Raw genomic sequence first — 116,287 nt, forward strand, 5'->3', positions numbered from 1 at the left:
ATGATAATACTTTGACTATTAAATGCTGACCAATTCTTAGAAATTATATTTATTTTTAAGATTAAAATGTTAAAGATTACTTAAATTGCATCCTAATAAAAAAAATTGGGAATTACTACTGCATTTAAAATAAAAGGAAATAATATTGAATGGTTTTTTAAAGAATATAGCAGCGTATATTTTTCCTTTGTATAATTAAACATTTTTTTTTAATAATTTGAATTCTTATAATTTCATTTTTCTTATTTTCTTTCATGCAGTTTTTACGGTCATTGCATTCATTTTCATTGTGAGTTCTGTGTTTTATTATTTCGATTTAAAAGATGAATTTAAATAATTTTGATTAACACCGCAAAAACACTTACGGTGCATATTCTAGTTGTTAATGCATATTATAGGTAATGGTATTAAATATATCATTTTATATGATTACTAAATGAATATTTGATTATAAACATTCATTAAATATATATTAAGTTAGAAATGAATGTCAAAACTTTTCTAATAATATTCACATTTCGATCCTTTACTGTTGATCTATTAGAGATCGCAAAAACAATTCAGCATTACTTACCTCTAAAAATATTTTTGCAGAAGCGCAACATTAAAGAAGTTTTACCAACACCTAAAAAAATTCATATCGTGCTATTAGACAGAGTCTTCGAAAGATGTACTAGTTTAATTTATTTTAAATTTCTCATTATTATTATATTTATAACTATATTGCATATTGCTGTAACAATTATCAGTCTGGTTTCTCAGAAAACTATGAATTAAGTTGAATGGCAGTTATTAATACATATTTTGTTGGGTACTAAGAAACATCGCTTTATGTACGGCTACTGATTTTTGAGTTTCTGGTGGAATGAGAATCATTATGACCCGTGCAGTGGAAGCAAGAGGACCCCTATTTCAGGGAACGTTTCTTTTATGATCACATTTCACACAAAATAAGGAGGCAAGACAATTACGCTCGCACACCGTAACGGAACATCACCTCCTAAAGTACATTCTCCTAAAGTATATTCTTTTTAAGTAAATTGACTTAAATATTCTCATTCATGATGTTTTCTATAAAATTTATGAAATTGTAATAATTGCATTCCAGAATATCTTTTAATTAGTTTTACATCTTGTCAGAGCTTGCATACTTTATGTAAAAATATTTTTAAATAAAATGGTTTAAATATAAGATTTATGTGAGAAATTATATAGATATTGCACTCCAGAATATATTTTGATTTGAATTTTTCTTCTTGTGAGAGTTTGTAACTTTATGTAAAAATATTTTTAAATAAAATTGTTAAATTATCTTATGCATGCTCATTTTTTTAAAAGGAAGAAATAATACATATTAATTCTCTAGAATATTCTTAATTTAGAGTCTTATAGCTACTTTCAAATGATGCATTTTATAGATATTTCAATAATATAATTGCTAGAATAAAATTTTAAAAATGTGATTTGAATATCAAGAAATATTGTAAAGATAAAAATGTTTTATATTTAATTGAACCAGTATTTTATAACAGCCAAACGATGTGTTTACTATAAAGAAACAGCATCTTATCTCCTTATATTTACAATCGCAATGCACCATGGGATGCGTGCCTAATTAGGTGTCGCCATCTATTATCCAAAAGAGAAGATAGAGTAATGCAACTACTTACGTAAACGTAACTTAATTAAACGATGATTTAAAATCTTAAAAAATAATATGAAGTTCTAATTAGGATTTGTAGTGACTACTTTTGCCAATTATAAGCTAGCTTATCGGCGGCCAAGCTGAACTCTCTTAGGGGAAAGCTTCAATTACTACGGGAGTTTGCAAGTATCTGCTATAAACTGATCACATTTTTTATGCAACTTCAGTATATGTGTAATACAAGTTCAGTAATTGGGTAGTATCTGTTTTGTGGTTCATATGTAATGCTGATCTGTTTTTTGGGCTTTAATAAATGTATGTTGTTATAATATTGAATCTAGTATTGAATTTAATTTCCATTCGTAGGTAATATTTTTTAACGCAATTTATACATATAAAACAGAATCTCTAACTGTAATTGTTCTACTTTCGATAAAATGAGGAACATGCACGCTTTAAAACAAGAGAAATATTATTGTTAATACTTCAATAGCTAAAAGTTGTTTGAAACATAAATTAATTAAAAATTCAATAAATCTTTAAAAATTTTCATTTGCTGGAAATATTTCACAAAAATAATTTTTACATTATATAATTTAAAAAAAAATACCTTTCTAATTATACTAAATTAATTTACTTTAAAGATTTTCTACAATTTTAATAAAACTTTCATATTTAATTTTATTAATAATATGTGGCAATGTTTTTATTGTTATGATGAAATTGAAATTAATTTAAGTGTTCTATTCAACTATTCAATTGCGTGCTTTTGCTGAGACTAAAATTTAGGTTAAAAAATTGTTTTACTTTGACATTGATTTTGAAGTAATAATATATAAATTAGAAATATAATATATCTTATTCACATTTTTTTATTCCGTGATATATGCAGTTTTTAAAGTGCACGCGCAATGATTTGTTGTAGACTAATTCCATGCAATTAATATTTTTCAATCTTATGAAATAACAGATGAAATTTTAAATAAACTTATTCCGTATTAATGGCTTAGACAGAATAAGTAAAAGAAAGCTAATATTCCAGGGAAAAAGGTTAGTTGCTACTGTCAAATATGTTCAATGATATAAAATTAATTAACATTGTTTTTTTTTAAACATATAACTCAGATTCAATTCTCCACTAACATTTTGATATTAAAAAAAACCCTGAAAAACAACTAGACCCCTGCTAATTTTTTATTAATATCATAATCATTGCATAAATAATATAAAGCATACTATTGCCCTTAGTTTTAACAGATTAATATTTTTTCACAACAATTTTTATTCTGAAAAGAAATGAAGTTAAGCAAAACTTTAAAAAATTCAAGTTGTGAAACTATTAGGGCAAGTTAATGCTTTTAACTTAAATAAAGAGCTTTTAAATTTATATGTGAGATATGAATACCATTTTACATTTTATCATGTTTAATTATACAATGTCCACTCTCCAGTAGAAATTTTTCCACTAAACCAAATCCTCCAGCTTCTATTAATAAAAAAAAATAATTATAGACTTAATGAAATTTTATTCTCACAAATTAATTTATGATTAAGTTAATTATATTTAAAAAGAAGCCATGCAATAAAAAATGATTTTTATAAAATATTATCTAGAGTAATTATTACATATATTTCTTAGGTTCCATTAAATTTATATATGAAATCTCGTAGCTGCATTAGTACTATATTTTCCTTTAAAAATTTAATAGTAGGTATAAATCTGAAATGTTTTTTAATTAAACATTTTTTTTATTTGCGACTAACTGTTAAACAAGGACAAAATTGTTGATAATTACTTTTTTATATAGTTTACTTATGTTTAAAACTTCCACGGCAATTTATAATTGCATGATTAATACATTTCTATGATAATAAATTACTTAAACAACTACTTAAAACAAATAATATGACAATAAAAACAAATAATCTAAAAAAACATTCAAAGCATACATAAACTAATTTTGAAATAATTTATTATTTGCTAAAATAATTAATTTATTATATAAATACAATTATAAGTAAGCAAATAAAACTAAAAACGCGATTTTTAAGCGCTGCTGAAAAGCATATATTTTCTTTTCTAATTATTAAATCATATTAAAAGAAACAAAGCATTTGATAGATAATATTCAATTTTCAAATTTCACATGACACTACATAATAGCAATTGATTAAGAATGCACACATGCAAGTTTGTCAATCTTTATATTTCATATTCTTAACTGTATTGAAAAGTTTTGAAATTAAGATTTCTGTAATTATTTTATACAAGTAGTACAGAACTATATTCGAAATATATTCTATGTAACTTACTCATTTCTCCTAACATTATAATGCACATATGGTGATCCGCAGCCATTTTGCATTTGACCCTTTTAGTCCTTTTGCCTTAGAACGGATGCACAAAAACATCTAGTTTCACTTTCCAATACGAGTAGAAGGAACAAACGTCAAGAGTAATACCAACGCAAATGCTTCTAATATCAGCTACGGCGGCTTTGTGATAAAGTGAACTTGCTGTACTCAGTTTTATCCGTAAAATTGACGGACGGAGAGAAATAAATGAATAACTGCGCATGACACGACTGGTAAAACGAAAGTGAAAACTGACTGTTAAATATTAGGGATTTCCCCTTTGATGTATAGTAGATGCTATTATGTTCATAATGCCTTCACATTTAAGTGGTTGGTAGATATGCATTTCTCTATTTGGATCAGATTATCAACACGAAAGGGTCATCGTCCATTTGTAAACGAAAAAGTAAAGACTCGCATCGCAAATCTATTTTTATTTTAACATTCATTTTTACTTTCTTATATAATATTGATTTCGCCAACAAATTCGAGCTCGAGGTTTTGACGAAACTCTACGTTTTAAACTCCCCTGAGTGTTCAAAAAACATATTTTGGCATTATGTCTGTCTATAACAAACGCTAAATAGATGAAATTCGGTATATGGTCTTTACATCAAATTTATGGATTTCTAAAAACTTTTAGCAAAATCCATTGAGAGGAAATCCATTTGTCTGAATATAAACTAACTCGATAACAAGAAAACGAAAAGAGCTAGATGAATGAAATTTGATGCACAGGTTAAACTTCTATAGTATAGACGCCAAATTTTGAGCTAAATACAACAAAGGTTTGGCCGTGTGTAGGTCTGCGGGCTCATAAGCATGTAAACGTTAAAGCTCAAAAGCGCAGTGATTTAAATATATCAAATTTAGTGCTGGATTTTTTTGATTAAAATTGTAGTTCTGAGTCAAATTTTGGATTCGATTTGTTGGGGAAAACACATCTAAAACATGAATTCTATTATCGAATGTTATTAACATGTCAGGGATTAATCGACAAAAACACTGGCCAAGGATCCCGTGATAGATTCAGTAAAAACGCTAAATTCTTGCCAAAGACTTATATTTGGGGATTACAGTTCGTTTATGTCATGCAAGACGTTCTCTGTCTCACCAAATGTCCACAATTATTTGTGGGGTGGGGGAACCACTTTTATTAGAGAATATGAGAGAAAGGTTTTGGGAGAATACTATCACCTGTTCTAAACTAATATTAAATCTACATTAATAAATCAAGCAGATATAATAAATCAAACAGAATTTCTTTATCGACTTGAATAATCACATTCTTATTTTGCGTTAAAGCACATCTCTGTTTCAAAATTTAATTTTAAAAAAATCTTGTATCGAGTAGTTTGAATCTAATTTGGATGATATGGTTGGATACTGAAGTGAAGTAATTTGCTCAGTATATATATATCAGTAATAAGCAAAATGTTATGACGAGGCTTGTTATTTGTATCGAGTTTGAAATTACGTCGCATATTGTAATATTTCTATTAAATGTTTAGCAACTTTTGTCCATTTTTTAAATTTTTAATCTTTCTCAAAGTTTTTTGAATTTTCTATTTATTTATATGAATTTTTTCGAAATTTTTTAGATATTATAAAAAAAGTTCACTTAGAAGAGCTCCGTCAGTATGCCTGCCTTATTACCTTCACTAAACTTTAAGTCAAAGTTCAAAAGTATATTATTTAAGAATTTTTCTTCTCTTATTCGTGACAATAAAGATTATTAATGTTGTTTAACATCGAAGAATAAAAAAAAATCATAAAGGAAACGAATGATTTCGCCCCAAAAATTGGCAGCAAACCAGATGAGAAGTGATATTGGTATACGACTTTGAGAAATTCGATCAATTGCACTTGCAAATAGCAATCTCTCCACATAATAAATCAACGACACCCTAGAACACCACACAACTCGGACACATATTAATAAAGGACATATACAAAAGTAACGATTGAAAATCGACACAGAAAGAAAATGAATGCAAAACAAGTAGCCAACTGCTTATTGATGGGCAAGGATTTCGCAAGATGTATGGTACGGCGAAACCCATCATTATAGCCACAGTCAAAATATGCAAATATCATGGTGCAGGATTCTTTTCTCTAGAAGACTCAGTGAAGTTATCAGATCTTTACAGTACTAGTGCAAGATTTATTTACCAAAAGTTGTTGTTTTTGATAAACTAAAAATTTCACTTGAGAGTAAATGACAATGCAGCTAATAACTATTTAGACAGTTTTTATCAATTTAATAGTACTTAAGCTATAATCTTTGTTCTAGCAAATTTAGTTCATGCTCCAAAGCATGGCCTATTTTATTTTAAACTTCATGCACAAAAATTGTCACATAATCAGTGGCATGCATTTATCGTCTGTGCATAATCCTTTTTTCTCTGGAATATTTATTATGAGTTTTAACGAGACTTTACATCAAAGTTCTAATTGCTAAAACAATTGCCATACACTTAAATGAATACACTGTTAGTATTCGGTTAATTGGAAAAACGAAGGTCCCTCGCCCTATCCGGCCCAATCACTTTTTTCGACTTGATCAGAAGATACGTGTCTTCGCAGGGATTAACAATAAGTTTCAGAGACTTTATGTTTCTAACTGTGCATTGGTGTATGAATCCTATTTGTCTTTAAGCAATGTAGAACTTGTAAAATATTACACGATATAAAAATATTCTGCACAAATATTATAAACTATGTAAATTTAAAATTCATACTTTTATATCTTCATAACTGTGAGACAGGAAGTTTTGCATAGTTCCAAATGAAAGGTAACTATATTTACAATGTAATTCGAACAGGAGTTACCTTGAAAATATCGTTAGTTCTTAAATTAACTTTAAATGTAATTTCAAAGATTTTATTATATTTACATCGAGATAGGCTCGGCTGGGAAAAAAAGGCTGTATATTCATGTATTAATTATCAATAAAGCAAAGAAAAAAAAAAAGCCAGGATGAAATATTAAAATCGGCAGTGGAAAAAAAAAATCAGTTTTTCATTTCAACAATGGAATGTACAGTTGTAAAATGCATTTAAAATACTTTTTATGAATTAATTAAAAAATTTTAAAAAATAACACGACAAGAAATTGGAATCAAAAAAAGAAAATTCTAAAAAATTTTTAATTACGTCAAAAATTTGTAAACTTTTAATATTAAAAAAATATTACGGGAAGACATCAACATTTCATTTAATTTTTATTAAATTAAAATGAAATCACCTTTAAAAGTATAAATATGTCAAATTTGATAGTTCAAGGTCAAAGACCTGGTTTGCATACTACCAGCACAAAAATACACACACACACACATTCTATTTTATTATTCATAGAGATGACACGAAAACATCGAAAGTCATTCATAATCATCGCCGCCCAGATTTTACAAATTTTTTATTTCATTTGTAAGTTCATAATTCCTATATATTTCGGAATTGCGGCCCCATTTTCTTGAAATATCCCAAAATTACTAATTCTTTGCATGAAGACATTACATCGATTGTGCTAATTATATTTTTCTGTTTCAAAGTCACGATGTTTTTATGCGACATTAGTTTTCGTTGAACCTACGCCGCCTATTTTCTAGAAATATTGCCAAATAAAACTTTTACATAGATCTAACTTCAACTGGACCGTTTATTTTTCCGCTTTGTGAGCATAGCAACTAAAAAATGTATTCTATATTTATTATGCATGCATAATTTAATTTACTTTGATAAGGTAATATAAATCAAAACTGGTTCACATTATTAAATTAATATCATTAATATAGTAGACTTGTCACTAAATGAACAGTTTATTTAACGGTCAATAAAAAATTTGGGACGTTTCTCGTCTATTAGTAAATAAAAATGACACATTATGACAAAAAATAATGAAAGATTTTTCCCCTAGCAGGAAATTCAGAACTCTTTCATTTCATTACAGATATATAAATAATATATAAGTTTCTTAAATATATAACAAAACGGTCATTATAAGACAAATTCTATTACGATGATGGAATTTTAAAAATTTATCCAAAATGTGCAAACAGAGTTTAAAAAAAAAAAAAGTAGTAATATCTTCCTTTGATACGGATGACGCAAATGTCGAATAACACTCTTTGCAGAAAGAAAATATGTATTAACATAGCAATTCTAGAATATTAAGAGAGATAAATTACAGAATATTTGAATGTCTTTTCACAGGATTCTTTTAAAAATTAATAATGTAATTTTTATTTTTAATTTTTCAACTTCAAACTTTATTCTTTATTTAAGTATTTTCACTTGAAAAATAATTGACAACAGTCATAAAAGTATATCTATGTATATCGATGCCCTATATTTTAATTTAAGTTCTCAGTTTCGACTGTTATTTTGGAGAGCATAGCGTAATAGGACTTACTATTTTAGAATTTTATTTGACATTAAAAATAAATTCCTTCAAATAATTTATTAGCAATGGTAAAATTTGATATATCTTAAAAAGTCTATGTCATTTCAAATTTCATTTTCAGGTATGTTTCTGATATTTTGATATTGATACCGCAAATTTTGTTCACTCATGCTACATCATAAGAAAGACTTAAAAGAGCATTTTAGACAATTAAGTGAATAATCGATTTTTTTTATTAACAGAAAAAACGAATATAAGTGAAACCAATAACTGTTCTTATTGTTAACTAGCCGCCTTTGGCGACCAGCCGGTTCGCCAATCTTAATGTTCGTTAAAATTTTAATAATTAAATATTTTATGCAATTCCAACTTTAATAGATTCTTCAGCAAAATATTTTAAAACTTCAAATTTTGATAGTCATATAACTCACTCATAATATTATAAAGGCCTTCAGTCATAACGTGATATGTATCTCTCTAATTTTCTGTTACCCCTCGTAGAATTTATGCTTTAAATTAAAGTGTAAATGATTCATCTGCAATTAATATAATAATATTTTTTACTGAAACAAAGCATTTTTTTTAATAATATGATTACTGATAATAGAGTCACTGAGCGTTTAAACTTTATGGGCACTAAAGAATATCTTTCTTAATTTATGTAATATCTCAAGAATTTGTCAACAAAATTTTCGCAGATTCATCATGAACGGATCGATTAATGAACAATGTTTACTTTTAAATGCATCAAACACTAAGAAAATAAAATGAATCGTTTAAAATAATCGGTCTAAAACAGGTTTAAAAAAACTACTTAAAAAACGATGTAATTAAAACTATAAGCATATACAAAAAAATATATAACTAACATAAATACAATTTAATTACAAAAGCATGCAACTAACCTAAAAATAATTTAAATCATTGAAAACAGGTTTAAAAAAAACTACTTAAAAACGATGTACTTAAAACTATAAGCATATACAAAAAATATATAACTAACATAAATACAATTTACTTACAAAAGCATGTAACTCACCTAAAAATAATTTAAATCGTCTGTTGCAAGTGGTTGTCATGACAACAATCAGAACAATGCGCATGCGTGAATTTTCTTCGGAAACTTCTTTTCCTTTTCCAGCTGTGTTGCCATAGAAACCGGCGCACAGCTGTTTACACGTTTATGTTTATCTATTCAGATTTTATAATATCTAATCAGAGTAACGGTGAATATCAGTGTTTTCGTGTTCGTCAATAAATGTTAATTTTTTTAATAACATGATTAACGAAAACAGAGTCACTGAGCATTTAAACCTTATGGGAACTAAAAAATATCTTTCTTAATTTATGTAATATCTCAAGAATTTGTCGACCAACCAGTTCGCCAATCTTAATGCTCGTTAAAATTTTATATTTAAATATTTTATGCAATTCCTACTTTAATAGCTTCTTCATCAAAATATTTTAAAACTTCAAATTTTGATAGTCATATAATTCACTCATAATATTATAAAGGCCTTCAGTCATAACGTGATATGTATCTCTCTAATTTTCTGTTAACACCCGTAGAATTTATGTTTTAAATTAAAGTGGAAAGAATTAATCTGCAATTAATATAATAATATTTTTTACTGAAACAAAGAATTTTTTTATAATCTGATTAATGAAAATAGAGTCACTCAGCGTTTAAACTTTATGGGCACTAAAGAATATCCTTTTCAATTTACGTATTATCTCAAGAATTTGTCAACAAAATTTTCTTAGATTCATCATGAGCAGATCGATTCATTAACAATGTTTACTTTTAAATGCATCAAACACTAAGAAAATGAAACGAATCGTTTAAAATAGACGGTTTAAAACAGGTTTTAAAAAAACTACTTAAAAAACGATGCACTTAAAACTATAAGCATATACAAAAAATATATAACTAACATAAATACATTTTAATTACAAAAACATGCAACGAACCTAAAAAAAATTTAAATCCAGTCCGCATCGGTTGATAATAATTCGTCAACACAATGCGAAATTCAGAACACAAAGCGCATGCGTGAATTTTCAACGCCAGTTACGTAACGCAAATACGTTATTTTTTTTCTACGCCAGTTGGGGTAACGCTATGCGGATTAGAAATTTTTAATTTCCTTTATTCTGTTTTATTTTTATTCAAAAGTTCTTCAGAATGAATCTGAAGGATCGATTAATTAACAATGTTTAATTTTAAATGCATCAAACATTAAGAAAATAAACAGAATCGTTTGAAATAATCCGCCGAAAAATACTAACCCTAGCCTCATTACTGTTGGGAGAAAAAAAACCCCGGAAGCCTTACTCATTTGGCGATGGCGAAAATGGAAGATTTTTTTGGCGGAAAAGTTGGCGGTGGGGAAAATGAAAGATTTTTTTGGCGGGAAAGTTAGTTTTTAATTAATAATTAAAATTCTAATTAAAATTTCAAAAAAAGGGACCCCAGGTGCACATTCCCGACCTCTAAGGTATATATGTACCAAATTTGATAGCTGTATGTCAAACGGTCTGGCCTGTAGAGCGCCAACACACACACACACACACACACACACACACACACACATTGAGCTTTATTATAAGTATATAGATATAGATATAGATGGTCTGTTTTTACGGTTTCCTTTTAGAATTTCTTTTCTTTAGAATAATTACTTTACTACATAACGTTATATCACTACTTTGAAAGCAAAATAAATAAATAAATAAAAATGTCCTTAGATACGTGCTAAAATAAAAGAGAAAGTAAAATAACGGTAGAGTAGTTCAAAATCTTAAAGTACAGCAAATGAGTACTTAAAAATTGTTTTTATTTTAAAATCATCTGTCTTAAATGATTTAAAGAATTAATAGCACTTGAAGGGAAAACTATACAAAAATGCTATTGATATCATTGAAAAGGTAATGGTTAGAATGCTAAGATGACATAAAAATATTTTTGGATTAATTTCGTGAGAAATCACTGAAAAAAAATGCAAAATTTTAGTTAATTTCTCATAGACAGAAGCCATTGCTGTTATCGAACAGTTGTTTCATTTGCTCGAAAAAGATTTATCTTTTTAATCGTTGTTTGAGCGATTGATCAACGACTGCCTTAAGATATTGTTAAATTATTGCTGTAATAGCATTCAAAGATGTATACTAAAATAAATGGGAAATTTAAAAAAAAAAATAGTTGTGGCATCTGTCTGAAATATCTGTGCATATCCTTAATTCAAATTAGCTTGCATTAAATGTTTTTAAAAAATTAAAAAGAATTGAAAAAAATCACATAAAAGAAATTGGTGTCGTTGTAAAGGACAAATTATTGAGATGGCTCATAAATATCTTTTTTGGATAATTTCTTAAGAAATTACAATGGAAAATGGCAAAATTTTGATTGATTTTTAATTAATTGAACATTTAATTAGTTTTTAATGTTTTGAATATTTGATAATATTCTTTCTCTTGTTTTGAATAACAATTCTGTTGAATTTGGCCTAATTGTTTTCGAAAAGATATGAAATACAAGCATACGAGCACAATCACAATGCACTAATTTAAAGAATGATCCTTAGAAATATTATGGAATAATAGTACAATTTTTTGTCTCGAGATCTTTATTATATGGCATTTTTCAGACGGAATCAAAATTTAATTGAAATTAATCAATTAACTGAGAATAGGTTTTAATAATAATTAAATATTTTTGCTGAGAACGCACATCTATACAAAATTTTAGAACTCACATCCTAAATATCAGAGTAAGAAATCAATCAATTTTTTTCCCACAAACAGAAGTAAATAAATAAAAAACTTATAAAAAATTCCCATTCATCTGAATCGCAACTATATTTTTTTAAATAAAAGTATTTATAAAGGCAGCAAATCTGTATTCGAATTAATAATGCAAGTATAGTTCTCAGTTCTATGTTCAATATCGACACACACACACTAAAGAATATATTTGTAGAATAGCAAACAAAACATCATGTCAGAATTTTTTTTTTTTTTAAATTTCAAAGATATGGAAATTTTTTTATTATTAATTAAATTTCTAATTACTCATTATTAGTAATTACGAATCATAGCAATTGCTAATGGCTAATTACTAGTCATGTCATATCCACGCAATATTTTCTCCACTACCAGAATATATTTTAGCAGTCTACCAAGGAGGAAAATCAATAGCAGAAACGATATTTTGGTCAGGAAGAAAAAAAGATATTAATTTTGTCGTTGACCTTGATCTTTTCTATACTTTATTCTACACTGAATTTTTCGAGATTAATCTCAGTTTCTGTAAAATTTTGTTTTCTATGTTTCTTGTTTTTTTTGTGGCCTTTTTCAATTTAAACCTCTTTTCATTGACCGATATTGATCTTTGAGTTTTGTAACCTTTCAATAAATAAAAAAGGCAGGCTTGAAAGGCACATTCTTTATACAATACAAAATATCACAGTGCAGAGGAGGTATTAACAATTAAAGTAATATAATCACTAGAGAACCATCGTTGAGAATTCCTACTTCAAAAAATGAAATTTGGTTGTCACTACCTGAATTGTCTTATAATTTTGTTAAGTGTCTTATATATATAAGCACACAACAAAGGTGGGCAAAGCAAGCATTTGTTCCAGCTGTCTTGCAATGGAATGCATATCATATAAGTTCTACTTCCTAATGCTATCAGGCACAGATATTCCCCAAGGCTCAGTATTGTGCCTTGGCTTGACTACATAAATAATTGCCCAAGGCACAGTAAAACCTGTTGATTTTGTCTTTACCAAATTTCAAAGCTTTGAGAGATTTTTTACCCTAATGTTTGTTAGCAGCAACTTTGTTTTTTCGGTTTTGGTTTTTCGGCCCTCAATTTTATCTTATGAATATCGTCTCCAAAATCATCTTCAAGACGAATTATAGGTGGTAAACTGTTCTCATCTTGCTTCTGTATATTCTCAGCTATCGCACTGTTCGGACTTACTGCTTTGATTTCACCATTTGAAAGTTCTTTGAAAAATGCGATTTTCTTTCTTTCTAGTGCTTTTAGTGCCAAATTCTTAAAAACCTAGAAAAAATAAAACATTTAATTAATTATATTTAAGTAATTATAAATTTTTTTTAAACAATACGTGATCACCAGATGCCATTATTTTTACATTTATACATCATGCTTATTAAAGTCGAGTGCATTTTAAAATTATTATTACTTCACTTGGAAATGACCATTGACTGTTTGATGAAGTATTTCGTCTGAGTGAAAACATGCTGTTAATTCAAACAGGTAATGATTATTGCTTAGTTGGTGGAATTAAGGATAGCTATGCTTACTGAAGTACTTTTGCTGAATCAATGACTGTTTTAGAATTAATCCCCCGAAGAAATTCCATAAACTATTATAAAAAACAAAAATCATTACATTCCTAAAATTCCAGCTATTTTTTAAAAAACACGAAATTGTACTCTATATAAATTAAATGCTAACATATATCAAACAAGATTCATTTTTATTATTTATTGCTAAATGGAAATATTCAAATGCAAATAAGTCAGATAGATTACTTTATTGGACGTTTTTACAGCTGCACAAAACTGGAGGCTTCGCTTAAGTAATTAATGGAACTGCTAAATATTATTAGAAATGCTTAGAAAGAACACACACACACACACACACACACACACACACACACACACACACACACACACACACACACACACACACACACACACACACACAAACACACACACATAAAAAAAAAACTAAATTTCTATTCAGAAAATTCAAAACTTTCCATTCCTGAAAGTACCTAAACTTCTATTCATTCACAGAAATGAAGATGTAAGAAAATTCAATAGTTATGATAGAAATAGTTATTCAATAGGCAATTTAATCGAGCGCAAAAATAGATTTAAACTTCGTCAGATAGAAAATCGCTGCCTTGCTTATTGAAACTGATGTTTATTATCATATGAGAACATGGCGTTGTTTTAGTTAGGGGATTTTGAAGCTCTAAATCGCGTAGGTAATGGATATTGAAGCTCGAAATCGCATAGGCAATGAATATTGAAGATCGAAATCGCATAGGCAATGAATATTGAAGATCGAAATCGCATAGACAATGAATAAAGCATAAATGGCAATTTTCATCATCATCTTTTAATCGCATATCTTTTTTACCTACTTTTACCAGTATTGCATTATTATTATGAATGCTTCTTTGAAAGCAGATGCGTTTTTAAAAGGTTGACATAGAACTATGACATCATAGCTGATATTTCATCTCAAAATCGGTCAAGCTAAAAAATTTTGTTTTCCAGCTAGAGAAATTGAAAATGAAAGTGGAAAAAAAATTATATATATATATATATATATATATATATATATATATATATATATATATATATATATATATATATATATATATATATATATATATATATATATGTAAGGATATTAAAAATTGCCTATTAAAATGTTTTTAATATTATGATGAATTTTGTCAATGTCAAAGTAAAAAAATAAATAAATAAATAAAAATCACAGCTTTCTTTGGACATTGGGTACTAAAGTAGGATTTTCCACTTCATCTTTGATTATATGGACATTTTTTAATTTTCATGGTCTGTAATTTGCAATAGACTGATTAAATTAAATTAAGGGTTCTCCAGTTTTATCAAATAAAAAATGAAATTTTTAAAAATTGTATTTTTTATATCAATAATTTAACAGCTTAAAAACATTAATATTAATGTTTCGTTTACCCTTAATAACTGAAAATTGAAAGGTTTTAAAAATCTACTCAATTACAGAAAATAATGCTGCATTTAAATTTTTAAGAATAACGATTACAATACGGGAGATTTTTTGAGTACAATTAGTTTTAACTGTTAACAGAAAAAATGAATAATTGATATGTATACTGCAAAATGGGTGATTTTAAGGTATTAAAGTCCGGATGCCTTTTTTAAAAAATATTTTTCAAATGATATCTATGAGGAAACTTATTATATTATTCAAAGAAATAATTCATAATTTAATTATTTTTAAGTATTTAATAAAATCAATTCAACAACAATAACCGAACAATAATCAATCAACAAATAATTGAAGTATTTCATTCTCCGGTTTTCATAATCATTGGTATATTGGCCAAGACCTGAAGTAAAAATTCAGAAATAACTCACAATTCTTATAGACTGCAGGAGTTTTAATGTAAAATTTTCATTATTATTTTGAATTTTGATGTTTTTGAAAGCTTAAAACATGTATATCATAACAATGTTCCATTATTGTAGTTATATTTTGATTCTTTTATTAGTGTTATATACTAAATGTATGCAAAATTTCAGGCTGATATTTTCAAAAGTATTTTAGTAACAGCGTTTGAAAAATAATTATTATTATTTATTTTTTTTGAAAAACCACATTTGTAAAGAAATGGATTTAAAGTTTTTTTTCTTAATATGAAAAGTGAGTTGAAAAAAAAAAAGATTTTCTTCGAAACTTTCTAGATTTTTAAACTATTCTTCCTTAATCTGAACCTAATCTCTTTTTTAAATCTTCAATTTTGGATTTTTTTTTGTTCCTTTCCTCCTTTCTAATATATATATATTATATATTATATATATATATATTGTGATCTAATATGCAATTGGTATTGCAAATTTTACATATTTCCACGAATTTTTTAAATTTAAAATGTATGTTTACTAGTCTTTAGATACTGTAATAAATTAGTATTTGCCATAAGTACGCTTGCTATATTTTATTGTCAAAAGTTACAACATCAGTGCAAAATTAAAACGCTAACATTTAGAATTATCTTAGACATTAGAGTTAACATTAGAATTATTTGCAACAATGTCATCAAACGCAAAGAAATTTATACAACAAAACTATTCCTTAATAATATATAGTGTATAGTAAAAGAAGTGAAATAGGTAAAACAATAATTTTAAAATAAGCTAAATAATAAAGTGTTGTTTGCAATTCATCTTCATCTGTTAAATTATATTCAAACGTCTATAATTTAATTTCTTATCATCGTAGACAAAAAGAAAATCGATGTTTTGAACATAAAATAACAGTCATTCAAATAAAATATCATGATCCTGGTTGAAAGTATGTATTCAACATAAGTCGATGATTAAGAATCTTAATGTTATATTATGAATGAAGCTGTGGTCTTAACTTAGATAGAAAATGAAACAGTTAGTCGATGTTCATAAACTTAGATTATTTATAATGCAGTTTAAAGTATACAAAAAAAAAATCCGTCACTTTTTGTTATAGAAGAGTTTTGTTTGTGAAAGGAGTTATGATGAAATATAGAATATGATATATTAGAAAATAATTTCATATATCTAATTAAATATTAAATCGAATCCTACTTCATCAACGTTTTCATTTTTCTTTGCACTTGTTTCCCAGCATTCCAATTTCTCTTCTTGGGCATATTTTTCGACTGTGCTTCGATTCACTTGGTTACTCTGTAGAAGATCAGCTTTATTTCCAACTAAGAAAAAAATGATTTAAAAATAATTAAAATAAATAAATATTTAAACCACAACTCCATTTTAAATTATTATCCAAAAGAAAAATGATAATTTATTTTCAAAAAATTATTAAAAAATTTAATAACTTTTAGGTACCTATAAATATTGTAGCTCCTTCATTTATCTCTTTTAATTCAGACAGCCAACTAGAGAGTTTCATAAAGGTTTCCAAATTTGTCATATCATAGGCCAAAAGTACGCCATCAGCTTTCCTGAAATACCTGGAGTAATGAAATGAAGATTTAAACTTATAAGAACATTCCAAAATTTCCAATATATCATAGAAATATTTTTAATTATAATTTAACATCCATATAATTGGTGGGTTTTATTACCATAGGAAAATTTATTGGAATTTTTTGTCAGAATTAATATTTGTTTTTTCTGAAATAAAAGAATAATTATGCAGGCCTTATTAGCACAGTAAGCTCAACAACATTGTCACGATGTCTCCACAATATTGGCCAGCATTCAAAATACCGAATAACAACGGGAAGATATCGTACAATATCTTATGTTAATAGGGGGATGAGTCATTGATTAATATGCTTAGTAATTTTGTAGTGTATGAGACCAAGACGAGTCAGTATGGTAGATAATATATTTAATGGTAAATTAATGTATTTTATAATATTATGAATATTTTATTTAGATAATTTATCATACATTCCAATCAATATCTTCAAAAATTCCAATTCCAGTATACCTAAAATATGCTAAGTAGGTCATTGCAACAAAATAATAATTTTATTCTCAAAATCTCCGCCAAGTTTACATATAACCTCATGGAAACTTTTCTTGTGTGTGTTTGTGAGTTTATTGTGATAATGAATATACACTCATGTCCAAAATTAAGGTCACATAAAAGTTTTTCAAAGTAATTCTAAATGGCTACCAGTAAAATTTAAACGAATTATATTTTATATATTGTGAAGGACCGCTAACACGATATTAATCTTTGTTGTGGAAAAAAATGTTGTTTAGCATTAGTTTTTGAGGAACTACTGAAATTAGACTGTTTAGGCATCTGGGATTTTCACCTGCAATTTTGTGAATATTGCATTAAAACAAAAAAATTTAACCTGTTTTCAGTGAAAATGAGTTCTCGTAATCGTCTAAAAGATTCCTTGAGATGGAGAGCCGTTGACAGGCTTGAAGCTGGGCAGTCGCAAGCGGAGGTGGCTCGATGGTTACAAGTGGCACCGAAAGTGGTATCCAGGTTATGGAATCAATTCCAAACAAGTGGTACAGTAACCAGGAAGGCCGACCAAGGCCGTCACAGAGCAAAGACGACTGCACAGGATTGCTATTTGGCATTAAGCGCACGACGGCATAGACTGACAACGGCTCCTCAACTTGCTCGTGACCTTGCTACTGCGTCTAGAATAAGAATTTCCACACAAACAGTATACAGACGTCTAGCAGAGAGGGCCCTTTATGCCCGGGGACTAGTTGAGTGCGTCCCTTTGACTGCATCCAACAGAAAAGTACGGTTGTTGTGGTGCCGAACACATCAGTCTTGGGCACATCAAGAATGGGGGCGTGTTCTTTGCAGTGATGAGTCGAGATTTACCACACAGAATGACACTCGCCGAATCTTCATCTGGAGAGAGCGAGGAGCTCGCTATCATCCCTCCTACATAAAAGACATCGACAGATTTGTTGGCAGAGGAATCCTTGTCTAGGGTGGCATAATGTTGGGCAGTCGTACACCACTGCACGTCTTTGATACGGGTACTGTCAATGCACATCGCTATAGGGATGAGATCCTTGAAGCCTATGTGAGATTGTTCCGGGGTGCTTTTGGCCCAAACTTCATGTTTATGGACGATAACGCGCGTCCACACAGAGCCCAGATTGTTGTTGATTTTCTTGAGGAAGAGGATATTCGACGTATGGATTGGCCCTCGAGGTCTCCGGATCACAGTCCTATTGGACATGTTTGGGGTGGTCTCGAAAGAGCCATTTCACAGCGTAACCCCTCCCCCTCCTAATACCCTCCAAGAGTTAAAAGCCGCGCTTTTGGAAGAATGGGCTTTGTTGCCCCAAGCATTTATTAACACCCTCATAAACAGTATGGAAGCTCATTGTGAAGCCTGTATAGCAATGCACGTGGTCACACTCCATATCCAGACATGCTTTCCCTGAGATAAATGTTTTATCTCTGATTCTTAATTTAACACTTTTTGATATACCCTCTTTCTTAATACCCAATTAAAATCTTTTCCATGTTGTTATGTGTCTATGTTCTTTCTTCCATTGTAGTGTACATCTGAGCCGAATTTCGTGGGAACACAGTGAATAGTTTTTCATTTTTCGCAGATTTTTTGTTTGTGACCTTAATTTTGGACATGAGTGTATTTTTCTATTTGGACTTTTTTTGGCGGTGGTTCTCCTTTATTTTTTGAACTATTAAAACTTTTTCCATTGTTCCTTGAAACACTTATTTACCTGATTTTCTTTGATTATTGACAGTTAACTCTTCCAAGACCTTGGGAAGTATGCTTCCCACCAAATTTATCAATCTTCGAATGAAGTTATATAGAATGGAATAAGTTCTGACGCATTTTTCAATAAGACAGAAACTTAGATGCTTCAGTTCCTTATCTCGCACAAAATGCCGTGTTTGTATTTGCTGCTTAGTTATTAATTAACCAAATTAATTAATTAATCAAATTAAATTTGTCTAATAAGTTAAATGAATCACTTTTCTTAATACAATCTCAATATTAAAAATATTTTAATACACCATGACTAGAAAAAAATGGCCCTTTAAAGGGTTAAGAAAGGTTTCTGTTTATTACTCGAGGAATTTGCAAGAGGAAAAAAAAAGAGAAGTTACAATAATTAATGTGAAAGTAAGAAGATAGAATTTTCGAATACTACGCCTATCTCTTTCAGAAATATATTTAGACAAAACACAACTTTATTATAAAAAACTTGCTCTGTTTGACTGAAGATATTTTTGCTATACATCTTAATTATATCGGATCACAACGAATTTAAGGAAGCCTTTTTTATATTTGTTAATAATAGCTTTTCAAGTTTTGTTTAATATCAGTAGTATAAAGTATACTGAAATGTTAACATATAAAACGAAAAAATACTCATTTTACAAAATATAAAATAGAAAGCATATTTACTCTTTAATAATTGCTTTGAATCTTTCTTGTCCAGCTGTGTCCCAAAGTTGTAGCTCTATAATTTTATCATTTAAAGTAATTGTTTTAATATAGCAGTCTATTGATGTACAGCCGTGTGCTTCTGCAACAGAGAAAAAATGATAATTTATCTAAAAAAACAAATATATAAAAGAATGTATATTTTCAACACATTTCTTTTTATATGATCTTTAAATGCTTGGACAACACAATAAACGTTTGGCACTTTTTGACTAAACTTGATTAATGTTCTTTAATTGAAGTATGTCAGAAAGTTATGTTAGGGAATAAAATTTTCAGTTGGGACAGTTTCTTATGGTGTCACGAGGCAAAAATGGAAACGGTGAACTTTCAAGCAATAATACCATTCTGTTATATATCGAATACCACCATTTTTCTATAAGCTGTTCAATATAGAACATAAAGAGATTTTAAATATGACAATTGTTAAGGAATTTAATTAAAACTATGGATTTTATATGGAAGATTTAATTATACATCAAGTGCAAAAACAGGAGTAAAAAATTATATTTATCAATCTAATTTTTCACATGAACCTGAACAGAATCATTGCCATCACGTTTATTGAAACTCCTTTTCCGAAATGTATAAAAAATAGAAGGAAATTGCTTGGTAATGTCATAGAGAATGATTCGATACATCTTGTCAGAATCTTTTCAATAAGTAATGGCCATTTATGAAAGTGGCAGGAAAAATCCTGCTTTAACGTTTTAACTATTACGTTTCATGTGTCTATAATTTACAGATATTCCAGTGCCAAACATTATCGATTCCTGTTCGTGTGGGAAAAGAAATCTTTTGGGACAGGATCACTAGGCCAAAGTTATTAAAAACATCTGATATTTTAGAAAAAAATAGCCTTTTATGCTCAGAAGAAATTGGCAATTCCATTTAATATGGAACAGCTGCTGTATTTGTAAATCATGAGTGTGTATTCCATGCTTGTATTCTCCATGTTAATGAAATGGATTCTTAAATTTCGAATTTCAAAAGCCCCCAATACCCTCCTATGTGTGACGAACAACGTCATTTTTTTTAGCTCCAGATCAGTAATTGACTGCGCTTATAATTCTCACAATGGTGAGAATTATAATGTATTGTCGTATTATTATTATTATTGCATTGTCGTCTCTCTTCAATGCATTGTCGTAGCATTGTTTTGTATAAATCCTAGTCTAACAAACATAAGATTTGCATCAACTAAAAATTACAAAATTGGCATTCTTGGAGAAGAGAGAATCAATGGTGAATTAATAGATTCTCATTTCATTTTCCTGTACACTGTAGCAGGCTTGCACGAAAATTGTGGAGTTCATATTGCCAAATATCCTAATTTTTCTTTGAAGAATTTAAAATCGTGTAACTTTTGTTATGAAACTTCTCTGTTTCGCAATTTTTGAATAATTATAATTTTTTGATATATCTCATTTTAAAGAGATTCTAATGTTAACCGTGAATTCTCCCTAGTTTTTAAAGTTAAAATTTAGTTTCAATATTGTAGTGATTGGATTTTGAAGCGTTAAGAAAATAAACGTTCATAGATGGCGCTAGGCAACTAGCGCGAGTGTAATTCAAAGAGTGAGGTCATTCGAATGTTGGCTCTTGGTGGAGAAGGAGTTACTGAGCAGAGTAACTCGAACGAATCTGAAATAAATCTGTTAAGTTTTCTATTTGCCTAATTTTTTTCAAAGCACTCACGAACCAGCCACGACATTTGGCGCAGTGCTATTTTCGACAGGATTGAGAATCGAGTGCTATTTTTGACGAACTTGAAATCGAACTTTATTTGATAAAGGTGTGTGCTTTCGGTATCGATATGGCCTTCCTAGGCAGTGCGAAAAAGGAAGATTTGAAGTTGTTGGCGGAAGAGCTGGGTGAAACTGTTTCATTAGAGATGAAAATTGTGGACTTAAAAAAATTAATTATTGGAAGTGAAAATTACGAGGAAGAGTTTGTGAAGAAACAAATGATAGTTATCATAGAGGATAGAAAAGAGAGAGAAGATCAAAAACGAAAGCAAGAAGAACGAGAATTTGAAGAAAGAAAAATTAAAGAAGAACGAGAATTTGAAGAAAGAAAAATTAAAGAAGAGTGGGAATTGCAGGAGAAAAAGGCACAAGAAGAACGAGAATTCGCACTTGAGAAACTGAAGCTGCAATATTCCAGTGTACCCGTGGATGTCGAATTACCAACTCCCAAGATAGAACTCAGGCACGTGATGCAAAAATTCGATGAAAAGAACAGTGATATCAGTTTATATTTGCTGTTGTTCGAGAGACAAGCCGAGTGGGCTCAAATAAAACGAGAAGATTACGTGTCGCATCTATTAGGATTATTGCCAACGGATATAACCCAACTCATCGCTCGAGAGCCAATCGAGAAAGTTAAGGACTATGACCACATCAAGAGTTTATTAGTGAAACGATTTAAACTCAGCCCGGAAAAATTCAGGCAAAAGTTTATGACTCATTTTAAAAGACCGGAGACTACCTGGTGCGATTTTACTTACGAACTTAAAAATTATTTTGAGCAATGGATTCAAGGATTGGAAATAACTACTTTTGAAAGTTTGTCGGGTTTAATCATAACAGAACAGATAAAGCGAAAAGTACCTACGGATATTAAAGAACATTTTATTGATGTTTGGTCACAATTCACGAATCCAAACGAAACTGCAAGCAAATTAGATGATTATGAAAATGTGCGATCAAACTGTGTGAGGAAAAAGAAAGAACTACATCAAGAGAATAACTTTTCTAAACATCAAACCTACGACGAAAGAGAAGAGAGACATTTTTCGGAACGGAAATATGTACCCCCGCATCAACGAGAATTCAGAAACAAAAACTTTCATAAAAACGAAACTACAAATTCAAGAAAAGTAACAAGGGACTGTTACGTTTGTGGATTGTCGCATTTTGCTAGAGACTGCCCAAATAGACATAAAAAATCGCAGTTGAGAGAATCAGCGGCAGAAAAGAAACGGGAAGACATTTTAACCGCGGAAATTCAGTCGGAATTAATTAATGGTGAAAAAAGCTTAAATATCAACCCTTTACAATACGTTGATATTTGTGTGGACAATAGAGAACTGAAAACCCTAGTTGACTCAGGTGCTATGATACCAGTTTTAAATTCTAAATATGTGTCGAGTGAACAAAAAGAAAAAGGAAAAATCATTTTAAAAAGTGCATTTGGAGAAAGGATTAACGCTACTCTTTCGAGTTTCCAAATATCATTAAAAGATAAAAACAACGAAGGATTTTACAGACATATTGAGATAGTTGCAGCTGTTACGGATAGAATTCAAGAGCAATTCATCATCCCACCCTCTGTATTAAATTTATTGGGAGAAAGCATAAACCACATCCGCAGCCAAAACTCGTCTGGATTAGAGGCGCCGATGGAAGAGAGCTTTGATGAATTTATGATTTCTTGTGGAATTAGTCAGAGCGAAGAACAACCGATCGGAAATGAAAGCGATTCTTTGGATAAGAAAAACAAAATTAATGCGTTGAAAGAAGAACAAAGAAAATGTGATACTTTGCTGTCAGTAAGAAAAAATTTATCTCTTGGAAAAGGAAACTTTTTTATGAATGATGAATTAATATTCCACCGGGATAAAATATTAGGCGAAAAAGTGAATCAGTTGGTTTTGCCCAAAAATAAGAGACAGCAAGTTCTTAAATTAGCACATGAATCAATTTTCGGATGCCATATGGGATTAAAAAAGACTAGTGAAAGAATTAAATACAGTTTTTATTGGCCAAATATGACAGATGATATTAAAAACTTTTGTAAATCCTGTAAAGAATGCCAGTTGAGGAGTTCAGAAAAAATGATTGATAAAATTCCTATTACTCCTGTTCTCCGTCCGGAATTGCCATTTGAGATAGTAAATATAGACCTAATAGGACCCATTCTGCTCGTCGGCATAAGTATGTATTATGTCTAATGGACCAGCATTCTCGATGGCCGGAGGCTATCCCTCTTCGTTCGTTAACGGCTAAAGCTACGTGTGATGCTTTATTGGAGATATTCATGCGGACTGGAATACCCAATGTTATTGCAAGTGATAATGGAACGAACTTTATTTCTAAGTTAACCCAGGAATTCATGAAAAGATTAGGTTGTGCTCCCAGATTTACGACGCCTAACCATCCAGCTGGGAATGGCCTTATAGAAAGATATAATAGGGTGTTCAAAAATTCACTCCATCACATTATCAGAACTGATCCGAGTAATTGGGATAAATACATCCCGTATATGCTTTTTGCGTACAGGGAAGTTCCTAACTGTACGACGGGTGTATCTCCATTCAAGTTGATGTATGGACGTGAAGCACGAGGACCTCTCAGTGTTCTAAAATCGAGCTGGTGTGGTGATATTGCCATTCCGTTAAACATGGAGAAATCAGTTGTGGATTATTTACAGGAACAAAAAATAAACTTAGAAAGAGCTGCAGAGGAAGCATCTCTCATTGCTTCTGGTAAACAACAGGCATATGCAGAATATTTTAACCGCCGAACCGCTTCTAAGGAATTTAAGCCAGGTGACCAAGTTTATTTATTAATACCTGATTCATCGAACAAATTGTATGCCCGTTGGACTGGTCCTGGAGAAATTATCGAGCATTGCCTTCCACATTCATATAAAGTAAAACTTAGCGATGGAAAAATTCGGCATTGTCATGCAAATAAAATTCGGAAATACTATCCAAGAATTAATGCTGTAGGCATGATCTTTGAAGATGATGCAGACTTTGGAGAAGTTTATTCATCCCCCAGTTATAAAAATGTATGTTACTGGAAAGAGATATTTGATCAAGTGGATTTGCGACATCTTTCTGAGGAAGTGAAATGTCAAATCCTGAACTTATTGTGGAATCATCATTCAATATTTACCGGACAAGTTAGAGTTGCAAAGGTTGGTCATCACAAGATAAAATTAGAGGACGATAAAGAAAGGAAAAAACCTTACGTGTACAGGATTCCTGAAGCGTTGAAACCTCAAATTGACTCCCAAATCGAAGAACTCCTAAAACTAGATCTAATCGAAGAGAGCTCAGCTGACATTGCTTATCCTATAGTCTGTGTAAACAAGAAGGATGGATCTATCAGGATGTGCGTGGATTATCGAGCTTTGAATGCAGTGACTAAAACCGACGATTTCCCCATGGAAGACGCAACGGAATTAATATATTCCATAGGACAGGCAAATGTGATTAGTTTGTTAGATCTTTTGAAGGGGTACTATTCGCTTCCCATGGAAGAAGATTCGCGGGATTATACATCTTTTAAGACCCATAGAGCACAATATCGTTTTAAGGTAATGCCTTTTGGGCTGAAAAATGCAGCTGCAACTTTTCAAAGGGAAATGAACAAAGCATTGTCGCCATACAGAGAATTTTGCCGTGCTTATATTGATGACATTTCTATATTCTCCAATGATATTTCCTCTCACTTGAAACATCTTCATTTGGTGCTGGATAGATTGGAAGAGCTGCAATTCACTGTTAATCTTTCAAAGTGTGCTTTCACGAAATCTGAAATTTCATACGTGGGACATATAATTGGCTCAGGAAAGCATCAAGCTGATCCAGCTAAGTTAGAAACGATCTCTCGTTTGCCCGTACCTGAAACCAAGAAACAACTACGTAGTGCTCTTGGCCTGTTCAACTATTATCGTGATTATATTGCGAATTTCGCCGAGATTGCCTTTCCATTAACGGAACTAACAAAGAAAAGAAGCCCTGATGTATTACCGTGGTGTGAAATGCATAGTGTTGCTTTTGAAAAATTAAAATCAGCATTGTTACACGCTCCTACTCTACACACTCCGAATATGAGCAAACCCTTTGTGATTCATTGTGATGCCTCGTCAATCGGGATTGGCTCGTGTTTATCACAGACTGTTGGTGGAAAAATGTGCCCTATCGCTTATGCAAGTCAAAAATTAAACAAAAGCCAACAATCTTGGTCGACAATCGAACGGGAAGCATTTGCAATAGTTTGGAGCTTGAAAAAGTTTGAAACCCTTGTGTTTGGATCCGAGATCCACATTTTTACCGATCATAACCCCCTTCCTTATCTGACCAAGTGCGCTCCTCAGTCATCTCGACTACAAAGGTGAGTATTTGCCTTGCAGAGATTCAACATAACATTAAAACATTGCCCTGGTTCTAAAACGCCGCATGCTGATGCTTTGTCACGTTTATTACCAAAATAGACTGAAAAACATTTTTTTAGTAATAATATCATTTTTCTGTTTTATATATCAATATGGGATTAATGACTGTAAAATAATAATAATTTGTGCTTGATATTTATGTATATTTGTTTTAATGTTTTTTTATTATCATTTTCTTAATATGTTGAATAATTGGTATTCGCAAGTTTGGTTAAGAGTATAATGTGCAAAACTATTTGAAATAGGAGTATAACTTTTTCTAGTGTTTGTTATAAATTTTCATTAAGCAGTTTTGGTTGTATTTGAAATATTATTTGAGTAATGTTTATCAAGTGAAATCCTTTCTTAATTATGTATTAATGTTTACTAAGTGATTATATTCATTATAAATTTGTGTTTATTAGTTGATAAGTGATTATATACATTATTAAGTATATATTAACTTATAAGTGAGTTTCTTATTATCAAGATGGTATTTATATTCAATTGTGCATTTCTTATTTTACCTCGTTGCTTTCTTAAATGTTTGTTAGTAATTAGTTATTCATTCGAGTTAACTTTGCATTTGTGTTTATTTTTATTTGGATAATTTGATGTTATTAGATACGTTTTAAAATCCAATTCATAATTTTAATTCAGAGGTATGTTTATGTTTTCATATAAACACTACTCTTACGTTGGGGGTGTAGTGATTGGATTTTGAAGCGTTAAGAAAATAAACGTTCATAGATGGCGCTAGGCAACTAGCGCGAGTGTAATTCAAAGAGTGAGGTCATTCGAGTGTTGGCTCTTGGTGGAGAAGGAGTTACTGAGCAGAGTAACTCGAACGAATCTGAAATAAATCTGTTAAGTTTTCTATTTGCCTAATTTTTTTCAAAGCACTCACGAACCAGCCACGACAAATATTTTTAACAATATATTTTTTTTACGATCTGTAAAGTGATTTGTAAAAAAACATAGAAAATAATCAAATATTACTTACCCCTGAAAATGTTTTTGCAGAATCTCAACATCAAAGAAGTTTTACCGACTCCTAAAAAAATTGTCAGACAGTGAAAATCCATAAATAATAATTTCTCATTTTCTCTTAAGGAAAAAAAAAAAAAGGCCTGATTGGTTTTGATCTTAATATATGTATTTATTTCCTAATTTTCGAAATAAATGATGTCAAGTTAACCAATTTTAAATTAATGACATTATATTGTTATTGGAAACTAGAAGATATCGTCGTTTATCATATTAATATTTCCCATGTTTCTTCACAGTGTAACTATCCATTTAGATGGATTGCTTTCCTGTTGACATTATCTCAGATATAATTGTCAGAGTTATGTAAGCTAATAAGCTAAAGTCTCTGAAACATAATATTCTCATTCCAGTTGGCCGTCATTGCTAATATTTTTTTCAACATTATTTTTATTTAGTATGTAGCGTATTGTTAAGAGCGAGGATAGAACCTGGGACCTTATGGTTCACAGCCGAGTAACATGACCACAATAAAAAAGCAGTTGCTCGTGCAGCGTAGCTGTTATCTGGCTTATAAGCCTTCACCACAGACTCTCCCTCCAGTGAGTCGGAGGTGACGATATGGTGAACGATATGGCTGTTGAGTGGTGATGTATTAGCTGTTGATTCTAATGCGCCTGTACCCATTTGAACAGCGCCAAGCGTTATGGCGAGCGTGTGTGGGTGAGTGGTTGCTGTTGCTGAGTCAAGTGAGTCTGACAACTTTGGTTTGCTGTGTCAAGTGAAACTGGCGACTTTGGTTTACTGTGGGTAGATGGCGCCACAACAGCTGGACAAAGGTTGAAGGTTCATCGTCCGAGTTCATCAATGTAGCGGATTGTTAAGAGCGAGGATAGAACCTAGGACCTTATGGTTCGCAGCCGAGCAACATGACCACAATACAAAAGCAATTGTTCTTGCAGCGTAGCTGTTATCTGGCTTATAAGCTTTCACCACAAGTATTTAGCTTTGAGTATGTTTTTGTTAATGGATCGCTATTTGTTTTATCCAATTTTAGTAATAAGTTTTGATATGGGTGTTCGTGAACATTATAGATAGAGAGGACCCCCCCTGCATGAAAACTGGTATGAACCGGAGTTTAACCCCTTTCTTCGCCAAATTGCGATAACGTGCCAAAGTTGGAAATCTTTATTATGCACTATGATTGGACATCTCTTCCTCGCTTTTAAACATTTCGCAAGACCGTTGTTGGCGATTTTTGAAAATTGTGCCAAGCAGGAGGTTAAACTCCGGTCGTACCAAAAAGAAAATTCATAATATTATTATATATCTACATATAAAATGAATTAAATTTTTTTTATTCCTAAAACACTATGCCAATAGGCATGAGATTTTCCACAACAACAATCATATCCAAGACATAGCAAATAGAATAAAATCCTACATAAACGGGTAGATCTTCTTGTACTATCATAAATAAGATAATGAATACTAAGATAAGAACGCGTGCTCTTTGCATAAATGAAAATATAATACTTTCCTTTCTTAATAAAGATAGCTATGTAACCAATGAACTTCTATTTTATTACCACTTTTATTTTTTTATATCTGAAAGCAATAATCCTGTATTATTACTTTCCAAGCTGTTATCTCGTAAGAACTTTCATTACTACCATGTTTTGGGCAAGAGGAAACTGATAATTGGAGCCTTTACTCTTAAATATATTTTTCATGTATTCGATTAACCCTTCCTAGGGCCTTGAGAAGTATCCTTCCCACCAAATTTATCAATCTTTGTATGAAATTATGTAGGTTGGCATAAGTTCTGACAAATTTTTTTAGTAAGTCAGAAATTTAGATGCTTCAGTTCTTTATCTCACACAAAATGATGTGTCTTGATTTACTTACTTAATTATTAGTTAATATTACTTAATTATTAATTAACCAAATTAATTAATCAAATTAAATTTATCAAATAAGCTAAATGAATCCCTTTTCTTATTCTAATTTCAAGCCTAAAAATATTTTAACATAATATGACTAAAAAAAAATGGCCCTTTAAAGGGATAAAGTAACTGACAGTAGAAGTTACTCTTAAGTTTATAAATAATTGCGAATGTTATAGCATGCTCGTTTTAATTTTTAATATCAAATCTTATTTTGATAATTACTTTAAATATAAAAGATGGTAGAATCTAACAAATCTGGAAAGTATAAAAAAAATATATTCGGTGAAATGAAAAAAATTCGATTGACATTCTGAATTTTTATATTGTTTAAAAAGTGAGAGAGAAAGGGGTAAGCCTTGACTAGGAAACGAACAATATCGATACAGTATGATACTTATTTTTTGCATATTTATTACAATTTCATCGCCTTATCAAATGACGTGCTACATTTGGCAATTGCCTGGGTCATTGTGCGCGAATTCTGCCAATAAAATCCTGTAAGCGTAATTTGGTTTTTATAATCCTTCAACAAAATATTTTTTTTATTTCATAATAAAAATCTAATATGTATTATTTAGAAAGCATTATACCGGAATGTTAATTAAGCTTTCGTCTAAAATGTGAATTCTAATATGAAATGTAACAAAAAGTTAATTTCCAAGTAGAATCAAAACTTGTTTATAAAATATATGATAATAATATCTGAAGAATTTTCACCGGAAGGTCTTTTTTTGTATAATATCGAATATGTTTCAAACTTTGTATAGTATCTTACAGGATTTCTGTCTATTACTTCAATAATAATGATAAATAAGCTGTAAAAAAAAGAAAAATATTAATCTAAAGAAAGATTCTATATTTTCATAAATCCAGTTATCTAACAGAAAAAAAAAATAAATAGAAATTTGAAAAGTGTGAAAAACTTTCATAATTGTTCAATTTCAATACTAAACTGCATCTGAAATTATCACAAAAGAAGTCATAAACAAAAAGATCAAAGAAAAAAATCTTCATAGCAGCTAACAAAAACAGAAGCACGAATAAAATATTTTCAGTCACAATGAAAATTATTTGAATTTTATTACAATAATAAAAGTATTGTAAAATAAATTCAATCATTTTAATCTTTGTTAATATTGTTGAAGATTAATAATTGAAATTAGTATCATAATAATCCAAAGACAAAGATCTATTTTCATATAGAGTCAATTTTGGAATCATATTTGCTAAAATAATAGCTATATAATTCAAGTTTCAGAGCAAGCCTTAACTTGAATTATGAAATATATATTTTTGAAAACTGTATTTATTTTTTTCTCTCTTGAAATCAGTTTGTTAATATTTTGATTAAATGGCTTAATGATAAAATACACATGAAATCATTTATCAAAAATCAATTATTTATCATATTAAATCAGTAATTGCTTTGAAATATATTGTAAAATACTATTAAAATATTTGTAATCTTTATAAAATGAAATGGGTATCATAATAATCAGGAGTCATTGGTCTTTTTTCATAATGTGTCATTTTTAGATTTAGAGTCATTTTAGATTTTCATATTTAGCAAAATAATAGCTACAGATTAGCAAGTTAATAACGTGAATTAAAAAATATGTACTTTTGAAAACATTTTATAGATATTTTTATTATTGAAATGAGCTTAATAATATTTTCATTAAATGGTTTTAAAGTAAAACACGCATGAAAGCAATCATTTATTACCATCATCACATCATTTTATTTTATAATTACTAATTATTAAATTTAAAAGTAAATCCATTTAACATATTAAATTATTCTTCCATCATAAAGTGAATCAGTGTTTCAAATAGTTTATTAATTTTTAAATAATAAAATTTGCATGTACACAACAGGAAAAAAAGTAGAAATAGCTTTTAATGAATTTCGTTTGCTGAATTTCCTGAAAAAATTTCTCAAAACTCGATCAATATGGTGTTATTTTCATTTATAAATAATTAAAAAAAACAGATTTATATTGCTCTATAAATTTCTTAAGTGATTCCTTTAATAAAATTTATGTTCAAAAATGTCTGCTACAAAAAGACGTGGATCAGCAAATAACAAGAAATCTAAATGCTTATGATTTTTGAGAAGAATTTTACCAATTTACAAAAAAAAGAGCTGCGATTATCTTTCAAAGAGTTTCATGTAGCTTTGGAGTCACAGTTTGCCAACTCCTGATAACAAAAACAATGTTTTACGTTTTCAATTAATACCCCCCCCCCTCTCTTTTTTTTTCGCTACAATATTTCTCGAAAGTATCTAGAGTTAACTCAACAACTTCACTCAAGTTTTTTACTAATTAAATTTTTAAAAGATGTAATTAGTAATCACATTTACAAGCTGTAATTTTGTGTCTACTTTTCACAGCCGCATGTCCAAAATAAGATGATTCATCACAATTGCAAAGTCAAAAGTTTTTACGATTACAGTACTTCCGTTTTGTGTGCATTGTATACCGGAAAGTATAAATGATAACTAGATGTTTTCCCCGTCTGAGATGTGTAGAACTGAGCCGACAACTGAGAACTGTGAACTTTGAAATGCAATTGCGAGTATTTGGATTTCCTCAAGGTCACTGCAACAGGAAGCTGAACCTCTTCCACACAGGCTCAAAAATAAGCTTTTGACTCACCAGATGGATAAGAAACGCGTGATTACAGAATCTAAGTTATCTATTTTATTATAAACGTTCATTTTCAACATCGAACGACAGAAAATAAAATTAAAATGTTTTTAAATTTGTAATTCGCTCTGGCATGATCACACAAATTTAAATTCAAAATTGAATATATTTTAGGAATATGAAAATACAGATTTTTCTGATTTGATTATTTTATTCTTAAAATTAAACTTCCATTAAAAAATTACTGAAATTACAGGAACGAATTTTTTGAGTATATCTAACAGATCTTCTTTAAATATACTTCGCGGATCTTAAAATAAAAAAAAAAAATTATGTTTCTTAAAATAAAAAAAAATATTCGTATTTATTTCTTTACATTTACACAATTCTTAAATGCACGTGACTTGGAATTTTTTAAATTGGAATTTTTAAAACAACATACATTGTATGCAAAACTTTAAAAAAATCGTAAAAAACAAAGCGGGGGTTGCCCTGGTTGATTCAGCATGTTTGTAAATATAAATACAAAATGTGATTATTAATAAATTTCATGTTCTAAACCGAGCAATTACGAATGTATTTCAAATGTCTTCTCCTACGTTTTTTTTAAACTAATTTGAACATGCATCACTTCCTACTAGGAATTCCTGAGACGGGGAAGTCCCTTTAATAAATGTGCACAACATCTTTTGTATTTTTGTTCAGTTTCTATTGTGGAAAGATTTGATTGTGATATATTTGTGGATACCGTTAAATTTGGTTCTGTAGGATATACATATCTGCAAAACTGAGGAAGAAACTGACACAGTCTTTCTTTCATCTACATAGGGAAAAATTCGCAGAAAACTATTTCAACAATATCTTTCAATAATATAAATAAATGGAATATTTAAGAAACGCAGTGACTGTTTCAAATTCTAATCATTAGCTTTATTAAAAAATAAATAAATAAAATCGTTTTATAATTAATTCAATTCAATTTATTAATACCTAATAATTTTTAATACAATTTACTAATAAAAATTAATCTATTGTAATAAAAATTCAACGAAATCAAAATTTTTTTCCCAGCATACTACATTAGCATTTCCCATGTTAAATAAAATGTTAAAAAATTATTAAAATAAATAATTCATTTAATAAGTAATATTAACTTCCAATTTTATACGGCGCTAAAAAATAATCTTCAACGATAAGAAAATGATTTATCTTCAAAATTTTTTAATCACTGATTTCAAACTTTTATTTTTATTGAAATGAATTATGAAACAACGATTTTACTAATTTCTTTCACTACAAATTCAGAAAACATTACATTTAAACGATTTCAAAGCAACTTACCGCTTTCTCCAAGCATTATAATGGATAATTTGTGATCGGCAACCATTTTACTTTAAGAACTTGTAATCTTAGTTTATAACGAACATAAAACTAACAAATATAAAACATTCCTTAGACTGAAACGAAGTCACACATCAAAACTGATAAAAAGCGCATGCTTTCTTTATCATTCTGCTAATCAGCTCTCTCAGCTTTGTGATAGACCGACCTTCACTCGAATCCGTTGGGTTCATTGCTGTCAGAAGAGCGTAAAAACTGACATTAAGAAAGAAAAAAGTGGATTACTGCGCATGTCATTGTGAAAGTAAAAGTAGATGAAAATTACAAAAGGCGAACGAAAATATCGAAACGAATCAATAGAAAGGACGATTATAATAGCGAACTCAACAACTGTAAAAATCTACAGAAGAGTCATAAGAATTATAATTGAGTAAAAAAAATATTATTTACTGATTGAAGCGATGCATTGCATCCCCCTCTTCCCTTCATTTTATCAAAATATATTCAGATGCAGAATACACCTACTTCTGAAGAAATTATATTTAAATGAACAGACATTCTGGATTAGATGTCGAAACTTTCTTCCGAATTTGAATTACTACGAAACAGTAATTACTAACAGTACAGTAATTATCTAACAGTACTAATTAAAACACTAATTATCTAAAATTTCATGTTTCAGCCTTATATAAATCTGTTTCAGCTTTAAATAAACTGAATAGCAATAAGTGGCAACACAGAAATAAAAACATCCAGTGCATTTTTTAAACAGCAATAGTGAATTTTAGCGATTTGAAAAATGATTCAAAAATGAAAATTTTTTTTAATTATTATTTTAATACAGCGATAAATTATTCTTGAAGTTCAACAAATTCATTTCCAGATTTTTGGAAATGAATTATTCTTGAAGCTCAGCAAATTCTTTTCTAGATAACAATATGTAATATTATAAATCTAATGAACCGGTACTTAGAATATTATAGATGAATATTAAGTTGAATATCCCTGGTCACACACACACACTAAAAGTCATATTCCTTCGTTTAGATACAATTTTAACGATAAGAATAAATAATGCATTGTCATTTTCAGTTGTTATCAAATGCTTCAGCAGTCATTAAATGTGTAATTTTAGTAAAAAATATTTATCCATTTCCATTTCATCCTATACTTCGGTTAATTAGCAATTACTCAACTATTACGAGCAATCGCCATTTCAGGAATAAGAAACCAATAATGTTCGATATCAATTCTTTTTTTTTCTCATGCTTTTATTAAAGTCTTATATAATGTCGTTGAGACCATTTACTAGATTGTTCTCGTTTTTTTTTATTGTATTGAGTTTGTTAATATTTATTTCTATCTCGTTAAGGAATGAAATACCTTGCTTCTGAATTATGTGTGTGTCTGCGTGTGTTAAAGCCGACAATTATGTTAAAGTTGAGGAACTTACTACTTAGTAAAATAAAAAAAACAACAACTTGAAAGATGATGTTTACTTAATTTTATAAATAATATTGTTTCATCATATTTGTATAGATATGATGAATACTACATAATTGTAAATATTTTGATAATACCTTATTCTGGTTCAATTGTAAAGAACTTGAATAAATGATGTTGCCAACTTTCCTATACCTCAAATTAAAAATAGATAATATAATATTACTAATTTAAACATATTGTAATATAGCTGCCCTTAGTGACCAAATTATGAAATGTGTATAATTTTAATTAGATCTCTTATGTATAACTTCATGTTTATCCAAGAAAATGCTGCTGCTGTAACAGATATAAAAACTTTATTGTCTTAATAATTTTATACCTATTCGGTTCATTGCTATATTTGTGTATGATTCCCGTAAAAAAATACTTTTAAGCACCAAATGTGGATAAACATTAAAGTCATGTTATTTTGATGACTTATTATTATTTTTTTATTATATGAATTTACTTACCTAATAGAATCAAGTCCACTAAAATAATAAAAAAATAACTGCCGATTAAAAATATAACCGTCTCCGATTTATTTATCATCTAACTTTCACGGTATCAAACTTCATTTTCTAATTCTTTTAAATATGAAATATAATCTTTCTTCCATTCTTTTTACAATGGAAAATTGCGCGATAAAATATTTCATAATGCATTTCGTTTTATGTGATTATATATTTAATAATACTATATTAAAAATATAACTATCCGATTCATCTAATATCAGATTTTTGAGCTACCTGTAGATTCACTTCTTTACTCCTTCAAGTATTAAACATAATATTTCTTTATTCTCTTTTAGCGATGGGAAATTACAAGATGAAATATTTCAAGGAACAATGAAAAAAGTTTGATTTCTTCAGCGACCATATATGTATTGTTGAAAGGTCATGTAAAAAACAGCTTTAAAATTCTAAAAATTTAGTAGGAAATTATACCTCAAATAGTATCATTAGCAGGATAATTTTTAAAATTTTATAAATAAGTAAGAATGATTTTCATGTAACAACATTTTTGGAAGTTATGGCGGAAACTATACACTAAACACTAAAATTTGGTTAGATTTTTAATTAATTAGAATTAGAATTAAGATTTCAAAGAAATCTCTTCGAGACCCATATTTCCTCTCTAGAGAATGCATTTGTATTTAAGCTCTAGGCCAAACCAACTTATCTGAAGAACTCCAACATTCACAACCTTCTGCTTTATAATAAGTCGAGATGAAAAAGGAAATTGTGAAACAATGGATAAATTTATTTTGTTGCAAAATGTAATTTTACGTAAATATCGATACAGTTCTAACAAATTCTGTTGCTTAAACACATATTTTAATGCATTGTTAGGTGTAATAATCCATTTTGTTTTGTTGCCAGTTTAATAAATGAATTAAGATTCAGTATTATTTTAACCTTTGCCACTCTACAAATTAGCAACCAAAATTGAAATGAATCCAGGAAAAAATAAACGTTTTAAATTATGAGGTGTTTTAATAGTAAAATATGCCAAATTTATATCAAATTCTCAATGTCGATCCCTTTGCGTCCACTGCTGAGATTTCTGAAGCTGCTAAGAAACTTATAGCTGAATGGAATCCCGATACTTTAGAAGACAGAAAGACAAGAGCTATTGTAACAGCCGTCTTGAAAGAAATCACTGATGCCAGAGATGTTCTGACAGATTCCTGGAAAAGGCAGAAATATGATGTGAAAATTGGACTTGCGGATATTGTGTACAGGACCAGAAAGCCCAGGAAACTTACTTCTGATAAAAGTGTGCAATATGGGTATGATTACACCTTCGGTCAACCAATGGGAGATATTCAAGAAAGAATACGAAAAAGGAGTCTTGAAATGATGGAACGTGAATCTGCGGGAAAGGATCCTGATGTAGACGGCGTAGACACTACTGTACGAACTACAACCAGGGAGTACGAAACAGATACAACACGTATGATTACAACACACCAACAGGATATTTTTTACATTACTGGGAAAAAAACAAATCTGGAAGAAGAATCACAGCGAGCAACGCGCGGAGAAGCTGAAGGGTTTGAAAAGTTGGATCAAGAACAAACTTCAGTGGATTTCACTACTGACATTTATGAAAAAACTCAACGTTTGGATCCAGAATCAACTGAACAGAAAGCTGAAATAGGACCGATAGAAATTTCATATTCAAGAGACGTTCCACGTAGCATAAGTGAATCTTCTGCGGATGAAAGAGAAGAAGTTATCAAAGATATCAGTGGAGTGGAAATAATTAGGCTTTCCGAACTTTCAAAAAAGACAGGGGAAAAACTTTCAGCTGAGCAAATGGAAACCACCCCAAGCACGCCATCAGAATACCGTCTAGTAACAGGGAAAGAAACTGTAAAAATTTCCTATGAAATCCAACCAACTGCATCTAAACAGATTATCGAACCAGAACAGATCGTTAAGGATGAAGCAGAAGAAAGGATATTAAAAGATGAACTGGAAGAGAAGATTGTGAAAGATGAACCAGAAAAGATAATCATGGAAGAAGAACCAGAAAAGGGGGTGGAAAAAGATGAACTAGAAAAGAAGATTTCGGAAGAGAAATCAGAAAAGAGGGCGATAAGAGATGAATCAGAAAAGAGGGCGATAAGAGATGAATCAGAAAAGAGAGTAATAAAAGATGAAATAGAAAAGAAAATGGTAAAATATGAGCCAGAAAAGAAAATTGAGAAAGAGGAAATAGACAAGAAGATGTTAAAAGATGAAGAAGAAAAGAGAATGATAAAAGATGAGTTAGAAAAGAAGATTGAGAAAGATGTAAAGGAAGAAATTTCTGTTGTACCAATGAAACCTCTTGAGGAAAGCGGAAAAAGTATTTCATCATATTCGGAAGAAATTCACCCTACTTTAGCCATTAAACGGATTGCTGATCTACATAAAACGTTTCAAAGGGAATCGAGGGAGCTGCAGCCTTTGTCAGTAAAACGTCCATCTGTAGAAGAGAAGATAGCATTGACTGGCTCAAAAGAAATACAACCTACTGAAATTTTAGAACATTCTATAAAACAAAAAGAAGAAGTTCTGGAAGAAAAAGAAGATAAATACCATGATGCATATAAAGAGTCTATTACGGAAATGGAAGAAAAAATAATTCCGGAAAAATTAAGAGAAGCACATACTAAAGAAAGACAGGAAGAAATTGCAAAGCATTCATTAGAACCGCACCCTACCATGCCAATGAAAATTTCTGCAGATCTAGAAAAAACAATTTTGAAAGAAACTGAGCCTGTTACCATAGAAACTGCTGCAGAGAAAAAGAGTAAAATTTCAGAAATTTCGGAAGTTTCTAAAGAAATTCTTCCAACTACTTCACCAGAGCATCTGTTAGAGAAAGGAATGAAAGTTTCCGCATTCTCAAAAGAAATACACCCCACTGAAATAGAAGAACGTACTTCGGAAGAGGAGGAACACATTGTAAAAGATATTATTACAGCCACAGAACATAAATTTGATGTAGAAGCAATAACTCCAAAGGATTCAGAAACCATTGAACCAACTGTAACATCAGATCACACAATGAAAGCACAGAAAATAATAATCCAACCAACAAAAGAATCACAAGCTACTATTTCCTCAGTATTAAAACCTCCCATTATAACACGCGCAGAAGCAGATGAAGAAATACCGCCTTCTATATCGATAAAGTACTCGGCGGATACAAGGGAAGAAATTCCTTCAGATTTGAAAGATATTCACCATCCACCATCCATTGAACGATCCATGAAGGAAGCGGAAAAAACTGAAAAACCTGCAGAAGAAATGAGAATTTCTGTATCAAAGAAACCATTAATTGATCGAGAAGACACAGTAAAGGAAGGTTTAAGTGAAATAAAACTTATAAAATCTGCAGACGATATTGATCCTAGAATTAAAACTTCAAAAGTAAGCGAAGATATTGGTCCCATAAAAGTATCAGAACGCTCCTTAATAAAAGAAGACAAGATCTCTAAACCTGTTAAGGAAGTGTCTTCTATTGTTGATGAAGATTCAAGAAAAAAAATCCCAATAGATTCAAAAATTTTACATTCTTCAGTATCTACTGAACGTTCAATAAAACTGGTGGAGAAAATTTCGGGAATACCTCAAGAGATAGATCCAAGTAAAACAGCAAAGCCTTCAATCGATCTAAAAAAAGAAATTCCAGAATTTACAAGACGCATCCAATCCATTAAATCCGCCGACTCCATTGTTCCGAGAAAAAGACTTTCCAAAGATCCAAGAGACATCGATACAGATATATATTCAGACCAAGCCTTCGAAACCGAAAGGAAAATTTCGGAGCCCATAGACGTAAAAAGTCCTGTGATCTCTATAGAGAGTCCTACGATTCAAAGAGAAAAAATCACTAAAATTTCGAGAAGTATGCAGCCAGTTGCATCATCAAAACATCCTGTGCAAATAATGGATAAAGTGTCTAAAAAGCGTTCTGCAGAACTAAGAGAAAAGGCCAGTGAGGATTCGAAAAGTCTGCATCCAGTTGTGTCATCTAGGGCTTCTGTACAAGTTAAAGAAAAAATATCAACAGAGTCTTTGACGGATTTAAGGCAAACGATCAAGGAAAAATCCAAGGTTATGCAACCAGTTGCATCCTTAAAACATCCTGTGCAAATTAAAGAAGTAATATCTACTGAACGTCCTGCACATTCAGTAGAAACGATTACGAAAGTTTCTATGGATTTGCATCCAGATGAATCATTAAAACATCCGGTGCAAATAGAGAAAATAATGCCCACTGAACGTCCTGTAGATTCAAGAGAAAGAATCACTGAAGTTTCCAGAGTTATGCATCCAGATGTATCATCAAAACTTCCTGTGCAAATAGAAAAAATAAAGCCAGTTGAAAGTCTTGTAGATTCACGAGAAATGATTCCTAAAATTTCTAAGGTCATGCATCCAGATGAATCACTAAAACGTCCTGTGCGAATAGAAGAAATAAAATCAGTTGAAAGTCTTGCAGATTCACGAGAAATTATCTTGAAAGCTGCTAAGGTAATGCACCCGGTTGTATCATCAAAACAGCCCGTGCAAATGGAAGAAATAATGTCAACTGAACGGCCTGTGGAATCAAAAGAACCGACCATGAAAGTGTCTCGGGATATGCATCCAGTTGAATCATTGAAATTTCCTATGCAAATAGAAGAAATAAGATCAAAGTCAGCTGAACGACTTAGAGATTCAAAGGAAATGATCACGGAAGTTTCTAGAGTCATGCATCCAGACGAATCATTGAAACGTCCTGTGCGAATAGAAGAAATAATACCTACTGAACGCCCTGTAGACTCAAGAGAAATGATCGCGAAAGTTTCTAAGATAATACATCCAGTTGTATCACTAAAACTTCCTGAAGAGGTAAAGGAAATAACATCCAAAGGAAGTTTCCCTGATTTAAGAGAAACGACCTCAGAAGATAAGAGAGACTTGCATTTAACTACATCAACAAAAATTCCTATACATGTAGATGAAACAATATCGATAGCAAGTCCTACGGATTCAAGAGAGCCTACAGTGAAACAATCTAGGGTCGTATATCCAGTTAAGTCATCAAAGCTTCCTATAGAAATAGCAGAAAAAGTATCTCTTCAGCGTTCTGAAGATTTAAGAGAAACGATCACGGATGTCTCTAAAGTTGTGCATCCAGTTGTATCATCAAAACATCCTGTAAAGGTAGAAGGAAAAGTATCTGCTGAACCATCAACTGATCTAAGAGAAACAATTATGAAAGATGCAAAGGCCATGCATCCAACAGTACTTTCAAAAATTCCTATACATATAGGGAGGAAAATATCCACAGACCGTCCCGTGGATTTAAGAGAATCTATTACGAGCGATGAAAAGGAGATACACCCAGTTTTGTCACTGAAACATCCTATAAAGGCAAAGGAAATAGTTTCAAGAAAGTCTAAGGAAGCTGAAGAGTCTGTGATTGCAGAAGAAATGAAGGTTGCTCGTCCAGCAGAATTTCCAAGCAAAAAGGAAACTAAAATTCTAAAATATTCAAAAGAAGTCCAACCTGTTATAATTACAGAAGAACATGTTGATGTTAGAAAAAAAGTTTCAAAAGATTTACCACCTGTATATCCTAGTATAACAACAGATTATCCTGAAGAAGAAGAAAAGAAAATTTTAATACAATTTAAAAAAGTTCATTCCATTGAATCACTTGAATATGCCCCTGAAACGGAAGGAAAAGAGCTAAAGGGTGTAAGAAGCCTACAATCTATTGAAATATCTCAGCATTCTATGGAACCAGAAGAAAAAATTTCAGAAGTTCCAAGTGTTTCATATGCTGTTCCTCTGAAACATGATGTAGATTCAAAAGAAAACATTTTGAAATATTCCAAAGAAATTTCTCCAACAGTTATTACAGTTCGTTCTGCAAAATCTAGAAAGGAATTATTGAAAGAACCATCAGAAAAGAAGTCTTCTATATCCTTAGAATTTCCTTTCAAGTCCATAAAAAAGGTGTCAAAAGATACCGAAAGAATAACCGATTCTGAACATTTAGATTATCCAAAGGAAGTAGAGAAAAAAGCTTCAGAATATTCTAAAGAAATTCAACCCATTGCAGTTACAGAACATACTACAAAATTAAAAAAGAAAATCTCAAAAGAATCAAAAGAAATCCCAATACTTTCGGAAGATCATATGAAGACCAAAATAAGGATAACTGAAGTTGAAACTAAAGTGCCCTTAACTGCACCTTTAAAACCACTCACCGAGTTAGAAAAGAAACCTCCAAAAGATTTTAGTCAATTGCATTCAATAATACGACCACAGCAGATAGTTGAAACAAAAGAAAGTGCTATAAAATTTTCAGACGAAAAGCTTCATGTACCAACCACTGAACCTATGAAGAAAAAATCAAAAAAGATTTCAAAATATTTGCGTGAAATTCATCCCACGACAGTTACAGAACATTTTCTTGCACCGGCAAAGAAAGTTTCCAAAGATTTATTTCCTAGTATACCTTCAAAGACTGTGGATCAACAGGAAAAAGTTTTCAAATATCCTAAACAACTTCCGTTAGAAAAAAGAATTGCAAAAGAATCAGAGAAAATACGTCCTATTATAACATCAAAACCTTCTGTCGACGCTAGAGCTGTAAAAGATAAATATCCAGTTACGTCTACGGAATACATTGAAGAACAAATGAAAACTGAAGAAGAAGTAAGCCACTGGAAAAGAGGTAAACAAATAGATAAAATTTGGGATCAAAAGCCTTCTGAGATGATTTATAAAAAAAAGAAGAAGCATCGAGTATCAACATTTGAAGATGATATCGAATGTCCTGTTGAAAGAAAAGTAGAAATTAGATCAAAATATGACAATGGAGTTAAACATGGGAAGTACTCAAAAGAACAGCAAAAGTATTCGAGTGTATCAAGAATAAAAGATAAAGGCGACGTAGAAGATGGAAAAAGACGAAAAGAAGAAGAAAGGGAAAAATGGCAAGACGAGAAAAAACAAATCGAGGGATTTCATAAACATCTGCAAACATCAACTGAGGAACATGATGATGATTTGAAGGATGTGAAAATGCCTATCAGAGCAGAGTACCAAATACTGAAAAAAATAAAAGATGAAAAACATATAGAACCTTCTTCTGAACTTCATAAGCATTTTCGTGCATCCCGAATCAGTTACAAAGATGTAGACAGAGAAGACAGGACTGTCACAGAATATTACAAGTTCACACGAATAACAAAATCAATTTCTGAATCTTCTCAGTTAAGCCAAGAAAAAAGGGAAGCATCTGAAGGACAGTTAACATGCTGGATAAAAGAAGATGATGAAAAATCAGGAAAATTCTCTATTAGCTCCCGAGAATATTTAGATATTCCACTGATTGAAAAGAAAAGATCAGATATTTCTACTGACTCAAAAGATGAGTTGAGACACAGTCCAGATCGCTTCCCGGAAAGTCATTTCTGCAAACACGAAAGTAAAAAACGTGAAAAGAAGAAAAAGTCAAAATATATAAAGGAAAGTTCTCTAATTTCTTCTGAAGCTCCAAAGTAAGAGAAACTACAATGATTTTTAATATTTATATTTTTAATTTAATACATTTTACGAATCGAATTTTGAACCAAATGTAAATATGGTTATGCGTTTGGAGACCAACCACTACAATAGATTTTGAGTCACGTATCGTAAATTGTAGTTGAAAGTATTTATTTTGTCATGAAAAATGGAACAACTCCAAACTTTTGTGCAGAAAAAGATTTCTTATAATGTCAATATATTGAAACGAAAAGTTTTAGATTTTTTTTTTTCAAATTTCATCGAAAGTATTTATAAAACATTTTTAGGCATTAATAGATGGACCAGTACATAAGAAGTGGACAACTTTATGTATTTAATTAACTAAGTTTATTTTTTTTTAATTTGTGAACATTAGCACCTTTATCTATTTTCACTCACCAAAAAAAATGATAACTTCTATTAAAAACAGGGGGAAATAAGCTTATTAAATTAATATTCAAACCGATAATTAGTCGTAACAATTTACCTAATACAACTCTATTAATAATGGATAATACAATATATATTTCTATGCAGGAAATGTTTCATGGAATTAAAATTTATTTTTCATTTAATTTCCTCTATTATAAGGAATAAAGATTAATTTTTGAAACTATACAATGTTTAAAGCTACCAGTTATTTAAATTCATATTCAGAAATATTTAATTCGCCTGATTACAATTTCACAAATTCTCACCAGAAAAATTTTGAAATAAAAAATTCTAACATTCATTTGTTAGAGAGGCGAACTTCAGCACACTATTCTTCCTTTCATAATTAATGTGCAGAATTTGTGTATTTATACAATTCAGATATTTATCCAATTTGATTCTTTAAAAGTTGTACTTAACTGAATATGTGGGAATGACACTAAGACTAAAAATAGTTACCTTAGTAGAATATCCCTAAAATAATAAAACAGAATATTTATTTTTGATAATTATACTTATTTCAGTACAGTAATACATTTAATTATATTTTTAAAATTAATGTATTAGAAAATATTCATACGATTCCATATGCTCATCTTGCACTGCATAGAAAAGAAATTTGTTTAGACGTTTCCAATTAAAAAAGAATTAAATATTTTTACATAGAATCAAAGTAAAAGACAAACGATTTTCTTCTATCAATTACTAATCGCATTTGGCAACCAAATGACGTACCTGGAATATATTTGTATCTGATTTCATTAGATTTCAAAGACAGAACTTTACGTTCACGAGTCCATCCATAAATTATTTTTAAGCATCAAATTTTTCATGAGCACTAAAACCGTGCTATATGCACACATGAAATTTTTTCACAGAAGCCAACCCTATGACATCGGAGCCCTGAATGGCAAAATTATAAAACGTCCCTGATGCAAAACTGATATCATTGAAAAAATCCATGTTTAATGGATGCATGCATTACATATTGTAATATTTAGCTCTATATGTATATATACCGTAGGTTAAATGTGTTTATATGCTGTAATATTTACCGAAGTTATGATGTGAAAAAGGTAATATTTTCAATTAATTGAGGTTCTAATTAAAGTTTCAAAAAAAAAATCGCCTTGAAGTGCACATTCTGGTTTTTCAAAGTAGAAGTGTGCCAAATTTGGTAGTTTCGGATCTAACGATAAAATACCAACATACATACACACACGACACATACATTCATCTTTATTATTAGTAGAAATTTAACCAGTTATGTTTAACATATATGAAATTTTCGTTTAAATTAGTTTACCATTCAGAGTTATTAAAATTGTGTTAATCTTTTCTTTTTAACAGAAAAGAAAAGTTCTGCTATTGTTAGTAATGTTGAGGAGTGCTTAAATAAAAAGTACGTATGTAATTTCTTGAGTGAAATATTTTTCATTTTTATCAATTTTTAGTAGTTAAGCGATAATTCAGCAAAATAAATAAACAAAACATTTTTATTTTTAATTTAAATAGCTGTATAAATATCTTTTATCATCTGCAACCACTAATATATATTTTTTAACAACTGTATGGTTATTTCCGTGATATGTTTTAATAAAACATCTTTGATATTTCACAAATAAAATATTGAAAATGCGAATAAGAATATTAATTATTTTTGAAAGAACAACTTGATTTACGTATCTAAAAAGTGTTGTATTTTTGCATCTTGTTTATGTGATGAGAAAATTTCGCAATAGAAACTACATACGTATGCTAAATAAAAGCTTTCTTTGATTGAAATTTACTTTAATGTGTCTCTGTTGCCATTGTAGCAACTCAAATAAGCAAATGGAATAATTCTTCAAGGAACTCTAGTACTTAGCATCTGATGCACTTTCAATCTTTAATTTTCTGTTAGGATATGGGAAGATTACACTTTTATTAAGGAGTGTTAGAGAAAAAGTGTTTTCTATTTATTTTTATTTTTTCTATTTATTTCTATCATAAAATGCGATGCTAATTCCGATATTAAAACGATGCGGGACATTTTACTTGTGTTACTCGAGACTTTCAAATAGCATGTTAAATGTAATGAAACGTTCTAATTAGGAAATTAAAGAATATCCATTATAATGTTTTAAATAAGGGGTACATAATTTAATGTCCTAGAGGGGTTTGCCAATGCATTCTACGAAAAACTCGATAAAATGAAGTAAAAGTAAAAATTATCAGGGAAATTGTGAAATAATGCGAACAAAAATTTAGTAGAATCTACAATACTTAGCTTTTAAAAGTGGAAAAAAAAACATTCAGTTAAATATCAATAATGACAATGAAAATAATTTGAACCTTATGAAAAAAAAAAGTATTCTCGTAAAATATGCTTACTGGTAAAAGAGAGAAAAATTACCAAATTTTCTAATAACTAACCCATATTTGGAAATTAATGCAAAAAAAAAAAAAAAAATTCTAATGTTGATTTTCTTAAAATTAATTCCGAAACTAATAACTAAGCATTTATTGTAAATTAATTTATTAATTAAGCCGTAAAATGTCTGTTGATTCCTGCTTGATATTGCATCATATTTGTTAATTTTTCAATTAAAAGGAATCTTAGCCTAATTGCAACTGTTTTTTCCTTCTTAAATTCATGTGACATCTATCCCCCTATTAAAATCATTTTTATCTGAAAAATTGAAAAAACATTTTAAATGAGACATTAAATAAAATACACATTAAATGAAACTGTGTTTTAAAATGCCAAATTTCTATGATATAATTTTTAAAACTAGTAAAGATCTCGAAAACATTTAATGCATTTAAAAGAAATTATCAAGCCAATTTTTTATATTTTGCTTTCTTTAATTAGAAGCTAATCATAAATTTATTTCCCAATGCATCATTGGATACTGCTTTAAGAAAAAGGCAGTCATAGATATTTATATTCTAATAACTTCATGTAAATGAATTCTTTTCCGAATCACAATTTTGTCTTCAGTAAATTCTTTGCTTGAAATGCAGGTAAAATGTATATACAGGGCAATGCACAAACAGCGCTCTCACTCTTTTCGGCAGTACGGATTCTATCTTATAGCACAAACTGAATCATTTCCATAGCTCGGATTCTATCTCTTGGCACAAACAACATTCTGACTCATTTCCGCAGCTCGAATTCTGACTCAAACAGCACTGTGACTTATTTCCACTTGGATTCTTATGGCAGAAACAGAGCTTTTATCCATTTCCATAACTCGAATTTTGTCTTATTTGGATAAACAGCATTATGACTCATTTCCTTAGCTCGAATTCTGGTCCAAATTTACCAGTAACTTATTTCCACTCGGATTCTATCTTTTGGCACAAACAGCATTCTGTCTCATTTCGGAGCTCGAATTCCGACCCAAACAGCACTCTGATTCATTTCCACTTGGATTTTATCTTGGGTACAAACAATATTTTGACTTATTTCCACAGCGCAGATTCTATCTTATGGCGTAAACAGCATTCTGATTCATTTCCGAAGCACGAATTCTATCTCATGCAAAACTCTTTAAATGAGAAACTTAATTGTATGATGAATGATTGCAAGCTAATTTCATCTAGTTTCATTTATTTCCAGGTCTACATTTGAGAGCGAAGAAGTCAGCGAATATGGAAAAACAGAATGTGGCAAAGCAACTCTTGAGAGTAGTTTTATGGCTATTTCTGTCTCAGCCTGTTCTAAAGATTCAGAAACCAAAACCATTTATACATACGATGTTGATGGTGAAAGGATCGAAGTCTTTGTTGAAGGTATCAAGAGAATACACATTTCCAAAGGATCTTCAGAAGAGTCCTATAGTTCTAAATGGGTGAATTCTGCGTCGTCGTGTTCAGAGAGTTTGTGCTCATCAACAGTCATTGACGCGAATGGATCGAAAATCATAACGTTAAGAGTTTGTGACGGACGACAAGAATCAATTTCAGTTCACAAGGATCATATTTTACTGTGCAAAGTATCGAGTAGCAAATATTGATTTGAAATAAATGTTCTTTGGATGAAATTTAAATAAAAAGATTGATGAATAATCATATCGTCTGATGTTTAAAGTAACTGTTCTAAAAATTTGGCATAACGAGTCCCTCTGGTTGAGTGATATATGATACTTTTCTATAAATCATTATCTTAAAAATTCAACTGTTCTTAGAATGAAATTATTTTGGTGATTATTTAATTCGCCGGGATTAATCTTTATTAAAAATTTGAATTAAATATTTTATGTATTTTGATGTTAATGGACACATTAGTAAATTTTTTGAATTTTTAAATTTGAGACTGTGATAGATATATAACCTTTACTATTTTAGAATACATTTCTCTGTTCGTTGTGTTTTACATTTCCCTAATTTTCGGTCTATATCTTTATACATTGATTCTACCATAGAAATGAGCAGCAGTATTTAAGAATGGGAGAATTTAAGAACATTTTTCATTATTGTTCACTTTTGAATTCAAACCATAACAAATTAAAAAATAATTATTAAAGTTGAGATGTAATCAACATGGAAAAATTGGCCGAATTTGTTATCTTAATTATCAATAACCGGAAAAATGCCAGAATTATATATTAGTAGCAAAAATGAAAATGATACACTTTAACAATGAAATACATTGTTATAGAATTAATTTAATTTTTTACACAATGAACAGCAGAAAAATATACACTAATGAAATCGATGCAATTGAAAAACTAATTTTTTTTTAAAATTTAGTATTTCGTGCTGTAATATTTTCTAAAGTTGTCGCTGAAAAACGCCAAAATTTCGTTTAATTATTAGATAATTAAAATACCCCCTCCCCCCCCCCCAAAAAAAAACCCCCCCTTTCGCTCCGAGATGCATATTTCTACTTTCCAAAGCATATCTATGCCAAACAGGGTCATTCTAGTTTATACAAAAGTTATTAACACAACTAAAGATACAGCAGGATTTATAACAACAAACACACATACTATTACAAAAACTACTTAATGCTACCTTTGTTTTTAACTATGCGACTTTCAAAATCTTACAGTGGTAAATTTTTTTAATTGTTGGTAAATTTTGGAGAGAGATGCTCAATATATTTTGAATCAAATATGCTCCATATATTTTGATACATAATATGTATTTATGAGCTCTGTTTAAAAATAACTGCCTTAAAAACTCAGGCTGTATGGAATTTATGTCACCTTCTATATATTTATAACATCAGTTAATAATTGCATATAGTCGAGAATTACCATACTTCCTTTTAAGAAATTAATATAATGAAAATGCTTGTTTTCCCTTTGGATCATTATTTCTTATATATTGTAAAAATGCATGCCCATGACAAATGCATTGTTTTTTTTTAATTCATAAAAAGCAGAGAACTTTATGAGTAGTTAAAAATACAGTAAAGTTACTTTAAAATATAAAATTATAATTAATGCCCAAATTTAATTAAAAACCTTCGCTTATATGTGGATAATGAAAGAATATGAGGTGCTCGCCCTTCTCTAGTAAAACGGAAGTTCCTAAAAAAAGTGAAGAACAAATTAGATATTTAATTTTTAATGCAAATGACTAACATATGCGACTTTTAGACTCATCTAAATACTAATAATTAATGCATAAAACTTATCATTTGTTTCTAATGCAGGGAAATAGAATGTTATCTCTACTAACAATACAGATGAATATGATATGTATATATATATACAGGCCATACCATTTGACTTAAAGCTACCAAAACTTGACACATATATAGTTTGGAGAATCGAAATGTGCACTTCAGTGTTAGTTATTTGGTCATTTTAATTAACTGAAATGTAAGCAAAATCTTGTCCTTTTTTCGAGATAACTTCCACAATATAACATAGTACAAAAATAATCTTTGCATGATTTTAAAATTAAAACAGAAATCATATCACCAATGATACCATTCTTGGTCGTATAATTTTTTTAGACATTAAAAAATTTTTTCAAATATATTTTAAGCATTTCTGAAAAGAATATTTTATTGTTGAAGTGAAACTTAAATAGCTTCAGTACTTCTGCTAACATCTCATCAGTTTCTTTTTAAACTAAAATTTTTACGATTAAGATAAAAGAATTACTTTTATTTTCCCATGTTGAATACATGTTATTATAAGATACAAGATTTAAATTTAGAATTATTAATTTATGCTTTTATTTTTTGCACTTAAATTAGCATTACATTACCTATATTACGTGTGATTATCTCAGATGAGATTGCAAGTAAAGCAGCACACAGCGTCTAGCATTTTGTTCAGTTGAAAATTTGCTGGCATTCTTGATTACAAGTAATCACATCCCAGGAGCTAGTGAAGAAAATGGTTCTCAAAAAACCCCACCATTTTACTGACATCAGGTTACAGTTAACATTACTTATAATTTAACTAGAACAGATATAAAGGGTAAAAATTCAAAAATGTAATAAAATTGATATAAATTATGAAATTAATCTTAATAATTAAGAATATTTACTTTAAATGCAATGTTTTTAACATTTTATTATTTCCTTTATTATGTTTAGTTTTTTTTCCTTTAAAATTATACCAGCATTATTTAACTGAACAGTTTGAGAGATTATTTGTGCTGCTATCTAGTGGTAAAAAAATGAACTATTAATGTCGTAATCTAGCAATGGTGGCAATTTTTTACAGTAGGAGCATTTTTTAATATTGGGTTCTCTTTCTTGAAATATAACAAAATTTATAAATATTGATAGAATGCTTAGCACATAGGACAACAAAAAAGCAAGATTTTAAAAATAGTTTAAATTATATTACTATTAAAATTATAAGTTTGAATATATTTTAATAAGGAAGCCATTAAGGCTGACTACACAAAACATTTATTTAAAACTTATAGCAAAAATTAATATTTGAAAATCAACTGGTTGTGAATGGCAATTATTTATTCATGTATTCTTTATTTTAAAGTTTATTTCTGTGAGAATAGAAATAATGCAGAATACAAATTTTATTACATTTCTGATTTGTCTATTAAAAAGGTAACACGGTTTGAATTATATTCGGGTAGTGACGCTTTTGCCTGCTTTATACTCACAGCTCCTATTTATATTAAAATTTTATCTTTTCGAAAACTTTTTATTCCAAACTTATATTCCAAATATTTTCTTTCAAAAACTAATAACTCTCCATACTGTCAAAAGATGGCGCCACGTAATATATAATCTATTTTTATATAAGTTTCAAGTTTTTAATTCTTACATAAAAAGAAATGTCATTGCTTTGTTTTTACTTATTTACATATACATATTTGTGATTCTTATACTTAAAGGACATTTGTTTAGGAATTAAACTGAGAAGCAGAAAAATTTAGAGAAAGATGAATAATAAAATGCAACAACAAATTGAGTTTGAAACTTATTTCTGTATTCATCAGCTTTTTCAAAATGATATCGGTCAAGCGAATTCTTATCAAAGAAGATAAAATAATTCTGAAGGTTTTGCAAAAAGAACAATTCCTGTTTTTTCTTTTATTTTAAAGAATTAATCTAAATATGGTACAGATACATCTGACAATAAATGAAAGAATTGTATCAATGTTCTGATCATCATTTAGTTCAATTAGGTTCTATAAATGTAAGGTCATGCTGATATGACATAACATAAAGAAAAGAAAAGAAAGAAATTTATGAGCTACTAAAAATGTTTAACCAGTTACCAGTTAAACCAGTAACAAAGCAATAAAATAACATGAAAAGGTTTATAAAGCAGAAAGCTTTATAAACCTTTTCATGTTATTTTATTGCTTTGTTAGTCTTTTGGAAAAAGTGGTATGCGATGCACGAAGGATAGAACCTGGGACCTTGAGGTTAGCAGTCCAGTAACATAACCATGATACCAAAACAATTGTTCGGGTAGCAGAGCTGTTAACTGGCTTATATGTTATTCACCACAGACTCTCCCTCCAGTGAGTCGGAGGTGATACGAACGATATGGCTGTTGAGTGGTGATGTATTTTTAACTGTTGTCTAATAGGCCTATACCCAGTTGAGTAGCGCCAAGCGTTACGCCGAGCGTCAGTGGTTGCTGATGCGCCAAGTGAATCTGACGACTTTGGTTTGCTGTGGGTAGATGGCGCCACAACAGCTGTTCATTGTCCGAGGTCACCAATTTGTGGTATGTGATGCGGGAGGATAGAACCTGGGACCTTGTGGTTCGCAGTCCAGTAACTTAACCACTTTGCAAAAGCAATCGCTCGGGTAGCAGAGCTGTTAATTGGCTTATATGCTATTCACCACAGTCTCTAATGCTCTGTTAAATATATAATTTAAGACTTTATATTATGTATAACATATATTCTAAGACTATGATGGTCTAGTTATGAGATTTCAGTTTCGGGACCGAAAGGTCTAGAATCTAAAAATTAATCGTTTTACATAATGGTATGGTACATATTAAATCTGACATCGACCGCCAAATGTCCAGTCATCGATGTAGTAAGCACGCTTAGAAAAATGGACGGAAATTCGAATATTATTCTTGCTATCTGATCACATTCGAAAATTAATAAACTTGTCCAAAATAAATTCTCAATCTGTTTGTAATGAGACGTTAGTTAAAGAAGCCAATTTAATATCTAGATTCGTACTTCTTACAGAAAATATATATATATAAAATTGATTATAGTTGGAGAGTTAAAAACCCAATATGAAATGGAATATGACAATTATATTTCTTTTTTAAAACATTCAATATTTAAGACAAATTTCATTTAGAACTTTATTTTACATATTCTATGAATGTTGTGAAATATTAAATCAAACACATTTCAAGGCATTTTCTACGTTCAGAAAGATTTTCTAAAAAGTAATATTAAATTGATTGACAAATATATGTGAAACCTAAACATGTCAGTTAAATACCAAAAGTATTTTGGAATTGGAAAAAAAATTGTTTTGTAGAAGGATTGAAAAATAGTTTAAATCAAAAACCTTTTAGTTTATAAATTTATCAAATAATTTGTTCAAACTTTTGGTGATAGCTTAAGATATATGCTAGATAGTTCTTGAATATGTAAGAGAGATTGAAAAATAACATAAAAATTTCAATTTTTTTTTCACATTGTGTAGCATTAAAACAACTTAGAATATTTCGAAATTTTATAATCTATCAATCGTTCTTGTTCGAGAGATTGATTATTCTCTCGAACAAGAACTGTAAAATATATTGAGAAATTATTATATCAAGTTTGGACCAAAAATATGCATTATATTTTAATTCATGTTTTTCGTAAGAAAATTCTGTTGGAGTTAAGAATTTGAGAAAATAGTATTTAAAGATGTAAAGTAGTACTAAAATGTATATTAGGCTAATACATTTTGTTTTTGTAATTTCTTAATGAATAGAAGAAAGGAATCTAGAACGGTTTTATGAAGAAGTCTGTTCTTATTGTTCTGCTGAAATCAAGAATATTTATTTAAATGGCATCTTGCATTTTCACCAAAATTTGAATTTTTAATGCAGATGCCTTCCGCAGAACTATTTAAAACTATGTTAAATAATTAGGAACAATAGTAAAGCCTATAATTAAAAAAAAAATACTTTAAAATTTAGAGTGACCTTAAAAGAAGGATAATGATCTCAATTATTATTTTTTTGCTGCTGAAATTGACAATAATTAATAAAGAATTAATAATTAGCACACAGTTTTTAGAAGATTATTTTATGAAATAACGAAAATAAAATTTCGAATCTTGGTGATGTTTATATTTATGATTTGTATCAATTATTAAAAATTTAGGTGCGGCAATATTATCTGAGTATAAAACTATTCTTTTTAAACTTATTGTATGTTTCTTTATCATTTATAATTAATGTGCAACAGTTTCATTCAGTACAATCAGAGACTGGCATTGTAAATCATTTATAATTAATGTACAACAGTCTCATTCAGTACATTCAGAGACTGACATTGTAAATAATTTATAATTAATGTACAACAGTCTCATTCAGTACAATCAGAGACTGGCATTGTAAATCATTTATAATTAATGTACAACAGTCTCATTCAGTACATTCAGAGACTGACATTGTAAATCATTTATAATTAAGGTACAACAGTCTCATTCAGTACAATCAGAGACTGACATTGTAAAAATTTATTTAAAAAAAAATAAAAATCAGCAATTATATCCTCTTTGATAGATTATAACTTTAATATATTATAGATAATTAGATTATTATATTTATCAATTATTGTGGTTTATGTATTTGTTTAAAATAACAAATGGAATTTTCTGTATCATTTTCCTGCTTTGGTTCCTTAAAAATTCTCAAAAATACTGATAAAATATTGTTTTGAGTAACAATCGATAAAGGTTTCTGAATTTATAATTTTCATATTTTTAAAAAAATATTTTACTGGTATTTTGCGGAATAAGTTGTTCCAGTCACTCTTCTGTTTTTTTTAAAGTTCTAAAATCGATGTCAAGCTGTATTTTGAGGTATTTTACCTCACAAACATCACGCGTAGTTTTAGCGGTTTTAACACATCTGTTCAAGCAAATGGTGCCGGAAATACTCAAGCTTGATCATCTGATATTCCATTTTAATTATTTGAAATTACGCAAAAGCTCATAAAATGAATTAAAACTAACAAAGCAAAATTTTCAGACTTTTAGATTATTGAATTCACTTACAAATAACACCAAAGATTTTGCCAATGCATTTTATTTCTACGTGCATTTTGAAATTTGGTGAACACAAACTTATGTATTATTGTTTAACTCAATAATTCATTGTTATTAAACAATATATTTTAAACTTTAATTGCAGAACAATGTGTGAAGGATCCATTTTCTTTACTGTTCGTTTATTATAAATTCTCAAAAATTCTGACCAAATAATTCATTGTTGTTAAATACTAATTCTTAACTAATAATATCAGGAGTAAAGTATTAATACGTTAACGATTATATGACAGATATCGTCAAATAAAGATATAGCTGCCTAATGGATTGTTATAAGATACTTAGATTACATCCCAGTGCTTCTTCCGCTGACATAGAAAAAGCGTCAAATAGAATGATGTCAATTTGGAATCCCAATGACTATGACGATGACTACAGAGGAGTTGCGCTTTGTGTAGTGGACGACATAAAGAAAGCAAAGCGAATTCTTATGGATCCAATTCAGCGCCAGAAACATGACAAGGAGCTAAATGAGGTTATTTATAAATTTAACAAACAAAGTAGGTGTCCTAGAGTTGAAATTCTAAGTGATGCAGGTTTACCTGGTTCTTATGACAGACCTTGGGTTAATTTTCATAGTAGGGTATATGAACAGGAGGCTAAAGCTGACATTCATTCGAATTTAAAGGATATAAAAATACCTGTTGGAAATTTGCAATCGGTTTCATTTCCAGAAACTAACACTGAACTAAAATATATGCAGTATTTGACATCGACACCAAGGAATGACGAAAGATATGAAATGGAAGAATTCCGCAATATTTCTGATGTTGATTGGAATTCAGCAAGTTATAAAATGAATGATTACCCCCAGATGAATGATGATGTATTGTGGGAAGATATCGATGGGAAAGAGGATTTAATTTCCAATCAGTATGACGATTTGAGTATGAGAGTGTACGACTTAAACGATGCAATGATTTTGAATGAGACTAAACCTGAACATGAGACATTAGATTTTAAATTTGCACATTTTGGAAATCCTGTGGTTAGCAAAGATAAATATTTAAGACCGATAATTAATAAAATATCAGTAAGTCCCACTTCTACTCAGCCCATAGAAAATTCCACTATAAATGATTTTCCTAAAAGGGTACATAATTCTACTTCAGGACAAGAAAGCAATCTTGAAATAATGCAAAGAACGATGTTGAAAAATCATTCAAAGGTAACTCAACCTTCCAATCAATTAAAAAGTCAAACATTTGAAATAGAATACTCTTTATACATTCCAAAAATAAGTAAGCATCTAAATTTGAAAAATTTATTTGGAAATATAAAATATAAAATGCCGATGCATAATACAGATTTCAGAAATTTACACAAACTGGTTTTTAATCAGGCAGAATATTCCCCAAGATTTCCAGATTTATATTTCATTCCTAAAAGAGATGTTCATATTGTTGAAAATGATCTACTAAATGAATACCTAAAAGATACATTCAAATTCAAGGTTAATTCAAATGAACCAGTAATAGGAATTTATGATTTTAAACCTGTAAGTTTTTCAGAATCATGCACCAATTTTTCTGAGCGTGCATGTGGCACCAGAAAAGAAACACCATCTTACTTCCCAAATTCTGAATTATTCAATAAAGAATTAATAATGAATGTTGGATTAATTAAGGAAATGTACCAAGATTGTTCTGAAATGATTCCATTTATAAATAATCAAAACAGTTCAATGACAAATTATAATAAAGAATATAATGAACTTAAAACGGAAACAGGATTTTCAGAACATGATGTTAGTATGGTGGTTAATGTTTCGATTGAATCTCTGAAAGAAAATACTGAGTTGGACTGGAAAACTACTAAGAAAAATACGGAGTTAAAAAATTTCACTGGAGAAAAGAACATTTCAAACAGTATTTTTAATGATAATCGTTATAAAACCTTAGTAAGTTTGGATACAGGTGATAAGGAGATTAGAACAACTAGAAAAGAATTTCTTGAGTTACCCGATGGTAAGATTTTAAAATGCGATAGTTCCTTAAAAGCAAAAATAACTACACAATTAAATAAAAAAGAAGATCATCAAATTTGGAATGGTGTAGCCGGATCATCCTATTCGGAAGAAGATCTTTCGAAGATTATCTCAGCATTTGCACAACTTGAAGATAGAAAACTGGTAACTAAATATTATTTCAATGACATAGAAGAAAGACTAGAAGTATTTGTTGACGGAATTTTGAAATGTAGATTAAGGAATGGCTCAATGGAAGAAACGAAAGGCCAGCAGGATGAAATGAGAATTTCCACAGTTCCATTTTCAATAACCTCGAAAATTTACGCAAACGGGGCTGAAATCATTACATTAAGAATTAATGAAAAACAAACAGAATTGATAAAAATTTATAAAAATGGTCAACTATTATTTGAAGTCTAAAAACTTTTTGTTTAAAAATTGTTTGTGAGAAACAAGTTCCATTGATAAAATTTTATTTATAAATAAATATGCATTATTTTCATGAAAACAACCAACAGCTACGATTATAAATAAAGATTTCCTTCATATTCTGAAATTGGTAAGTTTATAAATAATTTTATTTAGACAAAATACATTCAATACAATAAAGAGATTTTTCACTTAAATATTTAAACAAAATACATTCAATACAATAAAGAGATTTTTCACTTAAATATTTAAACAAAATACATTCAATACAATAAAGAGATTTTTTACTTAAATATTTAAACAAAATACATTCAATACAATAAATAGATTTTTCACTTAAATATGCATACATCTAAAATCAATTTTTTTAATAGGACATTTGTTAAGGTTCTTGAACATTCTTAATGCAGATCTGTAGCGTTCATTGCAATCCATTGCAAAGTCAAAAGTTTCAACAAGCACAGCGTTTTTCTGTATGTCTGTTCTTAGAAGAAATTCTCACTGTATATGAGTCGGTAATAATGTGAGTTTCATCCATTAATATATTGATTAAAGCTGAGAAAGCCTGAAATAGAGGAAAAAACATCGTTGGTATCTTTTTCATATTTCCTTTAAAACATTTCCCAAAATGCTAATATAAAAAACGAGGTTCAATAATCAAATTATTAAATCTAATAATAGAAACAAAATGAATATGTGTGCATGTCTGCATTTCTCTGAATATGTCTATGTTTCTGTATATGTTGTGCTATAAACCTTTTCTGTGTTTTTCTATGTGTGTATCTTGGCAGTCCATAAGTCAGACAAATTGACAACGAGCTGCCAATTTAGTCCTCATATATGTGTACCTCGGAAAGATATTTTTGAAATTTATATTACATTGTTGAATTTCAAATATTTAATCTATCTATCTATTTATTATATAAAAGAATTAATGTAAATATTGCGCTTTATACTCTTTGTGAACGGTTGACAGCGAGTCTCTTGATCCATGAAATTTGTGGTTTGTTTGGCCAATATTGTTTGAAATATTTACTGAAAATTATTCTTACATCATAAAAACTATTTATGTTATCAGATTTTAGGTCAGATGAGATTCATTTGGTACATTTCCGTCAGCCGGACGCAAATGTCGCCAATTGTGAACCAAACGCGAGCCAAGTCACCAAGAATAGAGCACGTGGCCTTAAGAAATTTGGCGGCATTCTACATTATTTGTTGATTTTTCACTTGCTCCGGCTAACGGAATAGTATCATTCATTTTACTGTAGAATGTTAATACTCAGAACTGATTTTTGGGTAATTCACGTTTTAATATTGTACTTGAACAGCCTTTACATTCTGAATACTCTACATTCTGATTATGATGTGAGTTTATTGCTAATTTCATTCTTGGTTACTTTTTCTTTGAAAATAATACTCCTAAAGATCCTAAAAGATGTTTCGTCATAGATGTCTGTTATTGCTAATTTTTACGGAAGCAAGTCCTTTTCGACTAAATAGGGAATACTATGTTATGGAAAGTGGTGCAACACCCCCATATTGCCCTACTCATGGAAAAAAGCTTCATGCTCAATTTGGAGATAATCGGGTAATTTCTAGATATTTTCTGACCACATGGCCTTCCTACTCTCTACATTTCAATCCCTGTGGTTTTTGCTAGTGGGGCGTGTGATTTCTGCTAGTAGCCGCATGTCGATGGAGAAAGCGAAGGCCTCTGTCTGAATTGAAAGCAAGAATAACACGTCATGTTACAGCAATTCCTGCAGAAACACTTTTACTCTACTGTAGAATACGCAATAAAATGCTTTGAGTATGTGGTTGGCGCAAATGGGATGATCATTGAACAAATGATGGGATTGAATGAAGTTGTTTGTATCACATTTGTTATTTTTATTCTTTATGAATCCCTTTTTGAATTATTTTGATAATTAATTCCTATTGAAGATTTCAATAATTCTTAATAAAATTTGAATTTTTAATTCTTTTTACATATTTTTTTCGCATTTTCTAAATAGCATATATACCAAAAGAACATGTTTACTAAAACGGTCTCTGTATACATTAAAGCTGAGTGAGATTACTTGAATCCTTACCACCTTGTATTATATTATTTATATTATTTTCCCATATAAAATGAAGTTTGTGAATAGGAAATAATTTCAGCTTTAATCGTGGATTTCTAGTAACTCAATAATCATCTTCGTAGCTCAAACTGTGAAAGGAATAAAATAGGTATTGAAATAATGGCATGTGTGAAATGTGACTTTTTTTTATTTTTTTGGGTATAAGCGTAGAAAAGGATTTTGAAACTGCGTATACGCAGTGACTAATAAACTTCACATTGCATATAGGCAGTGAATAAGCGGGAGAATTTCATTCTTAAGAGTAATTGCTTTGAAGTAAACAAATTGTTCAATAATTCTATATAATTTGTAATAAGGATACATGTGACATTACAAAATACATTAATAAGAATACATGTGATCAAAACAAGTAATTAAAAAAAATAAAGATACAAAAAATGTAGCTGAAATTCCAGAGAAAGCAATGAAAACGATAGATTTCCTAATGATGTAGAAAAATATTTTCAAGTTCAATCCACGCTCCACTCTAAATCAATCAAAAATACCTTTCATACATCATTTACAGAGAATCTGATACATTCAGAATTTAATGAAACAATACTCCAAATCAAAAAACAAGCACAGCATAATACCTGCTCAACGTTCTCTCCTGTGCAAGCACTGATTAGAAAATGCCTATCTGTATATCCTAATTCTTCTATGAAAGATGCGATGTCTTCCTCGGATACTTTGTCTTTTGCCTTGAAGTCACATTTATTCCCAACTAAAAAAATCATTTCAATAAGAAACTTTATCATTTTATATAATGATTTATAATATAAAACTATATTATAAATCATTATATAATTATTATAATCATAATATATTTTCGTTTGCTTTTGAAACAAACAGTGGTTCTTGACAATTTGGCCACCGCATATATGGATAGTTAACAGTTCTTTACTCTGCCAGTTCTAGTTTATTTTTAATTTCATCCAAATTTTTTCCAAAAAAACTGTCTGTTTTGTCTATTTCCTTCTATGCCTTCCTTTCCATATTAAAAAAAAATACTTTATGAATGGATGGTAAAATATTTGTTGCTTGAAATTTATGATTATACTACTTATTTGTATCTTTCTTGCATTATATATTTTATGGCAACAGCAAATCGCATTTTTGCTGTTGTTATCACATATTCATTTTATTATTATTATTATTAGCTTTTATCATTTGTTTGCTTTTGTTCTTTGAAATTATGTATCGTTTAATTATTAACGTTATGTAATTAACATTAACTATTTTAATTTTTTTCTTCATTAAATAGTTTAATATTGAATATTCTTCAAGTATCTTTTTTTCTATCAAATAAAAGAATTAAAAATAATTTTAGCCAATTTTTAAAAATATAAAACTTATATTTTGAGATAAAGTTTAAAGACAAAATATATTTTAAATTTATACATCGTTCTATATTGTGTACATGATTTCATATTTCTTGCATTTAATGTAAAAAATATAAAAATCTTAAATTCCTTGAATTCTTATTTTTCAAATTAACTTTCAGTGGGTAATAAATATGTACTGAAGTTCATTCAACCCATATTAATATTTACTAAAATTAAGTGGTTAGAAAATATGAAACTTTAGCTAACTTTAATAAGAAAAGATGCTAACTTTAGAAAATAAGCTAACTTTAATAAGAAAAGATGTGCGAATTATAAAAGCCTATTGTGCTGCACATAACCTAGTAGTTTAGGAACCTACTGTATGTTTATTGAATATACTGTAGGTGTAATAAACATACAGTAGGTTTAATGAACTTCAAATAGGTCTTAAAAAACTTAAATTAACGTGTTATCATGAGCGATTAAATAGATAAATTGTTAGTGTGTAATGCAATGATTTCCGACCTTGCGGTTAAAAAACAAACTAACAAAAAATACTGTCAAGTGCACCTTTACTTGTTTTCATTCCTTAAACCGTCCTTTCTACCTTGGGGGAAAAGAAATAAACAACCCTGATAAAATGTAAAAAAAGTAGACACTCTTATTTATTTATCACCAGCATGAACTGATAAAATGAATAGTGATATCTCAAGGAATGCGAACATTTAGAGAAGGTATATATGACAACTATCCGACGTTACATGTACTTTTTTCCAAAATATACACTAAACCATCATGCTCAATCAAAAATCGTATTTTTGTTGTTAAAAATTAGTATTTTAGCGAATTGATATACGCGAGAATAGAACTTAGGACCTTGTGGTTCGCAGTCCAGTAACATAACCATTATACCAAAACAATTGTTCGGGTAGAACAGCTGTTAACTGGCTTATATGCTCTTCACCACAGACTCTCCCTCCAGTGAGTCGGAGGTGAGACGAACGATATGGCTGTTGAGTGGTGAAGTATTTTAGCTGTTGTTTTTAATGGGCCTGTACCCCGTTGAGTAGCGCCAAGCGTTATGTCGAGCGTTTGTGATTGCTGATGCGTCAAGTGAGTCTGGCGGATTTTTTTGGGGGGTGAGGGGGTGAGGTTGCTGCGTCACATGAGTCTGACGACTTTTTGGTTTGCTGCGTCGAGTGAACCCGACGACTTTGGTTTGCTGTGGGTAGATGGCTCCACAACAGCTGTACGAAGGTTGAAGTTTCATTGTCCGAGGTCACCAATTTAGCAATAAGTGAATGCGCGAGGATAGAATCTGTGACCTTGTGGTTCGCAGTCCAGTAACATAACCATTATACCAAAACAATAGTTCGGATAGAAGAGCTGTTAACTGGCTTATATGCTATTCACCACAGTATCTATGCGTCAAGAGTCTGCCAGGCCTGTTTCTAAGGAAATAGTCGTCCATATTCTTAAGATTTAGACGCTTAACGTTTTTAAGACAAAGTTTGACCTAACGGACCGTAACTATATTAACTGTCAGTTGCATATTAATGACCTAATTATTGTTCTGACTATACATTAACACAGCTAATTTCTATTTGGGATAAAGAAGAGTTATTTTATCAGAAGATTTTCAAAAGTCTTTTTAGTCTTATAAATACCATAATTTACTTCTTAACTTGAAAAAGTAACATTTGCTCAGGTAACACTAAATCATAACAAAAAGTAACACTAAAATTTCTTATATCAGGGCTAGAATTTAATATTTCTAAATTTTTGATAATCTAAATTCTCAGTTTTAAAACATTAATTATTCAGTACTTTTTCACTCTTTTTTCTAAATATAAATTATTCTGTTTTTATATATCCAACGACTCAAAATTTACTTCAATTTAGTGTTTAAGTTAAATTGAGATAATAAAATAACTAATTATATATGAAAAAGTTCGGCTCTAAATAAAAATAAAAATAAATTTTAATAAATGATTACAAAATGAAATTTTGCTATTGTTTCTTTTCTAGAAAATTAAATTTTTAATAAGGGAAAAAATTAACGAAAATGCCTTGTTTATTTTTTAATTGAGTTCATATCTTTACTAATTTAATAAAAAAGAAAATAAATAATCAGAGTAAACATTTTCTCTATTAAATCACCTATGACAATAGGGATACCACCACATATATGTTTTAATTCTGCAATCCATTTGGGCAAAGCATAAAGAGTGTCCTTTTGCGTCACGTCATACACTACCAGAGCTCCGTGTGCTCCATGATAGAACCTGTAAAATAAAAAAGGACAATAACTTTGAAAATTTAAATTCAAATTTTCCTTTTTTTATATAATATTTGTGTGATCTTTGACCCCTCAATATGATGATATATATTTTTAATAGATCTTCCATTTATTCTTGAGCATTGTTGAACTCATATTTAAAAATCTTGAAAATAAATGTTATTTCTAAGAAAAATTTTGTTTAAATTTCTATTTAAATCGATGTTATTCAATTTTAAGCAAAATAAAATATTTTAAAGAGAGAAAACTAATAACATTTGACATTTTACTTACGATTTTGTTATAGATTTGAACTTTTCTGTTCCCGCTGTGTCCCAAATCATAAGTTTTGTCAGCTGATTTCTAAATTCTCTGTATACTGGTCTGTAATCTACACCAATAGTTGGTGCAACAGTATCTGAAAACAAGGTCTTATAGTATTTATAGAACTATACATAAGAATTATGCAGTACTTTTGTAAAATTCACACTGCATGTATAGTAAATATTTTAGGTTGAGAGTAACCTAAACAAGAATGAATCGACACAAAAATTTCATTCTATAATCATAAACTTCAATTCAGGTTATCAATAAATGTTTATCTGATTGTTAACATTTATAAGTTACAAAAATATATTGCAAATGGTATGTGGTAAATGGTAAAATATCGAGAATTTTGCCTGAAAAGGTATTCCTTTCATATTGATAATCGACAGATTTATAATGACATTCTGCCTTCTAAAGCCAAATATCTTATTAGGTCATAGTATCTGCACAAATTTTAACAAGGAATGCTGTCGAATCAATAGATATACAGTAGAACTTCGATTATCCGATTTAATTTTCCGGCTTCGTTGAAAAAATATTTTTTTCCATATGAAATGAATTATAATTTATTTTATCAAGACATCGCAACCGGACATCCGGGAGAAAGCTAAAGAGAGAATGCATCAGAATACATTATTTATCAAGAACTTATAAAAAAGGAAAAAACAAAAACAAAAAAAAAAAAACACCTGATAATTTTGACTCTTTTGATTTGAGCTTGCATTTTCACGACAGGACAATCATTTGTCAATAAATAGTGGAATAAGTTTAACTACTATTCGTAAGAAATTAGGCCTCGTTTTATAATTATAAATTGCTTATTTTAAAATTATGAACATTAATACTGAAGAGATTTTCTTTGTTTCCTACAATGAACTTAGGCAGTAAAAATTTTATCTTCAAATGTGTACAATGTTTTTATTTTTGAATTGCCATTTCCTGGAATAAAACTTTAAAATATAGAATTCATAATAAGCATTTGTGAAGTACTTCGCAGAATTAAGAGGAAAGAAACTTTTGAATTAGAGTGGGTTTTAATTTTTTTTAAAAAAGGTTCTACTAAAAGTGTAGATAGAAAGGAATCGAGCTTTCATACCATCCGTCCCGCTTATCTGTCCAATTAAGCAGAATAATTGAGAGCTGGATTCCAATGGTAGAAAATTCGAACATTTAAAGTTCTGCTTTGGAACTGCTTTTTGCTTCAATTTAAAAACTGTCGTTTCCAAAGATTCATTTATCAGTAGCAATTTCATGAGGATACCTCAAAAAATGTGAGGGAATCCAAGAAGTATGAGTTAGCTAACACTACCAAAAAGTAAGTAGAAAATTAATTCCTCTGCTTGTCGGTGGACAAAATAAAAAACTAATAAAAAATTGCTGTTTTTAAATTCCTTCTAAAATGTATTATGGATCCCTTCACAGTATAGTTTTTGATTGATGCTTGGATACTTTATTTCTGATTTCAAATGGCAATATTCTTGTGATTTTTGCATTAAAGATTACAGCTATCCCCTATGAGCCAAACACAGAGATATAGGGACATGTTATTTATGGTTAATTAGAAATCAATATATTGTTACGCAATGCAATCTGTAGGAGTATGATAAAAGAATTCCAATACACTGGATCACAGAAGATGACATTTTATTCCATAAATATTCCAGGAAACACGGAACATATGTATATTATCGTCTATTATCTTCTTAAATAATTTTTACATAGTTTTGAGAATGTGATTTCTCAATGAAGAAAAAAATGAAGACATCAATACATCGATCAGTGTTGCCAGTTAGAGAAATTATAAATTAAACGTACTCTCTTATCCAAATAAAAAGATGAATAGATTTAATATTTACATCAACTTATATTTAAAAATAGAAATTAACGTGTACCATTTACCACAAACCAGTATTCATAATTTATTTCTAAAATGAATTTGAATATTCACTTTTAATTAAAATATAAATAACTATTCTTACCTGAAAAGCGGTCATCTGCATACCGTTGAAGTACACAGCTTTTGCCTACCACTGTAAAATAATGATTTATATCACCAATCAATTTTGAAGAAAGGATGTACAAAGAATTTTAAAAATCAGAAGCGTAATTTAATAACTTTCCTTCTATAAGCAGAACTTCATGGGGCCAGCGCAATAGCAAATGCTTAAAAATAAATTTAACCACTTGAAAGAAATTAAGTACGCAATAACAAATTTCAAGAAATATATTCAATGTGTTGATTTTTTATTATTTTATAGTTATGCATTCAAAACGAGTTTAATGCTTTCCATCGCCCTGAAAATTTTTCATTTTGAGTTGATTTACTTTCTTGCATTGGGAAAATTTGTACAATTTCTACTTCTATTAATAACTGTATAGAAATAAAACTGCGGCTAATTGATTTGCCCGGGTGTTGGTTATATTGAATATATGTTAAATCGTCCAAAAGCACCTTCATATCCATAATGCTATGAAATTGTTAAAATTCTAGATTTGATACTATAATTATTGTTCTTATGTCCCGCTCAGGATATACATGAAGTGTAAGGTGAACAGTCCCATGACTTCATAGCACCATTAAAATGTAAATATGTTATTTACCTACTTTATAAATTTCACGGTATTGTAACTTCGCTAGTTTTTTCACCACGTAAATTATACAAATACTAAACAAAATCCTTATTCTTTAACTTTCAACTTTAGAGGAAAATTGCGCGATCAAAGAGTTGATAAAACAATGAAAACAATTTGAAATTCAAAGCAGTAGTTAATCTGTTGCTGGAAATTAGGCAAAAAAAAATGAATTAAAAATTGTAAAAATTTAGCAAAAATTGAGATGATTAATAAATCGGCATCATTAAAAGGACAATTTTTTTTTAAATTTTCAAATGAAGCAAAATTATTTTTTTGTAATGATATTTAATAAGAATGTTAATTTTCCTGTATAAATCTTAGTTCCTAAAATTCATATCCATTCAAACATTTAATAAATATGTATTGAAGGAATGAAATATTTGACATAATAGAATTAACAGCTATCCGAAACTTATTAAGAAAATGACTTCACTAATATTTATAAAAATTTCCTTTATCAAAACAAAAATAATAATAAAATTGAAATTAAGGTTAAATTTTCTTGTTTATTTTGAATCATATTTAAAATCATAATCATTTATGTAAATGATACTACATTCATTCATTTTCTAAAGAAATATTTATTGTAAAACACAATGTGCCTGATTGAATGGCGTGCGGGTTATAAGACAGAAGTTTTTACTCGGCAAATTATAGTAGATAGTTCGCCCTAAAACATTGAAATAGCGCTAGTAACCCCATATAGAAGCGGTATCTAACCAATGTTTTTTGCTCTAGGGAAATCGGCAGGTTCATATATGGTTTTATTCTTAAAAAAAACCATTAGGAAATAAATAACTTTTATTTTTCCTTTTAAATGCTTTGCAGTACTGTAAACAAATACATTTTGAAATTACTTTTTTAAAATTCTTAATTTATATTATATTTCGGTTAAAATAATTTATTAACGTATAATATGTATACATCGTAGAAAAGTTGTAGAGGCTGCTGTGTTAATTACAGGGATTTTTTTGCCTCTAATTTGATTGGCACTGGGACCTCTTAAGAGTATTTTATACCTAAACAAACGTTATGGACTGGAACAAAATTAATTTTTGTTAAAATTTAAGGCAAAAATTAAATTACAATTAATATTTTATTTGCTTATGTGAAATCTCATTAATTTGAGGATCTTAAAAGTCTGAACAAGGAAATTTTTTTTACAAAGTTTCATTCAAGCTAAATGAATGAAATAGGCAATGTGATATACATTTTGATTTAAAGGCAGAAGTATTATCATGAAGATTTTGACAGGACACCCATATATTTGGTAAAAACAAGTAGGTGAGATATTCGTTTCAGGTACTTATGAGAAAAAAAATAATAATAAATAAAATATTTTAAAATAATTAAAAAGTTATTATCTATTAGTATGATCTGAAACATAAAAAATAATACTCTTACTTGCATCTCCTAATATCAAGATCTTGAAGACAACCTTTGGATTGTTCGTAGCCATTTCTTATAACATAATACAAAAATTTTAATTCAATTCCTTTCTAAGTAATGGATAACTCAGCAAATGACAATCTGAGAAAATCAAACCACATTTGTGTTACGATGCTGATTATGATCGATATAACAGATGTTTCGAGTCAATAAACTTTAGCACATCTCAAATGTCTGGAACATTTGCATGAATTTTTGAACGTTTGCGGTAGTTTTTGCACTCAGTCTAATTCTTCATTCTTTTGCACATGAATACTCAGAGAATTGATCTCATTCTCATATTACACATTGCGATTAAGAACAAAGGACTCACGTATCTATCGTGGATATCGTGATAAAAGATAATGAATCTCTGATGTCAGACGCCCATCAGAAGAAGATAAAAGTTTTTAGCTCTGACAGCTTGCTTTGCAATCATACATTTTTCTCTACATTATCAGTCATATTATCAACAATAATTTTTTTATTTTCCTTTATTTATCTTATTTGCTACTTTCGCTTAATTTTTAGTCAATATCCACGTAATCTTTTTGATTTTTTTTTTGCAGTCTACTTATCATATAAACATTCCCAAATATTTAAAAAGAAATAAAAATCATTTTAGTATTACATTTATTAGATTATTTTGCAAATCATATGGAATTTTATAAATCCTAAGGGAACCCTAATTTTATTTGGAATAAAGGAATTTTATGAACCCTATTATCAATCGAATTTTATGAACCCTATTATCAATCGAATTTTATGAGCCCAAAATTGCAAATTGATTATTATGAATATTCCGACTATTTCATTTAAATGTATCGAATAATAATGGAATTTCTAACGATTCTTCTGACAATATCTTTAAAGTTATATTTTATTTCTTTAAAATTAAAATATCTGAAACTGCATAGAAAGATATGTTCCCGTTCTTTAATTGTTTCAATTTTTTTTCGTAATAATTCTTTACGAAACACGATTACAAAGCACTAAGTACAAGATGGTTTTGATTAAAATAAATAATCTTGCTCGTTTCTAAGTAGAGCCTGTTTTCATTAATACTTTTTTTAAATATTCTATACCTTTTAAAAACAATGGCGGACAAAAATATACAATATAAAGCGGTTCAGATTTCAACCGTCAGATGATAATGCAACGCAAAAAGAAAAGGACGAAAGCAACGAAAAAAAGATATCACAACACATTAGGATCACAACATTTGAGTAAATGCTGTGATACTAATGTGATTTCCTAAGCTGATTTCATTTACTCAAAGAGTATTATAGCATGTTTGTATGGGCATGTTTATACATGTTATGGTTATGCATTATGAATGTTGTATGGATTAAGGAAATGAATTTGGTGAATAAGTACCGAAATGATAAGGTGAACGGATGCCATGAGGGAGCATGAATTGATGCTTTGTAGTGATAGAGCATAAGTGTTCAGAGGACTTTCCGACTGAAGCTATACACGCTCTGCAAGTAACTGTGCTATTGTAAACCACTACTACAGTTCTTTTATTCAATTCACTGACAAAGAGAGCTCCATACAGAAGATCAATTTTACATTTGCGAACCATATTCAATGGAAAAAAATCATTTGTTACTTTTAAAGTTTGTTAGTGACCTTTTGGAACCCCCTGTACATACTATGGAAATATTTAGTTATTTATGGAAATATTTAGTATGATGAATTGTAGGTTCATGTATTGTGTAATGTAATGAAAGGTACGAATTTTTCTTATAGAAAGAGAACATGATTCATTGTAATTATTTACTACTACACAGTTTTATTAGAAAGTTTTTTTTTCAACTGCATTTAATTACCTTTTATTAAAACATGTTACGTTTAAAGTCTAGTTCAGAATGCTAGTCTTCTTTAAAAAAAACAACTTGTTTTTACGAATTTTTATGTAGCTTTAAACTCATGTTTGGCTTTATCACTATTGATTTTTTTTTGCCATATACATGGGCATAATAGCTATTTTTTTAGATAAGGGAACTCTTTTCGCTTCTACGTATGTGCAAGCAGTTTTAGTTTTACCAATATAGGGAGAAATGAAAAATATTGGACACTAGGTTAATTTTTTTTATTAAACGATATGTAGAAACCTAGTAAAATTCCAAGTTCAAAAATTGACACGATTCGAAAAGAAAGTAAAAATCAGCAGTGTATAAAAATTAGCTGGAAGGAAACGAGCCTTTCAAAAATTTCGGAAATACACTCTTCTTACCATGTATGTTTCCTTTTGGGGAGTAAATTCATTCAAAAGTAAGATGATCGAGATACAGAAATTAACAATTGAAGTGATTTATAACGAAAGTTTTTGACTCGATTTCTTTCTAACATTTTGCCAATTATAATGTATAGAATCAGATTAGAATTTTATATTCAAGATTCTGCAGATCATTTTAACAAGAATACTTTATAATATTGGCAGCCCGATATTCAGTCGCCAAGCAACTGAAATAATCGCTAATTTGTTAGTGAAATCTAGCCAAGAAATTATAGCTGTGATTTCGGCGTAATTCTGAAGTCGCCAAGTAAGGTTAGATGTCGTCATAATATTGAAGTACCTTAAGAAGAGATCCATAAATATAATTTATTCATGACTATGATCGAAGAAACCTTTCTCGACCATAATGATTTATATGTTTATAAATTCCTGAATGATAATTGGAATAAAACTAAAATGCATTAACACAAAGGTTAACGATTTTTAACAAATGGTTTAAATCTAAATGATTTTCTAAATTTAAAATATTGTGCTAAACTTGGATGAAACCTTAATGTCTTATTGCACAGTAGATTGCAACTGCGCAGTAAGCTTATTAACATATTGTTTCCAACAATTAATAAAATAACTTTATTCAAATGAATTGGAATGAAAATCATTCTTTTAGTGAAGATTTAATGAAAAATGAATGTTTTGTTTGAAAAGAAATTCAAAATGAGAAAATTTCTGATTCATTTAAAAATTGAATTAGATCTTATTCTGCCGTTCTATTCTAACAGCTTTGATAAAAGCATATGATCTGAAAAGCAAATTTTAGGTATATCCTTAATGATTCTTAAACGCGGTGGAGTTTTGAAATGAAATTCAAAATGATATTTTCAAATTTAATTCTAGCAAAAAATGTTTAAATATATTTTCACTAAATATATACGGCTTTAACTGCATTGGGTACTGTAGTAAATAACATTCGATAATATATATCTTAGGAAATATAGTTTATCTTTGATAATATTGAAAAAATGTTTTATCAATTGAGCTTATCAGAAAATGTCTGACATAGATTTTTTCCGTATATGTCATATGCAGGGATGATGCTTAAATTACCATTTGAAAGCACATAATGATTACATAATCATTTACAGCTCGTTGTAAATGAGTCAGGCAAGGATAAAATTTTCCGTTATAATTACTTTGTTGAATAATTTATAATTCCTGCTTTCTGAATTTATTTCGAATATTTTAAATGATTTTTGAAAAAAAATATTTACTAATTATTTATTTTAAATATTATAATTAAAATATTTAAATATATGATAAGAATTTCTGAAGAAATTTGTTTAAAGCTTCATTTTTTAAATTAAATTAAAATCAAGTCAAATTAAATGTTAATAATTTTCTTACTGTCCTTGTATTTATTTATATAAATTACCAAATTTTTTGTTGAAAACTACAATGTCTTAAGGTGTAGAATTGAAGCATGAAACAGTTTTATTAGTAATTTTAAGCATATTTTCCAATATCAGTTGCGACCCTCTTCCAATGTATTTTGGTCCATATTTGCCACAAATTGTTTTACCTGCATTAATGATTGCTAAAATTTTTACTTTAATCTTCTATAAAGTTAGTTCCTAATATTCCCTCAGCAATCCTTTTAAAACTTAATAATTTGATAAACATATAGTACTTAATATTTTTAAAATCTTACATTATTCTCTTTATTGTCTATTGCCTCACTCTAATCTTCAGTCCTCTTTCTTGAAATTTGAGCTTTAAATTAAAAAACTTAAAGTGGTTGAACTTAAATTAATTCAAACACTTTCCTGCTCAAACAAAACATTTTTGAAATGTCTTAAAATATAGTAGAATCATTCAGCTTTAAAACTTTGAATCAGCCTTTCGTATCACAGAATATTTTTTTCATAATATATAACAGAGGAATATTCAGTAAAAATTCCTTTAATTCAACAACAACAAAAAGAATCAGTGCAATACAATAAGAAAATAATTTTCAAACAATAAGAACGATACTATTTTTTATACATTTTATTATATTATTTTAAACAACAGCTGTTAAATGTTTATCAACTTATTATCTTATTCATGAAGTAAAGTCTTAAATGTACAACAAAAGCAAATTAGATTGAAAAAAAGTTCAAAAAGTAAATTCGATAGAAAATTACTCATTACGAAATAAATAAACCCATCGTCATCAACAACGATAAAAAGTACAAGGAGAAATATTCGTAGCAACCATGAAAACGATTTGAATTTCTTTTCAACAGTGAAATATATAGTTATAAGGTAAATTTAAAAATAACTTTAAAAATTATTGGAAATACATCAATAGTTTTGTAGCAATTAAATTGTCACCATAGGAAATATTTTTTTATTATTTTTTATTTTAAAGTAGGTGCAGAAATTATTTTCTATTGTAATATTTTAGGAAGTTATCGTGGAAAACGCTTATATTTTGCTTAATATTGAATTACTCAGAATTAAAGTTTCAAAAGAAAATCACTCTGAGATGTGAATTTCCGTCTTCCAATGCGTATCATTGCCTGATTTGACAACCCTGTTGAGACGCTAATTTAACACAACAAACTCTGGTGTATATTTAGTTGATTAATAGTATGTCCTGTAGAGAATCAACGCTCACGCACTCACATACACATCATCTTTATTATTAGCAGAAATCGATATGTATTCAGAAGGCATTATTTTTTATTTTTATGTCATTATTTTGATATCTTTGCGTTTTTAAATCTTCGAGATATCTTTTTTTTATAATAAGTTTTCCTAACAGGACACATTTTATACATTGCTTATCACTGTATATATAACTTTTAAATTGAATTTATTGACACTTTTATATAACATTCATTCAACCCGTGTCTCTCAAATTAATCAAAGTAAATTTAAAGGTTTCGATTGATTTTCTCTACTTCTTCTTCACTACAGAAAGCCTCATTAAAATGATCATTTCGAAATTCTTTAATATCTCTTACCAAAGAAGAGAAATATGTGGGGATAAAAGAAAAAGATCGTGACCACGATGTCAATTGCCCTTTTCTACAATTTCCTTCGTAGGTAAATATGAACGCCACATTTTTTTCAAATAATCAGGATGCAGGTCCTTATGAAATACCATCTAATGTTTTAAACTTAATATGTTCATTTATTTCCAATAATATGCGTAGAGCGCATTTACATGACTGGATCTCTCCGGTTAAAGTGCATACACTTCACCAGAAAAATGCATAATGAAAAAAGTAAATGCATTTACTTTTGACAAACACGTCAATTCATTTTAAAAATACATTTACTAATATATGAGAAAATATAAAGTTATTTGCATTGTGTATTATAGATGTTATAAAAAACAACGCAACGCAAATAGACAAAAAAACAAGATGCAGTATGAAAAAGACAAGGAATTTATTTAAACATCTTACATTATTCAGCACTGTTAAATGAGAAAGAACTACCATGGGATGAGCAATAATATTCTTCATGATGATTTCTTTTAAAATATGAAAAAAAGGCAATTTTTTAATTCAGAAAATGACATATTGACGATCAATAAACAATTATCTAGTCTTTCACACCACATGAGCCTTAGTGTCTGGCGATTCGAAGTAAGCGCAACAGCTTTTTTTCGGCGCTTGGCGATCTGGCGTCAACAACACTCTCCGGACGTCATAAGCAGAATCTACACTTCTTTCGCATAACCTCGTTTCATCCGTTGGTTCCTGTGACTTTTTCCGATCAGCTACCATCATGGCTGCTAATTGATGAAAAACCTGAAAATAAAAAGCTGAATTCGCATTTTGATATATTGTATATGTATAAGAAATTTTTAAAACTATCTTCTAATATTTCTATACAGATTTGCTCCGAATTTTGATGTAATTGTCCTTTTTTTATTTTTCAAATAAACTTTCTTCCTTGGCTTTTAATAAGAGATAAAGAGCGAATGAATATTTGATGAAACAATGAAATAGGATAAATTGATGAACGATGAATTTCTTTTTGAAAATCGTTCATAAAAATATTTTTTAAATTTGCGATAATGAAAGAAATATTTACATGACAATTAAACCAGTATCAATAAAAAGGAAACATTTTATATTCTAAAATTTTATAAACAACAGATTTTTGCAATGATATTTTCGACAGTTACCGTGAAAAAAAAATGCCAAAATCTCGCTTAATTTCTAATTAATTATAATTCTAATAAAAGTTCTGGAAAATTCCTTTCAAGGTTTCCATCAGTTTCTTCCAATTCATATATGTGCCAAATTTTGGTACCAAAAGTCAACATTTTTTTTTTTTTATGTAGAGCGTTATCGCATATAAGCGCATTTCAAAAGGATATAATTAAATTTTTGAAATCAGATTAATAACAATAAAACATGTCTTAACTGAAACTTTGCAAGATGCTGTTTGTCTATTTTGAACTAAATTCATGCGCGAATATAATACTTATTTGTCATTTTTTAATGCCCAATATTTATATGTACATTTTGTTAGAGTCCAATTGGTATTTAAGTACCTCTGTCACATTCACATTGTCTCTTGCACTTGTTTGGAATAAATATAACCTATTTTCCTCCGCCAAATCTTGAGCAAGTTCTTCAAGCACTTCCGGTTGGCATCCGTCATCATTTTTGTTACCTACTATCCTTGTAGGAAAAAAAAGATAACAAATATTACTTACTTTATTAGAAATAAAAGTAGTTAAAGTATTTATTGGTTGAATAAAATCAAATTCAACATTTAAAGAAATAATTTGATTTAACAATTCAAATTAATTCCGGTTCTTTTTATACACATTCGGGCATTCTATTTTTGATTCGGTGCAGTAAGAAACTTTCTAGAAAAATTTATTCAACTTATTGAATTTTATGTATTTTATAATTCTGAGAATACGCTGCTTCATATATGACGTCTTATTTAAAAAATATTCCAGATACTGAGGTCAGGTAATAAAAATACAACCAAGATGTACACTTAGAATACTAACAATGCAAGCAGACAGCATATCTCTAATAGAATAGTAATAGTAATCCTCAACTACCATGCTTGTTAAGCGAGCTTTTGTGAAAGAGATTCCTTTCACATGTGAAACACATCGCCTTATATAAGGTCATGCTTATTAAATCAACGCAATTTCAGTGGAAGAGAATACCTCCACTCATGAACGCATCGCCTTATATAAGTTCATGCTTATTAAATCAACGCAATTTCAGTGAAAGAGAATACTTCCACTCATGAACGCATCGCCTTATATAAGCTCATGCTTATTAAATCAACGCAATTTCAGTGAAAGAGAATACTTCCACTCATGAACGCATCGCCTTATATAAGCTCATGCTTATTAAATCAACGCAATTTCAGTGAAAGAGAATACTTCCACTCATGAACGCATCGCCTTATATAAGTTCATGACAGAGACCATGACATCTAATAGAATTCTACAGAAGAATCCCCTGATTTTTTTTCTTATAGATTAAGGTCATAATTCTTCCCTTTGCATAAATTTTTAATTTTGTCGCTAAAATCTTCAGAATATTTTCCAAATTTTCAAATGAATCGGGTCATTAAATCATCTGTTTATTATTATTGATGATGTCGTGTCCGCGTTACCACGGAAAAGGGGTGCAGTAGCTTCTGAGGGTAAAGACCCTGAGCAGCCAAGGGCAGAAGTCTGACTTCTATCTCATATGAAGATGAAACTCACACATTCGCTTGCACAGCCCCTTTTTTCAGGGGGGCACATTCATACACTTCACAGATAGAACACATATGAAGAACAACCATGCCCGAACCGGGATTCGAACCTGGGACGCCCAGATCACGGGGAATATGCGCTTCCCCTATGCAAGGACGCCGGCGTTTGTTATCACTAGCAGCAATATTAAAAACCTCTGACAATTTCTTTTTCTTGCTGTAAGATTACGTCCCACCTCAGACATGAGGATCAGAAATCTTAACCCTACCAATGACGGAGTGCTTCTCACAGGAAAGGAAGTACCGCGACTCAACCTCAGTTCTTAACAAGGTGTGGCAACGTCTGGTCATTCGGATTCATCCGTGTGACTTAGAATCAAGTTGGAGAAGTCAATGTGTGGTTATTTTAAGATTATTATAGTAGGGAATTGGTATAATATATCCGATCTTTGAATGAATTTTTTTTCTTTTGTTTTGGTGCTTGAGGATATTAAGAAAGCCAAGATATTCATGATGAAACAAAAATATTTTTTTAAACAGATTCTCATAATTATGAGATCTTTTATTTGCAGTCTGTTTCAAAATACTGAAAAGAACTACGTTTCACACAATATTCATTTAAAATGCGAAAGAAAACCCGCTTTGGAAGTTTTTAGCTTATTAATACTGTTGTTATCTTCTGAATACATTTATTGGTTGTAGCTTGTATATGCATAGCTTGTTTTCTTTGGGTTGGTTTAAAAATACCAAAGTTCCTTCTCCTGCGTACTTATATTTTAAGGAATAAATGATTTAAGCTAATGATAAAAATAGAGATAACTCACCAAGGAAAATTGGTATACCAGTTAGATATTCCCTGGTTTCTTTGATCCACCAAGGAATTTCGTCAAATGTTTCTTTTTTTGTGACGTCGTACATGATGATGACTCCATCTGCGTTACGGAAAAATCTGAAAACGATTGCAAATCAATTAATCAATATCGCAAATTCAATTATTCAGAATCACAATCAACTAAATATGATTTATTTAAGTTGATTATTTAATTAGTTGCAATAATTCTACGTTTTCATTTTATTAAATTTGAGTGCTAGAAAAATTTAATTGTTTATTATAACAATAGCTATAAATAATAAGTAAGTTTAACAAGAAATTTTTTAAAAAAATTAATAAATTTAATAAAAAATAATTTTGATATGAAGGAATAAATGAATATTAACAATTTCTCTTAGATATTAAAAAATAATTTCAACTAAATGACAAATAATTGTTACTTTTAAGCAATTTCCTAATGACGAGAATATCCTTTCAATGCCTATTCTTAAATATTTTCAGTAGATTCTGTCACACTTATTTTGACTTTAAAAAAATAAATTTATGTTATTGATGTTTTTATGAAACATATTAAAGACAAAAAAAATTACTGAATAGGTGTTATCTAGGATATACTAATTTTTATTATTATAAAATCTAGACTTCACACATTTAAAGTTTAACTTGGTTTCAATCTAAACCCTAGGAATTTCCTTCAAATTTTTTAATGCAAAATTTTCCTGATTATCAAAAATTCCTTATACGTAGCAGATATTTATTACGTGATAGTTCAGTTAAATATGAAAGCATGGCTCACGCATTTCATATTTAAATTTAATGAAAATTTGTTGTAAAACTCTCTAGAAGTGTGACAGTATATTTCTTATTGTGAATATTTTACAGCATTTCTTCAGAAATCATAGTTTTAGATAAACTTATTGAATCCAATTAGCCCGCTTAGATCTCTTTCAAATATTCTTTTTTGCCTTTTTAAATTACATTCGATTTTTTTTAACATATTTACATGAAATAATATTACGCGAAACATATTAAATGTAAATTGTGAAAATGTGTATTAAAAATTTACTGCATTTGGACTAATTTATAATTTTAAAGGTAGAAAGAATTTCCAACCTGTTTACTATACTTTTAAACCTCTCTTGCCCTGCCGTGTCCCATATTTGCAAATCTGCTGGCGTGCCATCAACATCGACGCGGACTTTTTTGCAATCCACACCGACAGTACTTTCATAAACGTCTGAAATTGAGAATACGATTCTTTAATTTAAAAAAATCATGAACTTGTATTGCTTTTAATGAAATTTAATTGATATATAAGAATATCTCAAATCATTTTAAGATAAAAAAGACAAGAAATATTATTAAGAAATTGTTGTTTGGCCGATTCTGCCAATATCAAATCATACATATGTAGTTGATCCATGCTATTTTCATAAGGGAAATAATTGTCTTTCCATGAGATGATATAGATATTTGGGAAAAGAAGTTAAGTCACAAGTTTTATTCAAAAGCATGTTTCGCGTAGTTTCAAAATGATACTTTAATTTAATCAAATTATAATAACGTATATAAGAAATAAGGAAAATTCTTCTGTATTTTTTAGGAAAATGAATCAGAGAAAATGTTTTTTTTAGATTTTGCTTTTTTTCATAATGTGCATATCCGTTTTAAAAAAAATCAAAAATTATGTCATGGAATTTAATTTAAAAATCGTATTTTGTGAATGCTACGATTCTTGACAGTTATTAATAAAAAGATAGCTTATATAGATAAAAGATAGCTTATATGTGAAAAATAAACAAATCTTTTCATCATATATTTATAAAACAAAATTTTCCAAATAAAGGGAAATATATCGAAACTTTTATTTTGATCTTATAATATCAAATATGGTCCGATGCTGCTTATTTATGATGATATCATTGAAATATCGTTCGTCATCAATTATCAATAAATTCAAAGTTTTCTAAATCGAATACTATCTGCAACGTAGATATCTGTATTTTATTTACTAACCTTTTATCTACTAAAACGGATAGTTAATTGTAAGCATTTTGAAATTAAAGAAGCCTAATTCCATTAATTGATTTAATTATAATTATTTCATGTGTTTAAATCCTGTCATTTTTTATTAATCTAATTTTTATTAGAATTATGAAGTTATGAAGGAAAAATTAGTTTAGAGATTTTTAATCTAATATTAAACTATATTTCATAAAGAAGAAATTTAAATAAATTTATTAGAAGCTGAGAAATCGTCGGCTGATGTATAAATAAATCTATTCTTACTTTGAAACTTTGAATCTGCAAAACGGATTACAAAGCTCGTTTTTCCAACACCTGTCAATATAAGGAGGCCAAAAATTAGTTTTTCACAGAATTAACACAATAAAGTTTTACATTTTTTTTTCTCTACAAAGGATTTGTAGTTTCTCTTTATAAAGAATATATACACTATTTTATTCCAACCCTCGCATTAAACATAATATCAGTTATTTCATAAAATACATCGTCAATTGACGAAAATACGAATGGAGCTTTAATAATTAATGACTAGTATTCTAAAGCAGTGAAAAATGTTTTGGGTCAAATAGACCTAAACAGAACAGTAAGGTTATTTATGCCTCACTGTTTGATGAAATTCTGCTGTTAAATCGCAACTAGTACGAAAAAAAACTTTTAGCTTCAGTTTTTTAAAAATTGAAAATAATGATGAATTTGGAGAACAAAACTGTTTCTCCTATCGATTTTTTTTTAATTAAAGGAAGTGGATTATGAAAGTTAAATCTTTACATACATATTTTTAATAAATGTATGAAGATTTATGCTTAATAAATGTATTGATGAATTATTAGTTATTGTTAATAATGTTTTTAGGTTTTTGTTTTCTACGTTCTAATATTTATCTAATTGAAACATTTTACAAATATTTTAGGTTCTTGAAATTTCTCATCAATGAATACTTTGTCTTTTGTTCTAAAAATCATAGATTCTTGTAAATAGCAAAATAATCCAATTCCATATCAAAAATTAATTTTTTTCCATAGTGGTTAATTTTAACAGAAAATAAATTCATTATGAAGTCATTTGCTTAATTTAGCGATATGCATATATGCATATATTTACAAAATATCTAATTTACCTTCTTTTAAATCCTTTTAATTTACAATGAGGAAAAAGTTGGAAAGCATGGGAAGAAAACATTTAAATTAACACAAGAGAAATCTGCAATTTGAATGTTTTTGATTTCGAAATTTGAAACCTCATATTTAGCCACTTATAATCTTTATTACTTAAGGAAAAAAATTATGAATTGTTTAATCAATTAGTGCATTATTTGAAATAGTAGAGTGATAAATGCAGATTTTACAAAAATTTGTCCTTTTTATGTGGAGAGAAAATTACTAATTTAAGAGACCCAATTTCATTTCTTCTTGGATGACTTTGCAATATTTAGCATCGTATAAGCAACATTAAGATTTTACCAAATTTTTATTGATGTGACATTTATTTGGTATTCAGTAATAGTTTCAGTACCCAAAATGGAAGTTTTCTACCATGTTTTCACTGTATCATTGTATTGCTATTTTATATATAATCTAATTCAGTGTAAATTTTTAAAATATAATTTTAGGGAAGAGTGGTTGTAGGAGTATTTGTGGTTGTTTTGTAGGAGTGTGTTAGCCTCAAAATGGAATATGGTCTCATACAAGACAAAAGACAATATAAAATTCAAAAACATATGATATTCCAGAAAAAAGACACATATAGAAAAACATTATATTCTAAATTTTAATTAGAAAATGTGCTGCCGAAACAATTAAAAATATATGGTTTCTATCGAAGTAATGCTTAAAATAACACATATTTTAAAATCCCAGTCTCTGGAAAATATAATAAATGTAGCAAGTTCAATCAAATTCTGAGTGACATCTCAAAAAGCTAAAAAATATTTTAATAAAATTATTCTTTCACAAAATTTTTGAAATGAAAAATCACAAAATTAAAAGAAAAATATTTATCCATGAAAGAAAAAAATGAACTATAAATTGAATTAAATTCAAAAATTTATAAGAAAGCTCACTATATGTTTTGCATTTATTTTTGGGGAAAAATATCTGTAAATTTAATACTGTTATTATTGAGAAAATCGTATTTTTGAAGTTTTTCAAACAAGTATGTTCCGTTCATGTTCTGTCGGCAGTTTAGTTATCAAATCGCAAATAATTTTGTTTGCGCCGACACGGTCGTCAGTTTTAAAATAAATAGATAAGGGTATTGCTATCTCCCGTTGACATTTCCATCTTTGATTATTTTCGGGTATTTTGCAAGTAAGTAGTATGCGCACTGTGTGTCTCAACAGCTATAAAGCGACCTTGTCAAAGTTTGTTTAGCAGCGAATTATCACCAGAAATGCATGCTATGCGTCACTATATTACAAAGCTAAACAGAGAAACAAACATATTACAATTCAGTTCAAATACCTTCTTATGACTACAAAGATCGATTTTAATACTATTTTTACTAATACTATTTTTATATTTTCTTATATACAAAGTATACTAAAAAAGTTAATGTATTTGACAACTCATTCAAATTTTGAATTTTTAAAAATTAAATCTCCTTCTTTAAAAATTTCTAATTTCGAAAAAAAAATCACGTTCGGAATTATATTTGAATGTATTTTCATCTGTGAAGTCGATACTTAAAAAAATGGAAAAATCTAGAACGGTATGTAGTTTCACCACCAAAATTGCAGAAATGCATCGAATTTTCTATTTAGACTGTTATTATTTATCCATTTTTTAAATAATTCAATTTCTAATTAATTATCATTTGTAAATTTTACATTTGTTACATTCTTAAATTCGTTATTTCATTTCTTGTAATTCTAACAAAAACGTATTGCTTTATGAATTAAAATCTGCTCCAAATTATAATGAAATGGAATTCTGCTAAAACGTTTTGTATTTTTTTCTACAGTTTTGTGTGAAATTACTTTTAAATTTAAATGATAATTTTTTTTATACGCGATAATCTGAGACAAAGTGAAAATGATCAATTCTTAATATTTTGCTATTTCAGCCTTTAAAAATTTTTTACGAACAGCATATATTAAAATTAAATTAAAACCAATAAAAATGTACCTGATTTTGGGAATTGTGGGAAGGGAGAAAGGTACTTTGAGACCTAAACTGCCAAAAGTCAGACACTTAACCCAGTTTTGAAGACATAAAAATGTTTATTGCTGTTATTTTTCTTTTTTTTTCTTTTCATGAGATGGGAATTTCTTTTTATAGAGTTTTTTGTGGAAATCTCCCAATTATCAAACAATTAAATGTCCTGATTAAAACGGTTTTAATACACGAATTATATATATTCTATATATGAAATATAAATATAAGAGGTGTATTTTTAAGATACTATCTTAGAGATACAAAAAAAAAGTCCCTCTCTCTCTACATATATATGTATATATATAGCTTATAAGGAGTTATAGGCTATATTTAGGTATTATGCTATTTTTAGTATTAAGAGAATAAAATTGTAAACAAAATTTTAAAAAATAATCAATATTTTCAATTATTTGCTGATCGATCGGAATTTTAGAAAATTGCTTGCAAGGTGGAAAAAGTAGAAATACTAATAATCTCATGAGAAGCAAAGCAGAAAAATAAGATTTTGTGATGAAAATCAGAGAGAATATGGTTTCAATAAGATGACAAATAAAATATAGATCAAAGAATATATTAATTATTCGGTGAATTAACCTTCTATACATAAATCAGTGAATTAAAACCATTAAAATGCTGATATAGAGTCCTTCAAATTCATTATGTCTCCCTATTTATTAAAAACTAAATACAATGGAATCACATTTAAATAACTGATTTACAGCTATTTCTGTCAAAAATTAAAACATGCTTTTTTATTGCCAATGTTTTAATTTAATTTTTATATGAGACTAAATGTGTTGACTATGAAATGCTTTCTATTTGCATTTACAATAGAAAAAAGTAATATTTTCACTGATTGAATGCAAAAATGTTTTATGAAATTTAAATTTGGGATAAAACACAATAATTTATCGTTACACATGAAGTAATATATATGTATTTTTTTTTTATTTTAAGTAGTAAGAAATAATGAAAAATAACAAACAACAACCATTACTTTGAGTTTCTTACAATATTTCGATCTTAGAAAAATTTAATCTACAAATCTCTAAACTGTAGAACATGAAAAAGAAATCTTATCTTAAAATATACCAAGTTAAAGAAACTGAGCATAAAAGCCACTCACCACTTTCGCCTACAAGTATTACTTTAAATTCTTCCACTTTTGTTGTCATTTTTACATTGCGTTCACCAGCCTCTAGTAACAATATACTTTATAGGCGATCACCACTTCCGGCAACTAAGTTCCTTTCGACTAAAGTTATCCAATTTCCATTGGCAGAGCGTCTTTGTTAGGAATCGTCGATTGGGGAATATGGTATTTGATAAGAAGTACTTTCTTGTCGTCTGGACCTTAGACTATTCATCTGTTGTAATTGATAAGTTTGGTAGAAAGTAGGGAGGATTTCGGTGACAGTCTGATACGTGCACTGATCTCCTAGAAATATCGTCCGTTATCGGCAACCAAAAACATAAAATTTCACTTATCTACTTTTCGTCCATGTTTCATTTAAAGGTTTATTGATACGGACAAAAGAAGAAATATCTATAATTTATCCTCATGGTATGGTAGAACATAAAGTGAAATGCAGTATACTGTTGAAGTATAATACATTCAATATACTGTTACAGGAAAAATTGGCATCTGTAGATTAACAGAATTGGAAGGAGAAAAACAAGCAATTTTTATGAAAAATTCACATGATATCTATATCATATTTTGACATTTAAATAATATTTATAGTATGTCAGTATGATGCTATATGGTGTCATGTCTAGAGCTAAGAGGAAAGGTTTTTCCATTATTTCCTTTACAGAATGATCATTAAATAGCATTCCTTGTTTTGAGACATCTGAAGCTCAGACTAATAAATATGATAACATCATATTTAATATGCATATAAAGAGTTAAATTCCACAAAAATAAAAAACTAAATTACAGATGCAATATTTCACACATAAAGGTAATATCAGCCTTAGGGTTAATTTTAGGGCATTGGGGATAATTTTAATAGGGCATTAGGGTTAAAATTTAATCACAACTTGATTTGCAAACCTTTAACGGTCTTATATAGCAGTCTAATTTAACAATCTTTAACAGTCTAAATATATGGAATTTTTTTCATTCTGCTCTTTAGTTTCTTTCACCTGTAATTCTACGTAAGAGTGAAAGTTATTTCATGCTTATCCTGAATATTTAAATAGCTGAATAACATTCACGTACAATTCTCTGCATTTTTATTCAAGTTTTAGCCCTTAGACTTAATTATATTTTTTTAAGCATAAGCTTTTCCCGATTCTAAAAGACTATTATCATTTTTCACAGATTGTTTCAGATAGAATTTTAAAAAAAATTTCGAGTAGTCAATATTTATCTATGTTTTTGACTACACTATCTTACATAAATGAAATCAAAATTTTTAAGTTCTTTCACAAAATTTCTTAAAGTTACATAATTTAGTAAATCATACTATAAAATACACAATTTGTTGACATGCCATAGAATTTATTTATATTTTATGCATTAAAAATAAATATTTAATTTTTTTTAAAGATCTGTTAATGCTTATTTCTTTAAATGAACATTTTTTTTTTAATTCTTTGAAAATTCCATCTTCGAGTCTCGATTCATTTTGTAAACATACAATGAATTCAATAACTCAATAATATTTTGATTTGAACATGAATTTTCACTGAGGATTTGGTTCAATTTTTGTGTAAAAAATTTTTTGGAAGAATTTTGGTTTTAAATTTACTTATTTTTTTCTAATTATGCACTTTACACGGAACTTCTTACAAGCAATTCATAAATTTGTATTATATTAAAAATTGAATAAAATTGTATTATACCTTTTTATATAAATAAATATATGCTTAAATAGCAAACTTTTGCACTAATTTAAGTCTTGAAAACACTGAAACAGTATTTATGAAGAAGAAACACATCTAATCCACAGTAGATACGCTAATATTTAGAATCTGAAACTATATAAAGAAAATAAATATTCCAAACAGCAAGTGAAAATTTATAATAATCTTTAACAATATATTTCAACATAAAACTCTTCATTTCAATGGAGGTTGCATTTTACTTCTTAAATGTAGTTTAAAATTATATTTAGTTAGAAATACAGCTACCTCTTTAATTTAGTTTGTATGTAACAAATGTCACATAAAAAGTAAATTTGTTTCTTCTATAAATCTGTAAGATAATCGCCATTTTAAAAATAGTTGTGATAACAGTTTTTGAATGTTAGCAACTATAAATAAAGATGTTTCGTTGTTATGATTGCATTATCATTTATAGTGATGGTGATCCATGGGATTAGAAAATAATATTGAATAATTAAAAAGTTGAATAATTAATATTTGCTTCAGTCATTAATATAAAGAATGGAAATATAAAAGATATAGTCATTCTATAATTTTCACTGTTTGGAGGCACTTACATTTACAATAATGCTGATTCCGTAAAATGTTTATTTCATTGATGTCAAATTCACAATTAAATAAAAAAAAATTTCTATAAAGAAAAATCGCAAAACAAATTACCAAAAAAAAAAATGTTAACTGATTTGAAAAATTTTAACATTGTTTCAATCAGGACACAAAAGTCAATAATTGCGATGGACACGAGAAAAATAGAATATATATAATTTCATTAGCTTTTAAGAAATTAAAAAAGGCTTTTCAATATCCATCTATTCCTATTTTCTTGCCTTTCATAATCCCCATTTGAAATGCAAATTCTCTGACTTTATAATGACTACAGAGGACTATATAAAATTTTGAAATGACCCTTTATTCATACAAAAGTTCGGATACTACTTAAAATTGCAAGCTTGTTATTAAAATGTTTGTCAATTAACTATATTTTACAGTTGAAGAAATTTTCACCAATACTATTGATCTATTCTATCTATTCTATTGATGATCTATCTATTCTATTTCATCAATACTATTGATCTATCTACTATTTCACCAATACTATTATGATAATGAATCACTCACTATCTAAACGATTTGCAGACATTGTTCTTGATAAAATAGTTTGTCGTCGATAAACGAATAAGTCTGAATAGTATCGAGAAAGAGCGATAAGTTGGTGAGTAAATGTAATCGCTGTTTTCAAGATTCGTTTACATCAGTAACATGAAATTAAATATTTTAGATTTTTAAAATTAGGATAACTCTTTAACAAATTGATATTTTGAAATTGGAGATATTTTATTTTGTCACATTTACAAAATTCCCGCTGCAAATTAAATTTTTGAAGTATGGTTAAAAAAAAAGTTCATTGAAAATTTTGGTGGGAGATTAAATTCTTTCATATGAAAATAATTTTAAGATTTTTCGAAAATTTTCCATATATACATAATTTAGATGCTTCTTTCTGACTGATTGAAACTCAAATTTGTCAAAGAAAAACTTTTATAGTCACAACATCACATGCCAAATTTCTTTCATTTAAGTCATCACGTTTTTAAGTTATTGAGTTTGTATGCATATAACAGTAAATGCATTTGACATTTTTAGCTCAGAATTTGATAAACTGTGAGCTAAATTTCACTTTTTGATGATGTTATTACGTCCTTGAATTATCACATTGAAATGCATGCAATATTACAAACCGACAGACGGTCAGTTCTTGATGGATTTGGTTCCAAATGAGGATCTATATTACACATATTAAACCCGCGCACCAAATTTTATTTCATCTAGCTCTTTTCGTTTTACAGCTATCATATTCCTTTGTACTTGAACATCCTTAGACATATACTTCCTCTGAATGCACTTCATTTGAAATTTTATAAGAATCTGAAAAATTGGTGTAAAATCCCTATTAAATTTCACTCGTCTAGATCAAAACCTTTTTTTTATTATTTCGTTCTAAAACAAATGTAATTCCAAAAATATGTTTTTCGAATGAAGATAGTTGGGAAATATGGAGATGCATCAAAATATCGAGTTTGAATTTTTCGATGAATCTTCATATGCAAGTAAATAAAAATTAACAATTACGAAGAATAAAGACCATAAATTATAGTTTTGAATCATATTGGAATACAGCGCTATTGGTTGTACTGTTACATTTTTAATATTTTTTTCGTCGCCTGAGATTCAAACAATTCTCATTATTTCATCAAATATTTAATCATATTTTTTTTATCATTGTCAAAAGCAAAGGAAAGAAGATTTTGTTTAACACCTTTGTCATGTACATAAGAATAAGAAAGTAAAGTAAATAACAATAAAGAAGATCCATGCATTGAACAGTATTATGTTTTAATATCCTTATAATGTCATAGGATTGACTCTATTAGGTTCGCTCATGTGCAAATTAAACAAAACGAGGGTCAATCTATCAAAAGGGCTTTAATATCTTTAACAATATGATGATTAAAATAGCTTTGTCAAGAGAAAATTGTGTATCAAATTATGCATAAACACTTTAATAACACTTAAAATTAGACACAATTAGCGTTATTTTCGAACTAGACGACCTGCAAAGACAGCAAGTAATAAATAAAGGATTTGTGACATGTGCTTATGTAAATGAGCTAAAAATAATGAAAGTTTCCACAGCATACTTGTTATTTATTTTATAATTTTGTATATTGTCATTTAAAAGTATTTTATAATATTTCGGAGACAATTTTACTAATTTAAGCAATAAATATAACGAAGAAACTACACATATGTAAGAACAGTGGAGCATCAAATCTTATAAAGAGATAACCAAGCAGTCTAAGTGAGAAGCGGTAAGATCTTTTATAACATTGAAGAGAATGGTATCTGAAATAAGGATTTCATAAGATATTTGCATTTCATTACAGGGATATCTGAAAATTCAATTTCATCAGAAACAACTGACTGTGTCATTTTAAGAAGCTCCGAAACTCATTGACACAACAGATAAATTTAAGTCAATGGAAGTTGAAGTATGTGTACTTCACGGTTATGAAAACGGTTAACACAGATATAAAAAATTATTATATGCATTTTTTAAAAAGTTGTCTGAAAATGCTTGCTTATAAGCTTGTGATTCCTAAAAAGTTCTCTTAAAACTGAACACTTTGAAAATCCTGCGAACAGTGCGAATTTTGCTGTACGAACATAAATGATTTCATAAACTTTAGTTGTTATATCAACGAAGTATCTTATGGTCTGATAGTTAAATTAGAGATTATAAAAATATTTTCAGAATCTCCTAATCTTGAACCAGTCAAAAATAATTTATTCAAGCGCATTATAGCAATAAATTTAATTTAAAATTATTTTTAATAAAACAATATAAATATGGTTTCCTAGAAAATAATATTGTGTTTGTTTAATCTTTAAAAAAGTATGTTGAAATTGTATGGTTTAATTTCTATACAATAATCGTTATTATGTTTACATGATGGCATAACAAAAATTTATGATATGTAATAAATGCAATTATTTATAGTTTATAATTCTGTCGAAAGTTTATAGGAATAATTGCAATAATTACACAAAAAAAATCTAAAGAAAGTGGCATTTTATATTTCTTTCTCAATTATAGCTTTTAAAATATTTAAAATATTTTATATAAATTAAATACAAAAATACTGAATGTTTTATATGTAAACTTTATTTCATTTCAAGATGAAATCTGTAATATGTTTCAAGAATTCTTCAGGATAATCTTGATGAATAAGATGACCTGCACCTTCAATTGGAACTTTAATTGCTCTTGGGAAAAGCTTGTTTATATCCTCATCATCTTTCCTGGAACCATAAAAATGTAAACATTAAACAAGTAATAAAATAAATTAATTAATTAAAAATAAATAAGCAAATATTTAATAAATTATACAATTAAAAATAAAAAGTATAAATTAGACAAATAAATTCATAAAGAAAAATAAAACAAAAGGGAAATTTAAAAACAAATTTTACAGAAAAACAATATTTTCTTTCATTTAATATTGAATTAATGCCAAGTCGAAGATGGACGTTTGATAGATCTCATTTGATATTTTTAGGTTCTTCCAGATTTGTAATATTTTTGAATATCGGGTATTAGTTATATAAAATTTAATCCCCTGGAATGAAAATGATAATATTCTGTGTGACTATAAAGTTACATAAGATATTTGGAGCTGAACTGTAAAAAATATGTTGAGCCAAGTGTAACTGATTTTGGTTTGCACCCTGTTTCAATCATGAGACTTCAGTTAATGATAGAGGTATTAGATAGGCTAGGATAGGATTATATGGCGGAATTAAACAGAGGATTAAAGGGTTAAAGAAAGTCTTATACTTGTTTGCTCCAAGAGCAATATAGAAAGTGTAGAAATCATAATTTCTAAAAGTTTCAAATGTTGTTGTTCAAATGTTCAAATTCTGATTTGATGTACTGGCCAAGATATACGAGTCGTTTGGAAACCATATTTTCCATATGATTCATCAATAATCATCGAGAATGTGATCCAGAGAACAATGGTGACTAGCTGCAATGAAATATATGGTTAAGTATCCGTTTATCTGCGAAATGCTGCACAGATCATGCTAAACGCATAATATAATGTGATTATATTCTCCCTCTTCTATGAATATTGCAGGATATTACCATCTCCGCTTTTTTATTCTGAATGTAAACTATTTGTACTTATTGAACTAAATCAATTGCGAAACAAAACTTGATGTGAAAATTATGATTTGTCAATTGTTTTTTCAATTAATTGATTTCATATTAGGTTTCATCATTTCTTTAGCGTTGTGGAGAAAACTGCAATATTTTTCTGACAAAAATTATAAGCTCATTGACGGAATGGTAGTTAGACCAAATGTGACAGCATTTTGCAAATCAGAATTTTTACAATCGAGATTCTAAAATTTTATGTTATTATTGGGAAACTTTGTAAAATCACATAAAATCTAAAATTAGAGAAAATTTTGTATTTAAAAAATATATTGGAATTTTTTGGTGATCATCTTAATGAAAGATAATCTTCGTCTTAATATTTAAGAATTTCATAAAAAATCTTCTGAGAGATTTTATATAGATACGGAACATGTCAAGAACTTTGATAATAAGGTCTTAAAATATAGTCATGATCAATAAAAAAAAATACAGAAAAGGTCTGAAAGCAGACCAAAACAACTTGAAGGGCCATTAATACTAAATTTGAAAGACCATTAAATTGGTAAAATCTACAAACATATAATAAATATAATATACTCAGAAATTAATAAATATTATTAAATGTTTAATATCAAAACGGTTAAGAAAATTAGTGCCTTTGAAATTCGAAAAGGAATATTAAAACATATATTGAGATCTCATAATTGATCATTTCATTTTCAAAAAAAGAGAAGGCATTTTTCTTAATGTGTTTCGTAAAATTCTGAAATCTTTTTTGTTTAACCTGAAAAGAAAAATAAAAGGTATCGACTTTCAAGAATGAGTAAGAACATTGGCAGGTTTTTTTTTCTACTTCTGAATTAAAATGGAGTATTAAGGCGATGATAAATTTTTATCAAGTGCAATTTCATACAAATGATCGAAAGTGAAACAAAACTCTTTTAATAAATAAAATTTACAGAAAAAAATCGGCTATAATAGCTTTTTAAATTCAATTGGTTTTCAGAATACATTTCCAACAGTACTTACAGTTCATAAATTTGACAATAATGTGTTCTTCAATACTTTCTTAAAATAAAAGCTAAATGGTAACTTTAAAGAGTTTTGTATGTAGAAAATTTAATTATTATCCAGTGATTAGATTTTTAATGCCACTCGAAGTAATCCATCTTTAAATATTTCGAATGTTAAAATGATTTATTTCAGCAAAAATAGTCCTTTTCCCTCTCGGAGTTTTCCAAAACAAACAATATTTGGAAAATAAACCGAATTCATAAGTAGATATGTATTTTACGATTATAAATACCCAACTCAAAAACTCGTGAAGTAAGAATATTTTAGCATGGAGCTTTCGATTTTACAATCGTGGACATTTAGTCAATATATCCAAAATAAGAACAATAAATAATAAATACGCAATAGTAAGTTGTTTGCAAAATGCTAACTAATTAAGTTAATCTTGAAAACTCTAGGCCATACGAGGATATTTTTACAAATTTTACATTTTCTTTTGAACCTCTGTTTTGTTAAAATCTATCCATATTTGATTTAATGTCTTCACATGTGGAATTTGTAACGCGTGTGACTTTAATGGTCGGGCAAATAAATTTAGAAATAAGCTGTACTATATAGTTGCAGTTTCCTTCAAAATATATAAATAGTTTTATACTATTATTTTAAAGTTTTTATGTCAATTGTTTAAATAATTTATAATTCTAATTTTAAGTATATATTATAATTCGTCAGATACGAAAAGTCATTTATTTTATTACTTACATAACATGGCATATATCATAAGCAAGGACTATGATATTACAGACATACATCTACATTGAAGATTAAAATAAAAGGATATTCCAATTACTGAATGGAAACTTTATCTGCATAAATTTAAGGAAATGACTATTTTTTAAAGGCTATATATTTATATTAGTGAAGAGGAGAAAAAATCATCTATTATCGTTGCATTACCCATCATTGCTGTATCATCCACTTTTATTACTAAAATTACGCTCATAATCACCGCAATATTTAATTAATTATATTAATGCCCCAATATTTGTTACATTTTTACATCATATTATTTGTATTATTTTATCATGTCATCTATGGTTATTCATTTCCTCAAATTTAATTATAAGTATTTATACTTCCATCTCTCCATGGTATACTATTCCTAAAGAGACCGTTAATATTCATGCAGAAGGTTATTTCTAATTGAAAGCAAGTAATTAACTTTCTTGCTTTGAAATAGTACGTAAATTACTTTAATTACTTTAAAGCAAGGTTATTTTACTTACTTTGAATTTCTAATCCAGAGTAAGCGGTTAATTTTTCTGTTTAAAATATGTATTTGCCAGTGTAAATGAGTTATGTTTGCTCCTATTTGGTGCAAACTATATTAAATATATATTATATAGCAAATAATGTATTATATGCGATATATATTATATTCTAAAGATATAATATATATTTTATTCTATGTAAATAATAATTAGAGAGATTTAAAGCAAGAATAAATTATTTTCCCAAAGAAAGGACGATTTTCAAAAGCTTAATAAATAGAATTGACTAATTGAACATCTTCATTAGAAAACCAAATATATTTTTGTTACCATATAAAAATATTGCCGTTTGCTAGTGTTATTGCCATGTCTATAAATTTTCTTTATTTAAAAATAAATTCAAAATGATTTAACTATATTAAACTTACACGTTGAAAAAGGATTCCGTTCCGTATAAAAATAATGCATCGCCTTCATAAATACCAGAGAATTGTTTGTTGCCTTTGTCTGACATCAACATGTCTTCTAGAGCGTCCAAATTAGCCTGCCAAGCATAAGTATTACCTTCCTTTTTTATCGGCATTGTATCCAACTCAAAAACACCTCTTTCTTTCAGCTGCGGTTGAGCCTGCAAAAAAGAGAATTACTTAAATTTTTTTAAATCTAAGTTTAGTAAAGGAAAAATAGGATAAAATGATCCTAGTTACCGGTGGTAATTTATCCTTAATGAATGCTACAATGGCTTTCTTAGCTTCTGTTTCATCTGATTGAGGAGGTATGACTTTTAGAGATTCTCTGAACAGGATGATTATTTGTTGTATCGTTCGCTTTGTAATAGAATCATAATTTTTCGTATCCATATCTTCTACGATTAACTTCTCCACGGTTTCAGGCTGAAAATTTATTCAAATCATGTACGAATATGTATTTTTTTTAAAAAAAACAACATTATATAAAAAAGAAATAGAGTGATATATTAGAAAAACTCTGTACAGATTGTGCTCGAGCTTTCATATAGCAAAGTAAAATAAAGTGAAAATTATTTACAATAGAATTATATTTCTTCAGATTTCAATTCACTGACATTGCTAAAAAAAGGGAAATTTGTACTTCATCTTTATTTCATTAGAGAAAGAACAAAAGATATTCAGATTCCGCAGATTTCTCATATATCAACTTATTTCAGTAACATCAAATGAAAAAAAATAATTCGTGGAGTCAGATTTCTGTCTAAGATACATCTTCAATTTTTTTTTATGTCATGTCTCATTCTTTAAGTAATTTTCTCAGTGATCAAATGATGATATTTTTTATAATAAGTCTAGGACGATAAAATTACATTTGGTTTCCATATAGATGTGCAAAAAAGCTACAGATTTCGTAGCAGGAAATTAATAAAATTGCTCATTCCAGAAATTGATCTGATTTCTAAATTATATTTCTAGTCTATGTATGTGGATTGCAGTTCTATGGTCTTGTTACTATGTTCTTTTGCTCCAGTTCTTTCTTGTAAGAGTTCGTGGATATCCGAGTATGTTAAAATATTTCAACTTTATTTAAAAACAATTTAAATTTCCCATTCGAGGTACCTCTAGTTGCTAGTATATACAAGGATTTAACCATCAGTAATCTTGGAGGTGTATTGGAGCTTTATAATTTTAACTTCTTAATTGTTTTGATTTTTTCGCAATTAATTAGATGGCATCCTGTATTTCAGGAATGTGTTGTCATTCTGATTCAATTAAGAAACCACAGAATATTTAAGGTATTTATGGGTTATGTGTGATTTTTATTTAGAATTAAAGTGCCTTCGATTGATTTATTATCAGCCTATAAGTTTGAATAGCAATAATTCGATGCCCGTGAGATTCACTGGCACGACAATTAAGGGGTTAATTTTATTGTAATTACAATTCAAAATCATGCAGATATTTTTTAAAGGCTTAATCTTTTTTTTTATCAGGTAGATATTTACTGCCAGTTTCTTTCTAATTTGTCATTAATGATAGATTTTATTATGTTTCATAAAATTTATTCATTATAAAAATAATATCTTATACAATTCATGTTTCTAAATTTGGCGTGATTGACATAGTAAGAAAAGAAATTACTTTTTGGAGAGCAAGAGCCAAAGAAGTTCTTCCACCTAAACTATGTCCTATAAGAATGGCTTTATCTATGGCATGATCATTCATGAATTCCTTCAGATCGCTAATGAGGACATCAAGATTCATCTCCTCACTCCAAGGGCTGTCACCATGGTTTCTCGCATCAATTGCATACACCTAGGAAGCATTGAAATGTCGGATATGAAATGTTAATCTATATTTTAAACAACACTAATAAACGTTCATCTAAAAGTTGGTCAATCATCTTTTAACTGTTAATATTATAGACGATTTTATTATCAAGAAAATGAATGCCTCAATGGTACTTGCGTATATTTCGAATGGCAAATATATTTCCATAAACTGTTCGTAAATTTGATCCATGAATTTTTAACTTATTTTATTCTTTTTAGTGTAAAAAATATTTGAAGATTTTATATATATTAATTGTTTGAAGAGCTATTTGTACCAATTATACCACATATATTAATGCAGTTTTGGAGCTTAGGTTATAACGGACAATAAATTAATTTAAAATTGTTATGTTCAAAATAACTTGTTTTCGAACACATCTTTTTACTGTGAGAAGAAGGTTTTCTATCAATTGTTGGATTGTTGGATCAATCTATTTGAAAGTTCCCTTAAATCAGGAAATGTATTTATTACGTATTATAAATATTATAAATACAATACAATAAATTTAACTAACAAGAAATTATCATATTTGTAATATTTTTTACTTTATAAAGATGATGAATATTTTTACTTATTATGTAAATAATTTATTTAATATTAAATGAATACATGATAATAGATATGAAAGTATGAAATGCCTGACGGAAGAAACTTCTGATTAATGTAAAAATCTGTAGTAGAATAATATGGAATGCTTTAATTTAGAGTTTGCGCTGTAGAAACGTGATATCTCATGATATAGCTTAATTGGAAGTTTTATGTAACTAATAATTTTGGAGGAAAATCGGCAATCATTGAACAATTAATCTTCAATATTGGATTTCGAGATTATTTTTCAGATGTGGTGCCAGAAAAATATACATAAAAGCTGTGTTCTTTGCCCAACAACAACAACAGACCGAATTATTTTGATTTTGATATCAGTGAAAAATGCTGCAGTTTCAAACGTCTTTGAAAAATTTACTGCAATATGATTGTTTATATGAGAGAATATTGTAAAATCAAAATTCCTACTATTTTGTAATCGGATTAAATTAGAAGAACAATTCTTGCGTTGATTTTTACAAAAGATTTTAAATTAATTTTTGGAAGAAAATAGCAATTATTCATTTTGTCAAACAGCAAAATTCATAAAAATTAAAGTTTTTTTTTCAAAAACATGGATTTCTATAAAATAGACTTCTCATATGTTATATATTTTGCTGTATTTCCCTTTATTATAAATGAGTATAAATGACGGGCCATTATGTTTTTTCCGAAAATTTTAATCGCCAAACATTCTCAAAGGCATTTTTTTTTCAGAAGACATAAATGAAATGATATGTTAGGAATTATCTTTATGTAAATACTTGCAAATACTTTTTGTAAAAAATACATTTTTCACACATGGTTTTCAAAGGCACAAAATGGTTTTCAAGACTGTTTTTAATGATTTTTTTTAACTTGCATAGTAATAATAAAAGAAATTCATTCAATAATCTAATTTTTAATTTAATTTGGGGTTATTTGTGATCGCAAGTTCCAATTCTAATTATTAAAAAAATGTGTGAAAATACGACTTTTATTTATTTAAGATGAGAATTCTTCACATGAAAACGTCATTGGATGAATGGAAAATATGAGAGATATATGAAAAACGTTTGTTTTCTGAAAATTAACTTATAAAATTTAAATGAGAAAGATAAAACATTAAATTACCTCTCTCCCCGTTATCTTTGCGATTTCCGGGGCGAATTTTTTCCACGTTTTTTTGGAATCCAATCTGCCATGTAGGAATATGATTGGTGAGAGTGATTTGTTCTCTTTTCCTTCTGGAGGATGATAGAGATCATAGGCCAGCTTCATTTTGATGCCGTAGGAATAGTGTATTCTTCAAAGAAAAAGTAATTCGTGTTAATAACACTTCTTTTCACGTAACAACTTTTATATAACACAAATCTCCAAAATTTTTTAGAAGAACCGTCTCAAATTCATTAGGAGATACTTTGCAGAGAATCCTGCAAATACGTCTTACACTCAATATAACAGAGGGTAAAAAAGTGTCTAAAACACATATTTCAGCCCTTCTCCTAGTTTTAGAGATATTGTTTTCGATGATATATCGAATCCCAATCATGACAGGTGCTTATCTTATACTGCTTCGTCATTTATTAAAATTGAACTACAAAATGCCTTACTTCAACTCGAAGTGGAAAATCATGATATTTTACTTTGAACTGTTATTCCTTTGAACATTTTGCTACGTATGTGTACCGTTGCTTTGCATGAGTCAGAAAGTTTTTTGTGATCCTCACAGTTTACAGTGTGAGTTTTACTAAAAAAAAGTCTTTAAAAATTCTTTCAATTCTGAGATTGAGGAAGTTTGCAATGCCGAAGTTTATGCAGAAATTATTAATATGCTCTATTCAAGATACAGATTTATATGCCATCTATTCACAATACATTTTTATTTTGCATATTATTTATATGCATTAATTAAAAAAACTGCAATGCAACTGAATGGCATAATCAAAAAAATAAATGAATTACTGAAAAAATAATGAAAAACATTTATGAAATAAATTTTCTACTGAAAAATGCAAACGTATGAGATCATTCACAAGACAAAGATAAAACTAAAACTGAAACTTTCTTAAAAATTCAAAGTGAATATATTCAGTTTTGAAAATCAAAATTTATAATTAGACTTCGATATTAATATAAATATTATACCTTGTTTTAGAGTAATAAATAAATGATGCTGAATTTTTCATTTTAAAAACCAAGTTATTTCGTTTCAGGATTAGAATATAAGAATATTAATTTTTATTTTAAAAATAAATATTTTCTTTATGAAATTTAACTAATTAAAGAATTTTATGTCACGAAATGACATGGATTATGTCAAACATGAAAATAATGTAAATTTAAGTCATACAATAGTAAACCGGAAGTTAACTGAAAAACATTTAGAAGTTTATTATCTCATAAACATTTGCCACAGAAAAATTGAAATATGAAGAGACTATTTATAGCATTATGAATCAATTCAAATGTTCTAATTTTGTAAATAACAAATAATCATTCTTTATTTTTTTTTTTTTTAAAAAGGGAAATAAAGCAGCATGCTTTTGAAATCCAGCCTAAAAAATGATTTAAATAACTAAAAAACAAGTGATAAGTAACATTTTAAGCACATTAAACTTTAAATTTGAGCATCTTATAGAAAATAATAAGTACACCCTAAAAGAAGTTTTCCTCGAGACATAAGGAAATAACAAGTTCATTCATTCCATTGCATCATGTTTTTCCTCAAGAAAAAATGTCATAAAAAAAGTTATTACTTACCTTCAGACAGGCGTGTACAAGAATACACGGTGTTAAGTTCACTTACATGTAAGATTCTTCCTTCTTTTTCGTAACTAATCTAGAAAGCTGATAAGGCAATAGCCTTTTTCAGCTTAAAGATAATGTAATTCACCTTATCTTTTCCTTTGCACATCATTGTATGAGCATTAAGGCTCTTTTAAATCAAACATCTGCTTTGTAGATAAGGGATGAAACAATTTGTCGAGGCATAATAATGGATAGGGAATTTCAATGCATCTGAAGGTCATATATATGATAATACAGGTCTCACTTATTTTGTTTAACCCTTACTAGGATCGTGGGAAGTATGCTTCCCACCAAATTTATCAATCTTTGTATGAAATTATGTAGGTTGGCATAAGTTCTGACAGATTTTTTTAGTAAGTCCGAAACTTAGATGCTTCAGTTCTTTATCTCAGACAAAATGATGTGTCTTGATTCGTTACTTGATTATTAATTAACCAAATTAATTAATTAATCAAAATAAATTTATCTAATAAGCAAAATGAATCCCTTTTCTTATTTTAATTTCAAGCCCAAAAATATTTAACATAATATGACTAGGAAAAAAAGGGCCCTTCAAAGGGTTAAATAGATATTTATAAAAATAGATCCCAGTTCTCAAAGAATAGGGTTTCCTCAGGAGAACGATAAATTAAACAAAAATATTAAAATCACAACAAATTTAATACTAATAATGTCTATGGTATTAATCGCAAAATTAATGAGATTATACAATAAAATATTTTATATAGCATTTTTAAATGCAGAGAAAATAAAAAAATAAGTTTTAATTCATAAAATATTTATTACAAAATAACAAAAATGTATTTGAAAAAAAATGACTGAAATGGACATACTTTTATATCAGTTTGTACATTACTAACAATGATGACCAAATGATGTTACTTATGAAACAGATTCTACACAAAATAAACTGTTTTGCCTTTAGAGAATAAAGCTGGTCGGTGACCTTATTTTCTACGTGCGTTAACCTAATTCCATACATAATGAGGTTTTGTTCCCGTTATGGTAAGTGATGAGAACAAAATAAATACAGTAAATGATTTTAATTTGAAATGCAAGAACATTTAATTCTTATGGATTTTTTATGAACAAACTTTACCTATAAAATATTTATTTAAACATTTTTAAGATATTAAATACTGTGTATAAAAAGACATTGCTCAGTACCAATTAGGGAATGTGTCCACATAAAATTCATAAAATATTACCAAATTTAATGAAATATTTGTAATAAATATATGTAAAAATATTGTGTTTAATTTTGTTTTTAAAGGAACATGTGATTTGGATTTAAAAAAAATACCTTGCCTACACATACTAATTATCCTCTCTATATTAATAGTCGAAAAATCTCTGAAAGATAATATTAATAAGGAAGCTATAGGTTATTACTATAGCTTGAGTAAGAATATTTTCTATCAAGTCGCAAGTTATTTTACAATCATGTTTCATTATTTTTATTGAAGAAAATGAAATAGAATAGCTTACAGAAGTAGAGGTTGTCAGCATCATACATAATTACTTATTAATGAAACAGCGAAATCAAGACGTCTAAGTTCAAGGCACTGGAACAAGAAGTACCAAAATTTTATGGTACATTGCTCTTACTGCTCTTTGAAGATGTAATTTCTGATTATTCTGGTAAGGGGGATATTGATCTGATGTAATAGTTAAAGGAATGTTTGAACTACATATTCTTTTTTATCGAGTTCTAAAGATAATTGCTAATACAATTGCTGTTCCACTATAAATTATTTGAATACAAAAAATATATTTAAGGTGTGATTCATATAATTCTAAATCGAAATTTGACCAAGAAATTGTATTTTTACTAGGTTTAAATGGTTTTAAGATTTTAAAATTTTATAAATGAATTAGATTGTACCTTTTTCTTGTTAATATGATTGTTCTGGTTTAATCTTTATTCTAATAAACGTAACAATTTAATTTCAAGTAATTTAAATACCCGTATAAATATCTGATGTTTTCATATTTTGGGAAATGCATGTGAATTGAAATTTGAAAAGAAAATCTCGTTTCTTCAGAAGCTAGATAAAAATAAATTTATTTCTTCAAATTCAGAATAACAATATACAAACAGTAATACATAAAGATATGCAAATAAAAGATTAAAAAATCTATCAAATACAGTCGATGTACTTTATTGGGACCAAATCTCAAGAAACAAAATCTAACTAATGCTTAATTTAAGTACTTAAATGGAACAGTAACAGTTACGCTTCTAAATAAAAGCAACCGATTTTAGAGTCTGATGTCGCCATAAGATTGGATGTTGCATTTTTATGCTCAAACGTTTGAATATGCCATACTAGTCCATCATTTCCCGTTATCCCATGAAGAAGGAAATTAGTTTATCTTTACCACTATACTATATCATAAGTATAACATGAGATTCATTTTCTTTTGCATCAAATTCAAAGTCTTTGATAGCTGCCCAGAAAGGACTTAACCTTTTCAAGTAAAATTGCTGGATAAATATAAAAGCAGCCATTTAATGCAAGCACGCTATCTGCATCTGAAAGGCGATGGGATTAACTCTGTAAGAATTACCATAATAAAAAGAAAAGTGGCTTCTTGTGATTTCACGCTTGTTCGGCATTTGGATAATTAAAATGGATCGACAAATTATCCTTACGACATTTGGATAATTTTTTATATTTTGATGCAATAATATAAAACTTATTCTAGAGTGAAAGAAGCATTAAATCAGTGACTTTCTGTATAGTTAATAGGCAAGGAAAGAATGTATATTTTGCAGCACTATGACCTGCAATATATATATATATATAAATCATTCATTTAAACCAAATTAATTTTCGAAGTTTCTTCTTAATTTAGCCCATAGTAATTTATTCTCTTATTTCCTGAACCAGTTCCACTTTCTGTTTAATTAATTCAACTGAAGCTTTGTAAAAATGATGCGCTATCAGTTCCATGTGCCTAGTGAAAATGATCCCTTCGCTGCCCTTGTCAAAGGTCAACACGTGTATTTATTTGACACGTGACCGGAAATCCCATGTTATATAAGACTAGTGATCCTTCCTCACTTCCGCTTTTGTGCGGCGTACAATGTCCGCGTCTATGCTTGTAAATAATTTTGCCTTCCCGAGATGGACTAAAATGAATTTAAAAATCCAAAGTGTCTTCAATGTCTTCAAACCTGCCTTCTGCTTTAAAAAATTATATGTGTATATATTTCATATGTGTGTGTGTATATATATATATATATATATATATATATATATATATATATATATATATATATATATATATATATATATATATATATATATATATATATATATATATATATATATATATATTGTATTGCAGTTAAATAACCATTTAAATGAAATGAAATCATTTAAAAGGATGATTTAATTTTAAAAATATAATCCATTTGAATTCCCAATGTGTCTCGGTTAAATCGACTGTGTAAGAAAAAAAAATTATTTTCAACGAAAACATGAAAATGGAAATCAAACATCTCATAGAATTTATTTTTAATACTTTGAGTGCATTATAGATCCTTTATTAATGAAATTAACAACTTCTTGAGTAAATTCTTTGGGAAATACGTGATGGATGAAATGCCCAGCATTTTCAAATTCGATTTTCTTCGTTCGAGGGAAGTGCTTCAGAATTTCTTTGTCTGATCCTCTGCGAAAATAATAAATAAATAACATATATATTTAAATATATAAAAATATAGAATGATTAGAATATTTTATAATTTGAGTTCTAAAATTACTTATTCATATTCAATCAATTTATTCCAATGGTGTGCAAGTCATGGTATTATAATTTAATCATCTATTATATTTGATCTTGAAAATGGCAGAACTCATTACTGTCTTATTTGTATACCTTCCTTTAAGACTGGCACCTTATGCATCTAAACCTCACTCATCCTAGCCTTGTTGATACGCAATTACTCAATTTTTAAAGGTGAATTTGAATATTATCCATTATTTCACACTAAAAAAAATCTATGAATATTGTTACTCAAAATACAGAAAGTATAGAAAAAATAATTTTATTTAAAAAATGTCTTAATATTAAAATATATTTTTAATTGAAGTTGAGAAAATTTATCTCCGCATCTAATTGTTAAAATAATGCTCAAGTTGTGAAATACCGAAAAAAAAATAATCCTACTCTCTGAGCAAAATCTTTTCCATTTATGAGGTACGAATCCATTATCTAAGTTAGGCTGATTTTATTTTTCCTTTGCATTCTTTTTCATTTATATCAGTCCCATTCTATTAACCTCTACTAGAACAAATGCCCTCTTAAAAATAAATATATTCAAAACTCATTACTATAAATACAATTACAAAAAAAAAAAAAAAAATCAAAATCCAAGGGGACGAAGGTCTGAATTTCTCGGATTCCGCCCTACACCAGTATACAGACTCATCATAACTAAAAATATATTTTGTATAATGAAAAAGCAAACAAAGAGAAAGTTATTGAAAGGCTGGTGATATATATAATTAAAAACGCGATATATATAATTAAAATAAATAAATTTATTGAGTTTTTGTAAGAATAATGTTTTTATTTTCATTGAAAATCAATACCATTTATTGTTTAGACAATCTATAACAAAATAATAAAAACAGTTACATCATATATAGAATTATATGTATATTTTATATAATACGAAATAAGACAATAACAAAAGCCGAACTAATATCAAAATTATTTTCATCTTTGGTCATAGAGATTTGATATGTTAGCAATTTTTATTCAATATCATCTGGAAGAAAAGTAAATGAAAAAGAACACATTCAGTAATTCTAATTATACAGAAATATACAACAAGCAATTTTTAAAATAAAAACAGCTGTACAATTAGAAATCATTACAAAGCTGCATTTTGAAACACGACTGTTTTCATTAGTAATACGAACAACTGCTCCCTTCCCCGAAATTGAATATTGCAAATTAATATTCAAATAATGTGTTTCAGATTTGCTGTTGCATTTTACCTATTATCACAGACATAGTATAGCAATTTAAGCAATTTGTTGTGCTTATTAACACAAATGATTCTATTTGAAATGACAAATTTCAAACAGATAAGTACTGCTTTTGATATTTTAGCGGATTTAGAAGATAGAACCTGGGACCTTATGGTTCGCAGTCCAGTAATATAACCAGGATACAAAAGCAATTGCTCGTGCAGCGTAGTTGTTAACTGGCTTATATGCTATTCACTACAGACTTTCCCTCCAGTGAGTCGAACGATATGACTGTTGAGTGATGATGTATTATTTTAGCTGTTGTTTCTAATGCGCCTGTACCCATTTTGAGTAGCGCCAAGTGTTATGGCGAGCGTGTGTGGGTGAGTGGTTGCTGTTGCTGCGTCAAGTGAGTCTGACGACTTTTTTTTGCTGTGGGTAGATGGCGCCACAACAGCTGTACGAAGTTTGAAGGTGCATCGTCCGAGATCACCAGTATAGCGAATTGGAATGAGCTAGGGTAGAACCTGGGACCCTGTGGTTCGCAGTTCAGTAACATAACCAGGATACAAAAGCAATTGCTCGTGCAGCTTAGTTGTTAACTGGCTGAAATGCTATTCACTACAATATGAACAAAACAACCGTAGTGTAATTTTGTTCTGTAGTTGAAAAGTACGTCCTTATATCCTTTTCTGTAGTATTGCGAAGTAATAAGATTAGCCGATGTTTCACAGTACGAAACAGCAACGTCTGCGAATATCGTCATTGCCTATGGCAACAAATTATCTCTGAAAAAAAATGGTAGAAAGAATTTCGGAGTTGGTAACATTTTTCTTGCAAATATATCTTGTAAATAAAGACTTCTTTTATTTTCTCGTATACGTAGTATAGAGAAAGTATAGTAATCTTCAAAAAATTCGAATTCGAGATTTTGACGAATCTTCACGTTTTCGACCTCTCTGAGTTCGAAAAATACACTTTTGGAAAGTCAACCATCTAACTTTCCGAACGGCCATGAAGGCACACGGATTTAAACCGTAAAAACTGAATGACCGGACAGCCGCAACAATAACACTGGCGGGAACTGTGGTTGAGTCCTAAGGGCCGTCACCAGCCACGGTACAACCCTCCCCAAAGGAAGTATGTCCCGTCATCGATGGGAAGAGTCAGATAGCCCACCTATTAGTGTACCTTCCAGGGTGGCGAGATCCAACCACCATGCCGGAAGCATCTCATCCTCATTTCGAGGTGCCCCCCCCCGGGGTTCTACATTTTTGGAAAATGTCCGTCCGTTTGTCTGCTTGCCATAAAGAAACTCAAAAATGCTTTGAGTAGAAGATTGAGATTCGGTATACGGCCTTTACATCAAATCTGCAGATTTCGACCAAATTTTGAGTAAAATCTGTTCAGAGAAAGGCCGGGATCTAGATAATATAATGTAATAGAGCAAGATAGATAAGATTTGGCAGACAGATTTAACATCTAGAGTGTAAGCAAGTGTGAAAGTTTGAGACAAAACCAACAAAGGGTTAACTGTCTGTCGGTCTATACTTTAGAAACTTGTTAATTGATTTAAATATAGCAAATTAGATATATTCTGTGCATTTTGTCTTTGTTTCAGTGGCTTCCGAAAAACGTATCTAAAACAAATTCGATTTCCCATTAAACGCACGCCAAGGATTAATCATTAAAACCCTCGCCAAGGATGACACGATAGATTTAGTAGAAAAGATAAATTCAAGTCAAAAATTAATCTCGTAATTGTTGTACGCCAATGGCTTGCAAAGCAATCTCTAGCATGACAAGTTTATTAGAGAGTATGCGAGAAAGTTTTAGGAGACCACTTCCGTTGATTCATTCTTCAACTCATTTTATAGCACTTGTTGAGTAACAAGAAGATATAAGCATGTTTGATATTTAACAAATATATTCCATTCAATTTCTAAAACATTTCAGTCAATTTTAAAATACTTACATTTTGAACTGCGACTTTTTACCATATAAAAGCAAAACATCTCCTTCAAAAGTGCCTGAAATGTTTTGCTGTAATTTGTGGTTGAACATGGCGTCTGCCAGTACATCCATATTTAAATGCAGAGAAAAAGAATCTCCTTCCCACTTTATAGGCAAAATATCAAAATCATATTTCAGTATCGCCTCTTTTGATGCCCCCAACTGTAAATAAACACATTCATGATAATAAATGCAAAAAACAAAGTATTACAGATGGCAAATTTATTTTTTGAAAAGAAAAATCAGATGCGTTCTTTAATTAATTTCCACAATATTCCAAAAAAGTGGAGCAAACTTTTATTATCATAAATATTGCATCTTTCAAGTACAGAATTTCAATAAATTAAGTGGACAAGTGTTTGGAAACACTTTGGCTTCTGCTAAAGCTGGTAAGGGAATTTAAGAAATTAAATTTTTATACTATCCTATTAGGGGCACAAGTGTCAGTTTGTAAAATGTTTCTAATGCATTTATTTATACAAATATGAAGTTTTATATCTCTGTCTACAAAATTTGAAGAGATTTACTTATTTTTAAATTTAGTTGGGTTTATCTGAAATTATTTCAATTAATTACTTATTATTTGGATTTATTTATTGAAATTATTTGAATGAATTTATTAATGAAAATATTCATTTCAGTAATGAAAATTTATTCAAAACAGAAAAACTATCATAAGAACATATGTATTCTATATAAATACATATGTATTCTATACAATAGTATAAACAAATAAAATAGTACAGTAAAATATACAATAGTATATTAAAATATGTATTCTATCCATTAATTGAAAATATTTTCTATTCGTGCCCACTGTTATTCATTTTGATTGCCCGAAGATTGAAACTTCTAAGAAGACAATCGAATTTTGAGTAATTAAATATTTAAAATATCTCAGAGAAGAATGAAATATTGAACAAGAAAATAAAATTCGAGGCCCGCAGTTGTATACCTAATTTCTATTTTCCTCAAAAATGATATATTTTAGTAACAAAATACGACATGAAATGCTGTGAACAATCACAATATTAGAATAGTTGCAGAAGTATATTTAGGAAATGTTTAGCTAATTTTAATTATAATATCTCTACTTCAAGGAGATCTGAAATATTATACAAAAAATACGAAAATGCACATTTTTGCTTAGTTATTTTCTAGTTATCCTTATGTTAACCTACACACGTCAAATTTGGTATTTAACTTTCGAAAATGGCTTTGCAGAGAATATCTTAATAACCAGCAAAGATACGACATTTGCAGACTTCTTGGAAGCTACAATTGATAATGACTGATGTCTAGAATTTTTCATTTGGGACCAACTTCAGATAAAATGCTTCTTCCTTAATAAATGTAATTTGAACAAAAAAAATGATATTTTAATCGAAATGGAAGTATGAATTGTTACAATGGTCTCTTTTGACACTGTGGAAATATGTTCTTAGTATTAGAGATTCGTCACCAATAAAAAAAAAACTATTAATGTGTCAAATTGCATTTCCAGAAATTTTCTATTTTTTTGCAGCAGTATATGAATGGTATACACATATTTAATTAGTTTTGAATCGCTTACATTCTTCTTTTTATAATTGTCTTCTATATAAGGTGACCATTTTTTTTAACCTGAAACCAGGACAACATGAATTTTGACCAGTCACGCCCACATTTTATAAATTTTTATCAAAAATTCACCCAACGGCCAACCTGTATAACTAAATTAAAAAAAATTTTAGATATCAAAAAATGTTGCGTTTATTTAAACACAAGAAATGTGAAAACCAAAATATGATTTTACAATATAAAAATAAAACATAATAAACATAAAATAACATGATAAGCCATACCTAATATAATAACATAATAAAACATAAGGAGTTATTTAATTTTGTTTGTTTTTTTATATTTTTCTGAGGAATGAATTCCTTTTAACAAATTTTTGTTTTCCTGTATATTTTCATAGAATTCCATACAGGTTGCATTTAAATTATTTTTAACAATCAACAAGGATTGTGACACCTGACGATATCACATGGAATTATCAGGGTTGCCAGTTCTAATTTTATTATTTTTATTTTATTACTTCTTTTGTTTTAATGTTTTCCAATCTAAAACTAGTACTTTTCGTGTACTGGTTTTGTTTAATGACTAACCAGAACTTATGCCCTGAAAACCAGTACTGTACTGGTAAAATCAGTACGAATGGTCACCTTACTCCTATACGTATATGGCAGATCTTTACAGATGAATCCATGAAGCCTGTCTTAATGCCATAATAGAATAGTGTGTACGCAAATATTGTTAGAAGAACATAACTTTATATAAGTGCCGAAGACGCTCATTTTGAATATGTTTTAGAAACACTACAATTAATGTGTTATTTGATCTTTTTTTAAAATGTAATAAGAATTAATAAACATAATTATCTTTAATTTCACAATTTTAATAACCTATTGCGATGTACGTACGTATACCACAATGGGTTATTAAAATTACGTATAGATTATTAAAACTACTTATTGTGATACGTATACTTTCACTGAAGTATAAAAAATAGACTCCTTCAAACACAAGCTTGAGGCATAAAATAGTTGTATAAATCGATAAATTTGCTTTCCATAAATCACCACATTTTGTAGACAGAAGTATAAAACTATGTGTACTTACAGAGGAATATAAGAGGACCATTTTCTGAATGACGTTTTTCACTATAAAATTATATCAAAATTTAAATTTTGTAACTTTTTATTATCACCATCTGCGAATATGGGAAGCATACGTCAAAGTGTAATATTTAGGGAAATAAACGTTTGTTACACATTTTTGAGACACACTGCACACTATAAAATTCGACAATAATTTTATAAGATTCTTACATTTAGATAGCAAGATAATACGCATTTCCACAACAGTTGACTGTGAGTTTTAGCTGTTTTTATAATATAACAACAGCCAAAGTAACAAATATAGTTTGAATTCAAAGGAAATAGTAGAGTAATGTTGTCCCATTTTAAGAATAATTGTTTAAAATCTAGAATTTAAATGAATTAAATGAAGTTATTTTTATTATTACTTGATTTTTCTCTTTTTGCTATTGCTATAATGCAAAATTGTGGGTTTCTATTAAGATAACATGAAAAAAATATGAAATTCTAAACCTATATATAATTAAAAAAAAAAGAAAACTCCTTAAACATTATTTTTGAGGTTTCAGCAACCTACATTATACAAGAAATTCAACTGATCAGAAAGAAATAGTTTCATTTTAGCATCGGACATTTTATATCTGACAATAAGTTACATCCTTCAAATTCAAATAATTTGAAATAGACTTTGAAAAAATAATGGGAAAATTTTAGTATATTTAATTTAAATACTTTTTTCTTATTTGAAATTATTAATAAAAATGAAACTTACTTCAGCATCAAATTGCACAAATATATTCTTTAAAAAGTCAATTGTCTTCTGTTTGTCTTTATTTTTCGGAATCAGGTCATTTAATTCTTTGAGCATATTCAACCCGAGGGTTACAGATCTTCCACCACCTTTTATGAAATTTCTTGGAGTGGAATCTTCAATAATAAGCTTCTCCACACTTTGAGGCTAAAATATAAAAATCACAATTAAACTAATCTATTTAAATATAAATAAAAAAGAGAAAGAATTTATTACTAAAAAAATTAATTTATTTATTACGAAATTTAAATTACAGTAGATAAGTTATGTTAAGCAAGTTTGGAATTGGAGAAGAGTGTAACAATGCATTTCTGTCACTATTTAGAAGATATTATGAAAAGCAATATATTAAGGCTTCATTTTTTCTGTTCAGTGTAATTCATACCGTGTAATTCGTTCATTAAATTCTTTGTTTATATCAATTGACACATTCTAATCAGATTTTAATAATAATGATTTGGCTATGTTTTAAATTCAGCTGACTAATCTCTATTGCTTTGACAATCCATAAAAAGCAAGTTGGAATTTGCAACTAATATATCCCGATTAATTAATACAATGATATATAGCCGAAAATTTAATGAAATATTTATAACGACGTCCACTTTATAGGGATGTAATCTGTTTGGAATCAACACTAACTGCATAGTTATCTGTCAGGAATAAGCGCACTCAAGACCGTCACGTCCTACAAATAGCTAATGAATATATAAATAAAAAATACATAACAATAGCTTAACCAAATGGTAGCGAAACTTGACACTTTTGATTGATTCAGAATCGATGATTAAAATGAAAATAACAAATAACATGCCTCAAATTAAATTTAAAATTCAATGGAATCACGTAAAATTCAACACAAACTGTTTGAAACGGGATATCAATAGTATATATGAAATTACCCTAGAAATATTAAATGGTTAAGGATCTCTATTCTATTTATTAATGTTGTTTAACTCATTCAACGAAACAGCGAAAAATAAAGTAACTTTCTAGTTTATCATTGGCTGCAAAAATGTAAGTGCTTCGTTCACTAAAATTATTTAGGGATAAACAAGCATAGATTCTTTTCCCATTCTGAAGCATACTGAATGTATGTGCATACAATAAATAGACTCTCAGTAATCTGACACTATGTAATATGGCTCCTTTTATTCGGCCCCTTCAGTAGGATAAGTGGGGAGCGTTAAAAGAAAAACAAGACATCACAACCCGATATTGTGACTACTGTTTGGATTTTGATTATATATTTCGCAAGGTGCCCATTTAAATCCCTTATGCCCAACCCCTTAATTTCAGAACTATATTCAATGCCACTTTATTTAGTCATCTGTCGGATATCTAGATAGAATACAGCGGCTACGCAGTACGACCATTTACAGTGCCATCTACCAACAAGCTGCAGAATTATAGTATAGAAAAATGTCAACCACAAAATTGTAGAACAATATCGATTCAGTACAAAAAAAAGGCTTACATATTTGTGTTAAGAAAAAAAAATGTGCACAATTCAAATTTATGTGCTCGTGATTTCTGATATTTCGGCGTTATAAAACGAATAAAAAAGAGTGGTTAAAAAAAGTTATTACAAGATACTTTTGCTTTCGCTTTCAAATTGCTCTTCGCCGTTTTAGTATCATCTAAATTGAGGATTTGGGCCTTATTTCTGAATGTACATTCAAGATTTTGTTGAGTCTTACTAAAAATAAACTCACGATTCCCAAATTTAAGAATCCTTGTCATAGAGAATGTTTTATAAGTTTGTTTGTTTCTTATGGCACTTGCCACTGACAAGCCCACTGTTACGAAGACAGCGGTTTAAGCCTGAGGGGAACGTCTCTTATTTTTTATAGCAGCGCCAACTAGGGCCAAGAGTACGACTTTGCCACTCACGCATCACTCATTCGCTTGCACAACCCCTTTTTACAGGAGGGCACATTCACACATCTCACAGATAGAACAACAGAAGAACAACCATGCCCAAACCGGGACTCGAACCCGGGACGCCCAGATCACGGGGAAGACGCGCTACCCCTATACCAGGACGCCGGCTGTTTTATAAGTAGTGTTACTAACTCAACAGTGAAATGAATACTGAAAATTCAAATGATCAAAACAAATAATTGACTAATGAATGATGTTTTCTGTGTTCACAATATTTATGTGGATCAGAATCATGGGCAAAACTCATTTAGCACCAGAAATTTTTCATCATTTAACCACAATTCAAAGTTTCAACATTCCTCTCCTAATTATGCAGTTTCTATCCTAGACATTAGGAATTATTCATTCGCAATACCATTCTTTTAGATTGATAAGCTACATTTCATTTCTGGTTTAATTTAAAAAAAACCTATAAAACAAATTTAGAGTTTTGTAGTGAATAGCTTATAATCCAGTTAACAGCTGCGCTACCCGAGCAATTGCTTTGGTATCATGGTCATGTTACTGGACTGAGAACCGTAAGGTCCCAGGTTCTATTCTCGCTCACCACAATCTGCTACAGTTTCGCTACGAAATTGTTTTAATACTAGATTTTGTAGAACTTATGTCGTTATTTAAAACATGAATACGACAAAAAGTGCGTCTTTTATCACTTTTAGAAAAAAAAAAAAAAAGAAGAAAACTGAATACCAAAGGGCTTTAATTTTAAAGTGGTTTTACCTTCCTAAAAGTATATTGTATGGCAACTTTCCCTCCAATACTGTGTCCAACAAGAATAATTTTATTTATTTTGTGTTGAAAAAGGAACTCTTCCAAGTCGTTTGTCATCGCATCAATAGAATATTCATCAGTCCATGGACTTTCTCCATGATTTCTTGCATCTATTGCATAAGCCTAAAAGAATTAAACCCAATTCAAATATGTTTATTTCTTATTAGCATAAAATGTTCAACGATACTATTACGATATCTTCACGATATTGGTCGACATTCAGAATATCGAATAAAATCGTGGAGGTTTACAATATCTTGTGCCAATTGGGTTTATACAATTTTATGTTAAAATGAAAAGTTTCTAATGAACGCTAGAATTTTGTGTAAATTCTGAATTACATTTTTTACAATATAGAAAATTTCAATGCTTTAAGAATGTTTAATTTTCAACATCTGATGAGCCATTCTTTTCGATTCGTTATAAAGAAAGACAAGAAAAAAATCTTTATTTTTATGTATAATTTAAGTTCTTATAAAATTATTATGACATTATTTTGTATCTGTTTTTCGAATTGAAAGCAATTTTAAAATTAGAAAATACCTAAAATTCACATAATTGAGATTCAAATATTTTGTAAGACAACACAAAATGCAGGGTTTTTTTTCTTTCAAAAATATAAATTCCAGCTATTGCATTTATTACGCAATTTGTAAAGTAAGTCGAGATTTCCAATAAAAAAATTTCTTTTTCGTAGAAATTATCTAAAACTACACATCATAAATCTCCAAATTGATTGATGATTTCTAATCTTATAACTGCATCCATTTAACGAAACTTTTAGTAAAGACAATCAATCAACAAATGACGATTCAGAAATAAAAATGAAATCTATTTATAATGTCTTATATCAAAACATAATGAAATCTATTAAATATATTATTTTGATTTTATACTATCATATAAAATATGAAATATGTAATGATGAGATTTTTTTGATGTTTAAAGTCTATCCATAATTTTTATATAAAAATTCCACATATCTATTTACAAATACTATGTATGTCTACAATGCTGCAATATCAAGACAATAATAATCAACAAATATTATTTTATGGCATATAGATATTTGTAAGACATTTCAGTAAGAAAGCTGTTATTTGGCCCAAATTTGATTAACAACGACTTAGCTATACAATTCTGGTCTTCCATTCTAGTCATCTTTTATGATTGGACCATTAGATATTTTTTTAAATCCTTGGTATCAACAAGGACTACTATCCAACTTTTGAAAGCTGTATTTAAAAAAAATATTAACTTGTTTCAACGCATATACTGATAAAACATATAAAAAATGTGAGCAAAAAATAAATTTTGCTCACATTTAATAAAAAAAAATAAAAATATAAAATTTATTCTATTTAAATTGCAGCACTGGTCAAAATTCAAGATCTGCATATACATCTAAAAATAGCTAATTGTTAAAAAATAATTATTAAGGCGCAAAAAACTTATATAACTTCCATTATAGTTTTGCAGACCCGAATGTGAAATACCTTAGAAAGAACAGAAAGAAAATATATTACCTTTCTGCCAGTGAATTTTATAATCTCTGGTGCTATATGCAACCATGTTTTTTTCGTTTCAAGCATGGAATGTAACAGAATGATAGGAGCCAAACTGTTGTTGACATACTTTGGGATGTAGACGTCATATTTCAATTGCATTGTCAGCTTCACAAAATTTGGAACATAAGTTTTTTAAAAATATAGTATTATTTAAGGATAAATATTAAAAATAATTTATAATTTCATAATTTCTCAAGAAATGAAGTGATTAAAGAAGTTTAGAAAGATCGCCAACCAGCTTTAATTTATTACATCCAAATAATAATAAGCAGCTTTTAATAATAATAACCTAATAACAACAGACGTGTATGAAAAATGTTCCGACAGTTCCAAGACTTGTCAGCAGAAGAAGAATTATCTTAATAATTTTTCCAAGAATTTAAATAAAAAAATATTCCATGACTTCAGAATAATTACATTTTCTAGAATGCTTCTCCCAGCTTAGTTAGGAAACTACACACCAAAAGTTGATTTAAAATTTATATTATCTATAGAATTTGAATTATATATATTTGAATAATTGCTTCAAAAATTATATTAATTTCTCTGAAATTATAAATTATCTTAATGAATGAAAATGAATTTTGAAAACGAGTCTCGAATAATTGTTTATATTTTCGACTTAGTTTTTAACTTTACAGTAAATATTGAATTCAATTTCCCCAATCCATGTTTAGAAATAAGAGAATGATTTTTCAATCATATTTTTTGCTTTTGATTACTTCTGAGTTAATATTCGCTTTAGAAGTTACACAAATTATATTTTTTTAAAATTGTCTTCAGTTCGAAGGATTTCGGCTTAACATATTTAAATCATATTACAAAATCGTTGTTTTATTTATTTATTTTTTTACAGTCTCTGCTTCCTTTAACATCATAACTATTAATGAAATTTCGAATAAAATAATAAATTGAAAATATATTATAAATTATTTTTTTACACATATTAGAGAAAATCATTAATATTTTAATCGAAATTATTTATACATATATTAAAATTTTATTGGAAAATGTACTTACCTAATTTCGCAAATTTATTTATTATACTCTTTTTATGCTTATTTGTTCTTTAATATCACATAATATATTGACTTTCTTTAAAAATAATCATGTCTTGAAGTTGGCATCTCGTATTCTTCAGAATAAAAATATAAATTTTAATCAGAAGTGGATATAAATCTATTCTCTTTCGTAATAATTTTGGAATTCAGCCTTATAGTAGACTATAAGCTGTTAGAAGTTACACAAATTATATTTTATAAAATTGTCTTCAGTTCAAATAGGAAAAACGTTAAATAGGTAAAACGTTGCCTAAATTTCTAATAATTCTTTGTATGTTTCTTCGTATTTCTTAATTCCTTAATATTGTAGGAACTTCCCTGATTTCGTTTCAGTTTATCTGTGTTTTTTTTGTTGTTGTTTTTTTTGGTATTACTAACTGCAAAACATTTTCCTTTCCTATAAGTAATTATTCTATTGACAAAAAGAGCACTTTGACTGAACAGAATGAGGAAATTATGATTTGTATTTTTTTCTATCACGTATTAAGGTTAAATTTCTCTCGTAAAGAAAAACACACACAATATATTTTTAAACTCTGTAAAATATTATTAGAATATAATATCCTTAGATTATTTGCTGCAATCATTTTATGCCCAGCTCTAGATAAACTTCATTTGTTAGTGTATGATTTATTTTAAATTAATCCTGTTTTAAACTAATATCTTCTTTTTTTTTTTCGAAATCAAAGTAGAAATGTAAAAGTATATGTTCACATAAAATGAATTCTTTTCCTTCATCTTAATTGAATTTTACTTCAATTAAGACGAAGGAAAAGAATGCGTTTATGCCTTCATAATACTTTTTCGATTTCTTTTTATTTATTCCATTATTTATGCATTCTTTTCTTTTCATAATACTTTGCATGCATTTTATGCGTGCAAAGTATTATCAATTTAATGCAGCATGCCGTATGACTGTATTAAATTCATACTACTTACACGAATCTTTGTATTGTATATTGATCCAGAAACATAATTACCAATTACACCGATCACATTTAATTATTGACATTTTTGCACAGATTGAAAATTAGCTGGAGCTTTATTAACTTTACTAGGAAATCTTGGTCAATAATTTGATACCACGGTGTGGCAACATGGTGATTCATGGGTTGGTTTTGTGGAAGTTGTGCAAGGTAGATTTTCCTCATACGCATTAAGGAGTGTTATTCACGCATAGGCATTAAAAAGGTTTCTACACTCATTAATACGCTAACTATTTCCTTGATCTTGTTTCAAATACCTTGTTCAAGATATGGATAGCTTGCAGATAGATAGCTGTTAAGTAGTCACAGGATACTAGGACATTAATCAAGTAGAATAAGGAAATAATAATTTGTTTTCTAGAATACACTTGCATTTAGTTTTTGTCGTAAAGTAAAGATAATTTTTGTAACAATAACAGTTTTTTTTTATTTTTGTTAAAATTAAAATCGGCGACAAAAATAATATGCTAAACATGAATCACCTTATGTCTTAACTTTATGACGATTTTTGTTAAAGGATTGAGATAAAAATTACTATTCAATGGCGACTCAAGACGCCATGCTAATGAAGTGTGAAAGTTTCAAATTTTATTGTCGCTGTGAAACATGTCAGAAATGGTTTGGAGGAGAATGGAAAGTTAGCTATGTGAGGGACAATAAATGTGGTAAGAAAGAAAGAGGCTGTAAGTGCCTGCACAGGAGTAACGAGGGTAAGGAGCACCTGGGGCATAACATGATTTTTTCATAGCAATTCAAATAATGCCTGGGGTTTGGTATGTTTCAGTCCTCTCATTATATTTGACTTCAAAATGCCTCCATGGCAATCCCTGAAACTGGGATCTGGACATCTTTACTCCCCTTGTATCCAGGTCACTACGCCACTGAATACGTTATAGTTAGTTTAGTTATATTAACGCCCCGTTTGAAGCAACACTAAGGCTATTTTGGGACGGACCTCGTAATTTTGAACCGCGGTCAGATGACGAGGACGACACTTGAGCTGACACTTCCCTCTCCACACAACACCACACCAGTGGGAGGACGTTTAGTCAGGACGGATTTAACGTGCAACACACCCCCTTACACGACGGTTCTTAGGTGGAATCGGGTCTCGAACCTAAAACCCTCCAGTTCTGAAGCCGAGACCTTACCACCAGTCGACAGCGGCCCGAGTACGTTATATGAAATACGCAAAGAATTCGTTCAGAGATCTTGAATAAAGCTGACCTAGACTGATTGTAATGGCATAAAAAAAGGGAATAGACTTGAAAGTCCACATTACATTGGCATACTGTGGAATGATAAAGAATATCTTCTTTAAATATGTTTTTCAATGAAGAAGAGTATCTTCAACTAACAGATTTAAATTAGTTACCTCTATCTAGAATGAAAATTTTCTATTTGATTATGCATTGAAAATATGCAATCCTTAAAAACTGATAGATTCTTTCCTTGAATTAGATTGAATTCTAACTTCGAATACATTTGAATATTTTACTCAAAATTTCGCCATGGAAATTCGAAAATATTTAATAAGAATAAAGAAATTTTAAAAATTGAGAACTCTTTAAATAAGAATTCTTGTTTTAAAGTGAAATAGAATTTTTAATTTTTAGAATTATTTAAAACTTCTTGCCGAAATTCTCATACAAAAATAATACTCCAAGTCAATCAAAAAGTATAATTTTGTAAAGGATAAATGTTGCAACAGTTTTGAAAACCCTGTCATATATAGAACTTAAGTGACACATTAAACTTGGTAGTTCTTCACTGTCTACGAAAACAACAAAATTATATTTTCTGCTGGGAGATTTCCAAACGACAACACCAACTTCGAAAGGTAATTTGTATTTTATTATAAAGTGTACAAAATAATCTCCGATTTTAATCGGAAATTCACAGTTTGATCCGCAAACGAGGAGTAAAACCTTAAGGATTCTTGATATTTCACCCATACTGTGTTATTTTATATTCAAAGTAAGAAACTTTTGAGAAAACATGAAATAAATCCTTTGCGCTAATCAGAATTAATGCTTTGGTTTAACAAAAAGTGTTTATAAATAAACTTTTTGATGGAAAAAATGCAAAAGCCGGGTTTTTTTTCAAGCCTCAATGGACTATAAAAAACTCCCAGTTAAAAATAAAATTAATTTATTATGAAAAGTTATGCACATTCATGGTAAATTCTCTTTTGAAGTTGCCTTAAATGTATAATTATTTTTCTCACTGGCGAATCGAGTTTCCTACTCTTTTTTTAAAAAAACAAACATTGCCAGCATTGATGTGAGATTGACCTTAACCTTCTTTTAAATGTCTTCATTAGTACGAAATTATTATTTTGGAATCTTAGCCATTTCTTCAATTCGGGGAGGAAACTCCCGATTCTAAGCCAACATGAAGAAGATTGATCAACAAAAGATCTTGTTCAAAGAATTGATTGAGCAGTTAGAAGGAATCAAATGATGCTGGAATCCTAGTCAAAGAGTTGAGAGAACAGCATGCCAAACTTGCGACTTCGGATGGGGAATGTTTAGGCATTCTTATTCTATATTTATCCATTAAAAGAAAATTCGATGAAATTCCAAACTAATGAGGTGCTTCAAAAGAATGCTATAACCCATTTCAAAATCACTTTTGGGAACATTCTTTAAAGAGGGGATCAACCTAGACCGCCCATATGACGAATAAGTTTCACGGCGCTTATGAAACCATGTTTGAACAAAGATTTTGGTAATAAATTCATTTTGTTCCTACATTTGTCTTTTTTTATGTTACATTGGACTTTAAAAAAAAAGGTTCTCATGCATGCAGCACCTAGTTTTGAACACCTAGAACACCTAGTTTTCGTCTTTTTGTCAGTTCGTCAGCAATTACGCTGTTGATGAAGGAATCCAAAAGAAGGGTATTCTTTATGCTTGTGCTATTCGAAATATTTCACATTGCTCAAATTTTATTTTCAGTTGTATCGTCTTTAAACGTAATATACGTCAATGAACAATATACTCATGATTACAAAAGTACCATTGTCATAATTCTGGAAATCAGTTCACTTCTTTGACTTGGCACACTGTCTTGTCAATATAGAATGTCGGTGTCCCTACCAAGTAGGATTACGCATTGAAAAATTTGTAGCAATTATAATGTTGAAAGATTCTGTGTCGAAAGTACCATTAATACTTATCTTCCGATATTTGCATATTTATATCACTTGCCACACTGTACTATTTCTATTTAAGACCGAAATGGCTGTTTCTCAATACTCAAATATCAATTGCTCTATTCTTAAACTTGATTAAAATAACGCCAAACATCAGACGAGTATTATTACTTAAGTACGACTGTTGTCACTTGGATTGTGCTTGGCTCATATTGTGAATGTTGAAACATCCATATAGTTCACAAGAGGAATTCAGAATTACTATTTCTCGATGCTCCTTGTCGAAAGTCTCGATCTTTAAGATACATATATACAAGC

General features: G+C 28.8%; 7 protein-coding genes across 10 annotated transcripts in view; 1 reads left to right on the forward strand and 6 right to left on the reverse strand.

Annotated features, from left to right (window-relative positions):
• Positions 1-4,164, reverse strand: part of LOC129965525 (ras-related protein Rab-12-like) — a 20,673-nt gene extending 16,509 nt beyond the window's left edge. The window contains exons 1-2 of one of the 2 annotated variants that reach the window (XM_056079495.1): positions 3,959-4,160; positions 575-625 (exon numbers count right to left, since the gene is read on the reverse strand). In XM_056079495.1, coding sequence (XP_055935470.1) covers positions 575-625; positions 3,959-4,004 — 97 coding nt within the window. In that variant the 5' untranslated portion in view covers positions 4,005-4,160. Of the gene's footprint in view, positions 1-574; positions 626-3,958 lie in introns of both variants that reach the window. The other variant, XM_056079497.1, reaches the window with a different exon arrangement.
• Positions 4,165-12,242: 8,078 nt separating this feature from the next.
• LOC129965526 (ras-related protein Rab-13-like) lies at positions 12,243-49,548 on the reverse strand. Of its 2 annotated transcripts, none has more exons than XM_056079499.1 (6): positions 49,435-49,548; positions 27,318-27,368; positions 20,108-20,228; positions 17,061-17,185; positions 16,800-16,924; positions 12,243-13,476 (listed from the first exon to the last, which is right to left on the reverse strand). In XM_056079499.1, the coding sequence occupies exons 2-6, from the start codon at positions 27,346-27,348 to the stop codon at positions 13,237-13,239; spliced, it is 642 nt and encodes a 213-aa protein (XP_055935474.1). In that variant the 5' UTR covers positions 27,349-27,368; positions 49,435-49,548; the 3' UTR covers positions 12,243-13,236. The 2 variants fall into 2 exon arrangements, with proteins under 2 accessions (XP_055935474.1, XP_055935473.1); XM_056079498.1 differs by lacking the exon at positions 49,435-49,548 and adding an exon at positions 33,242-33,395.
• On the forward strand, positions 36,235-47,225 carry LOC129966403 (microtubule-associated protein futsch-like). Its single transcript, XM_056080824.1, has 3 exons — positions 36,235-37,380; positions 37,432-42,785; positions 46,829-47,225. Exons 1-3 carry the CDS (start codon positions 36,235-36,237, stop codon positions 47,223-47,225), a joined length of 6,897 nt encoding a protein of 2,298 aa, XP_055936799.1.
• Positions 49,549-56,508: 6,960 nt separating the features above from the next.
• Positions 56,509-66,775, reverse strand: LOC129965527 (ras-related protein Rab-13-like). Its single transcript, XM_056079500.1, has 6 exons — positions 66,449-66,775; positions 64,390-64,440; positions 62,378-62,501; positions 61,966-62,090; positions 59,074-59,204; positions 56,509-56,919 (listed from the first exon to the last, which is right to left on the reverse strand). The coding sequence occupies exons 1-6, from the start codon at positions 66,501-66,503 to the stop codon at positions 56,806-56,808; spliced, it is 600 nt and encodes a 199-aa protein (XP_055935475.1). The 5' UTR covers positions 66,504-66,775; the 3' UTR covers positions 56,509-56,805.
• A 5,350-nt stretch (positions 66,776-72,125) lies between these two features.
• LOC129965392 (ras-related protein Rab-13-like) lies at positions 72,126-81,870 on the reverse strand. 2 transcript variants are annotated; one of them, XM_056079235.1, is made up of 6 exons: positions 81,580-81,863; positions 77,566-77,616; positions 76,390-76,513; positions 75,269-75,393; positions 73,267-73,391; positions 72,126-72,514 (listed from the first exon to the last, which is right to left on the reverse strand). In XM_056079235.1, the coding sequence occupies exons 1-6, from the start codon at positions 81,626-81,628 to the stop codon at positions 72,314-72,316; spliced, it is 675 nt and encodes a 224-aa protein (XP_055935210.1). In that variant the 5' UTR covers positions 81,629-81,863; the 3' UTR covers positions 72,126-72,313. The 2 variants fall into 2 exon arrangements, with proteins under 2 accessions (XP_055935210.1, XP_055935211.1); XM_056079236.1 differs by lacking the exon at positions 73,267-73,391 and having other exon boundaries at positions 72,406-72,514; positions 81,580-81,870.
• Positions 81,871-87,051: 5,181 nt separating this feature from the next.
• Positions 87,052-96,081, reverse strand: LOC129966065 (protein ABHD11-like). The gene is made up of 6 exons (XM_056080428.1): positions 95,981-96,081; positions 94,352-94,523; positions 92,462-92,635; positions 91,058-91,243; positions 90,779-90,978; positions 87,052-87,206 (listed from the first exon to the last, which is right to left on the reverse strand). The coding sequence occupies exons 2-6, from the start codon at positions 94,496-94,498 to the stop codon at positions 87,074-87,076; spliced, it is 840 nt and encodes a 279-aa protein (XP_055936403.1). The 5' UTR covers positions 94,499-94,523; positions 95,981-96,081; the 3' UTR covers positions 87,052-87,073.
• Positions 96,082-99,410: 3,329 nt separating this feature from the next.
• Positions 99,411-112,106, reverse strand: LOC129966519 (protein ABHD11-like). The gene is made up of 6 exons (XM_056080954.1): positions 111,786-112,106; positions 110,724-110,870; positions 109,147-109,320; positions 106,444-106,629; positions 102,992-103,191; positions 99,411-99,709 (listed from the first exon to the last, which is right to left on the reverse strand). Exons 2-6 carry the CDS (start codon positions 110,862-110,864, stop codon positions 99,553-99,555), a joined length of 858 nt encoding a protein of 285 aa, XP_055936929.1. The 5' UTR covers positions 110,865-110,870; positions 111,786-112,106; the 3' UTR covers positions 99,411-99,552.
• Positions 112,107-116,287: the final 4,181 nt, after the last annotated feature.

This window comes from Argiope bruennichi, chromosome 4 (assembly GCF_947563725.1).
Source record: "Argiope bruennichi chromosome 4, qqArgBrue1.1, whole genome shotgun sequence".
Taxonomy (NCBI): domain Eukaryota; kingdom Metazoa; phylum Arthropoda; class Arachnida; order Araneae; family Araneidae; genus Argiope; species Argiope bruennichi.

What these genes read in the sequence shown, in the direction of transcription:
- LOC129965526 (XM_056079498.1), bottom strand. Translation starts at nt 33,287, where the DNA reads ATGGTTGCCGATCACAAATTATCCATTATAATGCTTGGAGAAAGCG. An exon ending in TTCAAAGCAATTATTAAAGA is followed by an intron (nt 17,186 to 20,107) that starts GTAAATATGCTT and finishes TCATTACTCCAG; the next exon opens with GTATTTCAGGAAAGCTGATG. An exon ending in AAAATGAAAACGTTGATGAA is followed by an intron (nt 13,477 to 16,799) that starts GTAGGATTCGAT and finishes TATTTTTTCTAG; the next exon opens with GTTTTTAAGAATTTGGCACT.
- LOC129966403 (XM_056080824.1), top strand. Translation starts at nt 36,235, where the DNA reads ATGCCAAATTTATATCAAATTCTCAATGTCGATCCCTTTGCGTCCACT. An exon ending in GAGATGAATCAGAAAAGAGA is followed by an intron (nt 37,381 to 37,431) that starts GTAATAAAAGAT and finishes GAGCCAGAAAAG; the next exon opens with AAAATTGAGAAAGAGGAAAT. An exon ending in ATTTCTTCTGAAGCTCCAAA is followed by an intron (nt 42,786 to 46,828) that starts GTAAGAGAAACT and finishes ATTTATTTCCAG; the next exon opens with GTCTACATTTGAGAGCGAAG.
- LOC129965527 (XM_056079500.1), bottom strand. Translation starts at nt 66,503, where the DNA reads ATGGCTACGAACAATCCAAAGGTTGTCTTCAAGATCTTGATATTAGGA. An exon ending in CTTGATATTAGGAGATGCAA is followed by an intron (nt 64,441 to 66,448) that starts GTAAGAGTATTA and finishes ATTATTTTACAG; the next exon opens with TGGTAGGCAAAAGCTGTGTA. An exon ending in CAGGAGAGAACGTTGAGCAG is followed by an intron (nt 56,920 to 59,073) that starts GTATTATGCTGT and finishes CCTCTATTTCAG; the next exon opens with GCTTTCTCAGCTTTAATCAA.
- LOC129965392 (XM_056079235.1), bottom strand. Translation starts at nt 81,628, where the DNA reads ATGACAACAAAAGTGGAAGAATTTAAAGTAATACTTGTAGGCGAAAGT. An exon ending in TGCAGATTCAAAGTTTCAAA is followed by an intron (nt 76,514 to 77,565) that starts GTAAGAATAGAT and finishes TCTCAATTTCAG; the next exon opens with ACGTTTATGAAAGTACTGTC. An exon ending in TGGTATACCAATTTTCCTTG is followed by an intron (nt 73,392 to 75,268) that starts GTGAGTTATCTC and finishes CTACAAGGATAG; the next exon opens with TAGGTAACAAAAATGATGAC.
- LOC129966065 (XM_056080428.1), bottom strand. Translation starts at nt 94,498, where the DNA reads ATGAAGCTGGCCTATGATCTCTATCATCCTCCAGAAGGAAAAGAGAAC. An exon ending in TGGCTCTTGCTCTCCAAAAA is followed by an intron (nt 91,244 to 92,461) that starts GTAATTTCTTTT and finishes ATAAATTTTCAG; the next exon opens with CCTGAAACCGTGGAGAAGTT. An exon ending in ACGGAATCCTTTTTCAACGT is followed by an intron (nt 87,207 to 90,778) that starts GTAAGTTTAATA and finishes TTATGGTTCCAG; the next exon opens with GAAAGATGATGAGGATATAA.
- LOC129966519 (XM_056080954.1), bottom strand. Translation starts at nt 110,864, where the DNA reads ATGCAATTGAAATATGACGTCTACATCCCAAAGTATGTCAACAACAGT. An exon ending in TAAAATTCACTGGCAGAAAG is followed by an intron (nt 109,321 to 110,723) that starts GTAATATATTTT and finishes TAATTCTTTTAG; the next exon opens with GCTTATGCAATAGATGCAAG. An exon ending in AAAAAGTCGCAGTTCAAAAT is followed by an intron (nt 99,710 to 102,991) that starts GTAAGTATTTTA and finishes TTATTTTCGCAG; the next exon opens with AGGATCAGACAAAGAAATTC.